The sequence below is a fragment of the Trachypithecus francoisi genome, unplaced genomic scaffold (assembly GCF_009764315.1).
Source record: "Trachypithecus francoisi isolate TF-2019V2 unplaced genomic scaffold, Tfra_2.0 Lachesis_group7, whole genome shotgun sequence".
In the NCBI taxonomy this organism is placed as follows: Eukaryota; Metazoa; Chordata; class Mammalia; order Primates; family Cercopithecidae; genus Trachypithecus; species Trachypithecus francoisi.
In genome coordinates, this window is record NW_022681472.1 from 35204562 (window position 1) to 35348740 (window position 144179).

The 144179-nt window shown below is 39.0% G+C and overlaps 1 protein-coding gene across 2 annotated transcripts; it reads left to right on the forward strand.

Moving 5' to 3' along the window:
* Positions 1-23041: 23041 nt before the first annotated feature.
* STMN2 (stathmin 2) lies at positions 23042-78466 on the forward strand. 2 transcript variants are annotated; one of them, XM_033202464.1, is made up of 6 exons: positions 33399-33403; positions 35046-35049; positions 49908-50003; positions 54606-54778; positions 67236-67427; positions 77125-78466. In XM_033202464.1, exons 2-6 carry the CDS (start codon positions 35046-35048, stop codon positions 77182-77184), a joined length of 525 nt encoding a protein of 174 aa, XP_033058355.1. In that variant the 5' UTR covers positions 33399-33403; the 3' UTR covers positions 77185-78466. The 2 variants fall into 2 exon arrangements, with proteins under 2 accessions (XP_033058354.1, XP_033058355.1); XM_033202463.1 differs by lacking the exons at positions 33399-33403; positions 35046-35049 and adding an exon at positions 23042-23418.
* The last annotated feature ends 65713 nt before the right edge of the window (positions 78467-144179 follow it).

A 144179-nucleotide genomic window follows, 5' to 3' on the forward strand; every position in this document is an offset into this window, starting at 1 on the left:
AGCCTGTAATCCCAGCACTTTGGGAGGCTGAGACGGGCGAATCACGAGGTCAGGAGATCGAAACCATCCTGGCTAACACGGTGAAACCCCATCTCTACTAAAAATACAAAAAAATTAGCTGGGCGAGGTGGCGGGCGCCTGTAGTCCCAGCTACTCGGGAGGCTGAGGCAGGAGAATGGCGGGAACCTGGGAGGCGGAGCTTGCAGTGAGCTGAGATCCGGCCACTGCACTCCAGCCTGGGGGCAGAGCGAGACTCTGTCTCAAAAAAAAAAAAAAAAAAAAAAACAAGAAAAGAAAAGAGTAGCTACAAAAAGAGAAAAGAAAAAGAATGCAAGGAATTGCAATTGCAAAAACAAGCTAATTGGATATCAAATAAGAGATATAAACACAAAAAATTTCTCTATATAGTATTTTGATTTTTCATATTTAGTGGAATATAATATGTTTCATAGACAGAGTCTGAAAGAAATCTTAACAGCAACCTAATCATTAATAATAACAATGTTAATTTTATTTTGCTATTCTATACGTATTAGAATAATGCAGATATATAATTAAAGTTAATGTTAAGTAAAATTTGATCTCACCTAAAATTTAATCATTGAATTAATAATTTAATATTTGATTTCACTTAAATTTACTATTGCATTAAAATTAATATTTTAATATTATTACATAATTTAATATTACAAGTAAAATTTAATATTATTGAGCAATAAAAAACCCATGTAAGAGAAAAGCAATAAAAGTATATATTCAAAAAGTTGAATTAATCATATTACCAAACCAGCATTATCCTAATATCAAAGCCAGAGACAGACAGAAAAGAAAATTACAGACAAATATTCCTGATGAGTATAGATGCAGACATCCTTAACAAAACACTAGCAAAGCAAATTCAACAGCCCATAAAAGGATTATACACTCTGAACAAGTGGGACTTATTTCTGGGATACGAGGATGGAACAATGCATGCAAATCAATATATGTGATACACTATATTAATAGGATGAAGGACAAAAATCATATGATTATCTCAACAGATGCAAGAAAAGCATTTGACAAAATTCAGCATCCTTTCATGATGTAAACTGTCAACAAATTAGATATAGAAGGAGTGTTCTTGAATATATTAAAGCTACATATGACAAGCTCATAACTATCATCAGAATCAGTGGCACAAAGCGGAAAGATTTTCCTCTAATATCAGGAACAAGACAAGGATACTCACTCTCACCACTTCTATTTAACATAGTAGTGGAAATCTTGGCCAGAATAAGGAAGCAAGAAAAAGATAAAATGCATTCAAATTGAAAAGAAATAAATAAAATTGTCTCTGTTTGGAAATGACACTATTTTATATATAGAAAATCCTAAAGACTTCACTGAAAAATTATTGGAACTAACAAACTAATTTTGTAAAGTTGTAATGTACAAAATCAACACACAAAAATTAGTAACAGTTCTGTATACTAATAAGTATCCAGAAAAGAAATCAATAAAACAATTCAGTTCACAATAGCATCAAAACTAAAATAAAATACTTACAAATGAATTTAACCATGTAGATGAAAGAGCTATACACTGAAAACTATAAAACATTGATGAGAGAAATTGAAGATGTAACAAATAAAGGGAAAATTATTTTATGTTCATGCATTAGAAGATTTAATATTGTTAAAATTTCTATACTGTAATTTTGATGTACAGATTCAGTGTACTCCCTATCAAAAATTTTAATGACATTTTTCACAGAAATAGAAAAAAAAATTCCAATATGCATAGGGAGTCACAAAAGACTCTCAATAGTCAAAGCAAACTTGAGCAAAAATAACAAAGTCAAAGACATCACATTACCTGATTTCAAAATATACTTCAAAGCTGTAGTAATCAAAACAGCATGCTACTGGCCTAAAAACAGACATACAGACCAATGGAACAATTGAAACCAATAGAGACCCCAAAAATAAACCCATGCATTAATGTTCAATTGATCTTGAACCAAGCTGCCACATAACAAAGCTTTATGGGAAAGGGGCACACAATGGGGAAAGGATAGTCTCTTCCAAAAGATGTTGGGAAAACTTAATATTCACACGCAGAAGAATGAACTTGGACCTTTATCTCACATCATCCACAAAAGTCTACTCAAAATGGATTAAAGATCTAAATATAAGACCCAAAACGGTAAAACTACTGAAAGAAAACACAGGGGAAAAATTCCTTGACACCAGCCTAGTCAATGATTTTTATAATATGACTGCAAAAACAAAGGCAACAAAACAAAAATAGGCAAATAAGATTGCATCAAACTAAAATCCTGCAAAGCAAAGGAAACAATCAATAGAGTAAAGACAATGGGAGAAAATATTGGATTTCCTATGGAATGAGAGAAAAATATTACACACCATATATCTGATAACAGGTAAATACACAAAATATATAAATAACTCAACCAACTCAATAGCGAAAAATCAAATAACATGATTTTTAAATGGACAAGGAACCTTAAAAGGCATTTCTCAAAAAAAAACATACAAATGAACAGGAATACAATAAAATGGTCAATATCACTAAATACCAGGCAAATTATATCAAAAAACTATGAGATATGATTTCACACCTGTTAGAATAGCTGTTATAAAAAAGATAAAAGATAACAAATATTGGCGAGCATGTGGAGAAAAGAGACCCCTTTTACACAGTTGGTGGAAATGTAAAATAGTACAGTCACTAAGGAGAATAATGATCCAGCAATCCCACTACTGGGTATATATTCAAAGGAAATGGAATCAGTATATCAAACAAGTGTCTGCACCCTCATGTTCATTATAGCATTATTCACGATAGCCACAATATTGAATCAACCCAAGGGTACATAGATAAATGGATATGCAAAATATATTGTATATATACAATGGAATATTATTCAGCCTTAGAAAAGAAAGAAATCTTGTCATTTGTGACAACATGGAGAAACCTAGACACCTTACGTCACCTGACATAAGCCAGGTACAGAAAAATAAATACTGCATGATCTCAGTTATATGTGGAATGTAAAAAAGTTGAATTCGCAGAATCAGAAAGTATTGGTGACTTTATCAAAATTGTTGCCAGGGGCTGGAGGTGGAGGGGTGGAATGGAGAGATGGTCAGATGGTACAAAGTTTCGGTTAGAATGAATAAGTTCTGGAAACCTATTGTACAGCATGGTGATGATAGTTAATAATACTATATTATACACTTGAAAATTGCTAAGAGAGTAGATATTAAGTGTTCTCACAAAAAAAGGATAAGTATGTGAGGTGATGGATACGTTAAGTCACTTGATGTAATAATTTTATAATATTCTTGGAATCTTCAAAAAGTTCATGGAAATGCATATTACAGAAAAAGCTAAGCATGGATTTCAAAATGTTTATGTACCAAAATAAATTCATACAAACTTGTTATAACTTGTCTAAATAAGCTCCAGTTCGAAGCAGTAAGAATAATTCATCAGTCTGAAAAGAGCCCCTATCACAGCAATATGGATCCTGCTAAAATTAAAGTAAGAACAAACACCAAATTTGTGGTGAAGCTTGGGTGGGAGAATGATGAAATCACTGATGCTTTACAAAATGTTTATGGAGACAATGCCTCAAAGAAATCAGCAGTTTACAAATGAATAACTTGTTTTAAGAAGAGACAAGATGATGAGGATGAAATCCGCAGCCGCAGAATATCCACATCCATTTGTGAGGAAAAACTTAATCTTGCTCATGCCCTAATTGAAAAGAACTGATGATTCATGCCAGAAACAATGACCAACACCATAGACATACCAATTGGTTCAGCTTACACAATTCTGACTGAAAAATTAAAGTTGAGCAACATTTTCTTCACTGGATGCCAAAACTGTTGCACCCAGACAGTTGTAGACAAGAACAGAACTTTCTATGGAAATTTTAAACAAGTGGGATTAAGATCCTGAAGCATTTCATTGAAGAATTGTAGCAGGAGATTAAACACTGCTTTACCAGTATGATCCTGAAGACAAAGCACAATCAAAGCAATGGCTACTAACTGGTGGAAGTGGTCTAGTCAAAGCCAAAGTGGACCAGTCAAAAGCAAAGGCCATGGCAACAGTTTTTTGGAATGCTCAAGGCATTTTGCTTGCAGACTTTCTGGAGAGCTAAAGAATGACAACATCTGCTTATTAGGAAAGCGTTTTGAGAAAGTTAGCCAAAACTTTAGCTGAAAAATGCCTAGGAAATCTCCACCAGAGAGTTCTCCACCATGACAGTGCTCCTGCTCATTTCTCTCATCAAACGAGGGGGCTATGTTGCAAGAGTTTCATTGGGAAGTTATTAGGCATCCACCTCACAGTCCTGATTTGGCTCCTTCTAAATTATTTTTGTTTCCTAATCTTAAAAAAATCTTCAACTGGCATCCATTTTCTGCAGTAAATAATGTAAAAAAGACTGCATTGATAATGCCAACTTCCCAGGACTCTCAGTTCTGTAGGAATGGACTACATAGCTGGTATCATTGCTTACAAAAGTGTGTTGAATTTGATAGAGCTTATGTTGAGGAGTCAGGTTTGCACTTTTTATATTTATCTTTGAATTTCATTTTCTGCAAACTTTTAAAGTCCCCTTGTACATATATCAAAACACCACATTGTACACCATAAATATATACAATGTTTATTTGTCAATTATAATTTAATAAAGTTGGAAATTTTTTAATTTTAGTTAAAATATTTTAATATTAATTCTGAATTTTAATTAATATTGAATTAATATTTGAATTTGAAGTATCATTATAAACCCATGATTTTTTTCTTTTTTTAGTAAATACAAATTTCCTAGCTCTGTCCACTGAAGAGGTCTAGAAGCCTCTTGAATGACAACCAAATAGCACTAATTCTTTAAATGCCATTCCCTACTAAAAGAATTCAGGGCCTTCAAAAAAATAGTAGATTCTAAGTGTATATCTGGAAATATACAAGATGAACATTTTGCTATCCCAAAAATCAAGTAAGTTATGAAGGTCAAAGTGTCATTTTCAAAGGGAACACAAGTCAACATGAAAGAATGCCCCCTGGCCAAATTTGGAATGATTTGAATATCAGAAAAATAATGAATGTAATAGTTTAAAACACATCGAATATAGATATGTTAAAAGAGTAAATAATAATAATAATAAAGAAAGAAAGTAAAAAAACAAAACCTATTTACTAAACAGCATTTTTAAATTTCTACTTAAAAAATATCAATCAGAAGGATGAAATTAAGAGTCCATTCTTACTCTATCAACTATATTTCAGAGTAACAAAATAACTCTGCTTCATGAAGGAAAATTCTTCTTTACAGAATGATGTGGGTGAAATTATAGAATTCTTAAAACCACATTGTATTACTCCAAATAAAGTAATCAATTCAATCATCATCAATAGATGAATCATTAGATTGTGGGGAACTTTACAACGGAGGGATCAGGACATCACCACCCATAACCCGCTGATCATTCTTAGCTTCACAAAAATATCAAAAATATGGACAATTCATGATTCTTAATTTGTTAATTTTGCCAAGATTTATGAAGGAATTATAATTAAGGGCATGATACATTCCTGGCTTAACTAGAATGGAGACACCAAAAGCCACACTCCAGTAGCCACTGTCTAGAAATGTATATACCACACACATTCTACAGTCAACAAGGTTTCTTGAAGATCCCATAAATAACTGAAAATGCCTTCTCTGATAATTCCCAGTCAACTCCCAGACAGACAGCTCTCCCTGAGATTTTCGGCCAAGAAGAAGAAGGGAAATTTTTTCACCAAAGAATCTATACTGCCCAAAGCAATCTATAGTTTCAACACAATTCTTATCAAAACAGCATCATCATTCTTCACAGAACTAGAAAACAACAATACTAAAATTCATACAGAACCAAAAAAGAGCACACACAGCCAAACCAAACCTAAGCAAAAAGAACAAATCCGGAGGCATCACATTACCCAACTTCAAATTATACTACCAGGTGGCCGGGCGCACTGGCTCATGCCTGTAATCTCAGCACTTTGGGAGGTCGAGGCTGGCGGATCACGAGATCAGGAGATCGATACCATCCTGGCTAACACGGTGAAACCCTGTCCCTACTAAAAAATACAAAAAATTAGCTGGGCGTGGTGGCAGGTGCCTGTAGTCCCAGTTACTTGGGAGGCTGAGTCAGGAGAATGGCGTGAAGCTGGGAGGCGGAGCTGGCAGTGAGCCGAGATCGCGCCACTGCACTCCAGCCTGGGCCACAGAGTGAGACAACATCTCAAAAAAATAAATAAAATCAATCAGTCAATAAATCAATAAATCTACCAGGCTATCGTTACCAAAACAACATGGTACTGGTATAAAAATAGGCACACAAACTAATGGAACAAGATAAAGAACCCAGTAAAGCCAAACACATCCAACTGATCTTCGACAAAGCAAACAAAAACATAAGGTTACCCTATTCAGAAAAAGGTCCTGGGAAAACTGGCAAGCCATATGTAAAAGAATGAAACTGGATCCTCATCTCCCTATACAAAAATCAGCTCAAGATGGATCAAAGGCTTAAATCTAACACCTGAAACCAAAAAAGTATAGAAGATAACATTAGAAAAACTCTTCTAGACATTGTCTTAGGCAAAGAATTCATGACTAAGACGCCAAAAGCAAATGCAACAAAAGCAAAAATAAATAAATGGGGCCTAATTAAACTGTAAAGCTTCTGCACAGCAAAAGAAATAACCAGCAGAGTAAGAAGACATCCCACAGAATGGGAGAAAATATTTGCAAACTATGCATTCAACAAAGGACTAATATCCAGAATCTACAAGGAACTCAAACAAATCAGCAAGTAAAAAACAAATAACTGCATCAAACAGTGGTCAAAGGGCATGAATAGATAATTCTCAAAAGAAGATATACAGACAGCCAACAAACATATGAAAAAATGCTCAGCATCACTAATTATCAGGGAAATCCAAATTAAAACCACAATGAGATACTACCTTATTCCTGCAAGAATGGTCATAATTAAAAAGTTAAAAAACAATAGATGTTGGCATGAATGTGGTGGAAAGGGAACACTTTTACACTATTGGAATATAAATTAGTACAACTACTATGGAAAACAGTATGGAAATTCCTTGAAGAACAAAAATGGTCTACTATTCGATCCAGCAATCCCACTACTGAGTATCTACCCAAAGGAAAAGAAGTCATTATATTAAAAACACACAGACACATGCGTGTTTATAGCAGCACAATTTGCAATTGCAAAGGTATTGAACCAACCTAAGTGCCTATCAACCGATGAGTAGATAAAGAAAATGTGGTATATATACACCATGGAATACTACAAAGCTATAAAAAGGAACAAAATAATGTGTTTTGCAGCAACTTGGATGGAGCTGGAGGCCATTATTCTAAGTGAAGTAACTAGGGAATGGAAAACCAAATATCGTATATCCTCACTTATAAGTGGGAGCTAAGCTATGAGAATGCAAAGACATAGGAATGATATAATAGACTTTGGGGACTCAAGGGGGAAGGTTAGGAGTGGAGACAGGGATTCAAGACTACATATTGGGTACAGTGTACACTACTTGGGTGACAGGTGCACTAAAATCTCAGGAATCACTACTAAAGAACGTATACCCCAAAAACTATTGAAATAAAAATAAAATTTTCTAAAATAAAAAGGTAATTAAAAAATAAAAAAGAGCAAAAAGCAATAAAATATAATACAGAAAAGGAAGAGAGAAAACCAACAAAACCAAAAGCAAAAACTGTCAAGAAAAAGAGGACAGAAGGTACCAATGTCAAGAATGAAAGAGGAAACACAAATAGAAAGCCCCTTACAGATATTACAAGGATAATAAGAAAGTAATAGAAACATTTGCATCCTTGAAAGGCAAATAACTCTGTTTGTATGATAATTGTATGATTATGCTGGAAAGGGAATGCAGATGGAATATAACTAATTGGTTCTGGCTTGTCTGAAGCTTCATGATCTTCCATGAAATTTGCACATTTTTACTGCATAATTTTTTCTCCTGTTTTCAGAAAAGAAATAGGGAGTTCCATAGAAATACACAAAATAAGCCAAATGAAGGCATAAGGAAAGCTTTTAGTGTCAACAAAAATTTAAAGTTGAGCCCCTGGCTTGACTTAGGGAAGGAAGTCTACTGGAAAATTACTAGAAAACAGCGTACAATGAAAGGGGGAACTCTCAATGTTTCTGCAGTGTGACAAGGTTCTTCAACAGAGTGAGCAATGAGATATGTTTCAACAAACATGTTGCCATACCTTGTCTATTCCGGAGAATACTAATAAATTATAAATTATCTCAAATTGAGAGGAGCTCCTATTATATGATTGGCTTCTAAAGCCCTTATGTAAACTAGCCTAGAGAAACAAAAACTCCAAGAAAGCAAAGTAGAAAATACTTTTAAAATCCTGGTTATTTAAGAAACACACGAACTAAAATTCATAGGAAGAAAAAGAAGGAGTTTGAGTTTAACTGTGAATCACACTAATGGGGATTTATTTGCTAAGTCGCAATATAAAAAGAAAATAAATACCAGTTTATGTCAGGTAACAAATAGTTTATCCTTTTTTCTAAGTAGAACTTTAGTTCTTTTAAACAAAATTTAAGTAACTTTTATTTTTGGACATATAAATACAGAAAATTCCATTAGGATATATTTGGGTAATATTCAAGCAAAAGTAAGTCCCACTAAAGTAATAAATAGTGTATAGTAGTTCTCAATTATCTACTTTCCAGTTTTCTTTGTAAGTGGAAAGGATCAAAATTTGCTTTTAAAAAAGTAGATATTAATATAGGTGATACAGTAGTTGCAAAGAATACCATAGTTGCATACTGTTACGTTAAGTGGTGGATGTGTTTTATCGTCTTATCATGGGAATAGATGCAAGTTTATTAGGATGGCAAACTCAGTGAGGGTATCAATTGCCCTGGACATACCGATAAGGCTGCCATTTTTTTAAAGTTCAAGTTAAACGCATAAGCAACTTTATGTAAATTTGTATATGCTTAATTTACTACAGAAATCAGCATATAATTGAAGAGGGAGAAATCCTACATTTTACATGTTGTTTATGCTTAAATGCATACATAAAAGCTTATCTTAATTATTAAAGAAAGCTTTATATGTTAGTTCAGAAAAAGGTTGATCTTAAGTATAACTTTCGTTATAATTCCAAATTGCTTTTTAAATTTTTCTCTTATTTTCAATTGTGGCAAAATACACATAACAAATCAATTTTATTTTAGAATATTTAATTGACAAATAAAATTATATATATTCAAAGTATACAATATGGTATATTGATATAGATATACATTGTATAATGATTACCACAAATTAATGAACACATTCATCACTTCCCATAGTTACCACTTTGTGTGTGTGTGAGATGAGGACTCTTATCATATTTCAAGTAAACAATATAGTATTATTAACTATAGTCACCATGGTGTACATTAGATCCCCAGAACACATTCATTTTATAACTGAAAGTTTGTACCTTCTGACTGACATTCCCCCTTTCCCCCACCTGTCTTCCCCTGAAAACAGCCATTCTACTCCCCGATTCTACGAATTCAATATTCTTGATTCCACATATAAGTAAGATCATATAGTATTTGTCTTTCTAGGTCTGGTTTATTTCACTTACCATAATGTCCTCCAGGTTCATAGATATTTTCACAAATGGCAGGATTTCATTTTGTATGGCTAATTAATATATTCTTGTGTGTGTGTGTGTGTGTGTGTGTATATATAGAGAGAGAGAGAGAGATTTTTCAAAAGAAGACATACAAATGGTCAACAGGTATATGAAAATGTGCTCAGTATCACTAATCATCAGTGAAATAAAAATCAAAACCACAATGAGATATCACCTTACACCTGTTAAGATGGTTATTATCAAAAAGATGAGAGACAAATTCTCAAAAAGACAAGGATGTGGAGAAAAGGGAACCGTTGTGCACTATTGATGGGAGTGTAGATTGGTACAGTCATTGTGGAAAACAGTATGAAGGTTCCTCCAAAATTGAAAAATAGAAGTATCATGTAAAAAATATATGCACATATATCACTTCTGTGTATATATCCAAAGGAAATAAAATCAGAATCTCAAATAGATATCTGCACCCCCATGTTCATTGCAGCATTATTCACAATAGGCAAGGTATGGAAATAACCTGTGTCCACCAATGGATGAATGGATAACTTAAGTAATTTTTAATGAAAACTCTCTTTGTTTCTGAAAATGCTATTATTTCTAATATATGTTTGTACTTGTTATTGTGTTCGTTTTAAACATTTTGCCTTTTCAAAACAACGTAGTAATTTCCCAGCTTCAGGCACCTCTGGCCTGTGCTAATATAATGATGTAATGATCAGTTCTCTCTGAGAGATTTTTCTGATACTGTCTTTCCTAAATGTAGTCTCCAAACTCTGAACAATAAAACTCTTAAGATATACTTTTCACTCAAGTAATCCTTGGTGCTTCTCAAATGGCCCACTCAGTTTACTTTTATACATTATAAGGGATGCATGCTGGAAATAATTAATATATTATATTCTTCATATATTAGTTATCTCACCATGAAGGATACTAAAATAAATAATCCAGAGATACCTGTTGGGCCCTAGTACCAAAAGAGTCCTCTCCTTTCTTAAGCAGGAATTACAATTCCTGAATTCCCTAACTGTGTAAAACCCTTCTCATTATAGGTAAAAGAAAACGCTATGATTTGTGGTGCTTATCCCCTAAAGTGGAACCCTGTCATAAGCCCATTGCTTTTCTTAGCATGTCTCTTGACTCTGTTAATTCATGTTTGTTTGCACATGATAGTGGCAGCAGCTTAATTACTTGAAGCCTCAACAGAAAGTGTTCTGGCCTCACCTCTCATATCATGACTCCCTAATAGAGTGCAAGCCTCATTACTTTAAAATAACATCCAACACCTCCTAGCCAAACTTATTCCCACTATAAATTTTTACTTTGCTGATTCCCATATAGTAGTCAACTGCTGCTCCAATCTTAGAGCAGCTACCTTACTTTCTCTTCCTGGTAAAGATAAACTTCATGACTATTTAACTTTTTTTCATAATGCCCTATCCTGACTTGACTAATGTTTTCCTAAAAACTTCAGTATATTTTTGTTGATGACCCATGTCTTTACAATGGTCTCTATATTTTGTGCTAGGCACTCTGTTACGGAAGCTCCCTTATTTAAAATTTTAAGTTAACATGCCTTAGAAGTTGTTCATGATTTCAGCTTTGTTGCAGGTTGGGTTCCCGAGAAACAAAATCTAAGACAGAGATTGGTTTGTGTAAAACATTTATCAGAGTGTACACTTGGGTTCAGCACCTCTGGAAGGGAAATGGAAAAAAAGGCAAGATTGGACAAAGGATAAGATTGGGCTGTGATGCATTCTTAACCAAGACCTCAGGCAACCCTATGGAGAGCTCTGCAGCTGGGATGCCCTTTCAGAATTATTCCCCATTACAACAAGAAAATCAGGCATTTTACTCAAAATCAATCAGTCACTGGAGGTAGGCTTCCCCTGAAAAGAGAGCATGACCTTGGACAAAACTAGTGGAGAGAGCAATTTCTAGGAAGAGTTGATGGCTGAGGGCCTAGGTCCTTCCATCCTAATAAGGAATGCAGCTGCCACATTGCAGTTTCTCCTATAGGCATGACATAAAAACTTTTCTAACTTTTCTAACTTCTTGAGATACCCCAATCAAACATAAGGAAAGGAATGACTTATTAGAGGCAGTTCTACATACAAAGGAAGGCTTAAATATGAATTAAAGCTCACACTTCTGATACCGGAAGGATTACTTTATCCATAACAAACTACAATGCACAAAGCACTTCTGTGAGGGTCAATTTTATGTGTCAACTTGACTGGGATACAGGGTCCCCAGATGTTTGGCTAAACATTATTCTGGATGTGTCTGTGATGGTGTTTCTGGATAAGTATAACATTTTAATCTGTGGATTCCCACCAAAGAGGGTGGGAATCATCCAATCATTTGAAGGCCTAAATAGAACAAAAGGCTGAGCCCTCTCTGCCTTATGGTCTTCGAGCTGGGATGTCAGCCTTCTGTCTTCAAACTTGAACTAGGACTTATACCATCAGCTCTCTTGGTTTTCAGACTTTTGGATTCAGACTGAAACTTACACCACTGACTCTCCTGCTTCTTAGGTCTTTGAACTGCAGAGCTTAGGCCCTCAGGCTCCATCATCATGTGAGCCAATTTCTTATCATAAATGAATGAATTAATTAATTAATCATATTTTTAGATATAGAAATGTGTGTATAATATATATGTGGTATTGGTTCTATTTCTCTAGAGAACTCTAACATAACTCCCTATTGATTTTTATATTCTTGGTGTTAAAAGAAAACTTCTCCTCTAATTTCATGACTCCAAAAGTACTTATTCAAAAATAACAGTCTTTCCCTCCAGAAAGGAAATCTCAGCATTGCCTAATGAACAGTGATGTATTTGGACATTCCCAAGACATTTACTCAATGGCACCCAAGTATATGTCCAGTCCTTCAGTGCACATGCTACATGAAATACCCACAATGGCAAAGGCAAATTGGTTGAAACTTTTCAAAAATATTTATAAAGACATTTCCTTTGAAAGATTCACAGGTGACCAAATCTTGCCTTTTTTGTAATTATAACACACGAAAATTTGCAAAGGTAGAACAAAACTCACAACTCCACTTCAAGGATAATTTGAGTACTTACAAATGGATTTATTTACTTGCCCAAATCACAAAGCCTTTAAGCAGGCTTTAAGTTTTATGGTTAGATTGAAGCTTTCCCTTGCTGAAAGTCTAACACTTAAACTTTACAGAGAGAGAAAGGGAGTTGTGTATAGCTGTGTACTTTATTTCCATCTTTACATGTGAAATGCTTAAGGGGCTACATAAAGCTTTTCCTTTAAAACAGAACCTTCATTGACTTTCACTCTCAGAGTCCTTAAAGTGTAAAATGATATTTTATTTTTTATATAAACATTAAATAAATGTTAATGATTTTTATATTTCTATTTTGAAAAAATCCAAATTTATAGGACATTTATATGAGCAGTTTAATGAATTCCTATATACCCTTCACCTACATCACATTTGCACATTACTTTATATTTCTCCTTCTTTCTGTCTTTCTTTTATATACACTCATATATTCATATAAATAATAAAGTTATTATTGCTAATGTTCATTGCTATTACCAATGGTTGCAAACGTCCCAGCCTTTATTTCTAAGTACTTCAGTGTTTATCTTCTCTAAGAATAGCAACATTTTCTTACATAAACCAACATACAGTTACCAAGTTCAGAAAATCTAATATTGATATAATATCATAATATAATATACAGTTAGCATCCCAATTTCACCAATCATCCCTAATCTTTATGTGGTTTCTTTTTCTTGATCCAGAATCCAATCCAGGATCATCTATTGCAATTAGTTATCATCTCTCTTTAGTTTCCTTTACCTTTTTTTGCTTTTATGACATTGATATATTTGAAGAGTACAGGCTAGTTGTTTTGTGGACCTTCTCTCAATGTGAACTTCTCTGATGTTCTGTAACAATTTGTTTTTGCAAGTTTGGCAGGAATACCACACAAGTAATATTGCTTCCTACTTGGTGCATCTTAATGCCGAGAGGCACATGATGTTAGTTTATCACATTACTAGTGATGCTAACTTCAATCACCTGGCTCAGATGGCATCCACAAGGTTTCTCCACGTACAATCATCAATATTTTCTTTGTGATTGATAAGCGATCTCTGGGGAAGTCCTGTGAGACAACATAATTATCTGTTTCCCATCAAACTTTCACACAGTAGTTTTAGCATTTGTTAATGATTCTTTCCTGAGTCAATTATAACTATAATAGTTGCATAATTTTTTAACTATCTTTTCTTCTATGGTTTTTACGTAACATTATATCATAATGAAGAATTTTTCCTTCTCTCCCATTTATTTATTTAGCTTCAGCATAAAGCCATAGATTCTTATTTTATTCAGTGGGTTACCAGACATTAGTTATATTTCTGTTGATGGTTAGATTGTCCTATAATAGATTTAGCCATCAAGAGCCCTTCAAGCTGGTTCTTGTGACCTTTAAACAATCTCCATTGTTCTAGAAATTCCATACTTTTGGGCACAGTAAAATGCTTCAGACTCAGGTGGAGTTTTCTGCCTCAGCTCTGGATTCGGCTATGGCTTCAAACTATTCAGAAACCATTACGTGGTTTATTTAAGTCTACCCAGAGTGTTTGTTCTCTACAGTTATATCAATAACTTTTGTCCCTTCAATATGCTCCCTTAGGAACTCTTTTTCCTATGTAATTAGATGGCCTTCCCATGTTGATCACATGAAAATGTGACCTATACTTTGACAAGATCCTCCTGCCTTTCCAACTTTCATCTTGCCCTAGTGTCTTTTAGTGGAGAATGGTATTTCAAAAACAAAATCTGGATGCCAGTTGTGCTCATTGTACCAAGGTGTAATTGCTTCTAAGCTCATTTAGTGAATAGAGCTAAGAAATACAGACTTTTGTTATAAATAGGATATCCTTTAAATCATGAAATAATATTTATTATTAAGAAATATATGTGTGTGTATGATTCTATCTCTAACTCCAATCTAATGCCACAAGATTCTTTCCTACTTTCCCCGATTCCATATATGTACCTTCTTCTTCCCCAGTGAGAACACTGCCTCCCAACAATGAGATTATGTTTACCCACGTTCTTAATCCCACTAGATATATAAAATAGTTCTAGAATTTCCACAGCCATACTACACACACAAGAAACTATTAAAGAGTGTTCAAGATTTTTTTGCAGGTTTTTTTGTCTTTAAGGGTATGTAGCAAAGCACTGTTTAAAAGTATAAACTAATATTTAAAATCATAACAATTAATATTTACAGAAGCGTTCAATATATCTTATCTAAAATTTCCACCCTAGCCTTAATGATAATGTAATCTACATCACAAAATCCCGGTAAATTCTCACTTTCCTTCTGACCACATTACCTTATTACATTCTGATCTTGTTAGGTGTTTTCAAAATCTAATGTCATACACAAGAGTCATACCTAAGAGTTACAAACTGAATTTCCTAAAGAGACACCAATGAATACACCCCTACAGAACACACAACCAGTAGACATTATATAGAGAAAGACACCAGTGAGAGTCAGCCTTAGAACTATATTGAAAAGGGCCATTTCAAGTGTTTCAAGCCACTACTGCTGCTTGTAAACTCCAGAACACAGGACCCATGGACTTATACTTCTTAAAGCAAACATATTAAGGATCTTACAACATGAATATTCAGCCCCACTGGAGATCTAACCCTGAGCTCACTAAAAGGCCTCCAAAAGTAAGAAACTTACAGAGGTAGATCATTCAAACAGACAGTTTCCACCGCTGCCAGCACTGCCAATTGCACAATTTTTTTATATGGCTCAGGTACTTCTAAAAAGTGTTAACTCAAACACATCTATTCCACATGCCTCAACTCTAGGTCCCTCACAGTTGCTGTTACTTATATATCCAGAGCCTCAAAGTCACCTATGGTATGTCAGGATAGCAAGGAACAGGTGACTAATAATGCAACTTATCATTGAACCGTTTTGTCATGAATTAATTCAGAAACTTCACGACTTGTTTAAATTTACCTAGAATGTTTGTTCTTTGCAAGTAGACCAAATGCATTAAGGTGGCAACTGATAACAACTGATTATTTTTATGTCCTTTCTACATGCACCCAAAAGATTATTTTTCCTATTTAATTAGATAGGCCTCTCATGCTAATGACATCGAAATGTGACCTATTCTTTGTCAAGATCATCTTTGTAAGGACTAAAAAAAATTCTACTATTTCTCTTATTTTGTGGGGAGCCTGACATGGTAACTTACCAGAAAATATGCAAGACACCAAATATCACTAGCATTTTTTCCTTAGACTGAAATGTGCGATCTGCATTTATAACTAGGACCAAAAAACAAATAATGCAGCTCAAGTTTGAGAAGTCCAACCAACCAGCATAAATGTATTGGCTAGATTAATCTAGCTAATAAAATTCTTCCTGACTATTCACAGGTCAACCATCTATTGAGTCAATACAGTAACCAATACCTGGATAAACATTTCAGGAAAAGTGGAGGCATTAATTTGATTTTTAAAAAAAGAAACATAAATAAGGTTGCCCAAACTAATCCATGGGACTTGTTCTCCTAGTTGGTTATAGGCCATTTTAAAACTAAATACAAGACAGGATTTCGAATGTTTCTCTTGACATTTATGATGGTCCTCATACCTTTTGCATTTTCTTCTGAATGAGATGCAATTACTTAAAAATTACTATACTGCCATTAGGCTAGGCTGACACTCAGCTATATCTGAATCTATGTAGGCTGCTATTACAAAAATACCATAAACTTTATAGCTTTGAGACAACAGAAATGTACTTCTCACAGTTCCCGAAGGCTAAGAATTCCAAGATCAAGGTGCTGGCAGATTTGATTGCTGGCAATGGCTTGTCTTCTGGCTCATACATGGCATCTTCTAGCTGTATCCTCACTTGTGAAAGGAGCCAAGGAAGCTTTCTGGGGTCTTTTGTACAAGTTTTTTAATCCCACTCATGGGGCACCCCTGCTCATGATCTTATCCCCTGCCAAAGGTGCCACCTCCTAGTACCATCACCTTGGAGGTTAGGATTTCAACATATGAATTTGAGGGGGGACATAAATATTCAGTTCATTGCAATTCTGCATTAAAAAGACTGAAGCTGTCACAGCTTACTCAGCAGACTTTGACTAAAAGAGGAACAACGTTACTATAGTAGAGAAATGGTACACTCCTAGCTTAACTAAGGTGAAGGGCTCACAGAAGTCCAGCAGAGCTCAACAGCAGCCACACCCAGAAATAAAACATCACTTTCTGTCACTTTTAGTAACAAGATTTCTCCAAAACATAAATTTTATAAATAAAGTTATAAATAAAGTTCCCTTCTCTGATAAACGCCAGTCTGCTTTGGGAAAATGCTCTCCTTGATACGTTTTAATTAATCAGCTTGCCCATGGACAAAAAACAATATTTCACTGGTCCTCAGGCTGCTCTAGGTTTTGTTTTTATAACTCCCCCCTTGCCTTGGTTTTATGACTGATCTCCAGCACATGTGAATAAATATCAGCCGTGCTTTTAATTAAACTGAGTTATTCTTTGGTGAGATTATCCTGAATTTAATCAAGCTTCAGAATTGGCTTTCGTTTACAGAGGACAGGAACAAGTGACTACATTGGAAGTAGAGAGTCACATCCAAAATGTAAGAAAGTTTATAGGACAATTGACCCAGTTTCTACAAAAAGCCCATGGTGGGAATTTTAAAAATGAAGGGAAGATTGTACCAGATTAAAAGAGATTTGAGAAACATAAAAGTGAATAGAATATGTGGACCATATTTGGGTCCTGTTTTAAACAAAGCAACTGTATTCTTGAGACAATCATGAAAATGCAAATATAATTGTTAAGTATTTTAATAGATTTGTATTTACATTAAGAAAGGTTCATGCTTTTAGAGATACATACTTAACTACAAAGAGTGAATTTAAATGATGATTATGACTTCCTTTTAAAGATTTCAGCAAAGATGAAAAAGGAAAAAGAAACAAAAGCAATAAAGGTTTGGTAATTTCTTAACTTGACTAATACAAGTTCATTATTTGCTCTCTTCTGTCCATTTGAAATAGTTTATGACAAAAATATAAGTACAATACTTCTATATTTTTATGTAAATGTTCAAGTTATTGAAATCCTCTTTCCAAAAGAGGACATTTCCTGTGCATTCTAAATAAACCCAAATAACACATCTGCAAAACTCTGGGAAATTTCTTTTCTGCCGCAATAGGCAGCATTTGCCACCTAACTGCACATTGCTCTGTTTTTGCTGAACTGAACTAAAAAGGTAGGTGTAGTTCAAGAAGTAATCAAACCAAAAACAGAAAAAGCCATTAAATATGTGACAAGAGAAAAAAAAGGAGTGGAATGGTGTTCTGTTGTCTACAGTTGAGTTCAAGTCTAATGTGTCTTTTTTTTCTTTTTCTTTTTCTTTTTTTTTTTTTTTTTTTTTTTTTTTGAGACGGACTCTCTCTCTCTCGCCCAGCCTGGAGTACAGTGGCATGAACTCAGCTCACTGCAAACTCCGCCTCCTGGGTTCACATCATTCTCCTGCCTCAGCCTCCCAAGTAGCTGGGACTATAGGCACCCACCACCACAACAGGCTAATTTTTTTTTTTTTTTTTTTTTTTTTTTTGTATTTTTAGTAGAGACGGAGTTTCACCGTGTTAGCTAGGATGGTCTTGATCTCCTGACCTCATGATCCTCCCACCTCCGTCTCCCAAAGTGTTGGGATTACAGGCGTGAGTCACCACGCCTGGCCAAGTTCAAGTCTAAAGTTACTGTCAAATTAAATTTTTGATGAAATTGTTTTTTTAAAATACTACCTACATCCATTAATTCAATTCCATTTGACAAAACAGCAGGATGGGGGTGGGGGAAGTTCAGAGGGTCAGAAAATTAGTTAATAAATGACTAACGGGAGAATCTCCCAGGAAGGCAGTATAATAAAATGCTTTTGCTTTTCTCTTCTCTACATCCTCCTCCTCCTCTTTTTAGCTTGATTTAGAAAAATAAGGTTCTTAGGCAACTAATGTTATTGTACATATAATGTAATCCTCACAGTAGGGGTTCTGTTTAAAAAGTAAAATAAATTGAGGCTTGTGGGATAAACAGTGAGTCACCCTTCTCCTAGATTTCTCTTCCAGGCACTTCAGTGTTGTCTCCACTGTTTTCTCATTTGAGGATTGTAAACTAAGATGCTGAGTGAAATCTCAAGGGGAACCAACTTCCTAGCTTCAATGGTGTCTAACTAATGTTCTCCCTGGATTCAAGCTGTAAATCAACTCATGGAGAGAAGGAAAAAGTTAGTAACAGTAATTGCTGCTAAGATAATAAGTAGTTTTCAACATTATCAATGTAATGTAAAGATTCAGCTCATTAAATTTATATCAAGCCCTTCTTATGATTAGAACAAGTTTATTTCCAGAAAAGTTCAATTATAAAACTATCAATGGGATTTACTAATTTCAATAAGTCATTTTGCTTCAGGGTGAATTATACCAATTGTTAATACATACAAGTCCCATTAGGACATGAAGAAAATCCTAGGTAGATAAAAGAAAACAATAATTAACTAATAATTGTTCATTTTTAAATAACTAATTTAAGAAGAAAACAATAAAGTATGTTTGTTCTGTACTTCAGACATAACTCTAACACACTGGCAAAATCCTGAGCAATACAGAGCTCACTGCTACTAAAGAACACTAGCTCTCCCTCCTTGGAATGACTTTCCTTTTGAAAAAACCATATTGGACAGTTCTATTAAAGGACATATGATCCTTTTTTTTTCATTAATCTATAAGAATTTAAACATGGCAAAATAATCAAAATGTTAATAAGTCAACTATTTTTTCATGTGTGATTATTTTAGATGCATCTCTAAATATCTTCAGCTGTAACTATATCCTAAATTTCTAAACATCTAAAAAAAATTCAATGGATTTTATCTCTCATACTTCTTTTGTAATCAACTGAGGTCAGATCAAAACAATTAATTTGACCTTAACAATGTTTCTCTTATCTCACTAACTTTTAATAATCACTTTAGGATTCTTTCCCAGGCACTTGATTATAAATAGCAGAAAATCATATGACTGTGTTAGATGGCATCAGCTAATCCTCCAAAGCAACTGTTACTCTCTGGTTTGGAAAGAAATCAACACCTCAGGCCTCCTCACAGAGATAATACACAATAGGCTGTAACCCACAATAATTAAAATTTCTGTTAGCAAGTCTTTGATTTCCACAGCTCCAGCTTACTGCTGTTAGAGAAAACAAAAATTAACAATGGCCATCTACTGTTGTGAGCTCTACTCATTTAGGTTCTTTGGGAATAGGGCAGGATACAAATAAATAAACACTGGTAAACAGCCTAATACCTGCTCCCAATACAAGCTAAGCAAAGGAGGTTAGAAGTATCAATATGGTTTCACTGGATTCAACTATCTTGAATCATTTTCAACAGTGTATTATTTATATTTTCACAAATTGTTTTTAACTATCTACCATGTAAATCATGAAACCAACCACTAGGAAGGGTATAAAGATATACACACTCATTATCTACCCTTCAAAGGGTTAAATGTATTGGAAACACTAAATATAGTCATAGTACTTAAAATTACTAAATATCCATAATGGCTTAGACAGTTCATACATGATAACCCTTCAGTCTACCCAAATCCCTGCAAGACAGATACTGGTTGTCCTTAGTTTACATTGTGCAAATGTAATACCTATTCTTTGAGTGTCCACCCATTCCCATCAAAACTATTTGCTTCAGGAAAAGCTGATCTCATCTCCAGACCTCTGGTGCCAACTGTATCTCTATGGTTAGATAAAACAGCAAATGCACTTTTATTATTAGAGCCAGTTTGGGTTATTTTTTCAAATTTTTGCAACAAAAGGTGATCCAAAATACACAAGATCATATTCACTGCCCCAAATTAATATTTTCTTAAAGAGATACGTGTTATATTTTCCTTCAACTTCTATTTTTTAGACATTAAGGAGATGCTTGGCTAGCATCACAAAAGTCTGAAACTTCGTCAAATAAATATTTGTTGAATAAATTAGCTGAACAAATGAATGAATAAGTGAATAACATACTGAATATGAAATAATTTTTCTGTTCATATTTATCCCTTGCTTTCCCATGTGAATATGCATAATAGCATATTGTAATGTTAAAAGAAAACAAGAAACAATTTGATAATGGCACAGCCATTTGAATTTATTTGGTTTTTCTTAGCTGATTGACAATTTTGCCTAATATCTTTTTATTCTATGGTAAATCATATTAACCTACTCTCTTCTCTGTTTGACATTATTTAAAAATAATTCATAACTAACATTAGGTGGCTAACACCTAGAAAATTGGAAATAGAAAAGAGTCACACATGTGACACGGCAGTAGAATGAGGGTTTTGTTTTCCTCATAGTGATCAAAAGTGCAATCGATTTCATTCAGCAGCCAACTGCAGTTGTTAAATACATTAATGCTATGACTTAGGGCCCTTATTCTCCAAAGAAGCTGAAGAATGTGTAGAGATGACACACAGCCTGAAGGGAAAGGGTGTAGTGGGGAGAAGAGAAATACTTTGAAGATATTAGTCACACAGACATGCTGAAGATCCTTCACCTCATAAGTAATAACTACTCCAGTGAGAGGTGGTTAACTCTTACATTTAAAGTGGGAAATGCCTATATATAGAGAGAAAATGGTTATTTATTTCTGGACCCTGACAACTTCCATATCACTCTCTTGCTGTGTCATAGTCACAGACCTGTTCAAAGACAGGAACTGTAATTTCTAATCTTTCTGTTCAAGAAATAATTTTATTGATCTCCACTTCATCTTTTATTTTCCCCATGATTCAGCAAGTCAAAATTGTTCCAGTTCCAGTAGCATCCTATCATTCAGCAAAATGTCTATGAGGTTAAAATGTCTTACAAGTAAGTAGGAGGTGAAGAAATTTATTTCAGCACCAAGGAGAGTGCCCTGCTATTTTCAAATGGTTTTATGTGTTTGAAACTGTGTATTATTCCTGAGGACAGAAAAAAAAATTGAAATGTGATTGGACAGAAAGTTGCTAAAAGCTTATTTTAATAAAAAGAAAAAAATCTATTCATTTTTCTGAAATTAAAAACTTGCCAGGATTTCATACCTCTTCATGATTGCAACAATGTGCTCTTCTTTCAGCTTTCAAGTATGTCGGAATTAGCGATTCTTTGCCTATTTTTCTAATATTAAAATCAGTTTCTGCATGGAATTAGACTGGCTCAATAAAGTCACAGAAGTGTTAAATTAGCAGTAATTAAAAGCTTCATGCAGCAACTGCTAAACTTTTTCTCACCATTTTCAGAGCCGTGCACATGGTAAATGCCTCAATATATATTTAAGTCAAGTGAAAGAGAACAAATGAATGACTGGCATCCATTAAGTGAGAAGGAGGGACTACTGAATGCCTTGTTTGTAATGAAAGTCATTTTTTGCAACTAGTCTCAAAGATCCTCACGTATACGACATTGCTCAATCCAAAACTTGAACACATCTTTCCTGGGCCTACATAAATGTAGTCTCTCTGGATCTCAGAAAAATAATGCCCGACCACACCTTTCATCTCTTCTAAGTTTTCCATGTAAAGCATTCTCCTTAGAGCCCTAGAAAGGTCACTAAAATTTTGACCCACTTAATCCTACACCTTCAGGGCAACATGGCATTCACCTGTGGTTTCCTTAATGCCCAAACCAGTCAGTCAACCTGGTTCTGCCCTGTTAACAAATGGACAGGACGCAGGCCCCAGAGGTTAAACTTTCCTCCTCTTCCCCCATGTCCCCAGGTGGACCATAATTACCATCCCTATTCCCAAGCAACCAGGCAGCCCCTTCCTCTGTGCCAAGGGAAGAAAACACCATGCTAGTTTAGAGATGCCTAAGTCCAGCTGTGCTAAAAGATGAAGGACAATAATGCAAGTCTGCTCTGAGCTGCCACCATAGCCAGACATAGGGTAGCCCTGAAAGACTAGAACCAAGGACAGAGCCAAAGGAGAAAGAAAATATGAAAAAGTGAAAACACAGTGTTTAAACAGAATTTTTCCAAAAGCCTGCATATAGTGAGGACTTCTCAAGCCTCTGAATCTTTTTCCATTGAATTGTGCAATGGCACATGTATGAGCAAAGTCAAGACTCCTGGCTTCTAGGTAGGCACAGCCCAGTTCTTAGCTCCTAGGAAGCTTCAGGGCTTAAAGCGCCACTCTACTTGGACTGTACTATCAGGCCCCCAAAATGGGGGGAGCCGCCAGGGAAGGACTGATTTCCATTTCAAACTGTATTCTGGTACTTTGTACTCCAGCACCATTGGCCGATCAATATTTAATGCTTGGAGATTCTGACTCTGCGGGAGTCATGTCAGGGGACCTTGGGAGCCAATCTGCTTGAGCTTCTGAGTGATAATTATTCATGGGCTCCTGCCTCTTGCTCTTTCTCTAGCACGGTCCCACTCTGCAGACTCAGTGCCTTATTCAGTCTTCTCTCTCGCTCTCTCCGCTGCTGTAGCCGGACCCTTTGCCTTCGCCACTGCTCAGCGTCTGCACATCTCTACAATGGCTAAAACAGCAATGGGTAAGGCACTGCGCCTCGTTCTCCGTCGGCTCTACCTGGAGCCCACCTCTCTTGAGCTCTAGAAGCATTCAGAGATATTTTATAAAGAAAAAGACGTTAATGGTAACACAGGACCAGGAAGGACAGGGCAGTTCTTGGGGAGGTGGGAGGGCAGAGAAGAGGTCTATGGAAATCTAAAGCGAAGAATTTCTTTTAAAAGGTAGAAGCAGGTAAGTTGCTCTCCTGTGGGTAGGGAATTTATTCTGTTTCCATATTTAAAAATTAGTACTCAGTCCTGAGGGGAGGAAGCTACCTTAACTGTTTGCTTTAAATGGGCTTAAAGGACGTTTTGAAAAGTGTTTTATAACGACCTTTTTTTTTTTTTTTTTCCTTCTCTAGTTTAAGAAGAAAATAGGGAAGGGGAAAAGGGAAGGGGGGAGAAAGGAAAAAGAAAATTGCAAAGTCAAAGCGGTCCCATCCCGCTGTTTGAAAGATGGGTGGAGACGGGGGGAGGGGATGGAAAGAACGGGGCACATTTTACGGTATTGTCTGGTCAGAGAAATCGCTAGTCCTGGGGTGCGGTGCAGGGAGGTAAGACGGCGGGGGACAAGGGTAGGGGTAGGAACTCCGCTCCTTTGTTTTAGGGCAAGGGAGGGGAAGGAGAGAGGAAGTCGCGAAGGGCGTGGAGGGCGCGGGTGGGCAGCTGCAGGGGCGGGGAAGCGCGCGGTGGGGAGGGGTAGAGGGACAGCGGCTTCGAAGGCGCTGGGGTGGGGTTTCTTTGTGTGCGGACCAGCGGTCCCGGGGGGAGGCACCTGCAGCGCTGGGCGCACAATGCGGACAGCCCCACCCAGTGCGGAACAGCGCAGCCCCGCCCCCCGCCCGGTGCTGCATCTTCATTCGAAAGGGGTCGGGTGGGGAGCGCAGCGTGACACCCAGAAGCCCAGCCCTGCGGGGACAGCGGCGCCACGCCCCGCGCTCCCTACTACCCGCCGCGGCTTCCAAGAGAGACCTGACCACTGACCCCGCCCTCCCCACGCTGGCCTCATTGTTCTGCTTTTGAGAGAGATGGGAAAAGTGGGTTAACATTTTTCTTTTCGGAAGCACATTACATAGAGTGTTTAGACATAGACACAGATAAAGGGTTCTTTGAAGACCTTTGATCGTTTGCGGGAAAAGCTTCTGGAACCTAGACATGTGTGTGTATAATAATAGAGATGACATGAAATCGTAATATAAAGCAAAAGAGGTCAAAGTCTTAAGTTGAGCCACGCGAAATTTCCGTTTTGTGGGTCAGACAGTGCCAAATATCGGCAATTTCATAAGCTCAGAGAGACAGACAGTAGAGACACAGGATGACCGGAAAAGATTCCGGATTCAGGGCCTTCATCCGCAATTGGCCTTGTGCCTTGAGTGCCCATGGTTCTGGCTCTCAGTGGCCCCGGGGTGGACAGGCAGGGTGGGGCCTGGGGTCCTGTGGCAGCTGGAAGCACGTGTCCCCCGGGACTCGGTTGAAGGATGCGGAGACAGGGAAAGCTGCCAAAAGAGCTCCATCTGGGTGGCTCCGCCCTGCCCCACCCTCTGCGCGGAGCGGGGGAGACCTCAGGCTCCGAGACTGGCGGGGAAGAGGAATATGGGAGGGGCAGTTGAGCTGTATGCAGTCCCGGAACCTCTTTTTTCAGTCCCGCAGTCCACAACGGTCCAAGCACCCTTTGATGTGCACAGACCCCCGGCGTGGCTCTCAGCCCCAGCACCGACCCCCCTCCCAGCAGAGCGGGTGGCTCTGCAGAAAAGCTGGCTCGAGCCCCGCCCGGCCACACAAAGGCGCGGCCCCACCCAGCCCGGGCGCGAGACCGCAGAGGTGACCCCTTCCCAGGGATTCAGGGAGGGCTCTCTCTTCTTGCCCACCCACGGTCCGCGGAGCTGGGGGCTTTTTTTCCCCCAGCCCAAGCCCACCGCCCACCTCTGTTCTCTATGATTTTCCAGAATAGAGACCCCGCGAGGGGCTTCTGTAAGGAAGCCCCTCGCTCCTCCAGCGGGGCGCGGCTCGGCCCTACCCCTCCCAGCTGAGGCCCAGAGCCGCCTACCGCTGGCCGGGTGGGGGCGCACGTGGGGACTGGGTGCGTGGAGCGCAGCCAGCCCTGCAGAGTCCCGCGCCGCGCCCTGCGCTCCCCTCCCCGGAGCTGGGCGCTCGCCCCCGCGGTGCAGCCGGGGAGACCGATTTCTGCGCAGTGTCCTGAGCTACCCCCTCTTTCCACAATTCGCAGTTCACCCGCACGTCCAGAAAGGTTCTGAGAATGGGTGGTGGGGGCGATCTCGCTTCGCTTTCTGCACTCCTCAGAAAGGTTTCCGCTGCAGGCTAGCGGCTGCAAACTCATCGTCATCTTCAGTATTATTATCATTTAAAATCATTATTATTATTTAATGATTCAGTAGCCTTATTTGTTCTCATTTGTTCAAAAGGGACGTGGATTGCTCTTGGTTAAGGATTAACCCTTGTTGCGTTCACTTTGCTTCCTTCTAATTGCCCTCATCCCTTTCTCCCACAGAAAGGAAATTTTGTCTCCAGATGTTCATTTTAAGTTATAAAGCAAATATATTTTTGCTTCCTGCCAGCATTATGTATGTTCATGTGGCTAAGATACATGTGCAGGTGCTTGCTAAGAGCAGGGTTTGTGTGCCAACGATTGCTGGAAAATTCTCTGCAGAGAATTGTTTGTGGCTGCAATGGATGAGAATACACATATATAATTGAGATGTTGTGATCTTCAACATAAGGTTATATCTATAAATATATAAATATAGTTTATGCACAAAATTTTAAGGTTTTTCCCCGAGAAACTGTTCTTCCAACTGCTGATTCTTGATATAACCTCAATCCTACACAGATACATGGATCGTGAAATGGTAGCCTCCATCCCAATAAAAATCCCACCCCAAATACGACAAACGCAAGGATCCTTTCTGGCCATCATTTAACTGCATTTGCAAATCATGAAAAGAACACTACTTCTGCAGTATTAAAATAATAGGTTTTGAGATTAATTCCAATTTCAAAGATAATCAATTAATTATCAGGGCGAGTGCTTTTTTCCTGATTCATTAAACAATTACGTATTCAGCATGATTGGAAGAGGTGCATATAATATTCCCCATTATCTTTTCTAATGAAGTGGGCATCTTCTGAATGGATATATAAGTAACTAGAAATGAAAAGCTGAGGATTTGGTCAGGATTTCAGGATAAAGCTGAAAGAAATGACAGTAGTTTATCAATTAATCTCATGTATTTAGTTTATACCAGGTGAGTAAGCTGAGCCTGCAATAAACACTCTCTGACCCAGTGTAACACGTTGCAGGTAGCTAGAACGATAGGATAAATTAATAGACCTGGTGGTGTTTGTCTATGCGTGTTAACATTCTCTGAAAGAAAGTATCTTTTAAAATGATAATTAAGATTGGACAATTTGTGCTATTAAAATCTAGAACTTTAGTCATAATTCACAATGGTTTTACAATAATGCGACTTACAGATTTGTAGTAAATTTTTCTATTCTAAAACAGAAATGAGTGTTTTTATTGTTAGAGCCATTACCTCGTCAATATTTTTAGCAAACTTTTATTTGTCGCATTGAAAGCAGTTTTAATTACTTTGGGTTTTTATTTTTCAAATTACTAATGGATAGACTGTGGAATAAGCATTTGATCATTTGGCACAATATGACTTCCCATCAAATAGCTCATTCTCAGTGATTAAAAAATGCTACAAGAGGCTACATTTTACTCAGATTCAGGAAATGTCCTTTCAGAGTGCCACAAAGCCGATTCATATAATAAAATAGTTTTCTTCCCTATAATTTAAGATCAAGTAGTTACTTAGTTCTGTAAATACCTAGCAGTAGCTATCAAACAGAATTTTAAAATTAAATCTGTACAACTAACAATGAAGTGGAAGATTACACTGTTATCTGTACAACTAACAATGAAGTGGAAGAATCACTTACATATTGAATGGAAGATTTTGTCATTGATAAATTCAGACCATCTTTAGGAAAATTCCGGATTTATCAATCACCATTATTTTTTACTTCAACTGAGTGTGACTGATCATATGCTCAGGCTACCTTGGTAGCTCATTGCTCACAAGAGCCTGAAAAAAGCTGGCCTCCGAGCCCGAGGAAGCTCACAGCACAAACCTAGGCCTGGGCGTGGCCACCGGGAGCTGCTGATAGCGAACCCCAACCCACACCAGTTTCTTTTTTGGTCGTGGGAAGAAAAACACATATTATCCTGTTGTCACAAGATCTGTGACCTTATATGAAAAATGCTAGAATTTTTTCATTAAAAAAAGAAAATACTGAATTAGCCAGTGACCCAGATGTTTTCAGAACCTAAACTGGTTCTGTCAATTGGAAAACCTCGGTGTCTGCATTAACTTTTCACCACACTAGAGGGCAATCATGTTCTCTAAAAAAGTAGATGATTGATGTAAACCTAGTTCCAAATATTAATTGTTTCATAAAATCTTTTCTTTTACCAGGAACATTCAAGTGTTTATTCAATAAGCTGATGCCATGCTTTACCCTAGTGGATGAACAGAGCTTGTGCAATTTGCAAGGAGACAGGATGAAATGAGTGGTCATAATCTGAAAGTAGATACACGCCCTGGTTAATAATTCCCTGATGGTTTTACTTCTCAGTTTTATTACATTGTTACTATAATACCATTTATGTTACTTCTGAGATTTTGTAGTGGATAAATAGTAGAAAAATGTCAGTAGTAATAGCAAAATTATTTATCAGCCGAATATTTTAATGCTTAAAAATAAAGGAATAAATTAAAGAAAATCATTGTTTACTCTTTCATCGATCTGAAATGTACCCCCTGTTCAGAGCACATCTGAATATCAGAGTCTCCACCTGCAGAGAACATGCAGGTTAGTGAGTAAAACAGGCAGGTATGTGATACTGAGGAGGTGTACCAAAAACTGACTGCTATTATTTTTCCCATCTTCTAAGTCTGTCTTTCTTTTCCATTTAAAGATACTTTTTTAAATCAAGTCCAATGTGATTTCAATCTAATTTTATCAGATTTCAACAATTATTGAGCATCTCCTTGTAGTGGTGTTCTGTTTATTAGAAAATCGATGTTAATTTTAATGAAGTAAGAAGAAATATAAAGCATAAAGTAATGTGGGGTATCATCAAAAGTGGATTTTTTAAATGTATGCATTGATAGAATTATTTTTCTATTATATTTTATGTAACTCTAATCCATCTGTAAAATATTTAATAGTGTCATATTATTGTGTTCCTCAAACTTTGATGTGCATATGAATTACCTTTGATTTCCATTAAAATGCAAATTCTGATTCAATACATCTGACTTGAGGCAGACATTCTGTCTTCCGAACAAGCTCCCAGATGATGCTGATTCTGACCACCAAACACATCAGTTTTAGGGATATTAACTTGTAATATACAGGTACCCCTCCTAGTAAGCTCTGGTATTATGTCTCAACATTTTTAAATCCATGGCAATCTTTACAAAATATTTTACTTCTGAACTCATATACCTAGGGATTTTATTACTCTGGGAATTATGTGTTCTGCACCATCACTCTCTCTTAATTGGATTTTTAAAATTATATTCATATTGCAGGACTCAGCAGAAGACCTTCGAGAGAAAGGTAGAAAATAAGAATTTGGCTCTCTGTGTGAGCATGTGAGAGAGAGAGAGAGAGAGAGAGAGAGAGAGAAAGTCTGCCTAAGAAGAAATGAATGTGAATGCGGCTTCTGGGACAGTTGACAAGAATGATAAATCAATAATGCAAGCTTACTATTATTTATGAATAGCAATACTGAAGAAATTAAAACAAAAGATCTCTCTCTCAATATATCTTATATTTATTATTTACCAAATTATTCTAAGAGTATTTCTTCCTGAATACCATGTGAGAAAATTCTTAAGAATTTATTGAGTATGACTGTGTATTTGAAAAGAGTATGAGCAGAAGAAAACAGTGTTCTAAGCAACACAGTGTTCTAAGAACTTTCCACATATTAACTGTGTTAATCACATAGCAATCCTAAGAAGTAGGTTCTATTACAGATACGGGAACTGAGGCACAGAAAGTTGAAGTATCTTACTCAAGATCACCCAGTTAGTCAGATCCAGAATTTGGGCCCAGGCCATCTGGCTTCGGAATCCATGTTTCACCAGTTCCTTATCTCAGTCAATAAAGGATCTTCATTATTCAATTCTAACTTTCTAAGAAAGTCAACTTACAGATAAAAGAGGATCTTCAAGGCATAGCATCGAAGACATAGTCAGGTCTCCCATGCAGTGACTGGCTGACCACACAGCCATCACCACCTTTCTGGAAATGTTATGCTGCAAAAATAATACAATACCTGAAATATCTCAAATTAAAAATATAGCATTTCCCAAATAGGGCACTAAAAACATGATCTCAAATAAAACTAGCTTTGGGGTTTGCAGAATATACTGTTACTCAACACAGAGTTGGACTAAGTCTCAAAGTTAGCCATTCAGTTGTTGTTAACAGTTCATTTCAGGGTCTCTCAGACGCTGGGAAACTGTCCATTTTTGCAATTTCTTGTACATGGAAGGAAAGGAAGACACACTAAGACAGCATTACAAAAGCAATTCATGTTTTAAATATTTAATTCTGGCAGTCGGGCGTGGCTATCTGTATAACTTCATTTGGAGATGACAAAAATCTAAACTTGAGGGCCTCGAGCCAATAAGTCTTCCTAACTATTTCTTTAGTCAAAAATTTTCCTGCGGTGGTGTTTTCTTTCAACAGTTTTTCTGGTGTATTCATACATTCCAGATTCTCTATGGGAAGTAACTTTTATCGATTGATTTAACCCTTGTATAGCACATATAACATGCAACACAGTGTTCTAAGAACTTTCCACATATTAACTGTGTTAATCACATAGCAATCCTAAGAAGTAGGTTCTATTACAGATACGGGAACTGAGGCACAGAAAGTTGAAGTATCTTACTCAAGATCACCCAGTTAGTCAGATCCAGAATTTGGGCCCAGGCCATCTGGCTTCGGAATCCATGTTTCACCAGTTCCTGCTAGTCTCGTATCTGTTCCATGTTAGAGGTGCTCCCACTGTAGAGGTCACACCTGTGATACCACCATTTTATTTAAACAGACTTGAGATGGTCTTCTCCTTTCTGATCTTGAGATGGTCTTCTCCTTTCTGATCACAGACTCACCTTGAAGAGAAAATACTTCCAAATTGATGATTAGTTTTAACAGCTTACCTGGAGCTTATTCAAATAATTGTCATGATTTAGGCTTTGGGAGAAAGAGCTATGAGGCCGTGTGGGTTGTAATGTATGAGACACATGGCATTCTGCAGGCTCAGCACAGCATCGATTTCTGGTGTGAACACACTCTGATGACCAGTTCCAGAAATAATGTTGACTTAATCCCCTCAGTCCCATCATGGTTAGCACATTTCAAAATGGCTCCTTAACTGCTTCCATAGGCCACAGATATTTAGTTTTAACATTTTGTTGAATAAAATAAATTTACACATGCACATTTAATATAACAGATATTATTTCAAGATTCTCTTCATATTATTACCACCAAGGCAGGCAGGCAGACAGGCAGGAGAGAACCATAGCAAGGTTCTGAATCCCTTGTGAAACATTTTTAATTATCTTTTAATAAAGAAATCAGGCCCTGTCATTTGTCAAGGAGACATTTGCAATAGTAAAACTTGTGTTTATAATAACCATTTTTATTAGTCATGATTAAAGATAACAATTTGTGTACATTTGTTCTCACAAAACACTTTGATGTGAATGTAAAGGTTAATTAATGCATTTCAGCAATCATCTTGCTAGTCATCTGGAAATATAGCTTCTCTAGGAATTGTACTTAGAGAAGGAGCCACATATTATACTATAAAACGGTAACAAAAATATTTTAAGTTTTTCCTCACTTGTTGACCTCCAGAGTAAAATATTTAATACTCTGGAAAATCATAGGTTTCAAAATTTATTTTATGGCAAGAAATAGATAATTACAGTTCTCATAGAGCACGTTTAAAATAATTTATTTTTATAGAGCAAGAATATTGCCTAGGACTGAATTTTTTTTTACAAAGATTGTAAAGCAAGACCTGCAAGAGTGTCCATTTAGCAGTTATTCTTCTGGAATAATTATATTTTGGATGTTGGCGTTTGTACATTATCCATTAGGGCAAGTACCCAATATAACAATAGATCATCAGGATAATAAATCTGTCTATCTTTTAGTTGTATGTCTTTATATCAGGATAAAGAGAATTGAGTAAAATTTATCTAAACCTAGTCCCACAAATACTTTTACAAGAGAGCATGTTAAAGTGTAAATTAAATTTTTATTAGCATTCTACTCTGTCTTTTGGAAGATTTTTTTTTTCCCCTATGAAATGCAGCCATAAAGTTTAACTTCCATTAACAAAGCTGCTCATGGTAAACCTATTATAATAATAGTTTTCCAGTTTGGGCTTCCTAGTGAGGAGCAACCTAACTCACATGAAACAACCCCAATTTATAATATATTGACTGTTACAAAACTGAGACCAGAAAATCCCATCATGATGATACTGTTATCATTTCCAGACTCTCAGAGGAAGAACATCAATCATCTCAGACACTGTTAGGATAGACTTATTGCAGCTTCCCTGGTAACTCTGCTTCAGAACATAATTATTTGTATTACTGCAGAGTTATTTTTATTTCCAACAAATATATCTACTGTTATTATTTCAGTCTTACAGCTTTATCTGAGAAATTCCAATTAGCACCCTTCTCATAATAATTATTCAAATACATGAAAAATTACCAAACTTGTTCTAGTCTTTTGATGACATATTACATGATCCTGCAGTTTTGTCACTTTAAAAATTATCTTTTTATTCTACTTCTGATGATTTTTTTCTTATATAGTTTTTAAAAAGGAGCAGGCAAGCATAGAAGACTAAAAAATGTTCAAAAGAAAAGTTAAACTGCATGATCTATCTATAGGGGACCTTGTCATTTTTAGAAAACATTCACCTGCTTCATCCTTTTTAATCTTCATATAATCCCTCTGAGATGGGCATAGTACACAAGTTATCTTATTTAAAGAATTTAAGCTCAAATAATTTATTCAGTGGCAAGCCTCAGAGGCAGACTCGGGACACAGGTCTAATGTATATTATATATAGAGAGAGAGAGTAATATATATGTATTACATATAATAAAGTTGTGTGTATTATTTACCTCTTATATTTATATGTAATATATAAATATGTTATATATAATGTATGTGCCTATTTCATACATATATACACATTCATACAAAATAAGGTTTAGCACTCCCTCCACTGTCCTGTAATAAAACATGCACAGTGAGAAAAGCCACACACTAGGTGTATTTGTCTTCAGTTTAAAGTCATTGATAGTCAGTGTCACTAGCTAAAGTAAAATAGATTGGACCACCAACTTTGTTCTGAAGCCTGTGCTAGGTATTATGAGAACAAAAATAAAAATGTTCCTCACTCTTGGTGCATTTAGTCTTTTGCAGAAAAAAAAAGATCCTGTACATGTCAAATTTATAACTATAAATGGAAGTCACCATCTCACAATTTCACCATCTTAACAATTTTATTATACTGCCCTACAATATTATAAGATAGTACATAATGATACACTAGTAATATCAACTAGGAAGTACTAAGATCCACCAAAAGGCTGAAAAATTTAAATATTTAATGAGTCCATCAACCAATCTGGCCAGAGAATTCTTTAATTAAAATGCTTCCCAAATTTTACTGAGAATCAGCAGTGTTTGAGGAGCTAGCTTCCACCCCCAGAGGTTCTCACTGTATGGGTCTGAAGCAGGTCCCATGGATTTGCATTTCTAACAAGCTCTCAGGTGGTGCTGATGAGGCTGATTCAAAACTATACTTGGAGCAAACCTAAAACAGCAGTGACCTGTAAGGCCCCAAGCAGCAGGCCAGGACAGCATGTGAGTTACCTCCTCTCTGGAACTCTGCAACAAGGCATCAAGAGGTCAGAGCCTAAGTTCCCATCAGCTCTGCCTTTCTCCACCAGTGCTGCTGGCTGCATGGAAGGAAGAGCCCAGAAGGGATTCTGAGTTTTAGTCTTTACTCCCGCTGACTCACCTTGGTCAGGTCAATTTTTCTCGCTGTTCCTCTAATTCAGCATCTGTAAAATAGCCATGTGAACTGCCTTGTCCATATCAGAAGGTCTTTTTCAGACTCAAGGAAACAAACGTGAAAGTGATTACTGTCTGTCAAGTACTATATAAATGCAAGAAGTTGAGTTTTTAAATTGTCATTAGATATAATATAAATACCCATGTGCATGCATTTAGAATGAGTAAAGAGGGAACAAGGAGCACAATCAAAAACTGAGTCACTGGCTTTTTGAAAAATACTTTCTAAGTAATGCAAAGTGAAATAAAATGTTACTTGAATCCCTCTGACAACAGCATCAGACATTTTGCAGTTCTTGTGATTAGAACCCACCTGGCCAGCCCTTCTTCCTCCTAAAGAAGAGCCTTCTTCTTCTTAAATGAACATTGGCTCAGAAGAAGCAATTAACTCATCCATCATTTCATTACAGTCAGTCCACACCCAACTTTTCCCCAACTCAATCTGCTTTAAGGGAAGGGTAGTAAGTGGTGGCCCAAGATGGCAGCCATCAAGCTTAGAGAATCTCTGGAAGCAGGGGTGCCCCCAGCAAGTAGACACTGAAAATAGGAGAGGGATGATAAGCCAGAGATAAAACTCAGTACTTACTTTGCTTCTGGTCCATGTCTACCCCTTCCTGGCGCCACCTTGACACTCTACCCTCTGGGTCCACCTTCCTGAGATGGTACAAGCTCTGCTCAGACAAAGCAGCCCATGTCCAAATGTCTTAAAGTTTAGTTTAAAGCTGCCTTCAAAAGTTAAAACAGAAGTGTAAAGCTCTGTGCAATTAAAAGTAATCAGCTTGTCTTGGAACTCAAAAGAATGTAAAATCCTATGAAAATTAAAAAGCAGTACCACAAGTTCCCCCCAAAAGTCCTTAGGTCAGTAACTGTTCCTGTTACAGGTAAGAGAGAGCTCTAGCGGATTAGAGGCATGTGTGGGTATCCAGTGGGCATGGTTTTGAACCATGCTCCACTACTCACTATCTGAGAATTCTTAAGCAAATTTATTAATCATTTCTATATTATAATTTTCTCAGTTATGAATGGAAAAACAACACCTAAATCACATGGTTGTTAAGTAAGCAATTGATTGTTGAGCATTTGGTAATCAAAAATAAAAATCCCCTTCCCTGATTCCCTAAATGCTGAAAATACTAAATAAAAATAATAAAAATTTAAAGTAAACATCTCAATTCTTATACTTCATTAATTTCTACATGTATTACAAACCTAGAAATTACTTGGAATTGAGGAAATGATTACTACTCAATAATTCTCCATGGTAGAGGGAGAGTTGTTATCATATCTATGAGACAGCAGCCAATATAGTATATCTCCAAGGAAAAATCCATTCTACGCAGTGCCAGAATTTAATAGTTAAGCATTTTATCTTGGTCACAGCACAATAAGCAAGATGGGTATTTAAAATAAAAGTATATTTATCTTGCATATATTTCTTATTTCATGTTTCCCTGTCATATTTTATATCTCACCCTACTTCAAATACCTATATGCCTTCAATAAAACTGAGCCTTCTTGCTTACCCAGGAAGGCTCATCATTCAGTAGAAATAAAAAATGACTTTAGAAATATTAAAATATAAAAGTCTACACTGAGGTCTTTTGAATGCAGGAAAAAGAATTATATCACACACACACACACACACACATACATCATGCACGCATGCATATACATGCACAGAACCTCTCGTTCTTTCTTTCTTTTTTTTTTTGAGGCGGAGTCTCGCTCTGTCGCCCGGACTGGAGTGCAGTGGCCAGATCTCAGCTCACTGCAAGCTCCGCCTCCCGGGTTTACGCCATTCTCCTGCCTCAGCCTCCCGAGTAGCTGGGACTACAGGCGCCCGCCACCTCACCCGGCTAGTTTTTTTTTTTTTTTGTATTTTTAGTAGAGACGGGGGTTTCACCGTGTTAGCCAGGATGGTCTTGATCTCCTGACCTCGTGATCCGCCCATCTCGGCCTCCCAAAGTGCTGGGATTACAGGCTTGAGCCACCGCGCCCGGCCTCATTCTTTCTTAACATCTTATCAATCCATCAGTTTCACTCCCACCCCATATCACCTGACTGTGCACAATATCTCATTGCCACCTCCCAGTCTCCTCCATGCCTGGCACCCTCCTAGCTCTCCTGCTTCTACTTTAAACACCCTTCCTTCAGCTAGATTTTTTCTTTCAGGGATCCTCCAGTTACTTTCTTATCTGGATCAGTTTAGCCTTCCTCTTCTTCACCCATTAGTGGATGAGCATTACAAAGACACTTGAGTCAAATAATACAAACAAAATATACCTTAGAGGAGTGTGGTGACGAAAAGGATATGGATACTTAGAGTTTAGGACTATTATCTCAACCACGCATGAAAGCAACGCCTTTACAATCAATAGTGTTTCAGGTACCAATCAATAATCTGTTATTGCTATTTTTAAAATCTGTAAGGTATCAGTAAAATGTAATTACTAGAGCAACAAAGATATCTTGTGAAATAAAATTAGTATTCATCTAGCATCTGAGTACAAAGGTTTAAGGGAGGATAACTACTAATACCAAAGCATTTTAAGCATTTTGTTTTGCCTCCAAAATATCAAATCATGTAAATGTATGGTACATAAACCAGGAATTATATTTATGACATAGCTGCAGACATATTAAGAGAAATATGGGCTTATACTTACTAGTATAGTACAGTTCTTTTTCATCTTAGATACTGTTGATGATAATCTGCATATAAAAATCCTCAGTATTTTTTCACATTTATAAGCCATACAGGTATAAAATATGTCCTACTCTCTCATAAACATGGAATAGTGACAAAGGAGAAGTTTTATATGAAAGCACCATTACAATTTAAACTCTCACAAGGTCATAATATATTGCACTAAGCAGGAGAGTTCAGCTTTGAAAAAAAGGTAGGCATTTCCCTTACTTATTTAAAAAAAAAAAGAAAAATTCTAATGAGGTTCTGGAATGCAGAGCCAAAGCATAAAGGTGGAAATAAAAGAATTCCAAGTCTTATGAACCAAAGACTTGGTTGATGATGTTTTTCAAAAAAGGTTTTGTGGTAAAACAAACAAGGTAAATGAAATTCAGTATTTAAGATGAAAAGTTTTTCTAACTTCAGGAACAACATTGAAGAAATATTGAACTAAGCGGCTTTGAAAGAATCAGATTCCATTTGTTGAAATTTTTCTGAGAATGAATTTTTTTAAGACAGTGTACACAGTTACAGTGTGTATTAGTTATGGATTGTGGCAAGCTATATTACAACCTACCCAAGATAAGAAATAAGGAAGCCGGGCACGGTGGCTCACGCCTGTAATCCCAGCACATTGGGAGACCGAAGCGGGCAGATCACGAGGTCAGGAGATCGAAACCATCTTGGCTAACACGGTGAAACCCCGTCTCTACTAATACAAAAAATCTAGCCGGGCGAGGTGGCGGGCGCCTGTAGTCCCAGCTACTTGGGAGGCTGAGGCAAGAGAATGGCGTAAACCTGCGAGGCGGAGCTTGCAGTGAGCCGAGATCCGGCAACTGCACTCCAGCTTGGGTGACAGAGCGAGGCTCCATCTCAAAAAACAAAAATTAAAAAAAAAAAAAAAAACTGGACTTTGTGTCCAGCTTGCATAGCTGAAAAGAATAAAAACCTGTCCACTTAAACTCATTGCAAAAAGAAGATGTCACTCCTACAAATAACAAAGAGCCATGAAATTATTCTATCCAGAAAACTATATGTTTCATCCCTTTGGATAAATTTTAGAAGTGAACTACGAATACATATGGTGAGGACAGCCAGCTAAAAAGTCAAGGAGGATTTCTCAAATTTGCTGCTCAGAAAGATCATGCTCTCCACAAAACAAATAATAGCAGGCTTTTCAAGTCAACCTTGAATCCAGCTTTCCTTGATCTTTCCTTCTTGTGAACTCTCACAAGTTTACTATCTAACAATGAATTTGACTACTAGCCATATACCATCTTGTAGCAATATTTGTTATCATGTCCCTTGTTATTTATCATTCACCTACTCTGTTTGAGCCAGCTACAAGTCACATGTCCCATGCACTTTTTCCTATTTGATTTTTATAGCACTTTGAGACATGTCTCATTATTCCTGATTGACAGGAAAGAAATATAGAAGCCATGGAAAGTTGAGTGACTTGCTCCTGATCACAAATGTGGGCCAGGGAAGAGCCAAATTTCAAATCTAATGCTCTTTCCACTGCACTCTAGATTCCTCATTTTGAACTTTTTTTTTTTTTTTTTTGCACTATAGACTTTTTTCCACATTTTGAACTATTTTTTTATTTTTTTACACTATAGACTTTTTTTTTTTCTCTTATACCCAACTATACTAATGACTTATTTTAGGCTAGAAACTCGTTTCACTTACTTTGTCTTTCTTCACATTGCTGCATTATTGACCAACATGTATTGGGTACTTACTGGGTCAAGTACTGTGATTGTGCCAAGTGTCTTATAGGAGGATTATCATCCTCATTTTTACAGGTGAGAAAGGAAAGGAGGTAAAGTCACAGCCAACAAAAATGGTAGCATCAGGATTTGAAACAAATCAGTCTGACCCAAGTTGACTTCGTTAAACACTGTACGCACAGTCTTCCTAGACATAGTAAGAGCTCTAACTGTGTTTGGTGATTTGATTATTATGACAAAGTAAGTAAGAGAAGCAGGGAGAATTGTAAGAAATAAGGCTCCACAACACTTGGCTATAGCAAAGCCCCTTAAAACTTCAAAAGGTCACCCAAAGAAGAAAGAACAGGCCGGGCTCGGTGGCTCACGCCTGTAATCCTAGCACTTGGGAGGCCAAAGTGGGTGGATCACCTGAGTTCAGGAGTTCGAGACCAGCTTGCACAACATGGTAAAACCCTGTCTACTACTAAAAATACAAAAATTAGCTGGGCGTGGTGGTTGCCGCCTGTAATACCAGCTACTTGGGAGACTGAGGCAGGGAGAATCGCTTGAACCCAGGAGGTGGAGGTTGCCGTGAGCCGAGATCACACCACTGCACTCCAGCCTGGGCGACGAGCAAAAAACTGTCTCAAAAAAAAAAAAAGAATAAAGATCAATTTGGAGAAATTAAGGCTTATTAGCAATGTCTTGTACAGCACTTCAGTTTCTCAATACATTATCTAACTCAATCCTTACAACAATACCCTATCCCCATTTTGTGGATAAATATACTCATGTTCAGAAGGTTGAATAAATTATCTAAGGTTGAATAGTTCCTGACCTAGAGCTCGAATCTTCAGTTTCTATCATATTCTTGACCTTACCCTGGGGTAACTAACATTCACTCACTAGTATAGGAACTCAAATAAGCGAGAGAACATATAAATGAATACAAAGGAGACATTCACCTGCCTTCTCTTTTCCTTACATAGAGAAGGTTGATTATCTGCTATTGTGAAGTTTGCCTTTTGAAGGATAGAAATAAGAACACTTTCTTAAATTATGCCAAGAAATTAGAGTGGTACCATCAAGTAGTTCCATTTTCAAACTATCACTGTAGCTAAAGCTATGTGGTGAGGGCCAAGGAAGAGAATAAGTATTCTTGCACTTCAAAATGCACAGAAATACCAGTCAGTAGCATAATATAAAGGAATTTAGTGGACAGAAGAGTTGACCTCAATCTGGCTCCAGGTAGGCTCTTAACCCCTACCCTACACTTCTTCTTCATGGGGAAGCTAACTGGGCCACTGGAAGATTCAGCAGCTACCATTTGCAGCTAAGGGACAGTCCCTCCCTGCTTAGCAACCAATGAATATGCATTTATGGAACACCAGCTAACTGCAACACACACTCCTATGTACGAGGGAAAATACAGCAAATGTTAAAGGAGATGCCTTCCCTTGCCCTCAAGAAACTTAAGTATAGTTGCAAGGAAATGATTAGCAGCAAACAAAGCCATAGAGAAGTAAGGGCTAAGGTCTGTGAAACAAGCCTGGAAAATAACCTTGTCCTTGAAAAAAACAGAAAGAAAGAAAGAAAAGAAACTCCAAGCCCCTTGTGATGGAAACCATTAAGTTTGCTTCACTTCTGTTTTTAGGAAGATACAAACCCAGTCTTAATGAACCTCAAGGCCACAACTACTGGGGACATTTAGGAATTGTCACCACATTCTAATCTATATATCCTCTGTCTGGCCCTTCCTGTTATTATTTTGTAAAACTTCTGAAGATCTGAGCAATGTTTAAAACCATGAATCCCACTTTTTTTTTATAAGTAATATTTAGGCTGAATAAACAAGAGAAAATAGGACATAAAGGGGAGCTAACATTGTGCCTTCATTTATAATGTCTTCCCAAGTTGTGAGTTTGGTTTATCAGCAATTTATCATGCCAAATTCCAAGTCAGATTTATCTATGCAGATCAAACACTTGATTCTACTTTTGCCTTAATTTTTGGGAAGGTATGTTTATGACCAAGTCATACGGTATTTTCTGTGACAGATAAAATGCACAAGTTATTCCAATCTGACTCAGCCAGTCATAGCAACATGTAGTCCTTCTCATGTCTTAAGAATGAGTATCAAGGATTCAAATGGAGTTCCAGATGGCATTCAAAAAGCTTATATTTTATGCATCACTTATTCTGTCTAACAGTAGAAAAAGACTATTTGAAGCCAAAAATGGACCTTGCATGTAGTATGTGGAAAAGTAGAAATTGCCCTGATAGTTTAACAATTTGAAATTCGAGACATTAATTGCTTTATGAAGCATTTGTCACATCATATATAATATTTTATGCCTATCATATATATACTTATTATGAAATATAAAGAAATTATGCATTCTATCTAACTAAGACTTTGTATCCTTGACTAATATCTCTCCATTCTACCACCTCCACCCTAGCCGCTGGAAACCACCCTTCTACTCTCTGCTTCTACAAGTTCTACTTTTTTACTGAGATCATGCAGTATTTGTCTTTCTGTTCCTGGCTTATTTCACTTGACATAATGTCCTTCAGGCCCATCCATGTTGTCACAAACGACAGAATTTCCTTCTTAAGACTTACTAGTATTCCATTGTGTATATGTAGCACATTTTCTTAATTAATTCATCTGTTGAGGGACACTCAGATTGATTCCATATCTTGGCTCTTGTGAATAATGATGCAGTGAACATAGGAGTGCAGATATCTTTTTGACATACTGATTCCACTTTTTTGGGATATATACCCAGTAGTGGGACTGCTGAATCATCTAGTAGTCTTATTTTTTATTTATTATTATTATTATTATTATTATTATTATTATTATTTTGAGACACAGCCTTGCTCTGTCGCCCAGGCTGGAGTGTAGTGGTGCCATCTAGGCTCACTGCAACCTCTGCCTCCTGGGTTCAAGTGATTTTCCTGCCTCAGCCTCCTGAGTAGTTGGGATTACAGGCACATGCCACCATGCCCAGCTAATTTTTGTATTTTTAGTAGAGACGGGGTTTCACCATGTTGACCAGGCTGGTCTCGAACTCCTGACCTCAGGTGATCCATCCACCTCAGACCCCCAAAGTGCTGCAATTACAGGTGTGAGCCATGGCACCTGGCCTAGTAGTTCTGTTTTTAATTTTTTGAGGAACCTGCATACTGCTTTACATAGTGGCTCTAGGAATTTACATTCCACCAGCAGTGCCCAAGGATTCCGTTTCTCCACATTCTGGCTAACCAATCTCCTGTCTTTTTGAGAACAGACATTTCAACAGGTGAGAGATGATATCTCACTGTGGTTTTGATTTGCATTTCCCTGATGATTAGTGATCTTGTGCCTTTTTTCATATAACTGCTGGACGTTAATATGTCTTCCTTTAAGAACTGTGTATTCAGGAGAAAATAACCACTTCTCAGAGGAGCTTTTATTTCAAAGTATCCAGGAAAAAAAAATTTTTAATGGAAAATTTATCCTAGAGTAAGTTGTCTTTTATATTTTGACCCTATTTGTAACATAAACTGGATGACAAAAAACTGGAATGCAAAGGCTTCAGGAGGATTACTTACTTGCATTGTATATTGCCTTAGGTTCTTTGCAGAAAATTATACTCATTAAAGTTCAAGGCTATGATGTGATAAAACCTGTTTCAGGAAATGAGTCTACATAACAAATCTTGAGGAAGTAACATTTGAGTTTCAAAACAAAAAAGCAATTTTCAATGTCATATCTAGGTTAACCCAAAAGATTTATTTCACCCTATTTAGTTGCCTCTAAGATGGATGCTGAAGATAATTACACTGTAGAACAAACAGTACCATGCTTCACACTCACCTCACAGGCTCTGTTACTCCCACGTACTGCCAGAGATACGCCAAAATAAAATCACTGCAACCTTTTGTGTAACACCAGGCAGTTATAAACCTTGACAGTATTCTTTTCTATTTATATATAGTATATGTTATATTTTACAAGTATAAAATATAGAATATATTTATTCTATTCTCTTTGACACAAAGTGACCATAAGACATATTACTTAAGTATGACTAGCAAAATCATGGGGCTTGTCATTCAGGTGGAAACTCTTACCTAACTGTTCAGTTTTTGTTCACTGCGCCATTTACATAAGGCAAACTAATGCCACAAGCTGTACGAAACAATGCACAGTGTTTGAATGAGTGGTTAAAATAAAACTCTAATGAATGGGGTTTGAAAAATGCAACTTTGAGGACACTGTTGAGTAAATGCTACACACTGCACATTTTACAAAATTTCGTTGAAGAACATGTGGATATTCTTTTTAGGATTATGGAGGGAAGCAAAATTTCAGCTCCCTCATGCAGCTTTTGTGGCCTTTGTCTGAAATAGTTATCTTCCATTAATTATTTAGATATCATTCATTTCCTAATACAACATTTAGGGAGACTGCCTTAAGTACAATTTGTCCACTACCCAAACAAGAATTCTTTTTGGTGGAACGTTGATAAATATTACTTGGCAGTAACACCAAGTTAAAATATTTGTTTCACAGTTGATGTTAATAACTATTATACATAAAGTGAATTTTACAAGGCATACTCAGATCTAAAACAGCAATATGGAGGCTCTTCAAATCCATTGAAACTTTATACCAGCCTACAGAAGTAGAGGTTTTTATGCAAATTCTTCAAGAAATATGCTCTGAACTTTTAATTCCTTAGATTGATAGAGGAATTAAATCATGATATAACTAATAGGCTTGTGGTACATATTGCTGCTGCTTAATCTAACTCTGTGTCTTCCCAGTGTTCTATATAAATTAGATATTTCATTATCTGAAAACAGTCAACCCCATCCCCTGGTGATAGCTCTAGGACTCCTTTTGAGTTCATTAAATCTGTATTCTCAGTCTCCAAACTTCTGGTTAATTCAAGCAGAAAAGTCAACTAGCCCATGAACTGAAATAGTGTCATCTGAATATTTTTTTATTTTGCAGTGTGATAAAAGTCTTGCACTTTTTATTTCTGAAAGTTTCTGCTTTCACTGAGAGCATAATAGGCAATCCACCCTTATGTAGTCTTATATACAAAGTCATAGTCAGGCTAAATTCAAACACCCATATGAGATAGAAGCCAAGGTTTATTTTCTGGAGAAAAGCCACACATTACAACAAAGTGAACAATGAAGCCAGCGTCCTTATCACTGGTGACCAAAACATTTGTGACTCTGAGCATTGGCCCCACAAATGTAATAATCATTCTGCATAGGAAGTAAGTTTTGCTAATTAAAAATGGATCTAATATATTTTCTACTCTTCAGCCAAGAATTAAAAAGTAATAGTGAGAAATTTAAATCACTTGGGTGCTACATTGAGCCATTTTGGAGAAACAGTTCAGAGAATGTCATGGCAGCCTCAAATTGCTGCTCAGCAGCAGCCCAGCTCGGAAGATTGCAGGAAAGGAAGAGCATAGTCATTCTTACGTGAGAACTGTCCTTAACCAGGTGAACAGACTCTCCATTTTTCACCCTGGCTTTATCTCATTTAAGTCCCAACCAATCTACCTATCATTTTAGGTTTTACTATCTGGTAGTATTTAGGGGCCTGGCGGGGGAAGGAAACCCTCAATACTCAGAATTAGACTTGGTGATAAAAATCTTGACACATAAATAGAATAAAGGGCTTTCATTACGCCTTTAAACCACGGTGTCATTCGGTCTCCAATAAGGACTGTAAGAATTTCTTTCATCAGGAGAAAGAAAAAAAGGACAAGAGCCTGCATGATGTAGCAGAACTCTCATTAAACACAGCACGAGCTTTAACTGGAATCCAGGGTAAGGTGAGGTACCAGGTTAAACAATTTACTGCTTCTATTACAATTTTGATCACAAGGACTGATTCATGTCATCTAGTTTCTTTTCCTTGTCACTATCACTGGTGCCAAGAATACATCAAATTGAAATTTAAGAGCCTCATATGTTTCTGTGTAACCCAGTGATGGGTGGTACCGCTCTAACCTTCTTAAATGTCCCTTTATTTGATTTGATATCTATTCCCATAGAAAAACTATAATGCTTTGCTTGGTCAAAATATTAATCTTTCAAAACCTCCCTGGCTTAGAAAACCATAATTTCTGTAGAGAGAGACGGGTAGAATGTGGACTGAATCTAATTTTATTCTAAAGCAATTAGCATTACATCATCATAGCAGAAATATCTAGAATATTACCTCACGTCAGTGATCTTCCGAGATGTTAAAAAGTATTTAAAAATCTGAGTTATTTCTTTTTCTTTTTCTTTTTAAATGTTACATCATTAATTACATATTCATCAGCCAAAATATTTTATGCTCCGAATTTGAGCCGATATAATATGTAAGAAGTGTTCAAAATGAAATTATCGGCCGGGCGCGGTAGCTCATGCCTGTAATCCCAGCACTTCGGGAGGCCGAGGCGGGCGGATCATGAGGTCAGGAGATCGAGACCATCCTGGCTAACACGGTGAAACCCCGTCTCTACTAAAAAATACAAAAAATTATCCGTGCATGGTGGTGGGCGACTGTAGTCCTAGCTACTCAGGAGGCTGAGGCAGGAGAATGGTGTAAACCCGGGAGGCGGAGCTTGCAGTGAGCCGAGATAGCGCCACTGCACTCCAGCCTGGGCGACAGAGGGAGACTCCGTCTCAAAAAAAGAAAAAGAAATTATTTTAGTCTATTTTGTCTTTTAAAAAGAATATCACAGGGATGGACCTCCCAAAAGGATTTTTAAATAGGATTACATATCCGACTTTTAAAAAAAAAAATCTGATCTTGAGTTATAGTGCCCCAAAGTAAGCAAACTTCCAAACACACACAATATGATCAGAATTGAGTTAAAATTATCATCGGGGCTTAATTTCTGAAATTAAAAAGGAAATGTTATTTCCTTATGGAAAAAAAAAAGGAACCAAAAATGAACTGCAAGGTAGCTGATTTCTGTCTATGTTAAGACTTAGGTAATGGGAGAAAGAGAAAAGGGAGGACAGAGTTAGGAGAAGGCACGGTTTAACAATTGCGGGTGCAAGACTCAGGTCTTTTTAGAACCCATTTGCAGAGAACCCTGTGCCTCCCATTAACTGCTGCTTTTTTAAATCCTGGCACCAGCTCTGAGGACTGCAGGGTCCATAGCTAGTGCCCCACTCTACCCAGTTTAAAGACACCACTGCCTGGAAATGACAGGGGTTTTTTTCCCTAAGGAAAGAAGTGCTTTCTGCCACTGTATATATAAACTGGCAAGTTTCAAATAAAGTGCTTTTGTCCTTTCTGTCTATCAGAAACTGTGCAAATCGAATTGCCGTAAAACCAAGGGCAAGAGACATCTATCCTGCATTCTTTAGCATCTGATTTTATCCTTTACTTTATCCCCAGGCACTTTTCAAAAGGAAAAAATGAGGTTGCATTTAAATTGAGTATTTAGGACTTGCCAAGAAAACCTCCCACTAGGCTAATATGATTGCAAGGAAAACAAGAGAAAGGAAAAGTGGAAAGGGAATATGCTAACAGATCTGGGCCTCATCAGCAGAGCCATCCTGAACACAAGGCCATGGTCAGCCATCTGGTCCTGCAAATGACGTTTTCCTTATGGTCATTAAGAACATCAGTGTGTCGGGACACAAACAAGTATTCCTTTCAGAGATTATGACACATTTTCTCCCAAAGTAGTATATTAATGACATTTCCAGAGCATTCTTTACTATCTTTTATATGTGATCAGGAAGTCTAATACATATTGCTACTTCTTTTACAAAACACAGCATTAGCCAAAACTAAGGTGTCAAGTAAAATTTTGCCGAGGATGAATAAACGGAAGAAATTCTTATGCTACTGCACTATCAATTCCAAATTAAATAACAACAAAATGATAAGTGTTAAAATTCATGTTAATGAGTGTTCCCACACAAGCTGGAAAAAAAATCTTTCTGAGAAGAGTCTTTCACCAGTTAATCCTACCTTTCAAAGTGTTCAGTGGCTCCAAATTCAGTTACTGTTTCCTATCAGTTCTTCTTTCATTAAGTCTCTTCCCTTTTTTTTTTCTCTTTGCACTATTTCCCTTAGCCAGGTACATAACCTGATGTGCCTTATTCATTTGTGTCTTAAGTTTGTTTCCTGATAACATACTTTTCCAGCAATGCCATCTGGGGAGTTTGGGAAACTGTACCACGTTAGGAGGAAACCCTTCTTCATAGCAGAGTGTGCCTTTGCTTCAGGGAAGCAATCAGGATTTGCTTGGACTGTGGTTGCAGCTCGCTTTTAAGGATCTCCCTAGAATGCAAGCAACTCGTCAATGAAAATCTGTGCAGTGGCTGTCACTGGGTAGCGTTATGCTATGTGGAGTCATAGCCTTTGATACAAATAACAGTAAAGATAAGAATGCTATTAAAGGAATCGCCCACAGAGGTTAACTGGGTTTTGTCTCCAGAGCACCTTGAACAAGAAAGAACATTTTGTCAGTCATTTTCTTAGTTTTAGCTGCTAAAACAAAGTACCATAGACTATGTGGCTTATAAACAACAGAAATTTATTTTTCACAGCTTTGGAGACTGGAAGTCTGCGATCAGGCCACCAGAATGATCAGATTCTAGTTAGGGCCCACTTTGGGTTTGCAGACTGCCAATTTCTAGTTGCATTTTCATGTGGCAAAAAGAGATTGAGCTAGCTCTCTGGTCTTCTTATAAGGACACTAATCCCATTCATGAAAGCTTCACCTTCATAACCTAAGTACTCTCCAAAGACCCCACCTCCAAATACCATCACATTGGGAATTAGATTTCAAATACAAATTTTGGGGGGACATAAATATTCAGTCCATAATAGTAATGATTATTCATTACACATAGGGCTCTAAATGTGCTGGCTCCTGACAAGTTTTACTCTAAACTCTCTTTATTAGCTTGTCAAGCATAATTAGGGCAGTAGCCTTAGTGAAAATTATTGAATTTCATTTCCTAAGGACAGATATTGAGTTTTTCTTCACTAAAAATTCATGTTCTGCTACAGCTTTCATCTGTTACTATTTTGTGAGATGGAAAATCTTTTATTTTATTTTTATGTTTGGATTGACCCCTCTTAATAAAGTTGGCATGTAATATGCTTCATATACTTCTAATATGTGCTTAATTTTGCAAAATGTTTTGGATACCAGATTGCATTTCTCTTCCAAAAAAGATACCAGCCTACAAAACCTTGCTGTTATTGTTTTCAATTAGTTCATGGAATTAAACGTATTAAATCACCAAATGTTTTATCCTCTGGCAGAAATTATGATTCTCACTGAACATCCATATGAATCTGGATCTGGCTGGGCCTTTATTAAGTGACACAATTTCACTAACCAAATAAACTATTGATACAAAGAAATTTGGTTTAGCCTTCTAAAATTCCAATGGTGTTCAATAAAGTATCTTACAATGGGTGTTCCAGGACTTTTATGGCACAGGACAAAATGTATTGCTTATTTTAAGAAAATAAGCTAAATAGTGAGGAGATGCTTTTAGCAGATCCTCAGGATGTGTTAGGTTGAATCATAGGCAAATGATATTTGATCTTTGCACCTGTTAACACATTGAACCTCACCCTAGAAATGTAGAGCTAGAAGAAAGCCTTCTAGCAGTTTTAAAATAGATTGATTTACTGCAATTTATCCAGAAGCTTCGCCGTTTTCACTGGCTACATGTGACTTTGGCCTCTGTGGAGCTATATCCTCATTTGTAAAATTGGTGGTGAGGTAAGTGGACAGTTGACTAAATAATCTCTTAGAATAATTCTAGTATCTGTGGATCTAAAGCATCCAGGGGTTGAATATGTTTCTTTCTGGCCAAGGAAAGATGGACCTGTCCATAATACCCAAACTCATCTTCCGAGAATCCTCTTTCCCAAGATACCCACTCTCCCTTGGGTTATATTATCGAAATGACCAGAAGCCCCTGCCAAGAGGCAACTGTTAACCTGGGAGGTCTATATTTTAGGTCACAGCCAACTGCTTATACTTTCTCACAAGTTAGTGCACAGTATACCCATCATTTTCTTCCATTTTCCTTAATTTATTAATTTTACTAATTGCATAATGAACAAAGATAAGAAGATTTTACCTCCTTACCCCCATCTGGTAGTTTGCAAATACCTGGCCTGATGACAACTGACAGTGATGAGATACTCACCAAGTTTACTGGGGCAGGAGGCCTCCTAGAGGAAAAATGAGAAAATGAAATGGGGAAGGGGAGTGAAGGACTAAGGAGGTAAGAATCTGGACTCTTGCAACTGCATGGCAAGATTGGCACCCAAGCTGGGTTGCAAGGGAGGGAAGGAGATCCTCATCAGACATAATCAGAGCTCAGATCCAGGGCTTTGGTGTGTGTAGAAAGAGGGAAAGACAAAGAACTTAAAACAGAGCTGCCATTTGACCCTGCAATCCTATTACTTGGCATATACCCAAAGGAAAATAAATCCTTCTACTAAAAATACAGGTGCGCTGGTATGTTCATGGCAGCACTATTCACAATAGCTAAGACATGGAATCAACCTAGATGCCCATCTATTTAGGTTGGATAAAGAAAATGTGGTAAATATACAGCATGCAATACAACATGGCCATGAGAAAAAATAAAATCATGTCCTTTGCTGCAACATGGATGCAGCTGGGATCCATAATCCTGAGTGAACTAACACAGGAACAGAAAACCAAATACAGCATGTTCTCACTTATAAGTGGGAGCTAAACACTGAGCACACATGGACATAAATATGAGAACAATAAATTCTGTGGACTACTAGAGGGGGGAAGGAGAGAGGTTTGTAAAACTACCTATCAGATACTATGCTCAGTACCTGAGTGATGGGATCTGCACCCCAAACATCAGCATCATGTAATATTCCCATGTAAAAAGACTTCACATATACCCCTTGTATCTAAAATAAAACTTGAAATTAAAAAAAAAAAAAGAGGCTGAGCACAGAGGCTCACACCTGTAATCCCAGCACTTTGGGTGGCCAAGGTGGGCAGATTGCTTGAGCCCAGGAATTCGAGACCAGCCTGAGAAATCTGGTGACACTCTGTCTGTACAAAAAATACAAAAATTCCCCAGGCATGGTGGAGCACACCTGTAGTCCCAGCTACTGGGGAGGCTGAGGGAGGAAGATCACTTGAGCCCAGGAAATGGAGGTTGCAGTGAGCTGAGATCACACCACTGCACTACAGCCTGGGTGACAGAGCAACTCTGTCTCAAAGAGAAAGAGAGAGGAAAGAAAAAAGAAAAGATGGACAGATAAGAAAATGCCCTTGGAGATTAAGAGAAAGCAGCAACATAGGACCCTGGATAATATGTTTGTTTAATAACTATCCTCATGAGTTCTCTGACTATTCCCAAATGAGTATGAGGCAATTCAGGCTGAACCAACAGAGGAGCCCTCCAGAATCTTATTTATGTACAACAGACCTGCATGCACATTTACTAGAATGAGCCTCTCTCTCTGGTAGTCATGTCTGTTTGCACTGATTCCATCTGTTTCCTCTCTCTCCCTCCTATCCTGCTAGATCTTAATTCCTTCGACCTTCCCTGTTTTTCTAAGTCCCTTTTTTTCCCCTTGTTATTTAACCTGCTATACTACGCAATTCATGTCCTCTGCAATAAGGAACATGCACTTCAGAGTTCTGTTGACATCTTGTATTCATTTATATTTAGTGAAAGAATGCAAAGGAGTCTACCTGGCAATATTCACTCTGCAGGAGGCAATAATTATTATTCAAATTAAAAGAAGCAGTAAAGGGAAATTCAGAAAAAGTGAAATACACTAATCTTCAGCTTTTCATTTCAGCCTACAAGGAAAAAATGAAGGAGCTGTCCATGCTGTCACTGATCTGCTCTTGCTTTTACCCGGAACCTCGCAACATCAACATCTATACTTACGATGGTGAGTTACCTATGATAGACATGCCCCTGCTAGCTAGATCATTAGGAAAGGTTGATATATACTTGTTTCTCACTACTCCTGATATAATTACATCAATACTTTGTAGATCTCACTATTGACTTGCTATGTCTAGCTATTATGTCCAATTGATTATCTATTGCTCAAAACAGTTTGAATTTGGTGCTAATAACACATCAATGTCTGTTAAGAAATGTGAATGGATTCTTATTAACAGCCACATACAGCATATCAACATCCACAATATGTCTAAGGCCTTTCTTTGCAAATAATATAATAGGCTAAGACATAATTGGAGTAGATCATAATTTATATGAAAATGCTTTATACTTAGAAAACTCAAGAGAAAGAATCAACCACCATCACTGTTTTTGCTTTATTGTGGTCTTTATATAGTTTCTATATTTGGGGTATACATGTAATGATCATAATAATAATTGACTCAATAAATAAAACTGACTTACGACTGAGGCCCTAGATAAAGAGGGTCTGAAAAGAAAAGCCTAAAGAATTAGCATGGCAATTAACATTATTGAGGTGCAACTCTTTAGGTTTGATTTATCCTGATTCATTTTGCTTACTTCGGCTCTGCCATAATCCACATGACCTTGGGCAAATTGATACTTGGATTATCTGAGTCTCATTTAACTCTAGCATCTTCCTCTTGAGGTTGTTGTGAGGTTTAAATGGTTTAATGTAAGTCAAATACTCAAAACCAAGCCTAGCTCGTTATATCACTCTACAATGATAGCTATCATTATCAACATCATCCTTACCTAATTGAGTCAATTTAACTAAAATATTTTATACAGTTCTATGTATCCTAGATATCCCTAAGGCATATTTTGCTAACTCTCAGGCTCACAATTATTTTTCTTTTCCACATATGTAAAGAAAGACACTAACGACAAGACAAACTGACCTTGTGGCAGTTAACCCCTTCTGTGCCTTTGAAGCCTATTCGAAGACTCAAAGGCATTTTCCTTCCAAAGTTATTCTATCATGGCACAAAAATCATAAATGCTCGTTAACTGTTCCATAAGGAAGTGTCCTCCATGTGAAAGGAATTCTGTCTCCAAACAAAACATTCATTAGAATGCAGGGCCAATGCCTACTTTGTACAAATTCATTCGGTCAGCAAATAAATTAGACAGACCTTTATTATTTGCTAGATGTAGCTGTGAGGAAGGATCCAGCTATGTTTCTTACGAGACTCTAATGTCTAACTATGGGTTGTCACTGAGGATCCAGAGTTCAATACGGCGTAGTCCTCACCTTCAAAGAATTCAGGGCTTAGTAGAAGAGTCTTACATGAACAACCAGAATGTAGAACACAGAGTGGTTAGGACAAACAAGCCAGGGATGGTTTTTGCTCGGTTAGGGATTGAAAAAGGGGGAAGAAAAATGTGAAGTTATATGTGAGCTGATTCTTGAAATAAGCTGTTTTTATTTGCCTGTGTTCTCTCATAATCCTTTTTCATAGGCTTCTATAATTTTTATTGAGCTGTATTTAAAGTTGAAGTTGAATAGATAATTCAACAGGGCTTGTAAACTGTGCTTCCTAAAAGAGTCTGTAGAGAATTTCAAATTTCTGCAGTCTTTAACTTGACCTGATATTTCTACGTTGGATAATAATGTGACTTGTTTATTACAGGCAAACATTATAACAAGAAATTATTATTATTGTTTACATTTGTAAGCACTAAGTATTTGGCTTGTGCTTTGCATGCAGCATCCTTTATCTTTTAATCTTCACAACCACCTTAGAAAGAAGGCACTCTTTTTACTTCCATCTTTTAAATGAGGAAACAAAAGCATAAAGAAGTTAATTAACTTACCTAGTGTCACACAGCTATTAAGAGGGGCTTACTATTTGGATGCAAATATAGGCAGTTCTAATTCCAGAGCCTCTAACCTAAGCCATTTAAAACACTATCACCTTATCAAATAAGCTATTTTTATTTGCCCATGTTATCTTATAATCCTTATCCATAGGCTTACATACTTTTTATAAAATTGTATTTAAAATTTAACTATAATCTTGGACGCCATCAGGAAAATGAAAAACATTTTTACATTTGTGAAGGAAAAAGCCCACATCATTTCCAATATACTTATTGAGTTCGTTTTATCTAGACTATCTATTAGCAGCTAAGGATCTGAGGTCAAGTCCTGCCAGTCTGGCATTTTACTTGACCACAGCCTCTATGTGCACTAACCAGGCTGCTAAAAGAACATTAATGGGGACATAACCTGCTGGCTTGGTTGCCACAACTTTAAAAAGACATTAATAAATTAGAGAGCACTTAGAGGTTAGGAAATAATATGGTGGTAAAGATCTAGAAACAGTGTCATTCTGAGGCACTTGAAGATGTTTAGCCTGGGGGAACAACTTGAAATGGAACATAACTGTTTTCAAATACTTGAAAAGTGGTGGTGCACCACAGAGAACGGCTTCACACCTCAAACAAGGATCAATGGGCTAAAACCAGAGAGATGGAGTTTGGTACTCAAAGAATGCTCATCTGAAATTGAGGGCTGACCAACGAGTTTCTTTTAAAAATCATTATATTTTACTAAATTGTGAGTTCTGCAATTATAAATGTCTTAGCAGGTGCTAGTTATCATCTTTTCTATTATAAATTATACTATTTTATATTATAATTTGTATTATGCAGGCTTAAAACATAAGAGTCTGATAATCTGCTTATCTTTAATACATAAGCCACTGATAGAAAAAAAATGGCTATTCTTCAGTTCTTTTTCTTAATTGACCAATAAAAATTGTATATATTTGTGGTGTATGGCATATTTGGAATTATGTATATATACATTAGGGAATGGCTAAGTCAAGCAAATTCATATATTAATTACCCCACACACCTATCATTTATTTGTGATGAGAACAAAAAATCTACTCTTTCAGTGATTTTCAAGAATACAGTACATTGTTATTAACAATAGTTAGCAGGTTGTACAATAAATCTCTTGTGGCCAGGCGCGGACCCCACACACCTATCATTTATTTGTGATGAGAACAAAAAATCTACTCTTTCAGTGATTTTCAAGAATACAGTACATTGTTATTAACAATAGTTAGCAGGTTGTACAATAAATCTCTTGTGGCCAGGCGCGGTGGTTCATGCCTGTAATCCCAGCACTTCAGGAGGCCAAGGCAGGCAGATCACGAGGTCAGGAGTTCAAGACCAGCCTGATCAACATGGTGAAACCCTATCTCTACTAAAAATACAAAAATTAGCTGGGCGTGTTGGTGAGCGCCTGTAATCCCAGCTACTCAAGAGGCTTAGGCAGGAGAATTGCTTGAACCTGGGAGGCGGAGGTTGCAGTGAGCCGAGATAGCACCACTGCACTCCAGTCTGGCAACACAGTGACACTCTATCTCAAAAAAAGAAAAAAAAAGAAGAAGAAAAAAGTATCTTGCATTTGTTCTTCCTGTTTAACTGAAATTATGTATTCTTTGACCAACATCTTCCCAGTCTCCACCCCTATCCCCTGGTAACCACAATCCTACTCTGCTTTGAGTTCAATTTTATGAACAGTCCACATGTAAGTGAGATCATATGAGATTCGTCTTTCTGTGCCTAGCTTGTTTCACCTAGCATAGTGTTCTCCAGGTTCACTCATGTTATCAAAAATGACGGGATTTCCCCCAACTTTTTAAAGGCTGAATAGTATTCCATGTGTATGTGTATAAATTAGATTAGTCCATATTGCCCCTCCCTCCTCCACCACAGTGGCTCTTTCCCTGGCTCCTAGCTCCAGCTGAGGTACACTAGAGGAGGATATTCTAAGCAGCAAAGACATTACAATGGGGTGTTGGCTTATTGCCCCCGTTAGACTGTAAGCATCTTGAAGACAAGGACCCCATCACAGAGTGATGCTGTCATCCCTGGAGTGGACACTGTGCATGATTGATGACTAGAAGCAATGAATATAAAGAAGGGCAAGACAGAAATCAGCAGGATGCTTTGCATATCAGCAGTGACTTTGCCAAATATGCCCAACTGTTCAGGGAGTTATATTGGCTCTAACGTAGCTCCTGTGATTCCTAAGCACAGGAATGGTGATAATATATATAATGGTGTATGCGTATATATTCATATCTATATAATGATATCTCATTATATGTGAGAACTGGAGGACTCCATTATTTTTCTTGTCTAACCAAAAAGTGCCTACAGTTATGATAATTTCCAAAAAAATAAATCTGTGCTGCTTGATTTTCATGCAAAGCTCATATTTATTCAAAAGGGAAATAAAGCTTAATTTAAAATTAATTTAGGCTAGGTTTTTCTGAGTATGCTTACCATTATTCAACTCCCTAGAGGTGTTGTCAAATTTCCCAATATTGTAAATATTCTGTTAAAATATATCCATAGTTATACTGAAGACAGAGAGGTCTTATATGTTCTAAACAACATAGAGCAAATGCTCATAAACAGCATTTTATTCCTATCTCCCGGAATAACAACGCTACTTCCAATTGCTGGAATCTAAATTATTAAAATAAACCCATGCTGTAAGCTTTATATGCTTACCATTTCTCAAATGTTCATTTTTCAGATATGGAAGTGAAGCAAATCAACAAACGTGCCTCTGGCCAGGCTTTTGAGCTGATCTTGAAGCCACCATCTCCTATCTCAGAAGCCCCACGAACTTTAGCTTCTCCAAAGAAGAAAGACCTGTCTCTGGAGGAGATCCAGAAGAAACTGGAGGCTGCAGAGGAAAGAAGAAAGGTAACTTTTTCCATAGGTTTTCCTTCACTCTCTCCCTCCCCTTCTCCTCCCTCTCACACATGCGGGCACACCCACACGCACACACATACAGAGAACAATGACAGCTGAACCTGCGCCATCCCAACATGTATAGGTTTTCAGTAAACACAGAGCCAGGCTAGTTGGGGTAAAAACTGTAGATAAATGCTAATTTTAGGCTAGCCAAACCAGAGCTCTCAGAAACGCAAAGAGCTTCAGTGCCCTAGGGCCCCTTCCCCTATATTGAATCCCCTTATTATAAAAGCCTCCCTCCCCTAGACCATCAGGCAGACGCACTGTAGAGAAAACACAGCCCTGTCAAACTCCAGTGGTGGGGAGGGGAAGGAGTGCTGCTTCCTCCCTCTCAGGATCTGTGTCGCCCCCTGTGTCAGGCGTGGTTTTCCTTGGAATTACAAATTACAAGATCTTCCCTCCAAGATCTTTCCTGCCCAGATGCTGTTCTCTTGTTCTCTTGGCCACAGAGTAAGGGCCAAGAGCTTGCCCCATTCCTCCTCAGAGTCCCACTGCCTGCAGTGGAAGTTGGTCCTTCCAAGATCAGGACCTTCTCTGAGAGCTTTGAATATGTTCTTTATCTTTTTCTAAGCCTTGATGGTTTTTTTTTCTCTTTTTGCCATTGGTCCCTGCTTGTATTAAAGAGCTTTTCTTTTGCCAAATTTTTAACTTTCCATAATCACATGGCTAAGAAGAGCCAAGGGTATTAATATTTGAGAACATTCAGGAATCCTAGGGACTCTATACACAGACAGAAGTTGTCTGAATGTGTCTGTTCCAACCATGTGGTTATGGTAGTTAATCCCATCAAGGTACTCTTGATCATCCAAACATGATATTCTTTTAGGTAATTCATCTCCTACATTGTATTTCCCATTACTTTTTATGATACAATTTTAGAATCAGGTAATCACTAAGAACATGTTCCCTGCACAGTTTTATGATGTTGTCTGTAAAAAGTCAGCCAACACTTTGGACACTTCTATGTTGGATAATTAAAAAGAGAATGAAGATAGTCCTTCTCCTAAAGATTGAATTCTCCAAGAGAGAATGCAGTACAAACACAGATGTGCTGTGTATAGTATATGTGCATATATACACACATATATGTACACAAATATGTGTATTATCAAATAATGAGGCTCAAACGTTAGAAATCCTTAGATTAAATTTTCTAAACAAGAAAACACTAATATTTGTAGATAAAAAAAATCCTCCTATGATGTGTAACATGCTGATCTCAATTTTCACCTAAGAGTGATGTTCTCCAAATGTCTGATGAGTATTTCATATATATATATAAAATTACAATGATAATTGGTATATAGAGATATCTATATTATAGCTATATTATATATAGCTATCTCTATATATTACATATACCAATTATAGATATAGATATAACAATGGTAACTGGTATATATGTGATGTGTATATGTGTATATGTATACTGTAATTATATATTAATATTGGTATACATATACCATAATTATATATTAATATTGGTGTGTGTATGTGTGTGTGTGTGTATGTATATATAAAATACTAGCTATCATTGTTCTAAATTTAAAAAACAGGAACCTGAGCTACTAAGTTGACTGTATATATACAGGAAGTTGCTTTAAAGCATTTATATCAGTTTTTTGTTGTTATTTATAGTTTATTCTCATAGTAAAGCTAAAATAAATTATTCAAAGTTATCAAAACTTTGCTACCAACAGATATAAGCAATGCCTAAAACAGTAGAGAGAGTGTTGCACCCAAAGCAGTTTAAGTTCTGACCCAAGCACTGGCATCTTATAGGCAATAGGTAGAGATATGAGTCATAGGTTGACATATATTGAGATGCTATGGCTTGATTAGAATACAGAGCCAGTGGCCAGGCATGGTGGCTCAAGCCTGTAATCCCAGCACTTTGGGAGGCCGAGACGGGTGGATCACGAGGTCAGGAGATCGAGACCATCCTGGCTAACCCGGTGAAACCCCGTCTCTACTAAAAAATACAAAAACTAGCTGGGCGAGGTGGCGGGCGCCTGTAGTCCCAGCTACTTGGGAGGCTGAGGCAGGAGAATGGCGTGAACCCGGGAGGCGGAGCTTGCAGTGAGCTGAGATCCGGCCACTGCACTCCAGCCTGGGGGACAGAGCGAGACTCTGTCTCAAAAAAAAAAAAAAAAAAGAGAATACAGAGCCAGTGACTGAGGTGAAATTAAAACTCAAACCAAAATTCAACATCCTGATTTAGGATGTTGCTGGTGTTTCTAGGTAATATACTTCTTAATTTGAAAGAAATAATTGAGGATAAAAAAAGAACTGGGATCATCAAAATTAACTAGGTGTCCTTATAAAAGTCCCTGAGGTTACTAATTAATGAATCTGATAAAGCTCCTGCACCCTGACAGCAAGAAATTATCAATGATTATACATTTAAACAATTGAATTGAACTAGAAACTGGCCACATGGTTAAAAGACATTTACAAATGTAATTATCCAGTGTTATGATGCCCAGAAAAAAAGTATTCCTTGGAACACTTTAAAAGCTATATTTCATCACCTTTCCAGTTATTTGTTAAAAATTTTGTAGTGCAAAAATCACCATACAGATTATGTCCTAGTGGTCGGGTTTTATTTTTATACTTTTTATTTTTTGTTGTTAATGGTAGAGTTTTAATTAAAAGAAAATACAACTAATTAGCAGAAAGTGCCAACTTTAAAAAAATCACTAATTGATTTTACTCTATTGGGTTATATTGACTTAATTAGCACTAATTTAAAGAACTATTAATTCTCTTTGAAGAGACTTTAGCAAGTGCATATATCTCAGTAATTATGTTAGTAAGGACATGCCTATAACCAAAACCCAGCTCAACTAGTTAAAACAAAAAGCAAATATGGGACTAAAAAGTCTAGGAGTGGCAACAGCATTAGAAACAGCTGGATCCAGGGATCACAGTATTATCAGAAAGTTTTCTTTTAATGCCTGTCATCTCTTCCTGCATTTAATTGGTTTCATTACCAAGAAAGTTAAATTTCAATAGTCAGTTCCAAATTATTTTTCTCACAACTTAGTGCCTCTGGCAGAAACAGCTTCTTTTTCCCAATAGTTTAACGAAAGTACTGAAATTGAGTTTCAATGGCCTGACCTGGATCACATGTCCAACCTAGAATCAATCACTGTGGCCAAGAGGATGTAGTAGTTTGATTTGCCAGCCTGAATCACATGCCCACCACTGACCTGCAAAGGGTTTAACTAAGATCCCTGGGGTAAGAATTGTGGAGGAGTAGTTCCCCAGAAGAAAATCGAGGTGTTCTCCCAAGAGGAAGGGATAGTGGATCTTAAGTAAACAAAACTATAGATGTCTACATTTTCTATCTATAAATGTTTAGTGTTCCTATAACAAGTAGAATAATTATTTAGTTCATACACTATTCAATTTGCAACTCTCTTCTGTTGCTCTGCTGCAGTTATTTTCTTATAGATGGAATGAAAAATATCAATCTAGGCAGCTCTGTGAAACAGTACTGTCCAAGGAATACAATGTGAGCCAGGCCGGGTGTGGTGGCTCATGGCTATAATCCCAGCACTTAGGGATGCCGAGGCAGGTGGATCATCTGAGGTCAGGAGTTCAAGACCAACCTGGCCACAATGGCGAAACCCTACCTCTACTAAAAATACAAAAATTCACTGAGCGTGGTGGCGGGCACCTGTAATCCCAGCTACTGGGGAGGCTGAGGCAGAAGAATTGCTTGAACCCAGGAGGTGGAGGTTGCAGTGAGCAGAGATGGTGCCATTGCACTCCAGCCTGGATGACAGAGCAAGACTCCATCTCAAAAAAAAAGGAAAGAAAGAAATATAACGTAAGCCATATGTGTATTTTTAAATTTTCTACAAGCCACATTTTTAAAATAAATGTGAAATGAATTTTAATAAAATATTCTTCACCCAATATATTCAAAACATTATTTCAATATGCATATAATCAATATAGAAGTATTAATGAGCTGTTTCACATTCTTTTATTCATACTAAGTATTTGAAACCCAGTGTGTATTTTACATTTACAACTCTTTTCAGTTCACGTTAGATATATTCCCAGTGCCTAGTAGCCAAAGGCAGCCAGTAGCAGATACACATATTAAAACAGAAAACATCTAGGGAATAATGGGGAAACTTTAGGCCTAAGTTTTTAAAATCAATACCAGATAATTATTCAGATTCAACTTTACTTTTACATAAATATATTCTTTAAAAATTACATTGATATGGGAACTCAGAAAGTTCAAAATACATTTCCATTCTATGGCTTTAATCTTTACATTGTCAGAGCTAATGCAAGTGTGAAGTTTAGGATGCACTGTAAGTAATAGGATCTTCTAAATCTCACGCCCTCTTGTTCAGCTACCTACTCTATTTCTATTTCAGTTCCTCACTGTGGGGAGGGGACTTCTCTGAACCTGGGTTTCACCTCTTACTCTCTTTCATGGTAACTGGGTTTTCCTTTGTAGCACCTAGCACAATTAGTAAGTAATTAGTATTTATTGGCATATTAGTATTTATATGCATATGTATTTATTTAACCCTATGTCTCCCACTAGATTATAAACTCCATGAAGATAGAACTTGTCTTTTGTTTAATAGTGCTTGGCAATAGTTACTACTACAAAAAATATTTTTCTTTCTTATTCAACTCCTGTTAGCCATTGCCTGAGTACTACAAATGTTTTTAAGTGAATAAATAAATAATAACTTACAGGGCCAAATGTGAAAGTGGCAATATATATAGCTTGTTTTGATTTTTTATTCCATCCTCCCATCCTAAAACAATTACAGGCACTAAGTTTCCAAATGACATCTGAAAGAGTAGTAAGGAATTCCTAGTCTGGGCAAAATCACTCAGTCAACAAATATTTATCAAGCACTTACTATTTGGCAGGCCCCATTCTAGGCACAGGGGATACTCATCAACCTTACGTTCGAGTGGGAGAGAAAGAGCTAATAAATACATATGCAGCATATTAGATGACACAAAATTAGCAGGACAAAGAGAACTGGGGGTGTGGGGGTGAAAGAAGCTATAATATATTATGTAATTATTACTATATGTAATAATATAATTATTGGATAGTCAGAAAAAAACCTCTTGAGTAAGAGAACATTTGAAAAGAAGCACACAGGTAGCAAGGGAGTAAGGCAGGCAGCTCTTCTCTGGGATCTGAACATTCAAAGTAATGAGAATAACAGGTACGAAGGCCCTGAGATAGCAATGTACGAGGTGCATTTGAGAAATAGCACAGGGGCCAGCGTGGCTGAAGCTGAGAGAGCAGGGGGCGGGTGGTAGCAACTGAAGTCAGAGGTAGCAATTAAGGACTTTGACTTTGCATGAAATGGGAGATTATTAAGGATAATAAAGCCATTTCACTACTTTATGTGAGTCGCAGCATCTTTTTAAAGAAGTATCTGTTTTTTAAAAGGGGGAGATGACTAGAAAAATAAATAGTATTAGATAAATAGAGAAAACACGAAAACGTTCTAGACTAAGACAGTGATTCCAGAACTAAGGATCCACAGAGGCAAGAATGCAGAAAGTGTGTGCTTCAGAGAAGTGGGTAGACCAGTGGTTTGGACTCGTGGATTTGGATAAGGAGTTTGAGAGTAGTGAGGTGAGATTCACTTTGTGTTCAATGTTTTGGCAATTTCCTCACCTCCCCACTCCACCTGTTGACATTACTGCAGCACTGACCATCTGGTTACTAGGTTGGAGGATACTCCCTCAGGCGTCTTTGAGGCAGAATTAATGCTCCAGTGATTAGCTAGTAGAAGAAGCTTGTCATAAAAAGAATAAGCCCTTTCCCTGCTTTTTCTCCATTCTGTGATTATCGCTGGTAGTCAGTGATAATCACTTCTATGAGTCTGTATCAATCTCATCTGGGCAGCTTGAAGCTCATCTCCTGAAATCAAAGTTTCCATAATGCAACTGACCCACAAGGGTGAATGACATGAACACTTTAACCATCCATTTATCATTTATTCATTCATTCAACCAACATGTATTTGGCAAGAGGCAGCAGAGCTAGCCTAACTATACATCCCAGTTGGCCCAGGACAACCCCAGCTAACTCTTGTTGTTTTGATACCATTATTAATTATTTCTCTTTTATTCTCATAAGTGTTCCAGTTTGGACAATCAATTACATGGGCATCCTTAGCAGGGCACAGTGTTTAAGAGCATCTTTAAAACATTGTCTTTAAGAACCTGTGGTTAAGAGAATATCTGTGTTCAAATCCTGGTTCCACCACTTAAAAGCTGTGTGACCTCAAGCAAGTGACTTAATCTCCCTATGTCTTCTTTCATCAATTTGTAAAATGAGACTAGTAATAGAACTTATGTCATGTACTTAGTGTGAGAATTGGAAGGTTACTCTACATAAAGACATATAACCGGCATGGTAAAAGGGTTAGCAATTACTATGTGAAGATGCATCCAGTTTCTGACCTCACAGAGATTATCTAGCAAACTCATGATTTTATAAAGAAAAGAAGTTTCTCATTAACAGAGACTGAAATGCTACCATACAATACATTGCTTTTTTTTTTTTTTTTTTTTTTTGAGACGGAGTCTGGCTCTGTTGCTCAGGCTGAAGCACAGTGGTGCCACCTTAGCTAATTGCAACCTCCACCTCCCAGGTTCAAGCAATTCTTCTGCCTCAGTCTCCCAAGTAGCTGGGATTACAAGCATCCACCACCACACCCGGCTAATTTTTATATTTTTAGTAGAGACAAGGTTTTGTCATATTGGCCAGACTGGTCTCGAACTCCTGACCTCAGGTAATCCACCCACCTCAGACTTCTGAAGTGCTGGGATTACAGGCATGAGGCAGAGTGCCCAGACAATATTTTTAAATATTATAAAATATTCTTTATCAAATTGCATAGAAGAAAAGAAAGTTTGATAGGTAATAGATATATAAATAGGTCAGGCCAATTAAAAGTGTCTTGAAAAAATTAATATTGTGAAAACGAAAGGATCTTAATGACATTGATAAAATCTCACCCTAAAAGAGATTAAATTAAAAAGCACGCTACTCGAACCAGTCCAGTGAGATTTCATTAGCATGCTCTCATTACTGGCATAATCAGCTTCAAAGTCACTAAGCCTCTGAAAGGAAGATGTGTTGCTTATTCTTAATAAAATGGCATAAAAGTGGATCATTAGTCACCAAACATGATAGACTTACCTTTTCCATTTGTTGGTATCTCACATTGTAGATGGAAATTAAAATGGAATCCAGGGAAAGAGGGGGTGGTTTGTATAGCAATGGATTATGAAACAAAGTACTGGATTATTCACAGCTTGACATTCAGGAAACATTCTGCTCCTTACAGAATATGGCACGTGGGCCACAGAGTCTTCCTGTGTGCTACCTTCTCGGTGAAGAAGAGCACCCCCACGTTTCTTTTCCTAGGAGCTAACCACAGTAAATCCATTACACACTTTAGCAGAAGGGCTCATTCTAAAGGTCTTTGGATTTTAATCATTTTAAATTTCCTGTTACTCTTCGGGCTCTTCAATGCAAAGTGAATATTGTACTCTTTGGTTTTATGTAATTATATTCAACTGTCATATTTCAACAGGACATTATTTGTGACTTTAGATGGGTCGATAATGGTTTTTCATTGTTAGCAGTAAAGTCAATAATTACAGACACATCACCTAATCTACTTGTGTAAAGGCATTTTTGGTACTAGGAGATTTAGTGTCTGATCAACGGTCCTGGATAGCAAGTAATGTATCCTCCAAATAATGAAAAGTGACAAGAAAATAAATATGTTTATTTCAGAAATAAATGGAAAATTAGTGCTATCTAAAATGTAGTCTTAAGTCTCACCTGTGTACATAAAATAAAATGAGTTTTATGTACCAGTTACTCAAATTTATCTTCCACTCCATTTGTACAGTAATTAAACTTTTATACTCAGTAATATAAAAATTGGTAATTAACCTCTTTGCAAAATGTTAAAGTGTTCCTAAATGTACAATAAGTCTCCTTCCCTGTCTCATTGTTTTTCCCTTCATGTACCTCTCATGTAATTATTTCAATGATTGAGTTCAGTGTGAGAAGGTTTATGCCTAGAAAAGGTGCTCACCAGTAATGTGCCTCAGTTCCCATAATAGCAAGATGGAGAAGGTCCCTTAGTCTCCCAGAATGTCACGTTGAACATCTCAGTTCTATATTTTGCCCTGACATTTGCATTATATCAGCTGATCATTGTCTTGCCCTTATTTTCCATTTTAATATTTTAGTGACCTTCTATGTTAGGTACAGGTTATTTAGAAGTGTTCCTCCAAGGCCAGATACTTTTTCCTTGGACAATTTATTTTTAACAACTTTTAGTGATTCTCTCACTTCACCACCCTCCCTGTCACAAGTCCATGCAATCACAATTCCTTTCTGCTAATCTGCACAGTCAAGATATAAAGTAAGAATACCTATTTGAACATGTAGTGAGAACTTTACTTCTTTGCCAAAAATGAAGGAAAATGCTGCCACTCTTGTATATCACATGTTTTTTATTCTACAGCCTCACTCATTTCATGTCATGTTTTAGTGCAGTTTTCTGGACTAACTGCTTATTTTCTCATTGACTAAACTGCCTATTTGCTCATTGGAATCAGAACCAATTTTCTTCCTTGAGGGTCTGACTAGAAGATTAAACTATGTTCATGTGAGAATCAAGTTCTACCTAAGAAATGAGTTAGAGGAGTCATGGGCAGCAATATCTATCTGGATGCTACACTGTGAAAAAGGAAGAGAGGTTATGCCTTTCTGCCCCAGTGGGGTAGCAGAGACCTTAGGAACTGAGGTAGATGCCCCCATGGTTATTAGCTCCACTGAATAATTAGTTCAAAAATTGGCTGCTGGACAGGTGTCGTGGTACACGCCTATAGTCCCAGCTACCCGGGAGGCTGAGGCAAGAGAATCTCTTGAGCCCAGGAATTTGAGGCTGTGCTAAACTAAGATCACACCACTGCACTCCAACCTGGGCAACAAAGCAAGACCCTGTCTCTAAATTTTAAAAAAATTCAGTGCTTATGAATAGAGACTAATATAGGAAGTTATAAGTATTTCCTCAGGATAGAATGCTTTCCACCATAATTGACTTCACATCCTGTATTTTTGTGTGTGTGGACTTAAGCTTTAAATATATGAAACACAGACAATTAGGTCCTGCAAATGTGTGAGTTGAGATAATAGTGGATATAACATTCCCTTCCAGAGTGTAAGAAAAGGCACCACAGAAGTGAGCAGCCCTGAAGCACAGCTTGGCCCAGTTTGGCAGGTCTCTGTGAGTTAGCAGCAAGCTCACGTGACCACACTCTGTACTGCCTTCTGTTTCTGTTTCACCCCATTAATTGTGCTAAAGAAATGCACTTGACACCTATGCTGTGTAATCTCATTTAGCCCCAATAGCTACAAAAGTACTAACCCCATTAAATTGAGGCATTTCAAACTGAGCCAAACGTTGCACTCCAGTAAATGCAGTAGGCATTGGTTATAATGGGAATTCTCCATTATTCATAATGGGAACTGCAGAAGTTTGTTCATGCAGATCAAATGCGTCCCACCAAGGCAAGAAATATGGACAAGTGTGTGTTGCTGTATTACCTTGTAATTTCAAAGCCTTCCCGTCTGAATCTATATTTGGTTCTTTCACAAAGGAAAATTAAGAACGCAAATGTAAACATTAAAGTTAAAACACAACTGAACGAAGTGCCAAAGTTAATTGGAGCATCTGAAAATGAAACATTTGGCAGTTGCAGTGGCCTCTTGATAATAATGCACAGTAACTCTCTGTAAACTGATCCTGTCTGAAGAGCAGCAGGCGCATAGCCCCTGGCCATGAAGTCTATCTCAAAACGCCAGGGTCAACAAAGCAGGATGCAAACCCAGGCTTTCTGAATACCAGGTTAGGGCTCATGTCACTGTGCCGCAGGAGTTTCTGTAGAAAGGCTGCTTTTAAAAAGTGGCCATTAAAAATTCAGGTGGATCCTATCTAGGGCAGTAACGGAAACACTGATCTATGAGAAGAGGAGCAGGAAGGAATTGTTAAACCACTGTTACATTGCGCCCGGCGCGGTGGCTCATGCCTCTAATCCTAGCACTTTGGGAGGCTAATGCGGGTGGATCACGAGGTCAGGAGATCGAGACCATCCTGGTCTAACACGATGAAATCCCGTCTCTACTAAAAATTCAAAAAATCAGCCAGGTCTAGTAGCGGGCGCCTGTAGTCTCAGCTATTAGGGAGGCTGAGGCAGGAGAATGGCGTGAGCCCGGGAGGCGGAGCTTGCAGTGAGACCAGACCGCGCCACTAGGCGATTTACACACACACCTCTCTCCCTGTAACAATTCCGTAGTCCTGATAACAGCAAATAAGCAAAGTCTATGTAGGATGCTTTACCGACAGTCCCACCTAGAGGCAGGAGAGTGAACCAGCTAGAAAATGTTTTATTCATACTTCTTCCAGAAAGGCATCATTGGAGTTTGAATTCAATTTATGTTATACTTTGCTTATATTTTTGTATTAGTTTTCCTGAAACTAATACAAAGTAAGAAAGTGTTGGTTCCACTAAAAATGTCCTGAAACCTGCCAAGCACAGTGGCTCACACCTATAATCCCAGCATTTTGGGAGGCCAAGACGGGCAGATCACTTGAGCCAGGAGTTCAAGACTAGCCTGGTCAACATGACGAAACCCTGTCTCTACTAAAAATACAAAAATTAGCAGGACATGGTAGCACACACCTGTAATCCCAGCTACTCAGGAAGCTGAGACATGAGACTTGCTTGAATCTGGGAGACAGAGGTTACAGTGATCAGAGATCACGCTACTGCACTCCTGCCTGGGTGACAGAGCAAGACTCTATCTAAAAAAGAAAGCAAAAACAAATAAATAATAAACCGTCCTGGAACCATTATGGGTTCCAGGACATAAGCAAGAGGCAGGGCTGGTTCCCAGGATTTTCTGTCTAATCTCCAGTGAGCCACAGACCTATTCCTGATCAACTTCAGAATAAACACATCAATAAAGAAGTGTAAGGCTGTCTGACCTTACCATTTCTATAGAATTTTATTTGAAGAGAAGTTTCTCCTTTCTCCAAGCCTCATATTGTTTATACAACAAGACCTTTCCAGTAAATGCCCACAACCACTACCATCAACTAAAATGTTTTCCCATTAATGCTTTCAATGGTAATCAGTATTTAACAGGGCACTTAGGAATATTTTTTGATAAACCATTGTTTAGATATTCCCATTTATAATTACTCTTGTGAAGGATCGCCTCCGGGTATCAGCTGATCCTAAGAAATTATCCAGGAGCCATGAGTGTGTAATAATTTAGTCTTAAACCTGGATAGGTCAGTATTAGGTAGGACTTTTCTCAGCTGCATAATGGGGAGAATAAAAAGAATATGGAAAGAAGTTACATAACACATCCTGGGTCACAAACAGAGGTAAGACTTGAACACAGACCTGACATCAAAGCCCATGCCAGTAGGACTGACAAAAGGTAGACTGGACTACCTGCGTTTGAATCATTAGTGATGCTTATCACTGGGCCTCACCAAAGAACCTTGGAATCAGAATCTCTGGAGGTAGATGCCAGGCACCTGCATTGTTATCAAGTGCTCCAGTGATCACCATCCACTGTACAGAGTCATACAGCCTCCTGACGCTGGAAGAACATTACAGTGCTCAAAGTGCAGGGCAGGGTGTACATCTGGATCTAAATCACTGAGCAACCACAGGGTTTCAAGAGAGGGTCAAAACAAAGACTTTCTGCTCTCTGTGGCCAAGTGAACACTAAATCTGCACTGTTCTCAGATCTCCAAAGACACTTTGGTGTATGGGGGATGGGGGTGGGGGAAAGGGAGTGTGAATAAAAGGAGAAAGTGAATTTGATGATTTGATTGATGAAAGTTGGAAAGCTCATTGTAAGGCCTAGCCTACAGTTGATTAAAAAACAATGGATCAGGAAGATCAGAACTTGCCTCAGTCCTCAACCATTTTCCTCAGGCTTTAATTAGGGATATTGCCATCCAGTAATTCATTATAGCGTTTTCTGTTGCATAAATGCTTAGCAACAACTTCTTTTTTAAAAAAATTTGTAACTTCTCAATGAGGATTAAATGCTTCTTCTTCTAAGACAGTCTGAAATATATTCACGCTGAAAATTCAGCTAACCACATTTCCCAACTAGCCACATTCTATAGAAAACTCTAAGCCATGCAGATGAGTACAGACTTGACAATAGTGTTTAAGGCTGGAAGTACTATTCATCGGAAAAGAACGCTCCCTCCAATTGGTGGGCTATTATTCTGCTAGGTTTGTGTTTGGATAATTATAAGATGGCTATGTTTTTCTTCCCCAGTCTCAGGAGGCCCAGGTGCTGAAACAATTGGCAGAGAAGAGGGAACATGAGCGAGAAGTCCTTCAGAAGGCTTTGGAGGAGAACAACAACTTCAGCAAGATGGCGGAGGAAAAACTGATCCTGAAAATGGAACAAATTAAGGAAAACCGTGAGGCTAATCTAGCTGCTATTATTGAACGTCTGCAGGAAAAGGTAATCTCAGCAGAGTCCTGAGCAGATGGATATATTCGTATGCAACACAGCTGGGTGAACTTCCATATGCCTGAGCACCAGAGACTAAGTCAAAATTTGTTGCAGGTGTGAGGACAACTAACTGCCATGGGCAGGGTCTCACAGTGCAGCAATGACTTAGCAGGGGGTGCAACATGGTAGAGGAATGGGAATCCAACATTAAGGCTGGAATTTTTTTCAATTTTTCCCATGATGAGTGGATTTAGGGAGGCTGATTCATGCTTTTGAAATGTGTAAGACTTCTATACAAGCCTCACAAGGCAATCTATAGGAAAAATGTGACACTGGAAATATTAATGTCAGTATATTATATTGATATAAAATATAAATAACACTTGATTTAATATTTAACATATGGCTTTAAATATATATATTTAATTAAAATATTAAATTAGAAAAATATATTTGCCAGAAAAGGCCAGGGTATTTATGAACACTGGTAAGCCCGTTCTAGGGTATAACAGCATCACATGGGACCATAGCAAAGATTAGCTCATAAGGGATGTTTCATCCAGTTCTGGTATCCTGGTGCCCTTCTCCTCAACAACCTAAATGTATACTCATTCCCATGAGTCAGGAGGAGCTGTGCTGGAGTTGCTCTGAAAAACGCTCTCTTTCACTTTTGTACTCTCTATGCTGTTTCCCACCTATCCCCTCAAAAAACCTTTCCTTTGAAAATATACAGTATAGCTATGAGTAGTTTAGCTGTGTCCATTTCCACAAAATTGGATTAAGCATTGAGAAACAGGATGTTTCAGAAAGATGCCTCAGTCCTTTTCTGAGCAGTCAGTCATGCTTCCCGCCAGTAGCGAGTGCCTTTGTGTGATAAGCATTGGAGATGCAGAGCAAAACAGGAGTGTGCCTGTCATCAGAGCCCTAAGAGTTTAGTCAGATGAGCCTCCTGTTTTCTGACTATTTCTCAGAGTTTCATGTCTTCTATTAGAGATGTCCCATCTCATCTAAGATTCAAACAACCTTATCCTAGGGTTCTGATGATTCTGTTTTCATTCTCAGTCTCTGACTGCAAATACCCAGCTAGAAACAAAGGAAATCAGGCATGAAACCTTTTAAGGATACAGTTGCATGGAGTCTTCATTTGTGCTCTTGAGGAATTTTTGAAAGCATTGCTGGGGAAGGGTGCGTGGGCTCTGATGCAGCAGCAAGACACTGAGGCTCTCAGAGGTACATGGACGAGGACTGCTGACTTGGGCAAGAGCTGGAATAGTTATCTGATGCCTGATCCAAAACATGAAAGTTCGGATTAAATTTTTATTTATAAGCTCGTGTTTTTATACTCTCCGAACAATGTCATTGCTTTTCACCCAAATGAGTCAAGTCACGATTTGGAAGAGGCAACAGAATTTGGCTCTCTTCAGGTGATTTATGGTGGTATAGGAACATATGTTTTACTCAGATACAGGAGAGCAAAGTTCCATTTGCTGAAGTTTACTCCCATGGCCATAAACCAGTCAGTCTTCTTCCATCTGCCCCCATTTTGCACTTCTCTAGAGAACTAAGGATGTTCCTGCTTGACCAGTGCTCGTAACATGGACAGCAGAGGGCCACTATGTGATCTCTTTGAGATCACTGTGACTCAACCTTCATCTCACATCCTAGGCCCTAAAAAAATTGAGTGACGTTGCTAGGAACAGTACCTGCTGATCCTATTGCAGCATTCTCAATTAGGCCTCAATGCAAGATTTATATCACTGGAAGTCCCAGAGCATTTTTATTTTTCAAATTGCACATACCAAAACACAGGGCATAGCCTCCTTTTTTTGTTTGTTTGTTTTTTTGAGACAGAGTCTCGCTGTGTCACTCAGGCTGGAGTGCAGTGGCACGATCTCAGCTCACTGCAATCTTTGCCTCCTGGGTTCAAGTAATTCTCATGCCTCAGCCTCCCAAGTAGCTGAGATTACAGGCGTATAGCACCACGCCCAGCTAATTTTTGTATTTTTAGTAGAGACAGGGTTTTGCCGTGTTGGCCAAGCTGGTCTCAAACTCCTGACCTCAAGTGATCCACCCGCCTCGGCCTCCCAAAGTGCTGGGATTACAGGTGTGAGCCACAGTGCCCAGACAGGGCATATACTTCTTGATTTCAATTGTAAAATAGTTCATAAAATTTCCATATTTTATCTAGTATTTCCAGAAGTGCTAGCTTTTAATAGGCCATTTCTTTCCTCTCTCTGTGTTTTTTCTCTTTACCCAGCCCAGCCATGCTCAGCTCGTTTTCTCAATCTTTCCACTCCCACCCAAATTTAGTGCCCTCCTGCATACATACATACATGCACACCTGCAGACCACTTTTCCTGCAAATAATCAACCTGAAGAGTGCTTAAAAGTCCTGACATCAACCCACAGAATCTCCAAGGATGGGACCCAGCTTCCATGCATTTTGAAAACTCTCCGTATGATTCCAATATGCAGCCAGATTTGCAAACTAGTGGTTTGTAGCCTTTTCTGATTTAAATCTCAGCTGTCAGCATTCTATCCCATGTCAAATAATGCAGCCCAGATAATTTCTAGGACCACATTTTTTCTGATATTTCATAGCTAATGAGGTGCTTTTCAAATCTAATAGGATCTTTGGCCAGTGGCAGTCAAGATCTTTTATCTCCTCAGTAAAGAGGAAATACCAAATTTACTTTGATTTGATGTATATCACATAGGTGGATTTAGTACAAAATTGTTGTTTACATATTGTGAATGTGTTTGTGTATACTAAAACTACTTTGCTTTTTCCTAAAATAAGACAAAGTTTTATATTATAAGCAATATTTAGCGTTTTGTTTGAATGAAGTTATTCCTATGAAACTAGAAATTTAAAAGAGGGTCAGTAATAACAGTAAAACCAAAAGGCATGAAACTGCCAATGTAACATAAGCTGTTCTGAAATCTACCATAGCAAAAGATAATTATGCTGGGCATGGTGGCTCACACCTGTAATCCCAGCACTTTGGGAGGCCAAGGCAAGAGAATTGCTTGAGGCCAGGAGTTCAAGACCAGCCTGGGAAATATAACGATACCTCATCTCAAACAAAAATTTAAAAATTACCCAGCAGTGGTGACACATGCCTGTAGTCCTAGCTACTCCAGAGGCTGAGGTGAAAGGATCGCTTGGGCCAAGGGGTCCAAGACGGCAGTGAGCTAATCTCGTCCCACTGCACTTCAACCTGAGAAAGACAACAAGACCCTGTCTCTAAAACAAAAAGAGAAAAAAAAATGACTACTTCTGAAATGATACCTATTAATGAGTTAACCATTCAATTAATATGTACTGAGTCCCTACTATATGCTTAGGAACCTTTGTAATATCAAAGACATTTACCAACCATGTCCTTCCCAATACAGATGATAAATAATTCAACAATAAATAATATAGCACCAACCATTAGAGAATAAGACAGCATGTAGTATGGTCCAATATAGACAGTAAATGCAAAGACACTGAATAATATCAGTAAAAGTAAATTCACATCAAGGTCACTACACCATGCGCCCACCCTTTTGATAGCCCTCACTGGCCCTATCAATTAAGCAAGAGACATGATACAACTTTGTGCAATCTTTTCCACAATCTGCCTACCATTCAGCACTCAGTCCCTTTTCCCTTCAATTAAGAGAATTGAGCATTCAAGCATATTTTCACTATGATGCCCATAATGGTATCTTCAATGTCACTGACTGACAAATCCCCATAAACCTCTCAGAGCCCCAGCCATGTTAGCTCAAAGCCTTTAGCTCAAACTGAAAGCCTAAAGCAAAAGCAGCCCTGACTGCACTTCAGAATCTATGGGACAGCTCTTTAGGGATTCTGATTTAATTGTCTGGAAAGGGGCCAAGAACCTTGTATTATTTTAAAGGCTCACTAGTAGGCTCTAATATTTAGCCGTGGTTGAGAACTACTGTGCTAAAATATTTCTCAAATATGCTTTGTGATGTCATCATAAATTGTATGTTAGTATTTTTTGTCTTTGTTGCATAAGTGTTCTTTCTTCCTCCAAAGAAGAATGTTACACTCATTTTTTATTTCAGTTTCCTGTTTTTATAGCACCTCATCTTAACACTCCAAGCTATTACATAGAAAAGAATCAAATGTGGAGAAGGCTGTGGGAGAAGGGATGCGTGTGCCACAAAGACCTGCATTAGCTGATCTATTGATGTCACATCCAGGACTCAAAAGACTAGTCAGTGGATTATGACTGATACACTGGTGAAGTTAAAAATGTTCTTATTCTTAGAGTGATATGAGAAGTAGAAAGAGAGAGAAACAGAGAAGGGGAGGAGAGGGGAAAAGAGGAAGCGGAGAGAAAGGAAAAAGAGGGAGGAAAAACACCTGTTCTTGCCATACAGGAATGATTCAAGACATTTTCTTCCTCTCCTGATGTGTCCCTTTCTCCCCTAATGCACTACGCAGCATCCTGCAGAAAATTCACCACCTGACCTTTTTAGGAACCCTGAGTAGTAGGAGCTCCAAATGACCCAATCAGGAATTGTAGTGAGACAGTTAGTTTTGAAAAATCAGTTAATGCAGGTATAATCATTTTAACAACAATACATCTACTCACTAAACATATAATCTTAATGTCAAATATTTAAATGTAAACTTATTGACCAATCTTTTGATGTAGTTGGGCCCAATACCTTTTCAAAAAATTGATCAGTTAATGGGAGTTCTATGGGGGTTTCTTTTCTTGCCATTATTCACACATTAGCTATGATTTGCAGTTTTAATTTCTTTAAAATAGGGTAGGGACTAAAGACATTTGCAAAATAACCTGGATATAGACTTTTTACAACTTTTCCATAGCTTTTATAGTTGATTCACCCAATATCTACTAAATAGTTCACTTTCTCATGTATTTCCAAAGGTTTCTCTCGACCCTCACAATTCTCCATTAGTGTAGCATTTAATTAAATTAAATAGTTAAATTCTCAAATGCAAATTGCTAAACAGGTGTGGAAATGCCATTGGCAACACAACCAATGAGAAGGAAAGTATGTGGCGATACTAGGGAAGAGCCTTTTCCTCTCAAGCAATTCAGCCTTTAGGAGCCATCAGACAGCAGGACGATGGAAGGAACTGAGAGGATTAACATGGCAAGTCACTGAAGAGGACTTCTACTGAACCTTGTTTAATTCCCCACTTAAACCAGATTGTATCATATCTTCTTTCTTTTGTAATTCTATCATATCATCTTAGTCAGTGCCAAGACTTCTAAGCTCATAACATGGTAACAAATACCAAAGGAGCTTTCAGTATTGTTTAGAAAGGAGAGAAGCAAGTAACCCAGACAAATTTGACAACAGCTTTCCCCTATCCAACCATGAAGTACAGTACTTAGGAAATAAAAGAAATTGTTTCACTATAATTCATCATTTCACTTCTAATATCTAGAAAATGTCAAATGAAAATATTATAGCCATTATTTTAGTGGCAATAGTACCACATAATACGATGTAACTTAAAATGATAAAAATATTTTCAGGGAATAAGATTCTGCGATTCTTTCCCTAAGAGGTAATTTTGATAATATGTAATTCTTCTATAAATGTCAGTAGTCTTGGGAACACAGGTGGTGTTTGGTTACATGGAAAAGTTCCTTAGTGGTGATTTCTGAGATTTTAGAGCACCCGAAACCCAAGTAGTGTACACTGTGTCCAATATGTAGTCTTTTATCCCTCGCCCCCACTCCCAACCTTCCCCTACAAGTCTCCAAAGTCCGTTATATCACTCTTACATCTTTGCATCCTCATTGCTTAGCTCCCACTTATAAGTGAGAACATGTGATATTTAGTGCTCCATTCCTAAGTTACTTTACTTAGAATAATGGCCTCCAGCTCCACCCAAGTTGCTGCAAAAGACACTATTTAGTTCCATTTTATGGCTGAGTAGTACTCCATGGTGTATATATATACCACATTTTATTTATCCACTTGTTGGTCAATGGACACCTAGGATGGTTCCATATCTTTGCAATTTCAAGTTGTGTTGCTATAAGCATGCATGAGCCTGTGTCTTTTTCATATAATTACTTCTTTTCCTTTGGGTAGATACCCAGTAGTGGGATTGCTGGATCAACTGATAGTTCTACTTCTAGTTCTTATGTTTTCCATAGTGGTCATGCTAATTTACATTCTGATCAACAGTGTAAAAGTGTTCCCTTTTCATCACAGCCATGCTAACACCTATTGTTTTTTGGCTTTTTAATTATGGCCAGTCTTGCAGGAGTAAGGTGGTATTTCATTGTGGTTTTAATTTGCATTTCCATGATGTTGATAATATTTAACTCTTTTGTTATAGATTTCAGCTATTATCAATTTACATCTATTGCATTATTTTCATCTTTTGTTTTCCTATGATTCTGATTCACAAATAGCATTTGTGCAGCCACTTACTATTGAACATATCTGATGAATGAATAATGAAATAGGAAAATGGATTAAAACTAGCCTTTGTTAATTGTTTGCTATAAGCCAGACATTTTTGGATGTACTATCACATTTCGTCCAAACAACAACACTAGAAGAAAATACTGTGATTATCCCCATTTCACATGTAAGGAGTCTGGTCTTTAGAAAGGTTAAGTCATTCAGCCAAGATCACAACTAGACCACAGAGACTAGATTTGAACGAAAGTCTCTTTGACTCCAAACCTTCTTACTAGCTGCGCATGACTCCCAGTCACCATCATCTCAATGCATGAACATGTGCTTTCTTAGCTCACACAACTCACTCCTGACCCCTCTTTCATATTGCAAGTGCATAGTCATCAGTAAAAAGAAGGATTTTTGATTATATTGACCTCATCTTGAATTTAATTAGGCTCATATGACAGAATTCCATAGATGAAATTGGCATCCTAGGTCATGTAGTCCAAGTCCTTGTTTATATTTGATACCTAGTGAGATTAAAGGGACATTAAAAAGTAAAGAAAGAAAAGACTCCATATTTCTTACCTTCCAGGAGAGAAACTTTTCTATGAAATTAGAGGAAAGAATTAGAGGACCAGAATTTTTCCCAAAATCAACTTTCATACTTTATTTCATATAAAAGGCATAGTTGCACACAATGCTAACATACTGTATTACATTTCCTTTATATTGCTGGGAGGAAGGGGGTAAATTGCAGAAAACATTGTAAATTTGGATATGCTTGGGCCTCTGACAGTGGCTAGCAAATATCAGGAGCTCAATAATAAAATAAATATTATCAAAGAGTAGTCTTCTTGATGAACCTTCTCTGAGTATCACAACTGACTTAGGAACCTCTGGATTCAAGGTCTGATAATTGCGAACAGTGAGCTGATAAGAAAAACAGACTGTGTGGGAAATTATATGCTTCCAGGATGATTGCCTTTGGTTCTCCCACATTTGAAATAAAGTCACATTAACATTTCATGAGTAGATATTTGATAATGTGAATGTAAAGTGTTCGAATAATAGAGTGACTAAAATGCCTGAAAACAAATAATTTTTAATTAGAAACTCATAATTATTTATTTTCTCTTTTTCCACATTATTTCAAGTTCACAAATTATATTTATTCTTTCCTATGGCAAAATCCATTTCGTTAACACTAATTTTGAGTTTAACAAGAAGTGTACTCCAAAGTAGTCTAATAATACTAATTATAATGTTTCTTGCTATGTTATCATTTGAATTTATATGAATCTTTAGACTTGAGGCTTCTTTTTCCTAGCATAGTGATGGTCTGGGCTTTTTCTCAATTTTTGCCAGAGCTCAGCTCTCACTAATTAGTTTCTTTCTGCATGAGAAAAGAATTTGCTTCATCTTTTTCCTCATAATAGCAGAACAAAAAGAAGAATCAGCTGCATCCATGCTAATTTCCCCTGTGACATTTCCAAACAGGATTTGATTTCTCTATACATGCCTTTTTCCTTCTCTTCATGGTTTTTGAACATATGCAAAAGCTCATTTAAACCAATTAAATAAAATTGTCTTTAATCTATTTCTCTAGAGTCAACTTCCTGCTTACTCCAACTCTGTATCTTTGAAGGAAATGTAGGGTGGTTATGCCTTTTTTTCTCCCAGAATCTACACTTGAAAAGACACATTTTTCCATGCAACTATAAAATGTTCTCCTCACTCAACATCAAAATTGTACAGCAGGGGTTAAGAGGGTGACCTGTAGAGCCAGGTTCCCTGGGTTTAAATCCCACTTGTTAGTATCATGAACATGGGCAAGTTACTTTACCATTCCTGTGTTTCAGTTTCTTCATCTGCAAAATGGGGACAGTAATAGAATGTCCACTGTAGGATTATTGTGAGAATTAAGGGACCCAATACGAGTAAAACCTGTACTGATGCAGGTCGGGTACATATTAAGTGTCTAATAAATGTTCATTATTATAATATAAAGAAGCCTATAAATATAGACCCCTTGAGATTAATAGAGTTTAATGATAAGATTTACTTTATAGCTGATCAAGTTTATTTCCCCTGAACTAAAAGAATCTATGGAGTCTCAAGTAATTTCTGGAGCTTCAGAGGGAAGGACAGAAGCAATATAAACAACATTCTAAACAGAAATATAAATTATACTAATAATAATTAGCATCTTAAAATTTCAATTCAATGAACATTTATTTAGCACCTGTGATATATGCAAGACACTGTGATTTTAGTCATCTGAGGTATAGCCATATACTGAAAAATACTGAGGCCACATTTTCTCCATCAGTTCCCTCCTCAGGAAGTTCAGTTCCCAACACAAGGCTAGTACCTTGGTTCCTTACGTAAATAAACATCCACCAATCACATGCTATCTGCAAAGCTCTCTGCTAGGCCCTGCAAATGGAAGAAAAATGAGAAAACATAGTCCAGGCCCTCAATGAGCTTACAGTCAAATATAACAGAGGAGACAGGAACAGAGAGAGTCATAATAGAAGCTAGAATAAAATGACTGCCAAATAAAAGGAAAGACTTATGCAGGTGTTCAAATGGAAAGTAAGATAAGTTTGCAGATTAGTCTTTGCAGTCTCATAAAAATCTTTGTGGAGAAAAGGACAGTGGTCATAGGGTTTAAAGAGTAAGTTTACAATCCTGACCAGTGGAGATGAAAGACTAGCATTGAAAATTGCATGATAAGACAATTCCACTACACTGAAACATCAAGTGTGTGTAGGAAAAGATGGGGGTTATGACTGGAAAAGTCACTTGGACTGCAGTTATGAAGGGCCTTGACAAACAGGTCAAGAGTTTAAGAAGCAGTATAGAAAGTCTTCATCTGGAATCTAGCCCTCCCAGAGTGTCCATCAGGATTATAAAGTCCTTAAAATATTAGTCAAAAGGAACAACATCATTAGAAATGATGGAGAAACAATAATGTGATGTTTTATTGCCTTTCTCTGGATTTACACTGTGATCCTAATCTTCAAAATTATCTTAATAACATGAACTTTTGGTCATAGTTTTAAACAAAAACAATGATAAATATATTTTTTAAAACACGATATGTCTTGTAAGATCTTTTCTAACATGACATTTTGTGGGGCCTATATTTTCCTCTCTTCTGAAATGAGAAAAGCTCCTAAAAGTAGACAACAAACTGGGTTACTTCTAGTCAAGCACATGGTATGCAAAGGACCAGACAACAAAGGCCTGTGACATTTCTTCTTCCTTTTGTGTTTTTTAGGAGAGGCATGCTGCGGAGGTGCGCAGGAACAAGGAACTCCAGGTTGAACTGTCTGGCTGAAGCAAGGGAGGGTCTGGCACGCCCCACAATAGTAAATCCCCCTGCCTATATTATAATGGATCATGCGATATCAGGATGGGGAATGTATGACATGGTTTAAAAAGAACTCATTATAAAAAAAAAAAAAAAACAGAATCAAAAATTTAAAAAAATCAATGCGGTCTCTTTGCAGAATGTTTTGCTTGATGTTTAAAAAATACCTTGGATCTTATTTTGTAAATACTTACATTTTTGTTAAAAAATACAAGTATTGCATTATGCAAGTTATTTCATAATCTTACATGTCCTGTAACAGGCTTTTGATGTTGTGTCTTTCCACTCAAATGAATTTGCTAGGTCTGTTCTTTTTGAAGCTCCCCATGTCTAACTCCATTCCAAAAGAAAAATGAGGTCAGTAGACAGTCTATGGTGCTAGAAACCCACCATTGCCTAATGACCTAGAAGGCTTTGTTATCTCTGAGCTTGACTAAGACCATACCTAGATCACAGGTATTATGACTCCACATGAACCTTCACATTTGTTCGCTCATAATCTACTTACTGCCTAAAAACTACAAAACCAGGCTAAGAAATACCACCAGTTAGAGCATTTACTTCTGCTTCTCCTGGATTATGTGCTACAAATGTGCTTTGACTTTAGAAAGGGATGGATGAGAAGACAGATCTGAGACCAATCTGGGTAGAAGCAAAAAGTTGAACCTTTGAAAGTGCTGAACACAAATCCAAATTCGAATGGTTCAAGCAGCCGTGAAATCGCTCTTCATAAAGTGGGCTTAATTCTCTAGTTTAAGTTCTTTTGATGGAATGAATTAATTAATGTGTCAGGTGGCTTATTTGTGGATGCCATGATTGATGATGTTCATTTTAAGCTCTTACCTATAGTACAAGTACATGATGCTACTGAATATTTTTCCACTTGGAAACTGTGAGCTGGTTGTTGCATTAAAACACACATACAAACAAAATCAAAAACACTGCGGACTTTCACTCAAGCTGGTCTTTCTTCCCCAGTGTAAGGCAATCCTGCCTACTAACAACTCCAACAACAAAACACTCCATCTGTGAAGCTGACGCAGTTAAGGGGGCTAGGCAGGGCATTTGTGCCAACTAAGAATCACCAGATACCCAACATAAATACCTATCGCAGTTTTGAAGTCGTTTCTCCCCAACTCCCAACTCCTGAAGGTTGCTGCCTGCATATTTACTCTTCATTAGTGCTATTTTCCTGTATGTCATTGTGAGCAAGCTGTGATTAATAAAGAATTGGAGTTCTGTGAACTAATAAAGGTTTGGTCTGTTCTCTTGCCCCTTGGTGTGTCTGACCCTGGAATTCAGGTTTTAAAAGGGTGGCCACTGAATTAGACAATCTCACAAGCAAAGAGATAATAAGGAGAGTTTGAAGGAAACCAGTGCCTTGCTGACTCATTTCCCTTTGGGAGCAGCAGGCCGCATCTCTTTTCTCTTGCCCTCTGATGGACCAACACAGTGGGAGAGGTCTTCAATCTGTTCCCCTTAAAAATATACAGGACTGAACAAGGTACCGCAAGATTCAGACTGGTAATTCTGAGGGAGAGAGCCCTTTTTGAAACGTTGAAGGTTCCTGGCATTATCTCAAGTTCTCCCCTGTGGCCCACAGAACTCCTCCCCCAGCCTAGGCCGTCTGTTAAGATGTGATCCCTGCCCTACTGCTGAATTTTGTACTGCCAATAAACACACGGCACACATGGGCCCAGCAGGGTCCTATCAGTGACCCAGATGGATCTTACAGGACCAAAGGAACCACATCCAGTTTTAGCAGAAAATCATAAATAATTGAAACCACACAGATTTGTGAATAAGTACAGTGGGCTGTGGTCCATAGGAGCTCTAACAAGCCAAGTTTAGCGTTGCGGCCACCTGGTCTCTATTTTGAATATCCTTTAATATTTGTGGGAATCTAACACTGCTACAAACGATGCCCATGCTTGATGTGATACACATGAGCTTCCAATTAGCATGAAATGAGCTGTCTCTTCATACTGGTTTTATATAGCTTAGTTTGGAAAACATTACTCATTGGGTCAGACCCTGTCATAAGCCCTGGAAACATGAACATGAATGACCACAAGAAGCTCACAGTCCAGTAGCTTATTTGGGCCCAAAACAGCAAACACAATATGTTAGTCAGCCTCTGCAGCATACTGGGGAGAAATAGATCATTTCTAAGAAGTTTCTGAAATATTAGAAATAGTTGACAAACTTCTCACATTACCTTGTATGAGAACTGAAACTGCTGACCAGTCCAACTGCCTAATCTTAAAGATGAAGAAGCAGGCTGGGCACGGTGACTCATGCCTGTAATCCCAACACTTTTGGAGGCCAAAGCAGGCAGATCACTTGAAGGGAGGAGTTTGAGACCAGCCTGGGAAACAAGGTGAAACATCGTTTCTACAAAAAGTAGCAAGGCATGGTGGGGAGCATCCACAGTCTCAGCTACTTGAAAGGCTGAGATAGGAGAATGACCTGAGCCTGGGGACATCAAGGCTGCAGTGAGCTGAGATCACACCACTGGGTGCGCACCAGCCTGGGGGACAGAGTGAGACCCTGTCTCAAAAAAAAAAAAAAAAAAAAACCAAAGTGAAAAAGCAGAGGAAGGAAAGGTGAGTGGTTGGCTCCAGACCACAGTGCCTACATCTCATGACTTCTCCCCTTATTTGAGGTTCCTCAGAAGAACATCTCCAAGTTGGGTGCAGCGTATACTGCTTGGGTGATGGGTATACCAAACTCTCACAAGTAACCACTAAAGTACTTACTCATGTAACCAAATACCAACTGTTCCCCAAAAACCTATGGAAATAAAAAAGCAAAAAAATTATTTAAAAAGAAAAATTAATAAAAGAGCATAATTCACAGTGGGGGTAAAAAAAGAACACCTCCAAACCTTCCAGACCAGTGAGGGAGAATTGTATCTAGGAAGCTTCCCTAGACCAGGGGGCCTCAAATGTCAGTATGCTTACGAGTTACATGAAGGGTTTGTTAAAAACAGATTGCTCAGTCCTGCCTCCAGGGCTTTGGATTCCTGAGGTCTCTGGAAGCCTGAATATGTGTGTTTCTAACATATTCCCAGAAGATGGTAATACTGTTGTCTGCAGCCCTTACTTGAGAAGCCCTGCTGTCAACAATGTAACTGATCCAGCTGTGTGGATTCTCTATGGCTGCCACACTGAGGGCATCGTTTCAATTAGGGCATGTTCCATTGGAGGCAGGGCATGAAAAGAAACTCATTCACTCTTATTCAAAAATGTTTGGGAGCGGGAGGATGCAAAGGAATCCAAAAAAAAAAGGAAGATGAACAGCTGTGTTTTGCAGGATAATAAAACAATGGAAGCAATCATGCACCCAGGGGCTGGAATAGAGCTAAGGTGGAATCAGAGTACCAATGTCTTGGCATCTCTCACACAACATGATTTCAGTAAGTCTCAAAAATATGAAGATGCTCCCCACCTTTTAACAGATGAACTGAGTGCTTTTTGCGAGGATTTGCCATTCTGTGAATTACCCAGTTTGTTAGCCTGGTTCCATTTACAGATTTTTTTTCTTTTTTTTTTTCTTTCTTTTTTTTTTTTTTTTTTACAGCGTCTCGGCTTCTTCAGCACTGTGTTTAAATTGCGTAAATGTCTTTGAAATGTTCTGTGAAAATTCACAAAGTTCCACTGGTTTGATGATTCACCCTCCTCTCCTACCTCTTCTACACCCAAAAATGTATGGAACAACTGAATGTTGACAAAGGTCATTCTCTTTCCTAGCAAAAGTCTGGCCTTTGTGCTCTTCATCAGCCTTCACAACACTTGAGAGGAGAAAACAATGGGGGGAAAGTGCTAACAGGCATATTTTGACCCATCTACCCTCCTCCCACTGAAAGAGAGGTTGAAAAGGGGGAGACATGACTTCTGTGGCTTTAGCAGCCAAATAACCCATCATCTCTCTGTTCCTAGCCCCTGGACAGGACATCCTTGACATCTAATCAGGCCGTTTGCTGAAACTGCTGAGGCAAGCACAGAGCCCAGAGCAAAGATAAGGCTCCCAAACTCCCCCAAATTACCTGAGTCATCTTGGATTCCTCACTGTCCCCCATCACCCACCTCCAGTTGAGTATCAAATAGTGTCAATTTGACCTCCACACTGTCCCGCAGTCCTTGCTTCTTTTCTACTTCCAGAACCACCGTCTAGTTTGGGTCCTGGTAGACACTTGCAGCAGCCTTCTAACAAGTCTTCTTTGCTCCAATCCACAGCCCCGACACATAGTGATCAAGTCTCTCCAGGACTACTGCCCCTCCCCTCTATCTGCAGAATGCAGTCTGCACTCCTCTATATGTCACTAAAGTGCTCATAAACCATCTCTCTTTCCTCAAGAACACTACTCTTGGCCAGGCACCGTGGCTCACACTTGTAATCCCAGCACCATGGGAGGCCGAGGCGGGAGAATCACTTGAGCCCAGGGGTTCAAGACTAGCCTGAGCAACACGGCGAAAACTTGTCTCTATGAAAAATTGAAAAATTAACTGGTTGAATGTGGTGGCTCACACCTGTAATCCCAGCATCGTGAGAGGCCGAGGCAGGTGGATTACCTGAACTCAGGAGTTCGAGACCAACCTGGCCAACATGGTGAAACCCCATGTCTATTAAAAAAACAAACAAACAAAAAATTAGCTGGTCATGGTGGCATGCACCTGTAGTCCCAGCTACTCAAGAGGCTGAGGTAGGAAGATCACTTGGGCCCAGGTTGTCGAGGCTGCAGTGAGACATGATTGTGCCACTGCACTTCAGACTGGGCAACACAGAGAGACCCGAGCTCAAAACAAAACAAAACAAAACAAAACAAACACTACTCTCGTTGAACTCCAAACTATTCTCTCTGACATGCCAATGACATGACACTTCAGGCTTCCACACATACACTGTACTCTGTATGAAATTATCTTCACTACAGTATAACAGGAAAGGTTAAGTCAGGCTGTCATAAAACCCCCAAATCTCAGGAAATTAAAACCACAAAGGTTTATTTCCTACTCCTGTTACATGTCCAACCTGCTCACTGTGGATTCTTCTCTATGCTGTGCTTCACACTGGAGCCAAAGGCAATGGAGTTGCCTCTATCTGGAATGTTGCTGGTCACTGTAGAAGAGGGAATGTGCATGCTTGTCAAATCATGCACTAGCTCTCTTAAAGCTTCTGCCCAGAAGTAGCACACATCACATCTCATTGGCCAAAGCAAGTGCTATGATCCCATTTAACTCAAATGGGTAGAAAAGTGCAGTCTCATTGTAAGTTCAGGAGGAAAGTCAGAAATATTTATTTGATGAGTCATAAAAATGACTGTCACACTGCTAGTCACTAAATACTCAGTTCACTCTCCTTCCTCCATGTAACGTACACTCACATTGTCCCCAAGATATAAAACCTCCAAGTATCATTTGGTCATGGCATCAAGTTCAATGTCTTGGGTGGTACACAGTTCTCTCTCTCTCTCTCTTCTCTCTCTCTCTCACACACACACACACACACATACACACACACACACACACATTTAGACATGGGTTCTTTCAACCTGAGAAACAAATAAATTAAAAAGACAATATTTCATTCCCTGAATATTCAATACACAATGGCAAAATGGGACAGGATAATCACAATAAACACGCTCATTCTAAAGGATAAGAATGAGAGCAGCACCACATTTACGATCATATAAATTCTGGCATTCCACTGGCCAGACATTGTGAGGCCCCTCTACCCTTGAGATGGGACACATTCCTTGACTCTGTCTCCATTGTGTTCCCAGAGAGGAGCTCCTCAGTCCAACATTCTTCTTGACTCTTGGCTTTATTCTCTAAGCAAATCTTCCTATTTCTTTATTCTCCTTGGTCACATTACAAGGACATTGAGAAATATGCCTGCTTGGAATCTGAATCTCCTTGGAAGCAGATTTCTCGGCCTGTTTGCCGTCCACCAAACCTGGGGACCCAAGAGTCATTACGTTTTTACTGATCACCGTATTGGTTTAGATCCTAGCAGGAAACAGAAGGCACAGTAAAAAAAGAGTAAATAAAGAGAATTGAATGACAATTATATTAAAGGGTGTGTTTTAGTACATTTTGTGTTGCTATAAAGGAATACTTAAGACTGAGTAACTTCTAAAGAAAAGAAGTGTATTTGGCTCACAATTCTCCAGGCTGTACAAGCCTAGTATCAGCATCTGCTCAGTTTCTGATGGGGCCTCAGGAAGCTTACATTCATGGCAGAAGGCAAAAGGGGACCAGGCATGTTACATGGTGAGAGAAAGAGCAAGAGAGAGCCCCCAGACCCTTTTAAACAACCAGTTCACACGTGAACTAATACAGCAAGAACTCTCTCATTACCATGAGGAGGGCACCAAGCCATTCATGAGGCAGCCATCCTGCTGACCCAAACACCTCCCACCAGGCCCCACCTCAAACACTGGGGATCACATTTTAACATGAGATTTGGAGGGGACAAACATTCAAACTATACCAGGGTGTTGGGTGATTAAGAGAAACCAACAGAGGATGATGAAGCACTGCCTGACCAGAAATTATGACCTTTAGGAGAGGAACTCAGCCTCCAACAAATGCAGCCTAGCAATGAAGGATTTGGGAATAAATATCTAAATATCTTTCTTCCCTCACCCTTCAATCTCTAGCCAAGGTTTCACACTGGCCAAATCCAACCAGAAATTAGAGGGCAAGGGAGCCCAGTTGTCCTGTGTATAGAACTCAGCCTCTGAGGCTGAGCAGGATGAAGAAAAGCAGAGAGAGAATCCTGAGGGGCAAACAGAATGTTTCCTCTCTCTCCCCTGAAGACACTGCCCCATCTGCAGTCTTCTCAAGGAGGTAAGCTGAGTATCTTCCTTGCTCTCATATGTGACTTCTAGATCGTTCTAAGTCCTTTCTAAGACACCTACTCTTGAAGTTCATCTCTCCAATCTATTCAACCACTTCGCTTCTTTGTTGGTGTTCACTAGTAAGTATCACAATGCTTCCATTATCTCCATTCCATGCATGCCAGTTTCTGACCACTATCTCCTGCCTCTCCAACTAAATTTCTTGAGTAGCTTGACTCCTATCCTTCAACCTCACTGGGATTCCCATCAATTTATAGAAGCTTTCCATGTCCTTTATCATCCTTAGTCTTCCCTCCTTACCCAGATTAAATTCTAATCATTCCATTATTGTAATCTCTCTCATATAACCCAATAACTCCCTTTCTTAATGTGTTGTTTTCAGAAGGTCAAACCCATAATGCTAACTAAATTAACTCTCCACCTAATCCATGCCTGTACCCATACAGATGAACATAATTGTAGAAATAAAATAGCTATGCTGACTGGTATCTCTTTAAATTCATGAACATGAACCTCATGTGAGCCCTTAATTTTTCCTGGCAATCACACTATAAGTCCCTAGTCTTATACTCTCTTAAACCTCCTCAAACATCCAACACCTCCTCTCCTATCCTCAGCTAATGACTTTTCTTCCTACTTCATTGGGAAAATGAAGCAATTAGAAGATAGTTTCCATAGACTCCCTCCAACACATCAACCCACCTACCACCCTTATGCTCTGCCTTCCAACTACTACTGCAGATGAGCTCTCTAAAGCCAGTACTTCCTCTTGTGCATGAGATCCCATCTCCTCTCACCATCTCAGGTGTGTTGCTCCAGAAACTCTCTTTTCTCCCTCCCGTTTCATCATTTTTCTTTCTACAAATTCAGCATTAAACATGCTATTATATTTTGCACCTTAAAAAAATTTTGGATTCCATTTTTCCCAGCAGCTGTTGACATACTTCTCCAGTTCACTTTACAGCAAAACTCCGAAAGCATTGTTTCCATTCTCTGTCTTTCATTTATTCCCTCTCCTTCTCTCATAAACCCTCTCCAATAAGGCTTTTACCTTCATTCCACTGCAGCTACACTATTCTTGTCAGGTTACCAATGATCTCCATGGCACTAGATCCAATGGTAAGTTCTCAGCCCTCATCTTACTCTACCTATTATTTGACATAACTGATGAGCCTCCTCTTTGATATCTTTCTTCACTTGGCTTTTCCTACCCCACACCTTCCTGGCTTTCCTCTCATCTCAGTATTGCTGCTTCTCTCTCTCCTTTGCTGCCTCTTGTTCTACCCAAACTCTAAATGTTGGCATGCCCCAGGGATCAGTCTTTGGTCTCCTTCTTTTCTGTATCCATGCTTACTCTTACTTCATTGGATGATTTACACCCATCTTACAGTTCAGACATCATACATATGCTGCTAGTTCCTAAACTCATTTTTCCAGATTTGTCACCTGAACTCCAGTCTCATGTGACTAACTGACTACCTAAACATCCTCATTTATGTACATAAGTGGCATCTCAAAACACATTCAAAACAATGCTCCCAACATTCCCTCCCAATCTCTTGAGTTTTCATTCTTCTAATTGCTCAGCCAAAATTCTTGTACTATCTTTGATTCCCCTTATTCTCTACATGCCCCACAGACAAACATAAGAAAATTCTGTTGCCTCTATTCTCAAAATCTGCCTATCTAGATGGAGATATATGTATAGATATAGACCCTATCACCTCTGTCTAATCTACCATCATCTCTTGTTTGGATTATTGAAATAGCTCCCTAGCTATTTGGAAGCAGCATGATGTGCTAGACAATAATTTGGACTTTTGAACAAAATGCTGGATTCAAAGTACACCTTTGTTACTTAGCAGTCATGTGACAATAAACAAATAGATTAATCCCTTTGGCCTCTGTTTCCTCAGATATAAGGAGGAGGATAATAATAGTATCAACTTCATAAAGTTTAGTGAGAATTAAATGTATTAGCAACTTGAAGCACTAAAAGCAATGTCTGACCCCTAGTGAGTCATACATACTATTATACTTATAAAGTGTAAAGTATTCATTATTTTTGTTGTTTTTATCTAAAAGGAACTGAGATACAAGCTCTTTAAATACAATTTCAGGAATAGGAACAGCTCCAGTCTCCAGCTCCCAGCGCGAGCGACACAGAAGACAGGTGATTTCTGCATTTTCAACTGAGGTATTGGGTTCATCTCACTAGGGAGTGCCAGACAATCGGTGCTGGTCAGCTGCTGCAGCCCGACCAGCAAGAGCTGAAGCAGGGCGAGGCGTCACCTCACCTGGGAAGCTCAAGGGGGAAGGGAATCCCTTTTCCTAGCCAGGGGAACTGAGACACACAACACCTGGAAAATCGGGTAACTCCCATCCCAATACTGCGCTTTACCAAGGGTCTTAGCAAACAGGCACACTAGGAGATTATATCCCACACCTGGCCGGGAGGGTCCCACACCCACAGAACCTCCCTCATTGCTAGCACAGCAGTCTGCAATCTAACGGCAAGGCAGCAGCGAAGCTGGGGGAGTGACGCCTGCCATTGCTGAGGCTTAAGTAGGTAAACAAAGTCGCTGGGAAGATCGAACTGGGTGGAGTTCACAGCAGCTCAAGGAGGCCTGCCTGTCTCTGTAGACTCCACCTCTAGGGACAAGGCACAGCTAAACAACAACAACAACAACAACAACAAAGCAGCAGAAACCTCTGCAGATGCAAACAACTCTGTCTGACAGCTTTGAAGAGAGCAGTAGATCTCCCAACACAGAGGTTGAGATCTGAGAACGGACAGACTGCCTGCTCAAGTGGGTCCCTGACCCCTCAGTAGCCTAACTGGGAAACATCCCCCACTAGGGGCAGACTGACACCCCACACCTCACACAGTGGAGTACACCCCTGAGAGGAAGTTTCCAAAGCAAGAATCAGACAGGTACACTTGCTGTTCAGCAATATTCTATCTTCTGCAGCCTCTGCTGCTGATACCCAGGCAAACAGGGTCTGGAGTGGACCTCAAGCAATCTCCAACAGACCTACAGCTGAGGGTCCTGACTGTTAGAAGGAAAACTAACAAACAGGAAGGACACCCACACCAAAACTCCATCAGTACGTCACCATCATCAAAGACCAGAGGCAGATAAAACCACAAAGATGGGGAAAAAGCAGGGCAGAAAAGCTGGAAATTCAAAAATAAGAGCGCATCTCCCCCTCCAAAGGAACGCAGCTCATCGCCAGCAATGGATCAAAGCTGGACGGAGAATGACTTTGACGAGATGAGAGAAGAAGGCTTCAGTCCATCATACTTCTCAGAGCTACAGAAGGAATTATGTACCCAGTGCAAAGAAACTAAAAATCTTGAAAAAAGAGTGGAAGAATTGATAACTAGAATAATTAATGTAGGGAAGGCCATAAACGAACTGACAGAGATGAAAACCATGACACGAGAAATACATGACAAATGCACAAGCTTCAGTAACCAACTCGATCAACTGGAAGAAAGAGTATCAGCGATTGAGGATCAAATGAATGAAATGAAGTGAGAGGAGAAATCTAAAGAAAAAAGAAGAAAAAGAAATGAACAAAGCCTGCAAGAAGTATGGGATTATGTAAAAAGACCAAATCTATGTCTGATTGGGGTGCCTGAAAGTGAGGGGGAAAATGGAATCAAGTTGGAAAACACTCTTCAGGATATCATCCAGGAGAACTTCCCCAACCTAGTAGGCTAGGCCAACATTTAAATTCAGGAAATACAGAGAATGCCACAAAGATACTCCTCGAGAAGAGCAACTCCAGACACATAATTGCCAGATTCACCAAAGTTGAAATGAAGGAAAAAATCTTAAGGGCAGCCAGAGAGAAAGGTCGGGTTACCCACAAAGGGAAGCCCATCAGACTAACAGCAGACCTCTCGGCAGAAACTCTACAAGCCAGAAGAGAGTGGGGGCCAATATTCAACATTCTTAAAGAAAAGAATTTTAAACCCAGAATTTCATATCCAGCCAAACTAAGTTTCATAAGTGAAGGAGAAATAAAATCCTTTACAGATAAGCAAATGCTTAGAGATTTTGTCACAACCAGGCCTGCCTTACAAGAGACCCTGAAGGAAGCCCTAAACATGGAAAGGAACAACCAGTACCAGCCATTGCAAATACATGCCAAAATGTAAAGACCATCGAGGCTAGGAAGAAACTGCATCAACTAACGAGCAAAATAACCAGTTAATATCATAATGGCAGGATCAAGTTCACACATAACAATATTAACCTTAAATGTAAATGGACTAAATGCTCCAATTAAAAGACACAGACTGGCAAATTGGATAAAGAGTCAAGACCCATCAGTCTGCTGTATTCAGGAGACCCATCTCACATGCAGAGACATACGTAGGCTCAAAATAAAGGGAGGGAGGAAGATCTACTAAGCAAATGGAGAGCAAAAAAAGCAGGGGTTGCAATACTAGTCTCTGATAAAACAGACTTTAAACCATCAAAGATCAAAAGAGACAAAGAAGGCCATTACATAATGGTAAAGGGATCAATTCAACACGAAGAGCTAACCTAAATATATATGCACCCAATACAGGAGCACCCAGATTCATAAAGCAAGTCCTTAGAGACTTACAAAGAGACTTAGACTCTCATACAATAATAATTGGAGACTTCAACATCCCATTGTCAACATTAGACAGATCAACGAGACAGAAAGTTAACAAGGATATCCAGGAATTGAACTCATCTCTGCACCAAGCAGACCTAATAGACATCTACAGAACTCTCCACCCCAAATCAACAGAATATACATTCTTCTCAGCACGACATCCCACTTATTCCAAAATTGACCACATAATTGGAAGTAAAGCACTCCTCAGCAAATGTACAAGAACAGAAGTTATAACAAACTGTCTCTCAGACCACAGTGCAATCAAACTAGAACTCAGGACTAAGAAACTCAATCAAAACCACTCAACTACATGGAAACTGAACAACCTGCTCCTGAATGACTACTGGGTGTATAACGAAATGAAGGCAGAAATAAAGATGTTCTTTGAAACCAATGAGAACAAAGGTACAACATACCAGAATCTCTGGGACACATTTAAAGCAGTGTGTAGAGGGAAATTTATAGCAGTAAATGCCCACAAGAGAAAGCTGGAAAGATCTAAAATTGACACTCTAACATCACAATTAAAAGAACTAGAGAACCAAGAGCAAACACATTCAAAAGCTAGCAGAAGGCAAGAAATAACTAAGATCAGAGCAGAACTGAAGGAGATAGAGACACAAAAAATCCTCCAAAAAATCAATGAATCCAGGAGTTGGTTTTTTGAAAAGATCAACAAAATTGATAGACCGCTATCAAGACTAATAAAGAAGAAAAGAGAGAAGAATCAAATAGATACAATAAAAAATGATAAAGGGGATATCACCACCGACCCCACAGAAATACAAACTACCATCAGAGAATACTATAAACACCTCTACACAAATAAACTAGAAAATCTAGGAGAAATGGATAATTTCCTGGACACTTACACTCTCCCAAGACTAAACCAGGAAGAAGCTGAATCCCTGAATAGACCAATAGCAGGCTCTGAAATTGAGGCAATAATTAATAGCCTACCCACCAAAAAAAGTCCAGGACCAGATGGATTCACAGCTGAATTCTACCAGAGGTACAAGGAGGAGCTGGTACCATTCCTTCTGAAACTATTTCAATCAGTAGAAAAAGAGGGAATCCTCCCTAACTCATTTTATGAGGCCAACATCATCCTAATACCAAAGGCTGGCAGAGACACAACAAACAAAGAGAATTTTTGACCAATATCCCTGATGAACATCGATGCAAAAATCCTCAATAAAATACTGGCAAACTGGATCCAGTAGCACATCAAAAAGCTTATCCACCACAATCAAGTGGGCTTCATCCCTGGGATGCAAGGCTGGTTCAACATTCGCAAATCAATAAACGTAATCCAGCATATAAACAGAACCAAAGACAAGAACCACATGATTATCTCAATAGACGCAGAAAAGGCTTCTGACAAAATTCAACAGCCCTTCATGCTCAAAACGCTCAAAAAATTCGGTATTGATGGAACGTACCTCAAAATAATAAGAGCTATTTATGACAAACCCACAGCTAATATCATACTGAATGGGCAAAAACTGGAAAAATTCCCTTTGAAAACTGGCACAAGACAGGGATGCCCTCTCTCACCACTCCTATTCAACATAGTGTTGGAAGTTCTGGCTAGGGCAATCAGGCAAGAGAAAGAAATCAAGGGTATCCAGTTAGGAAAAGAAGAAGTCAAATTGTCCCTGTTTGCAGATGACATGATTGTATATTTAGAAAACCCCATCGTCTCAGCCCAAAATCTCCTTAAGCTGATAAGCAACTTCAGCAAAGTCGCAGGATACAAAATTAATGTGCAAAAATCACAAGCATTCTTATACACCAGTAACAGACAAACAGAGAACCAAATCATAAAGGAACTTCCATTCACAATTGCTTCAAAGAGAATAAAATACCTAGGAATCCAACTTACAAGGGATGTAAAGGACATCTTCAAGGAGAACGACAAACCACTGCTCAGTGAAATAAAAGAGGACACAAACAAATGGAAGAACATACCATGCTCATGGATAGGAAGAATCAATATCGTGAAAATGGCCATACTGCCCAAGGTAATTTATAGATTCAATGCCATCCCCATCAAGCTACCAATGACTTTCTTCACAGAATTGGAAAAAACTGCTTTAAAGTTCATATGGAACCACAAAAGAGCCCGCATTGCCAAGACAATCCTAAGTCAAAAGAACAAAGCTGGAGGCATCACGCTACCTGACTTCAAACTATACTACAAGGCTACAGTAACCAAAACAGCATGGTACTGGTACCACAACAGAGATATAGACCAATGGAACAAAACAGAGTCCTCAGAAATAATACCACACATCTACAGCCATCTGATCTTTGACAAACCTGACAAAAACAAGAAATGGGGAAAGGATTTCCTATTTAATAAATGGTGCTGGGAAAATTGGCTAGCCATAAGTAGAAAGCTGAAACTGGATCCTTTCCTTACTCCTTATACGAAAATTTATTCAAGATGGATTGGAGACTTAAATGTTAGACCTAATACCATAAAAACTCTAGAAGAAAACCTAGGTGATACCATTCAGGACATAGGCATGGGCAAAGACTTCATGTCTAAAACACCAAAGGCAACGGCAACAAAAGCCATAATTGACAAATGGGATCTAATTAAACTAAAGAACTTCTGCACAGCAAAAGAAATTACCATCAGAGTGAATAGGCAGCCTACAGATGGGAGAAAATTTTTGCAATCTACTCATGTGACAAAGGGCTAATATCCAGAATCTACAAAGAACTCAAACAAATTTACAAGAAAAAAAAACAACCCCATCAAAAAGTGGGCAAAAGGTATGAACAGACATTTCTCAGAAGACATTCATACAGCCAACAGACACATGATAAAATGCTCATCATCACTGGCCATCAGAGAAATGCAAATCAAAACCACAATGAAATACCATCTCACACCAGTTAGAATGGCAATCATTCAAAAGTCAGGAAACAACAGGTGCTGGAGAGGATGTGGAGAAATAGGAACACTTTTACACTGTTGGTGGGATTGTAAACTGGTTCAACCATTATGGAAAACAGTATGGCGATTCCTCAAGGCTCTAGAACTAGAAGTACCATATGACCCAGCCATCCCATTACTGGGTATATACCCAAAGGATTATAAATCATGCTGCTATAAAGACACATGCACACGTATGTTTATTGCGGCACTATTCACAATAGCAAAGACTTGGAATCAACCCAAATGTCCATCTGTGACAGACTGGATTAAGAAAATGTGGCACATATACACCATGGAATACTATGCAGCCATAAAAAAGGATGAGTTTGTGTCCTTTGTAGGGACATGGATGCAGCTGGAAACCATCATTCTCAGCAAACTATGGCAAGAACAGAAAACCAAACACCACATGTTCTCATGGGAACTGAACAATGAGATCACTTGGACTCGGGAAGGGGAACATCACACACGGGGCCTATCATGGGGAGGGGGGAGGGTGGAGGGATTGCATTGGGAGTTATACCTGATGTAAATGACGAGTTGATGTGTGCTGACGAGTTGATGGGTGCAGCACACCAACGTGGCACAAGTATACATATGTAACAAACCTGCACATTATGCACATGTACCCTAGAACTTAAAGTATAATAATAATAATAATAATAAAATATTTCCAGAAGAAATAACCTCATAAGCTCCTGATTTGCAAGCCCTAATATCAGTCTTAAAATTTCTACAATGTCTGGATATTGATAGCTTTAACCACAATGGAAAGGATTATCTGTTTATGTAATAAATCTTTCAAATTCAGAATAAAAAAATAAAAATAAATATAATTTCAACTTTATTTCAGATTCAGGGGTACACGTGCAGGTTTGTTACATGGGTATACCACGTGATGCTGACATTTGAGGTGCAAATGATCTCATCACACAAGTCCTAAGCATACTACCCAATATTTAGTATTTCAGCCCTTCCCCCCACTCCCACCCCTATCTAACTAGTATTTAGTGTCTACTGCTGCCATCTTTATATCCATGGGCACCGAAGGTTTAGCTCCCACTTACAAGTAAGACCATGTGGCATTTGGTTTTCTGTGTCTGCATTAATTTATTTAGGATTATGGCCTCCAGCTACATTCATGTTGCTGCAAAATACATGATTTCATTATTTTTTATGATTGCGTAGTATTTCATATTATATGAGTACCACATCTTCTTTATCCAGTCCACCACTGATTGGCACCTAGGTTGATTTCATGTGTTTTGCTATTGTGAATAGTACTGTGATGAACATGTGAATGCATGTGTCTTTTTGGGTTTGGGGAAGGTGATATGATTTAGCTGTATCTCCACCCAAATCTCACCTTGCATTGTAATAATCCCCACAAGTCAAGGGTGGACTCAGGTGGAGATAACTGAATTATGGGGGCAGTTTCCCCCATGATTCTCATGGTAGTGAATAAGTCTCATGAGATCTGATGGTTTTATAAATGGGAGTTCTCCTGCACAAGCTCTCTTGCCTGACACCATGTAAGATGTGACTTTGCTCCTCCTTCACCTTCTGCCATGATTGTGAGGCCTCCCCAGCCACGGGGAACTGTGAGTCTATCAAACATCTTTTTCTTTATAAATTACCCACTCTCAGGCAGTCCTTTACAGCAATGTGAGAATGAACTAATACAGGGTGATTGGTTTTGTTTTGTTTTTTTGCTTTTGTTTTGTTTTGAGACTGTCTTACTCTGCTGCCCAGGCTGAATGCAGTGACACAATCACAGTTCACTGCAACCTCAAACTCCTGGGCTCAAGCCATTCTCCCACCTGAGCCTCCTGAGTAGCTGGGACTACAGAGGTGCACCAACATGCCCAGCTGATTTTTTTTTAAAAGTGTTGTAGAGATGGAGTCTCACTATGTTGCCCATTTAACCCCTGGGCTCAAGTGATCCTCCCACCTCAGCCTCCCAAAGTGCTGGGATTACAAGCATGAGCCACCACACTTAGCATTTTTGGTAAAAGAATTTATTTTCCTTTGGATGTATACCCAGTAATGGGATTTCTGAGTCAAATAGTAGCTCTGTATTAAGTTCTTTGAGAAATTTCCAAACTGCTTTCCACAGTGGATGAACTTATTTACATTCCCACCAACAGTACATAAGTCCAACAGTACATAAGTATTCCCTTTTCTCTGCAGCCTCACCAGCATCTGTTATTTTTTGTCTTTTTTAAAACAGCCATTCTAACTGGTAGGAGATGGCTTCTCACTGTGGTTTTGATTTGCATTTCACTGATGATTAGTAATGTTGAGCATTTTTTTCACATGTTTGTTAGCCATTTGTATATCTTCTTTTGAGAACTATCTGTTCATGTCTTTTGCTCATTTTTTCACGGGGTTATTTGTTTTTTGCTTGTTTGGTTGTTTAAGTTTCTTGTAGATTCTGGATATCAGGCCTTTGTCAGATCCATAGTTTGTGAATATTTTCTCCCATTCTGTAGGTTGTCTGTCTAATCCATTGATAGTTTATTTTGCTGTGAACAAGTTCTTTAATTTAATTAGGTCCCACTTGCCAATTTTTGTTTTTGTTGCAATTGCTGTAGAAGATTAATCATTAATTCTTTTCCAAGACTGATGTCTGCGATGGTGTTTCTTGGGTTTTCTCTTAGGAGTCTTATAGTTTAAGGTCTTACATTTAAGTCTTTAATCTATTCATCTTGAATTAATTTTTATATATGATTAAAGGTAGGGATTCAGCTTCCTTCTTCTGCATCTGGCTATCCAGCTATCCCAACACCATTAAATGAATAGGGAGACCTCTCCCCATTGCTTATTTTTCTTGACTTTGTCAAAGATCAGATGGCTGTAGGTGTGCAGTTTATTTCTTTGTTGTCTCTTCTGTTGCATTGGTCTACATGTTTGTTTTTGTATCGGTACCATGCTGTTTTGGTTGCCATAACCTTATAGTATAGTTTGAAGTTGAGTAGTGTGATTCCTCCAGCTTTGTTCTTTCTGATTAGGATTGCTTTGGCTATTCAGGCTGTTTTTTGGTTCCACATGAATTTTAGAAAAGTTTTTTTCTAATTCTATGAAAAATGACATTGGTAGCTTGATAAGAATAGTGTTGAGATGCAAACTTTTCTTTCATGAACTTTATATTAAACTCATTCCAAATAGCTATTCAAAATAATTTTTATAGTTATACCTAGACAACTTACATTCTCTTAGAAGTTTTATTAGAGATTTAATTTTCAAACACATATTTGCCTGCAATGAGAACCTATATATATGTGTGTGTGTGTGTGTGTGTGTGTGTGTGTGTATGACCATTTTTGGAACATAGTATGATATAAATAAACATATTTATTCTCACAGTTTTTGTAGCCACAGAGAGCAAACATATTAGCCACATACCTTTACTCTGATGAAGGAATACATCACCCAACAAAGCATAAGAATCAGTTACAACTTCAAACTGTTGTCAACAACTTTCTATATGTAATTCATTTGTTTACTCACTAACAAGCACTCACTCAGAGGCAATATTTTGCTTCTATAGCTCTTTCATTATCTACTGGAAGAAGAACAATTAATGGTAAATTATATACTCTAAGGAAATAGTGGGAGTAACAGAATGACTCAAGGATTCTCCCAAAGTTTCACATCTTGAGTAATACCTATCTTGGAAACTATTAATGTTCACACATTCAATATGAAATTAATGGTTACAGAAGAAAGGACATAATTTCTAGTATAAGTCTATAAACTAAGCATAGTTATATATTACCACAAAAGAGATGGGAAAAAAATCTATTAAACGTGAGCAATGTCTACTGTTACAGAATATATATTACAGAATCAAATGCAACCTTCTTAATTAAACTAGATTATATTTTTTGGCTAGGTTTTCATTTTTGTAAAATGATGTTAATACCAAATGTATGAGAAGAGCAAGAACAAAGTGCTAGAAACAAGGCAGTCTTTTGAAAAAAAAAAAAATTACCCACCTCCAATTTGTTCCACACACTCTAACCAAGGAGGGAGAGAGGTGTCTAAAATTGAAATCTGATTGTGTCACTTCTCCACTTAAAATATTCTGGGAGATTCTCATTGCCCTTAAGATAATTTAAATTCTGTAGCATAATTTACAAACTTGTGATCTCACTGCTTTCATCTCTTACCAGAGCCTCATAACCTATGTAGCAGCCTCACTTCCTTTGGTTTCTAGAAAATACTGTGATTTGCTATTCCTAACATTGAACAGAGTGCCTAGTTTATAGCAGAAGTCTTATAAATACTTACGGAGTGAATGAATGAATGAAAATGAATGGATAAAATAAAGAAAACACATACTTTTTAAATGGTTTTGATATTCGTCTTCTCTTTTCATAGTTGTAGCCCACAACCATAGCCAGTGACAACTTTTTTTAAGTGTCTGGGTAGTAAAAAACAAAAGAATCAAAAACTCAGATTTAAAAGTAATCTCAACAGATTAACAAGCTGATTTTTCAGTCACTGGGCATGTCTGCATGTTGTAACACTTCAGAGCAGACAGAATAACAACTTTGTAATTTTGGTGCTATAAACTAAGGATGATAATTTTGAATATACACGTTTTGAAATCTAATTTTTTAATTAAAATTTTTAAAGTCAATGGTGAGTTCCTTTCATTTCAGTGATACTAGAAATGATTTAAGGAATAAAATTTTAAATCTTCTCGGCCTTTTGGCTAAGATCAAGTGAAGGAACAAAATTTTTAAAAATCATAATTGAGAAGTCACCAGTTAGATCAAGATGTAGGGCTGGATATATTCATGTATCACTGCCTCTGCTCAAAACCTGTGAAATGGCATCAAAGATATTTAAAGATAAAATAATTCCACTGCAGTAATGGAAAACAAAGGTTCTATAACCAGGCCAGAAATTTTGAGCAACCTCCGAAAGACAGATGGACTCAGATCTATAGAGAAACCCAGCTGGTAGAAGCCATGTATTGCAGAGGTATATGCAATTTGGGGGAGCCCTAAGCCCAGAGTCGAGAGGCAACAGATGCTAAAGCAATCAGATATCAGAGTGCATATTTAATTGAGAACATGTTTCTTGAGCATCCAGTCCAACTGACTCCTTTCTCCTTTCCAGGTGTTGCTGAGCATCAGTCAGTGATCACTCTTTGGACTCACACTAAAGCAATCCTAAGAGTATAATCCCTAAGGATACAGAGGCAGAGTAGTGCCTCAGATAGCTACTCACACCAAAGAAGCATAAGAGCACACATACCCACAAACAAACCCTCTCTCTATACAGCACACCCTCCCCGTCTCTATATTCACCACATGAAGTTTATGCTAAATAGAAACGACATTCAAATGCCGGCAAACAAAAGCTCAGAAATAAAGAAGAGCATGCCACAGAGAATCACAATATTTGAGAAAAACAAATGCCATAAAATAGAGACACTAAAATAAAACAAACAGAAACAAAAACAAATGAACAGAAAATCTGAGATTGGCTTAATGAAGAAAACGGAGGGCTTTGAAATAAGAATAGCTAATATCCTTAAATGAAGAACAGAGTATATCACTCCCATTAACAGAAAAGTTAAAAAAGAAGGAAGGATGGGTGGAGGGTTCCAACATTCATCTAAAAGCTCTTCTAGATCACTTAGATTGGAGAGGGGAAGTTCGTGTACAAAATAAAGAAATAACAGAAGAAAATGTTCTAGTACTAATGCAACATGAGTCAGAGAATAGAAAGAACCCACCAAGTGCCAAACAGAGTGAACAAAAAAAGACTATCCCCATACAAATGCTCACGTTTGAAACTTCAAATCCTTTACATTTCAACAGAGGTAAAAATAACTTACTTATGAAGTAACAAAAATCAAATTGCCTCTGAACTTCTTTTGGCAACTCTGAATGCTAAAAGATAATGGGGTAGTATCTTTAAAGTCTCGAGAAAATAATTTTGAACCTAAGATTCTGTATCCATCCAAATAATCAATCATATGTGAGTTCAAAATAAAGACAGTTTTAGACATATAAGAACTCGTAAAAGTTACTTTTCAATTTCTGAAAAATTAGTCAAGGTATACTGTGTTGATATAAAAAATCTGTAAGATTATAACTATTTTAATTATTATTGATGAATACGCCAGATATTATCTAATGTCATTCAGCATCATTCCCATTTCCTCCATAGTCTTCCCAGGGACTAGAAGTCTGTGAACTGCATTTCCTTGTCTTCTTTGCTACTGGTGTTTCTGATTTGGAAGATGGAAGGCGACCAGAGACCTTTCTCATAATTGGCAGTGAATGTGTGGATTTCAGCAAACATGGTCTTTTAGGTCAGTGATGTTCAATCTTTTGACTTCCCTGAGTTACACTGAAAGAAGAATTGTCTTGAACCACACATAAAATACACTAACACTAAGGATAGCTGATGAGCTTTAAAAAAATCACACAAAAAACTTATGATGTTTTACGAAAGTTTATGAATTTGTGTTAGGCTGCATTCAAAGCTGTCCTGGGCTGCATCCAGCCCATGGGCCACAAGTTGGACAAGCTTGTTTTAGGTAGTTATGTTTCCCTGACAACCTGTCACTTTAGGACAACTGTGCCATGGCGGTGGCCTTTCCTACCATCTCCTGGTTCCTGGGTGGCAGCAGGAACTTCCTGATTTTCTGGATCACAGTTAAAGTGGTTGCCTTCTGACTTTCACTCTTTCAGCACTTCCAAAGTTCTAGTAAAGCACCTAATTTCTTCTAATCTCTTTCTGTTTGGTATAATTAGAGTAGTTTCTGACATTATTGTGATTGCTACTTGGCCTTTTTTTTTTTCTTTTTGAGACAGGGTCTCACTCCATCAACCTCTGCCTCCTGGGCTCAAGCAATCCTTCCACATCAGCCTCCCAAGTAGCTGGGACTACAGGCGCCTGCCATCACACCCAGCTAATTTTGTGTCTTTTAGTAGAAATTGGGTTTCTCCATGTTGCCCAGGCTGGTCTCAAACTCCTGAGCTCAAGAGATTCACCCACCTTGGCCTCCCAAATTGCTGGGATTATAGGCGTGAGCCATCACACCCGGCCATGCTAATCGTCTTTTTAAAAGCCTTAACTATTTGGAATTTTTTTAAATGCCACCCAAAAATTATTTTCATAAAGAGAAACTCTCTGGAGTCTAAATTCAAATCAGACTTCCTTTCCAGCCCCATACCAGGCTTCTCCCACTCTGTTATCACTAAAGAATTCTATACACTTAAAAATATAAGAAACCTCACTAAAAACAGATCATTCCTTAAGAGTTTTACAAAATCCAGAATATTTGTAAATTTTTGTGCTGGACTCTAAAGTTTTCATGTCCTCCAGCAACTGCAATGAAATCTAGAAAGGTTTTTGCCACACAGTGAAACTTACTCTTATGTAATATATTTATTTTAAAACCCATGAATTTCAATGTCTCTACAAAGAGAAAAACATGTAAAAACTACCCCAAAATGGGTTTGACTCTGTCTATAAATTTAAGATAAAATTCTACCCCATGAATGAGCCAAAATTTAATTTTTATGACAGCACACCAAGAACAAAACCTATACATTTTTAGGTAGGGGCCAATTTCTGGAAGAGATACCCAGATTTCAGAAGAGTTTCCTTACTTATTTCATAGCTGAAACCCTAGGAAGTGTAAGTTAAACCTAAGCAAATCAACAGTCTAGGTCTTTGAATGGCATATACAATAAGACACTACAGAATGAGCAATACAACAAGCCCAGAACAAAAGTAGAACTTATTTAATGCAACTGACTCTGTGCCTGGCATGCAGCAAACTTTGTAGAATCTGTAGAATTTCACTGCAATAACTTCAGCTCCATATTTCTCTAGTAACTAGCTCTAAGGTTCATTGATTCATTCAACAAGCATTCACTGAGGATCTACCATGGAGTTTACTCATTGGGAGAAAACTTTCACTTTCATCCTCTATCCTTTGCTCTTTCTTCTACATACAAACATGTGCTCATTCTGCTCATTGCCTTATCTTCTACTTGCAATATACCATCCCCATAACTGCCCTTATTTCACTCCTTCTCTTTCAATTTTTTTTTTTTTTTTTTTTTGGAGTGCAATGGTGCGGTCTCGGCTCACTGCAACCTCCGCCTCCCAAGTTCAAATGATTCTCCTGTCTTAGCCTCCTGAGTAGCTGGGATTACAGGTACCCACCATCATGCCGGTGGCTCCTACCTATAATGCCAGCACTTTGGGAGGCTAAGGCAGGCAGATCGTGAGGTCAGGAGTTCGAGACCAGCCTGGCCAACATGGTGAAACCCCGTCTCTACTAAAAAAACACTCCTTTTCTTTCTAATTAATGTTTGCATTCAACGTGTATGTATTGCTCCCTGCATACCAGGCCCTGCACATAAATGAATAGAACCTGATCCTCAGCTTTGAGGCCATGCAGATGGTGATCTGCAAAAAAAAAAAAAAAAGCAAAGCTAAAAAACAAATGTAGCTATCTCATGCTCTTACAAAGGTTTCCAGTTACCCACTGGAAAGTCTTAAGCGTGGCATACGGGAATTTCCACAACCTGATCTCTGTCCTCCTAGCCAACTTTACCTCCTACCACACCTCCCTCAAATTTCACCCTCCCACGTTACCAAACAATACTCACAGCTCCCATATACTCCATGCCCTTCCTCAGGCCCGTGCCTTTGCTCATGCTGTCCTCTCTGCTTGGGATGATTTTGCTCCTCCTCCTTGTTTGCCTGCCTCCTCCTGCTTCTCAGACATCCAACGGCCTCCTTTAGGAAGCTGTCTTGAACACATCTCCATGCCCCCCGACTTCCCCAAGTTGGCTGGCTCTCTGCTCTCCTTCTGTAACCCTCTGCATTTGCGTCTATCAACAATTATCACATTGCAATTGAAATGATTTAGGTTTTACCCATTCACTCCACAAACTTTACTGAGGAACTGTTAAGTGTCAAATATTTGTTGAGGTACTTAGTACATCATAGTGATCAAAATGGACATGATCCTTGCTTTCATAGACGTCAAATGATGAGGGGAGGTGGTCAGGAAATAAGTATAGTCATTCACACAACTTGGGAAAATGGCCATGAAAATTATGAGAACCATGCTCTATTACAGAGAAAAGGGAGAGATCAACTAAGATAAAGTGGCCCAAAAATTCCTGTCTGAGGTGGTGACAGATGCCTGGCACATAGTAGGTACTCAATAAATGTTTCCTTGACTATAAACTAAACAAGTAAGTCTATACAGGAATGAATGATAAAAGTGTACACGGCAGATATGAGGTGTAAAAGAACTTGGTGGATATGGGAAGGACAGTAAGTAGGAAAAGAAGTGGTGGTGGGGCAGAGAAAGGGGAGAGAGGGAGAAAAAGAGAGAGACAGATTGGTCTGTTTCCTTTGGATTCGTTCCCTTTCTTGAGAAAAATGTGAGATCACTTTTGACCACTAGGGGGCAATGTCTGATCACAGGTGACAACCACACGTTTGACTCAGGCCATCATTTTGTAAGGAGGCACTCCTGTGTTAAGAAATAGAGGACTCAGGCCGGGCGCGGTGGCTCAAGCCTGTAATCCCAGCACTTTGGGAGGCCGAGATGGGCGGATCACGAGGTCAGGAGATCGAGACCATCCTGGCTAACATAGTGAAACCCCGTCTCTACTAAAAAATACAAAAAACTAGCCGGGCGAGGTGGCAGGCGCCTGTACTGTAGTCCCAGCTACTCGGGAGGCTGAGGCAGGAGAATGGCGTAAACCCGGGAGGCGGAGCTTGCAGTGAGCTGAGATCCGGCCACTGCACTCCAGCCTGGGCGACAGAGCCAGACTCTGTCTCAAAAAAAAAAAAAAAAAAAAAAAAAAAAAAAAAAAAGAAATAGAGGACTCAGACCTAAAATGTTATTCATTTCTTTTACATTACTAACAAATACAAAATCCTCGATGACAAATACTGTATTTGGATTTAAATGAATTAAAATGGAAGAAAAAAGGCATTTCATATTCATGGTTCTCTAAGTGTCCTTATCTGATGGAACAAATCTCCACTTCCTAATCATTTATAATTTCCATCACTCAGCTATAGGTCACAGCAGGTATTAATACTGGATGAGAAGGAATTTTCTGGTTTTTATTCAGTACTTATGCTGTTCAAGCACTTCCAACCTCTGCTTCCTTCATATTGAATAGCCTTGTTTAGCTTCCTCATAACTCATTGAGATAGATGAGAGGCAATTATCATTTTTGTTTGGCAGATAAGGAAACACCGAAGAGCTCCCTGCTGGTTAAGGCAGAATTGAACATGGCCACCCAAGTTTGACAGGCTGCCCGGGAGTCCCTTTCATTCACCACCAGCCAAAATGAGCAAGCCCTGGAGCACTGCCATTTCTTGGAGAAAGTCAATGACCGGGTGCTTTCAGAGTGATATCTGAGACACCTAGAGATGTTATTCCTGTCAGAGCACATCAGGACCTGTATAAAGAACTTAGAGCCTGTGCTGGGCCCAAAGAGGAGTGTTCCCAGAAGCCTTGGCAACATTTTCACCAGAAATCATTAATAGGAGAGACGAGACACTGTTCCAGCAAGTAAAATGCCATAAAAGTTGAAAGGAAATAATCCAGGCTTTGCTACCTGGTTATTTAATCAGTGGTCATTCATTCAACAGCAGTGCATGAGTAACTGTGGGGATAGCAATGTATAAAAGATTGCTCTTGGCCGGGCACAGTGGCTCATGCCTATAATCCCAGCACTCTGGGAGGAAGAGGCAGGCGATTCACTTGAGACCAGGAGTTTGAGACCAGCCTGGCCAATATGGTGAAACCCCATCCCTACTAAAAATACAAAAAGTAGCCGGGCCTGGTGGCACATGCCTGTAATCCCAGCTACGTGGGAGGCTGAGGCAGAATTGCTTGAACCCGGGAGGTGGAGGTTGCAGTGAGCCAAGATCATGCCATTGCACTCTGGCCTGGGCAACAGAGCAAGACTCCATCTCACTCATATATATAAATTGCACCTATCCTGAAAGAATGGAAATCTGATTATGAGAGCATGGTATATATGTATTAAAACATTTTCAAATAATACTATAAAACACTTTCTGAGAGGCAGAATTTCACAGACATTGTAAAATAAATATTTATTGATCACCTACTAACTGCAGAGCATGAGTGACAGAGTATGGAAAAGGTACTGTGGTTGCCCTTGCAGACTTTATACTCCAGTTGTAAAGAGTATGTTTATTCTGTTTATTAACTCATTCAATGAATATTAATGGACCACCCACAACATGTAAAGTACATGCTAGATAAGAAGAATATTAATAACCCACAATTACCTGCAAGAAACTCATGGTCTGGTTGGGGGCTGGCAGGCCTATAAACATACCGTTTACTTTCTTTCTTTTATCTTTTTTTTTTTTTTTCTTTTTGAGACAGAGTCTTGCTGTGTCACCCAGGCTGGAGTGCAGTGGCACAATCTCGATCTTGGCTCACCACAACCTCTGCCTCCCGGGTTCAAGTAATTCTCCTGCCTCAGTCTCCCAAGTAGCTGAGATTACACGTGTGCACTACCATGCCTAGCTAATTTTTTGTATTTTTAGTAGGGATGGGGTTTCATCATGTTGGCCAGGCTGATCTCAAACTCCTGACCTCAGGTGATCCTCCCATCCTGGCCTTCCAAAGTGCTGGAATTACAGGCATGAGCCACCGCGTCCAGCCCAAATCATTTACTTTCAATGCAGTGTGTGTGTGTGTGTGTGTGTGTGTGTGTGTAGTTATATATACATATATTCTTACAGGGAGATAGAGAAGGAGAAAAAATAATGTATATATATACACACACACATGTAATTTTACAACAGTGAAGATTGGACTATTAGTTTATAGATAGGTAGGTAGGTAGGTAGATAGATAGATAGATAGATAGATGGATGGATGATAGTCATAAAGGTGGGCATGAGAACTAGGAGAACTATCACAAAAAGGTGACATTCGAGGAGAGTCTTGAAGGTGTTTTCTGAGTAGACTCATGAGTGAAGGGTCTTCCAGGTAGAAGGAACTGAGTGTGCAAAATACAGAGTGAGGAAATGGCACCGTGCTTCAGTCATCGCTGAACCACAGTCAAAGTTCAGTAATCATGGCACATAATCCCAGTAGTGGGTAGAGACCAGATAGCTAAAAGGAGGGGGATTTCAGCTTTATACAATAGGAAGCCTTTGAATATCAAAAGAGGAGACTCAGACAATCACATTTTCATCTTCAAAAAATCATTTTAATTCCTGCAAGGAGGATTGTTTACAGTGGAACATGATTAGAGGCAAGGAGATAATTAGGAATGTATTTCCATAGTCCAAACAAAAGCCAATGAGAGGGAGGGAATAATTATTTAAGAGGTAGAACCAAGATGACATGGTAGCCAATTGGTATTAAGAATATGGGATGAGGGGGCGGAGCAAGATGGCCGAATAGGAGCAGCTCCAGTCTCCAACTCCCAGCGCGAGCGACACAGAAGACCGGTGATTTCTGCCTTTTCAACTGAGGTACTGGGGTCATCTCTCTAGGGAGTGCCGGACAATCGGTGCTGGTCAGCTGCTGCAGCCTGACCAGCGAGAGCTGAAGCAGGGCGAGGCATCGCCTCACCTGGAAGTGCAAGGGGGAAGGAAATCCCTTTCCTAGCCAGGGGAACTGAGACACACAACACCTGGAAAATCGGGTAACTCCCACCCCAATACTGCGCTTTAAGGAAACAGGCACACCAGGAGAATATATCCCACACCTGGCCGGGAGGGCCCACGCCCACGGAGCCTCCCTCACTGCTAACACAGCAGTCTGCGGCGATCTATCCGCAAGGCAGCAGCGAGGCTGGGGGAGGGGCGCCCGCCATTGCTGAGGCTTAAGTAGGTAAACAAAGCCGCTGGGAAGCTCGAACTGGGTGGAGCTCACAGCAGCTCAAGGAAGCCTGCCTGTCTCTGTAGACTCTACCTCTGCGGACAGCGCACAGCTGCAGCCCATTAGGGGAAAGAGCGGGGGCGGTGCAGACGCGAACGACTCTGTCTGACAGCTTTGGGGAGAGCCGTGGATCTCCTAACGCGGAGGTTGAGATCCGAGAACGGACAGACTGCCTGCTCAGGTGGGTCCCTGACCCCTGAGTAGCCTAGCTGGGAGACATCCCCCACTAGGGGCAGTCTGACACCCCACACCTCACAGGGTGGCGTCACCCCTGAGAGGAAACTTCCAAAGAAAGAATCAGACAGGTACACTCGCTGTTCAGCAATATTCTATCTTCGGCAACCTCTGCTGCTGATACCCAGGCAAACAGGGTCTGGAGTGGACCTCAAGCAATCTCCAACAGACCAACAGACAGTCCTTCTGACTGTCAGACGGAAAACTATCAAACAGGAAGGACACCTATACCAAAACCCCATCAGTACGTCACCATCATCAAAGTCCAGAGACAGATAAAACCACAAAGATGGGGAAGAAGCAGGGCAGAAAAGCTGGAAATTCAAAAAATAAGAGGCATCTCCCCCTGCAAAGGAGCGCAGCCCATCGCCAGCAACGGATCAAAGCTGGTCAGAGAATGACTTTGATGAGATGAGAGAAGAAGGCTTCAGTCCATCAAACCTCTCAGAGCTAAAGGAGGAATTACGTACCCAGCGCAAAGAAACTAAAATCTTGAAAAAAAGTGGAAGAATTGACAGCTAGATTAATAATGCAGAGAAGATCATAAACGAAATGACAGAGATGAAAACCATGACACGAGAAATACGTGACAAATGCACAAGCTTCAGTAACCGACTCGATCAACTGGAAGAAAGAGTATCAGCGATTGAGGATCAAATGAATGAAATGAAGCGAGAAGAGAAACCAAAAGAAAAAAGAAGAAAAAGAAATGAACAAAGCCTGCAAGAAGTATGGGATTATGTAAAAAGACCAAATCTACGTCTGATTGGGGTGCCTGAAAGTGAGGGGGAAAATGGAACCAAGTGGAAAACACTCTTCAGGATATCATCCAGGAGAACTTCCCCAACCTAGTAGGGCAGGCCAACATTCAAATTCAGGAAATACAGAGAACGCCACAAAGATACTCCTCCAGAAGAGCAACTCCAAGACACATAATTGCCAGATTCACCAAAGTTGAAATGAAGGAAAAAATCTTAAGGGCAGCCAGAGAGAAAGGTCGGGTTACCCACAAAGGGAAGCCCATCAGACTAACAGCAGACCTCTCGGCAGAAACTCTACAAGCCAGAAGAGAGTGGGGGCCATATTCAACGTTCTTAAAGAAAAGAATTTTCAACCCAGAATTTCATATCCAGCCAAACTAAGCTTCATCAGTGAAGGAGAAATAAAATCCTTTACAGATAAGCAAATGCTTAGAGATTTTGTCACCACCAGGCCTGCCTTACAAGAGACCCTGAAGGAAGCCTAAACATGGAAAGGAACAAACGGTACCAGCCATTGCAAAAACATGCCAAAATGTAAAGACCATCGAGGCTAGGAAGAAACTGCATCAACTAACGAGCAAAATAACCAGTTAATATCATAATGACAGGATCAAGTTCACACATAACAATATTAACCTTAAATGTCAATGGACTAAATGCTCCAATTAAAAGACACAGACTGGCAAACTGGATCAAGAGTCAAGACCCATCAGTCTGCTGTATTCAGGAGACCCATCTCACATGCAGAGACATACATAGGCTCAAAATAAAGGGATGGAGGAAGATCTACCAAGCAAATGGAGAACAAAAAAAAGCAGGGGTTGCAATCCTAGTCTCTGATAAAACAGACTTTAAACCATCAAAGATCAAAAGAGACAAAGAAGGCCATTACATAATGGTAAAGGGATCAATTCAACAGGAAGAGCTAACTCTCCTAAATATATATGCACCCAATACAGGAGCACCCAGATTCATAAAGCAAGTCCTTAGAGACCTACAAAGAGACTTAGACTCCCATACAATAATAATGGGAGACTTCAACACTCCACTGTCAACATTAGACAGATCAACGAGACAGAAAGTTAACAAGGATATCCAGGAATTGAACTCATCTCTGCACCAAGCGGACCTAATAGACATCTATAGAACTCCACCCCAAATCAACAGAATATACATTCTTCTCAGCACCACATCGCACTTATTCCAAAATTGACCACATAATTGGAAGTAAAGCACTCCTCAGCAAATGTACAAGAACAGAAATTATAACAAACTGTCTCTCAGACCACAGTGCAATCAAACTAGAACTCAGGACTAAGAAACTCAATCCAAACCGCTCAACTACATGGAAACTGAACAACCTGCTCCTGAATGACTACTGGGTACATAACGAAATGAAAGCAGAAATAAAGATGTTCTTTGAAACCAATGAGAACAAAGATACAACATACCAGAATCTCTGGGACACATTTAAAGCAGTGTGTAGAGGGAAATTTATAGCACTAAATGCCCACAAGAGAAAGCAGGAGAGATCTAAAATTGACACTCTAACATCACAATTAAAAGAACTAGAGAGGCAAGAGCAAACACATTCAAAAGCTAGCAGAAGGCAAGAAATAACTAAGATCAGAGCAGAACTGAAGGAGATAGAGACACAAAAAACCCTCCAAAAAATCAATGAATCCAGGAGTTGTTTTTGAAAAGATCAACAAATTGACAGACCGCTAGCTAGACTAATAAAGAAGAAAAGAGAGAGGAATCAAATAGACGCAATAAAAAATGATAAAGGGGATATCACCACCGACCCCACAGAAATACAAACTACCATCAGAGAATACTATAAACACCTCTACGCAAATCAACTAGAAAATCTAGAAGAAATGGATAATTTCCTGGACACTTACACTCTCCCAAGACTAACCAGGAAGAAGTTGAATCCCTGAATAGACCAATAGCAGGCTCTGAAATTGAGGCAACAATTAATAGCCTACCCACCAAAAAAAGTCCAGGACCAGATGGATTCACAGCTGAATTCTACCAGAGGTACAAGGAGGAGCTGGTACCATTCCTTCTGAAACTATTTCAATCAATAGAAAAAGAGGGAATCCTCCCTAACTCTTTTATGAGGCCAACATCATCCTGATACCAAAGCCTGGCAGAGACACAACAAAAAGAGAGAATTTTAGACCAATATCCCTGATGAACATCGATGCAAAAATCCTCAATAAAATACTGGCAAACCGGATTCAGCAGCACATCAAAAAGCTTATCCACCATGATCAAGTGGGCTTCATCCCTGGGATGCAAGGCTGGTTCAACATTCGCAAATCAATAAACGTAATCCAGCATATAAACAGAACCAAAGACAAGAACCACATGATTATCTCAATAGATGCAGAAAAGGCTTTTGACAAAATTCAACAGCCTTTATGCTAAAAACGCTCAATAAATTTGGTATTGATGGAACGTACCTCAAAATAATAAGAGCTATTTATGACAAACCCACAGCTAATATCATACTGAATGGGCAAAAACTGGAAAAATTCCCTTTGAAAACTGGCACAAGACAGGGATGCCCTCTCTCACCACTCCTATTCAACATAGTGTTGGAAGTTCTGGCTAGGGCAATCAGGCAAGAGAAAGAAATCAAGGGTATCCAGTTAGGAAGAAGAAGTCAAATTGTCCCTGTTTGCAGATGACATGATTGTATATTTAGAAAACCCCATTGTCTCAGCCCAAAATCTCCTTAAGCTGATAAGCAACTTCAGCAAAGTCTCAGGATACAAAATTAATGTGCAAAAATCACAAGCATTCTTATACACCAGTAACAGACAAGCAGAGAGCCAAATCAGGAATCAACTTCCATTCACAATTGCTTCAAAGAGAATCAAATACCTAGGAATCCAGCTTACAAGGGATGTAAAGGACCTCTTCAAGGAGAACTACAAACCACTGCTCAGTGAAATCAAAGAGGACACAAACAAATGGAAGAACATACCATGCTCATGGATAGGAAGAATCAATATCGTGAAAATGGCCATACTGCCCAAGGTGATTTATAGATTCAATGCCATCCCCATCAAGCTACCAATGACTTTCTTCACAGAATTGGAAAAAACGGCTTTAAAGTTCATATGGAACCAAAAAAGAGCCCGCATTGCCAAGACAATCCTAAGTCAAAAGGACAAAGCTGGAGGCGTCACGCTACCTGACTTCAAACTATACTACAAGGCTACAGTAACCAAAACAGCATGGTACTGGTACCACAACAGAGATATAGACCAATGGAACAGAACAGAGTCCTCAGAAATAATACCACACATCTACAGCCATCTGATCTTTGACAAACCTGAGAGAAACAAGAAATGGGGAAAGGATTCCCTATTTAATAAATGGTGCTGGGAAAATTGGCTAGCCATAAGTAGAAAGCTGAAACTGGATCCTTTCCTTACCCCTTATACGAAAATTAATTCAAGATGGATTAGAGACTTAAATGTTAGACCTAATACCATAAAAACCCTAGAAGAAAATCTAGGTAGTACCATTCAGGACATAGGCATGGGCAAGGACTTCATGTCTAAAACACCAAAAGCAACGGCAGCAAAAGCAAAAATTGACACATGGGCTAATTAAACTAAAGAGCTTTGCACAGCCAAAGAAACTACCATCAGAGGAACAGGCAACCTACAGAATGGGAAAAATTTTTGCAACCTACTCATCTGACAAGGGCTAATATCCAGAATCTACCAAGAACTCAAACAAATATACAAGAAAAAGCAAACAACCCCATCAAAAAGTGGGGAAAGGATATGAACAGACATTTCTCAAAAGAAGACATCCATACAGCCAACAGACACATGAAAAAATGCTCATCATCACTGGCCATCAGAGAAATGCAAATCAAAACCACAATGAGATACCATCTCACACCAGTTAGAATGGCAATCATTAAGAAGTCAGGAAACACAGGTGTTGGAGAGGATGTGGAGAAATAGGAACACTTTTACACTGTTGGTGGGATTGTAAACTAGTTCAACCATTATGGAAAACAGTATGGCGATTCCTCAAGGATCTAGAACTAGATGTACCATATGACCCAGCCATCCCACTACTGGGTATATACCCAAAGGATTATAAATTACTCTACTACAAAGACACATGCACACGTTTGTTATTGCGGCACTATTCACAATAGCAAAGACTTGGAATCAACCCAAATGTCCATCTGTGACAGACTGGATTAAGAAAATGTGGCACATATACACCATGGAATACTATGCAGCCATCAAAAAGGATGAGTTTGCGTCCTTTGTAGGGACATGGATGCAGCTGAAACCATCATTCTTAGCAAACTATCACAAGAAGAAAAACCAAACACCGCATGTTCTCACTCATAGGTGGGAACTGAACAATGAGATCACTTGACTCGGGAAGGGGAACATCACACACCTGGGGCCTATCATGGGGAGGGGGAGGAGGGGGGATTGCATTGGGGAGTTATACATGATATAAACGTCATGCACATGTACCCTAGAACTTAAAGTATAATAAAAAAAAAAAAAAAAAAAAAGCCATAATCAAAAGAAAAAAAAAAAAAAAAAAAAATGGGATGAAAAGTGTCAAGGACAATGTATCTCTATTGGGTGTTCTTAATTTCTACCAGATCTTGATTGGGTGTCATCCACTAATACCCTGGTTGTCATTAATAGGAGAAAAACTGTAGGAAAATGAATGGGAAAAGTGAAAGTTAAAGTCCTCAGATTTAAATATATTGCACTCAAGGTGCCAGCAAAACAGCTGGTAGAGATGACCCACTAGTTGAAAACTAAGGTAGCCATAGAATACTTTCTGGAAAAGTCTGGATCACACTAGGCCCAGAAGAATAGGTAGCATTTGTAGAGGGAGGTGCAGAGGTGGAGGTGGAGGGTGTTTGGCAATGGAGAACATTCCAGGTAAAGGAATATTCTTATATTCTTAAGGAAGTCAAAGAGGTAGCAACAAGGATAGCATATGAGACGAACCTCAACAAAGCAAATTGTGAGGAAAAGATGATGTTCACAGACAGAATGAATCCAGGGTCAAGTACACTCTGAGGAAGGATATTCTGGTGGTAAGATGCAATCTATGGTTGCAGGGTGTCCAAGGGAGAGAATACAGTCATGGGTTCTTAGTTTCTGTTTCCAGTTGGGCCAGTAAAGCCCCTTCCTCATCCCTCTTTTCTGCTTATCACTAGAGACAGAAACTATAAGCCATGGCTTCAGGCTGCTAAAAGCCTAAAACAAAGAAACAAAAAAACAGAATAACAGCAACAAAATAAGTTAGGTTGGACAAGCTTGGTTTAGAGCCTAGAAAATCTAGCGAGGGTGACAAGTAGGAGGTTAGTATATTTTTCAGGGCATGAAGGATGTAAAAGAATGTCATCTTCCTTATCAAAGTAAACTGCAGAGTCTCCAAAATGTAGCACCCAAAGCATAATCTCCTGTTACAAAGGAGAGGTGATATAATAATGATACTTGCTAATATTTACTATATGCTAGTCACTGTGTTTTAAGGACTCGACATACTAATTCATTTAATGTTCCCAGGAACCATGAAGTAGATATTATTATTAGTATTATCATCTATGGATAAGATAACTGAGGCACAGAAGTGTTCAGAGACCTGCTGAAGATTACTGTATTAGTCCATTTTCATACTGCTGATAAAGACATACCCAAGACTACGTAATTTTTTTTTTTTTTTTTTTTAAAAGAGGTTTAATAGACTCACAGTTCCATGTGACTGGGGAGGCCTCACAATCATGGTGGAAGGCATGTCTTAAATGGCAGTGAGCAAGAGAGAATGAGAGCCAAGCAAAAGCAGAAACCCCTTATAAAAACATCAGATCTCGTGAGATGTGTTCACTTCTATGAGAACAGTGTGGGAATGGGAGAAAACACCCCCATGATTCAATTACCTCCCACCAGGTCCCTCCTACAACATGTGGGAATTATGGATACTACAATTCAAGATGAGATTTGGGTGGAGACACAGCCAAACCATATCAGTTACACAGCTAGCAAGTGGTGGAGCCGGAGTCTAGCTGTGCAGCCTGCATCATCCATTGCTTCACTGCATTGCCTCTCAAGTACTAAGCTGCTCTCACTCAGTACCTTCCCTTTCTCCTTGAGCTCATCCATCAGCATCTTTGTTAACACTACCATGCTGATCCCAGTAGCGGTCTGCTGCCCTGTCCCCCTAGCAGTGCTAACACAAGCCAAAATTTGTTTTTGTTTTTGTTTTTGTTTTTGTTTTAAAAACTCATAAATGAGAATAAAGTGGAAACACAGGAAGAATACTAAGAAAACCAATTCGACTTATGAAACATAAATCTCCAATCCTGGGCCGGGCGCGGTGGCTCAAACCTGTAATCCCAGCATTTTGGGAGGCCGAGACGGGCGGATCACGAGGTCAGGAGATCAAGACCATCCTGGATAACACGGTGAAACCCCGCCTCTACTAAAAATACAAAAACTAGCCGGGCGAGCTGGCGGGTGCCTGTAGTCCCAGCTACTTGGAAGGCTGAGGCAGGAGAATGGCGTAAACCTGGGAGGCGGAGCTTGCAGTGAGCAGAGATCCGGTAGCCTGGGGGACAGAGCGAAGCTCCGCCTCAAAAAAAAAAAAAAAAAAAAATCTCTAATCCTTTTCTAGCTCGCTTACCCTGTTCCTCATGATCTCCTCAGAACACTATATTCATTCCAAGAGCTGATATCCCTGAATACTTCTTGCCTGATATCCTCACCTTCCAGCCTTTTTCATGTGGTAAAATCATCTTTAAAACATGCAAAATGGGAGCAACTATCGAACTGGATATCGAACTTAGAGAAGATCCTTCTTAGTGGAAGTTCTTTCTCATTTCCCTGGACGTACCTAGGACTCACCTGCTCCCCAGGTGGTTGGCATCACACATGACTTCATTCTTCCAGTGAGGTTTCCTGTCCAGGATCCCCATGCCCACAACTCTCACCCTGAACCATGTTTTTAACTCTTCCAAGTACCAGAGCATTTCCTAATACACTGCACCAAACGTCGTGTCCATGTAGGAGGAATCACACACCTTAAAAATGGAAGTATTTCCTCACAAAGTGCCAAGTGTTAGACCAGGGAGGAGGCATTGGGCAGAGAGAGGAAAGGACTGGGTTGAAAACCCTTATGTGAGTTGGATAAGAGTTGAAGACCCCAAAATCGCAAGTCCAGGTGACAGAGAACTAATTATACTGAGAAAGAATATAGAAGAGGAGTTGGTGGGAAGAAGTGCTTTTGGCAGGGGGTTAAACAAAGAATTTGCTCTTACGCCAGCTGTCTGTGAGGTGAGGGAGAAAGATCCAAGTGTAGATGCCTCATGGGGAACTGAACACCTAGGACTAGAGGTTGGTGCTAGAGTTACAGATAAGGATGTCGTCAGCATAAAGGTGAGAAATGACAAAGAATTGTTCCAAATTTTGGGAGAAGAAAAAAAATACCAAGAGGCCAGAATTCATAGCTACTGGATACCATGATAAAAAAAAGAAGAGGAAACCAGGAAACAAATGAAAAAAGAAGAGTGCAGGAGAGAGGGGGAAACAGAAATATTGAAGCTGCACAGATAATAAAAATATTTCTGAAAAGAGAGAGCATATGACTTAAAAATTCTCATGTGGCAAGTGATGCCACAAATAATAGAAGATAAACAATAGACTAGGAGAAAACATCTTGAATTAGTCCTTTTGAGCTGCTATAACAAAATAGCTTAGACTGGATAATGCATAAATAACAGAACTTTATTGCTCACAGTTCTGGAGGCTGGAAGTCCAAGATCAAGGCACCAGCAGCTTCAGTGTCCAGTGAGGGCCTGTTCCTTGTGCCTTCTATGTGTCCTCCCATGGTGGAAGGGTAAACAAGCTCCTTTGGGCCTCTTTTAGAAGAGAATTAATCTCACTCATGGGGGCAGAGCTCTCATGTCTTAATCACCTTCTAAAGTCCCAACCTCTTGCAGTACAATACTATTGCATTGAGGATTAGGTTTCAACATATGAATTTGGCGGGGAGGGACACCAACATTCAGACCATAACACATCTAAAGTACATACAGCAAATGAGTTAATGTTAATATGAAAAAATCTGCCACAGAAAAAGACCAAAGAATATGAACAGTAATTCACAGGAACGGAACTGAAAACGGTCAGTTGACATCTGAAAAAATACTCATAATCTTCAGTGATCAAGGAAATGTAAATCAAAACCTATCGAAAGTATTGACAGCATCTGTGGTAGCCAGGGTGTGGGGAGTCCGGCTCTTTAATACATTGCAGGTGGGAGTGGAAATGCCTGCAATCTTCTTAACAGTTATCTTGTGGCACCTAATACATTCCAAAATGCATTGACCCAATGATGCGCCTCAACTTTGAAAAACTGTCACATAGAAATAAAAGCACCAGTATATTAAAGATAATTGTATTTGAATGTTGGTTGTAGCTTTTTTTTTTTTTTTTTTTTTTTTTTTTGTCAGTGGAGAGTGGAGGGAATAACTTGAAACACTGAATCCAGGTAATAAAATAATTGCATAATTTATGGTATATTCATGCTAAGAAATATTGTGTATCTATTAAAAATAATATATGTTTTAACCTGAAGGGATGTGCTATATTTTAAAGCAAAATGTAAGTTGCAAAGTAATATTTATAATATGATTTCCTTTCTCTAAAAAATAAGGGGGAGAAACCCATATTTATGAGTGCACAGTTAACTGCATTTGCATATGCACAGAGAAAAGAGTGGGAGCATGCCACTAAACTAATAACTTTGATGACTGAAGTGGGACAGGATTGGAGGGGAAGGGGAAATTGATTAACATTTTCTTTATACACTTCTGGATACAGTTCGATCTGTCACTATGTACATATATTTCATGGGTTTTTTGGTAAAATCCAAATAAGTAACTGTAATCAAGAAGTTGTAAAAAGCATCAGAAGCCACATTCTTCTAGAAGGATGCACACTGTAATGGCCAGACGGGTTCTTCCTGTGCACTGCACAGAAAATACCAATTCACTGTGCAGCAGAGAAAGAGTTTTATTAATTCGAGGTCAGCCATATAGAAGATGGAGTTATTATTCAAATCAGTCTCCCTGAAGGCTCAGAGGTTAGGACAATTTAGTGGGCAAGGGACTAGGGAATGGTGCAGCTAATGGGTTGGGGATGCAGTCACAGGGATGTGGAAAACTGAGTCTGCTCTGAGTAGAGGACTGACCACAGGACCAGTTGAGTCATAAGTCCAGACAGAATTGGTCTGAAAAACATCTCAAAAGACCAGTCTTAGGTTCTACAATACTGATGTTATCTATAGAAGCAACTGGGCAAGTCACAATTCTTGTGACCTGTGGCCGCATGACTCCTGAGCAGTAAGGGATTACAGAAACTATACCCACATTTTAGTAAAATTCAGGCACTTCCCATAATCTCATGGCCTTTCATTAGTTTTACAAAGGCAGTTTTGGTCCCTGAGAAAGAAGGAGGTTCATTTTAGAGAGCAACTATTATCCGTGTTTTCAGGTTAAACTATCAAGTAAATTCCTCCCATGGTTAGCTTGGCCTAGGGCCAGGAATGAGCACCGTCAGCCAGCCTGTGAGGCTAGAAGCAAGATGGAGTTAGCCATGCTAGACTTCTCTTACTGTCATAATCCTTGTAAAAGCAGCTTTAACACAAAGACAAAGCCACTGGCCATAGCAATAAGGAGACAAAGCTCTTTAGGAAGCTCCTTAGGAGAGCAGGGTTCAGTAGGTGAAACAGACAGCAGGAAGAATCCTGGTTTCAAAATATTCCAAAAGAAGTGAGTAGTAGATAGATTCTTACAGAAAGTTAATATTCCCATGGGGGTTGAATATTTAGTATATATATTTCTGTTTGCATAAAGTTTCCCATTTTATGAAAATAAACACACACTTTGTGGGAGATTTCACACCAATAAATAAAAAAAAAAAGAAAAAAATGCACACAATAATTTGTTAAAAGCTTTAAAAGACTTTCTGGTGCATTATCCCATTTGGCCCTCACAGGAACCTGGCCCTGTCATCAGGATTGCCTTCCCATTCTACACATAGGAAAACCAAATCACAGACAATAAAGTGACTTTCCCAAGACACACAGCTGCTGAGAGGCCACAATGGCCCAACAATCAGCTCTCCCGGATTAAGCCTCTGTATTTCATTTAGCAGAAGCCCCAAATGCAAAAGTTCCTTCTAGCCTCCAAGAGAAGCAGGTTGGAATACGGAGAACTCATTCCCATTGTTGAATAAAGAGTAGATAAGGTGAACCCTATCTGAATCAAAAATAGTTTCACCGTACCCAACCTGAGGCAGGGGGCGGTAACAGAGAAGGCAGCCAGATGGAGGCTTCTATACCTTTCTACCATGAGCTCCCCATGACCTCAGGAAAGTAACTTCACCTCTGTGTCTCAGTTTCCCTCTCTCTAAATGGGATACCCTGTCTTCCTCCAAAGAGAAAGGGTGCTGAGATCAATTGGCCTTTGTCTACAAGAGCTTTGAACTTGTTAGTAGAAAGTACTACACAGGTCGCCTGATCCTGCTCCTTGAGAAGTGACTCTTTGAGAACATGTTCAGGAAGATGATTTATGGCCTGGCCATTCCACCCTCATTCACCTCATGGTGGGAATAAGCCTGCTAAGGGCGTCTAAGAGACTAAATATAAATTGAAACCACGCCTGCTGAAAGCTGCTGGGTGCCAGGAGCTGTCAGAAAAACCTGATATCTTTAGTAGTCACCATTTGTGTGAAAGAATGTGACAAACCAAGGCCAAGGCCAAAGGGGACTCACCTTAACCCATGAAAACCGCGTGTGTGTGTGTCTGTGTGTGTGTGTGTGTGTGTGTGTGTAAAATACAGTCATGCAGATAGATTCCAGTTCCACTAAGGAAACTTCATTTATCTTTCCTTGATTCAGAAAAACAAGTAGTAACAGCCTCAAAACACCTTCTTTGGGGTTTCTGAAAAGCTAAGAATGAGTAAGCAACAATATATATCATAGGTGTTGAGAGATGATGGGTTTGTGTGCATTTCCTATTCACCCAGCAATACAGTAAACTCCTGAAGCAAAAAGACCTTTCTAGAGATGGTCTATTTGGTGTCTGCTCTTCCTCCTGCCCTGCCCACTCCTCACACATGGTGTCTGAGGCAGGGCTTTGCACACAGAGGCTCATTCAACACTGACGTTCTGATGCTACGTGTTCACAGCTTAAAAGATTTTTTGGGCATTCTACAGAAAAAAAGCTGACAAGTGACAGACATTGAACTCTGATGTATGGAATTATAACTAAAATATTACCCAAACTAGTAGCACACGTTTAGATGGTTATAGCCTAAGCACAGTAGGGGTCCTTTTGTTATTAAAAAAATTTTTTTTAGTAGAATAAACAGATTACCTGACATTCTATGCCTCTCTACTTATATACACACTCAAAAGCAACCCAGAGATGTTTATACACATAAAAAATCAACCTTCTCATTACTTATCGAGCTCAAGACACATACTATGGGTTATTTTGCTATATGGTACCTAGTATGTGGAACCGAAAGTTTTGGAGAGGTTGCTTGTTCGTTTCAGGATTGTTTGCTTTTCTAAAACACAGTTCCTTTCTTCCAGGAGGTCACAGAAGGTTGAAGGAGACCAGTAGTTGAAACTAATATCTTATATGTCCACTGTTAAAGTTGAATGAGTATCCACTCTATATAAGACACTACATGAGACTCTAGGGCATGAAAACGTATTAGGTAAAGCCTCTGCTTTAGGATCTCCATGGATGGTTACATTTAGTTTTAAATACTTGGTCCACCACACCTTTCCAAGTTTTATTTCTTGCCTATCAAATGCACCACCCAAGGTAGTGGATGGCATAGCTATAAAATGAATAAAGCCAAACACCATTTTTCCTAATCCCTAGGTCCATAATCCTTGATAAGCATCATAAAAGAGCGATGCAGTGTAAATAGAGCACTCAGGGCATCATAAAGTGTAATGAATAATTTGCACAGATCTATTTTTCAATGAAGAAATAACTTTCCTTGGATCTTTCACATTAGGACATAAGAGAGTTAAAAAAAGGAAGAAAGAGAGGCAGCAGAGGAGGGAAGAGAACAAGGAAGAAAAAAAGAAAAAGAAATTTTTCTGTTGCTTTGAAAACTGGATCAATTCTTTTTTTTTTTTTTTTCCAATTCTATTGATTCTTAGAAGAAATGAAGTCACTGGATCACGTTTCTGCTTATTTTAGAGCCACAGTAGTTTCGTTGCCAAAGTTATAAGCTCCTTCCTCCCATTAAAGGAGTCCTAGGCTCCAAACTCATTATTACTTCTCTCTGTCCCTCAGTTTGTCCACAGAAGTGGCCTCCCATCCCTTGCTTCTGTACCTGTGTGATGGAATCAGTGTCAGATTTCAACTTGGAAACCTGGACAAACTCAGAGGCTGTATTAATCCTGTTTGAAACCTACCAACCATATGACTTAAAAAGAGGATGAGAAACTAAATTCCTGGTTGCATGAGTTGAGGATTTCCATAGCACCAGGGACAAAACAGACTGAGGAAAATAGAAAACATCTCTAGCATGTGGCTAGAGGCAGAATAAGCCCTAACATTTAGACTTTGAAGAACCATAGCTGGGCCTAAGGGACAATGTGGAAGTGAGAACATCAGGCTCTTCAAAGAAGCTTCTGTTAATGAAGACTGCTGCAGGGCCAGGCTGCAGCTCAGGCTGTAAGCAGGCCGTCAATCAACACTTAGTTCTCCTCCTGGGCACCTGACACTTCACACATTAGTCCAGTTTAGGCAGGCTGAGTATTCCTAAAATTAAAATGCCTATGTTACACTGACCCTGAAGATAAAGGAGGGACAAGAAAAAGAATGAAGAGGCAGAAGGACTCAGGCATTGGACTGAGATCACTGGGCAAAACACTGCCAATCTCAAGATCTGATTTCATTCCCAATGTCCAAGTCACAAAAAAGTTCTTCTGACATATACAAGAAGTCCAGAGTAAACACTCCAGGAGATGGAAGCAATTTCACTGCCAAAATTGAATTCCCTGGCCATTTTAACTCCTCCTGAATTTTCGCCCTCAGAGCATTCAGGTTTGCAGATTGGCACCTGAAGCACAGGAGCTCATCAAAGTCTTGACAATTCGCCAAAGATCATTGTTAGTCTCTGGTGACAATACCACTAGTGGGCGCAGAGCCACGGAGTCCTAAATGTCAATGAATGATTTTGTTTTCTTTGGAAATATTGATCTTGAATGATCAGGGGTCCTACAGGCAGAGGGGGAAGAGATCCCAATGTGTGTTTGGTGGCTGGCAAATCAACTAAGCACCCAGTTGTTTTCTCATAAGGTTCCTGAGTTCACACGATGTGGCAGGAGGCACTGTTGCAGCTCTCGGCTCCAACTTCCATCCCCTCTGTTTACTAACTCCTGTTAGCATCACATCTAACCCTTTAATTATTTAGGAATCTCGTAAAGCATTATTGATCAACCACTCTCATTTTACAGAAATTTTAGTTCAAATACCTATGAGAGTATGGAGCAAATACCACATTATGTTATATATACACACACACACATATATATATATACACACACACACACACATATATGATATATGCAAGTGAAAACCATCAGTTCTTATCCTGAGAGGGACCCTCATCCCTTATTTGGTCAGTTAGTTTAGCAGGTGCTTGACACTGAAGAGAAATCTCCAAGGATGAAGCAGAATTTAACTTCTTTTTTTTTTGAGACAAGATCTTGCTCTGTTGCCCAGGCTGGAGTACAGTGGTGCAATCACAGCTCACTGCAGCCTCAAACTCCCGGGTTCAAGCAATCCTCCTGTCTCAGCCTCTCAAGTAGCTGGGACTATGAGTGTGTGGCACAACTCCTGGCTAATCTTTTTTTGTTTGTTTAGTAGAGATAGTGTCTCCCTATGTTATCCAGGCTGGTCTCGAGCTCCTGGGCTCAGGCAATCCTCCTGCCTTGGCTTCCCAAAGTGCTAGGATTACAGGAGTGAGCCATTGTATCCAATCAGTTTAACTTCTTAACCCATGTTCTACTTCCTCAATATTATGATTCCTCTACTCCTTATTACATATGCCTTGTTTTCTTCCACCATTGAAATTGCTCTCCAGAGTTTCCTCCACAATCTAACATCTTGTGGGCAGAACTGAATTAGATATTCTTAAATGACTTGCAGACCTTGGCCCGGAATAACCCAGAGCCTCCCTAGGAAAGGCAACTGGGCTTCGAGCAGCACCTCTACCCCGCCTTTAATCACACCTCAACTCACATGACACAAACCCTGTGAGTATTGCCCAACCCTTGCAATCATGTTAGGAGTCTTCCCAGGCTGTTGGGCAGAAGTACTCCAGCACAGAGTTTGGTATTATAGCTTTGCTCATAATATATTCTGAGTTCACCATGAAGTTTCCAGGCAGAAAGATGACAAGATAATGAGGCATATGGGGTCTGGAGGTGATGAAAGAGCTACTAGTGATAAGGGGATTTATGAGACTCTACTACTTACTACTCTCCTCACTTTGTCACGATGACTAAGACAAAGTTCTGGTGAACTCTCCTGCAACATTCTGGCCCTTCCCAGTAACTCATAGGCCACAAAAAATTATAAATAGCCATAGTGCATCTGTCTGACATGCTCTTTTCTCCCATTGCTGTTCACAGCACTGTAATGTAATTTTTCTTTTCTTTTCTTTATTGAGACAGAGTCTCATTCCGTTACCCAGGCTGGATTGCAGTGGCACAATCTTGGCTCATTGCAACCTCCACCTCCTGGGTTCCAGCAACTCTCCTGCCCCAGCCTCCCATGTAACTGGGATTATAGGCACCCACCACCATGCCCAGCTAATTTTTACATTTTTAGCAGACACAGGGTTTCACCATGTTGGCCAGGCTGGTCTTGAATTCCTGACGTCAGATGATCTGCCCACTTCAGCCTCCCAAAGTACTAGGATTAGAGGCATGAGCCACCTCACCCGGCCCTAATTCTTTTTCTTTCTTTCTTTCTTTCTCTTTCTTTCTTCTTCCTTTTCTTTTTCTTTTTTTCCTTTCTGTCTTTGTTTCTTTGTTTATTTTTTTGAGACAGGGTCTCACGCAATGGTGTGATGTCAGCTCACCGCAGCCTTGACCTCCTGGGCTCAAATGATCCTCTCACCTCAGCCTCCTGGGTAACTTGGACTACGGGTGCCTGATCAATTAGACTTTTTTTTTTTTTTTTTTTTTTTTTTTTGGTAGAGATGGTGCCTCACTATGTTGCCTAGACTGGGCCCAAGCGGTCCTCCTGCCTCAGCCTCCCAAAGTGCTGGGATTATAAGCATGAGCCACCACATCTGTCCTTGTAATCTAATTCTTTCTAAGGAAGAAACTATAGCAGAGAAGGAGAAAAAGAAGAGATGGAGACATCTTTTTAAAATATCCAGAGTTGGAGATTTCCTAATCTACAAATTTATAACCTCTAAGAGTTAGAAAGAGCATAAAGAATATCTCCTCAGCTGGGCACAATGTCTCACACCTGTGATCCTAACACTTTGGGAGGCCAAGGCAGGTGGTTTGCTTGAGTCCAGGAGTTCAAGACCAGTCTGGCCAACATAGTGAAATTCCATATCTACTAAAAATACAAAAAAATTAGCTAGGCATGGTGGCACACACTTGTAATCCCAGCTGCTTGGGAGGCTGAGACATGAGAATCGCTTGAACCCTGGAGTCGGAGGTTGCAGTGAGCAGAGATAGCACCAACGCATTCCAGCCTGGGTGACAGAGCGAGACCCTGTCTCAAAAAACAGAAAAGTATCTCCTCAAAGAACGCTACACTTGTACTTACATTCTTCTGCCATTTTCCTGCCCAAGAATCCATGTCCTGCATGTGACTGCTACTGAAGAAGGCAACACCCACTGAGCTGGCCATCCCTTCCATGCCAGTACAGTTCAGCATCTCAAAAGGGGACGACCCTGAGGCCCAATCTCAGCTATCCTATTACCATTAAAGTGTTGTGTCAGCATGCAGCCTGAGTTCATTTTCTGAAATACATCTCTTCTTTTCATGTTCTAAGTCAAATACAAGGGACTCCTGGCTTGGTCTTATTGCTGACATCTTTCTTGTTCCTTCCCAGGTGAGCTATGCATGATTCTCTCCCTATATTTCTCATCATAAATCAATCCCTAATTCCTTAAAGTATTAGCAGCTACCTCAAGGGCTTGTAGTGAGGACCAAATTAAGCATAAATAGAAAGTATGTAGGGTGGCAGCCAGCACATAAAAAGACCTTTACCAATATCGACTATTATTAACTATTATTATCTATGTGCATTTCTCTTTATTCTACCCATATGAGCATCTTTTGAGGAGAGAGACAAATGAGTCTAAAAACTGGACCTAGCATTCTCAATGCAATGGCACCTAAAAGACTCAAGAGAAGGACTGAACTTCCCTCCTCCATGAGACATTCCAGCCAAAATAGCCCTGCCCTTTTCTGCCAGGAAGTCACATTACACACATGGGTCTTGTTAGCATTTCGTTCACCATGACTATTTTGACATTTCTGTTGTTGTCATTGCTCCTAGATACTTAATATATACTTTGAATTACTTTCCTTGAAAACAAACAAAAACTCTCTTTACACAGGTTTTGATTGGTTCAAGTCCTTCACTAGTATGTGCTTCTCCTTCAGTTTAGCATTACCAACAAGTTGTGATGTACTAATTATATTTCTTTCCTGAGGATGAAAAGGCACTAATTGGAGTAAATACGCATGAAGGCATCTGTAGGAATATTTAATTAAAACACATCTGGGCAGTTCATTGATTGCTCGGTGAACCCACAGACCACTGTTTTTGACAAACACAATTGAGACTCAATATTTATTAATTCTACCATGTGCAAGTTATTATGGCAAGTTTCCTATGTGGAAAAAATGTAATTTTATGGGAAGAGATGGTTGTTAATTGAAATATATGTCTATATACAATGTGTAAGATGCATAGAACAGACCTACTATAAAGAATCACCGAAGGTATTTCTTCATCAAGCACCAGCAAATACAAATACCTCACATTCCCTACACTGAGCTCACAGCAGATATCAGGAATGCATCATGGCTCAGCTCAGACAAAGCCCTGGAACTCTCCTCAACACAACTCCTTAGGAAACCTACCTGAATCAATCAGAGTTTATCTAGTCATTCATTTGCTCAGCAAATACGTATTGCTCACTTACGATGTGCCAGGTATCGTCATAGGTGCTGTGCTGTAGCAGTAGACAATACAGAATTTGGTCCCTGCCCTCCTGGAGGGCTCGTGAAATGAGGCTGGCATTTAATACAAAACCTTTTCCCATTCCTGACTTAGACTATCTTGTGCTACTATAATTTGTCTATTAAAAGATATAAGACAAGAGAAGGAAAGCATACAACTACTCTGTCTGTAATTTCCAGGATCCAGGACTTGAACTGGGTCAACAAACTGGAGGAAAAAAAGTATTCTAGATTATGTGCTAGAAAGCGGGTGTATTAGTCAAGACCTCTTTGGCTACAAGTTAATAGAAAGTCCAATGTAAACTCATTTTAAATGGGAGAGAAATTTATTGCTTCACTGTTTCAGAGTCTGAGCTGTCCCCCAATATCTCATAATCATATAACTCCTAATTATTACCTGCGCATGTGGCCACTTAGAATAAAAACTACTTTTCCAAGACTCCTTCACACTAAGCTTTAGCCAAAAAGATATAAAAAGAAGTCGATTTGGCAGCTTCTAAGTATCTTCCTCAAGAGACAGAGTACACATACACTTCACCTTCTTTCTTATGTCTTCCTCCTTCTAGCTGCCTGGAAAACAGAGGTCGTTATCTTGGACCTTAGGATAAAGGTCATATCCTATGGATAGTGGAGTGATGTCCTGGAAGAATTCAGAGTCCATGAGGACTTTACCAAGTGGAGCTGCCACACTAGCCCTGTTCTGAGTTGCTCCAGACTTTTACATGAAAAAGAAGCATCCATCCCACTTAAGTCATTGTTATTTTAGGTCCACATGACTCACAGTGAAGCCTGGTCCTAATGACATACTCACATGATGGGAAGTCCTGCATTAGGGTGGGCCTTGGGAATGGTGTGCTCCAGTGACTCTAGCTCCCTTACTCTGAAATACTCTTGGCCTCTGCTCTCCTCCATGAGCAAGACTCATCTCAGACTGGTAATGATATAGGTGAAGTGGTTCTAGACCCTACATCTGCACATGACAAGATCTAAAAGAAGAGGGTAAACGCTGCTTCTAGAAGTTTTCCCAGAAAAAATGAAACAAACTAAGGAGTCCCCAACAAACCTCTCCTCTTGTATTTGGACCTGAATTGAATCCTGAAACGATCAGTAGCAAGTGGACAGGATTACCCTTTGACCAAATAGAACCACTCATAGAACTTCCAATAAGCTTATAAACTGGTGAGAGAGGGTCAGATGGCTGAGCAAATCTGACATTGTGATAGAAAACAGGAAAAGTAATGATCAGCATAACAAACCATGCAAAACGTGGTGGTCTAAAAACAACAACTTATTTAGCTTACAAGTCTGCAATTTAGACAGGGACAACCATCTCTTTCTACATGGCATTGGCTAGGAAAGACAGGTTGCTTGATGATCAGTGGGGGCGCTCCTTACTCCTCACTCTATGTGGTGTCTCTGCATGGTCTTTCCAGCATGGTGGCTTCAGAGTCACCAGACTTCTTCCACGATGGCTCAGGGTCCTGGAGGCACATGTCCCAAGATAGTCAGGGGAGTGTTGCTATCTTGCTTTTTCTGACTTAGCTTCATTTCCACTACATATATTTGTAGAAGCAGTCTAAAGCCCCACCTAGGGCCAAGGGATGGAAACATAAATTCCATATATTTATGGCTCAGTGGCAAGGTTCTGAAGAATATGTGACACTGGAATTATTGTTGTAACTTCTTTTGGAAAATGAAACCTGCCACAAGGAAAATGGGAGCTTGATAGGCCACCAAAAATATTCACCGCCAGTAGATAAGTCCTGTATACAAACACCCACCTGCTTGCTGTACAAAGTGATAGGTGCTTTAAGGCATAAGATGCAACCACAAATATGAGAAGTAATGCTTAGGTTAATTATCTTGATTTAGCCATTTCACAATACATATATATGCCAAAACATCATGTTATACACCATTAGTATATACAATTTTGTCAGTTTAAAATAATAATAAAATAAAAAAGCATGCAAAATGTTACAACAGTTCAAAAATGCAAGAGATTATATTTCTGATTGCAGGGGTGTGCAGAGAAGACAGCATTTGTAAGTGAGTCATGAAATATGCAAAAGGTGCGTATATGGGGAAATATAGATAAGAGGATTCCAGTGACAGATCAAGTAAGTAAATCCCAAGATACAAGAAAGTGTGTGAAAAACAGAATTCCAGATTAAGGGACTCCCATAGGTAAATCCAGAGGAGGAGGTGCCTAAGCAACAGTGCTAAGTTCATTCAACCAATCGCTCATCTCTTATACTTATTAAAGATTTATAATAATGTTTTCCTAAGATTCTCCTCTGAAAACTGTTGGCAAAATAATATAAGTAAGTAATTGAATAACAGGTAAGCAGGCCAGGAGACAGGAGAAAAGAGAGGTGATGGGGGTGGCTGAGAGAGAAAGAAACAAAGTACATCCATAGTAGGCACCCTCTGTCGGAAGCCGCCAGCTTACCTGATTGACTTAATGGCTGCCTACACTGACTTCGTGGCACTTGGGCTGATGATCCATCTTAATTGATTTTGTGCCACTATAACAAAAGACCTGAGACTAGGCAATTTAGAAATAACAGAAATTTAATTCTCACAGTTCTTGGGGCTGGGAAGTCCAAAATCAAGGTGCCAGCAACTGGTGAGGGTCTTCCTGCTGTGTCCTCACAGGGAAGAAGGCAGAAGGGGCAAGAGAGAGAGTGATCCCACTCCTGCAAGCCCTTATTATATCAGCCTTAATTCATTCATGAGGGCAGAACCCTCCTGGCTTAAACATCTCCCAAAAGGTCCCATCTCCTAACACTGTTTCTTTGGAAATTAAATTTCCAACACATGAGTTTGGAGACACATTCAGACCATAGCACTTTCTATAAATGGAAGGGTTGATTTTAAAACCACCAGGTGCTCTCAGCCTATTTCACATAGAAAATAATCATATTTCTTCACAACCCAGATAAGCAGGATTGAGGGCCAGAGGTGACCTGCTCCTGCACAGGGGCTGTGCCCCCCAACAGCTGAGAAGATCAATATCCCACCACACATATAACATGGTTTAGGTTACAGTCGATTCCAGCCTCAGTTGCATGCTGAAGTCCCTTTATGAATTTTTACAAGATTACTGATATAGTGGTCTCTCCCAATATTGTGAATATAGCCAGGTCACAGAATGTTTTGAATATTTGCTTCATGGTTTTTGAGTACATTGATTCAAATACAACCTGATCATCAAGAACTCTCTAGAACTGACTCTTACAGAATGAAGTCTTGAAGGCTTAATAGTTCAGAGTTCATCTTCACAGTTGGAGTTTCTGCTTTGTAATAATATTTAATCATTTCTCTACAAAGGAACAGGAATAACTCTGTGACTGGAGGGGAAAACCTCGCTCTAAATGTTTGTATTATGCTAAACTTCCAACTATGTAGAAGATCTGGACAATTTTTTTAAATTTCCAATCCAGATGTGTGATTTTATTTAGACTCCCAGGGGAAAACTCTTTGTTTCTGACATTCCTAATAAGAAGAGACATTTTTGTTATTAGACATTGAGGAATTTGAGCATAAATAACTCAGGCTGGGAGTGCTCTTTGTGACTCAAATATATGTATCTCCAAATTGGTCTCTGCCCATGATAAAACAGGGGGAAAAAACTGCCTAACTGCCTATGACATGAGATTTTCACTGACTTGGCAATACATTTTCCAATAGAGGAGTCAGGGATAACTTAGATAATTTTAGTAGCAAAAGCCCATGGGAAGTTTCCTACCATGGATTATATTCTTTAGTTCATCACCACAATCATATCAAGAGTTAAGAAATGCTTTCAGCCACCAACCAACAGTGAATTCACTTCTCCTTCCTGGGGTCTAGGCAACCCTGCCATGTGCAGCTTAGATCCCTCTGCCTCCACCAGAAGGTTCCAGTTTTCCAGATGAATCTCAGCCAGCTGCATGCTGTTGTCATTCTAGTCTGGTGAAAAGCAACATGTCTCTCTTTTATTTGTCACCTGAAATACAAAAAGGATTATGATGTTTTGGATACTGTTGCGGGTTACTGGCCATAGATGGATATAGCAGCTCTGGGGTGACTCTGTAGTGAGGCTCAGGAGGAAAGGGGGCTTTCTGCACTCTATAACTTGGGTTGAAAGCTGTTGATGATGCATTTGAAGTCAGACCACCTAGGTCTGGGAAGATCTCCATGACATGAGGTTGCCCAAGTATGCTCATTTAGGTTCAGGTCCCTGCTTAACCAATTGTTAGATATATCTTGGGCAAGTCATTTAAACTCCAGACACCTCATCTGTAAGATGTAGTTTGATCATGATTAAGTTTTGCAACTATCTCAGAGTCAAAAATACAGCAATTGGAGCAGTTTGGTTTCAATAGTAAGTCACTCTAAGGGTCAACAGTCTATAGTGTGAAGTATATGGGATTTTGAACCATAAGACATGGATAAGGCTCTCAGCTGCTCTGAGCTTCAGTTTCCGCCTCTATCATATGGGTAATGTGAATCAAAGATGGTCAGTCAGGAAGCTTGGGGTCATAGCGAGCACTGGCACTTGGTAGCCTTAGGCAAATCACTTAGGTTCACTGAGCCTCAGTTTCCTTCACTGTTCAGAGAAACTAATATCTATTTTTGTATATAACTGTGATTTTTAAATGGAATAATGAACACACATAAAGAATCTTGTAGGGAGATATCTAGCACATAGGAGGCACTTAACAAATGGAAACCATTATTATTTTTGTCATTATTTTGTCATTGCTATAAAGAACTACCTGAGACTGGGTAATTTATAAAGGAAAGAGGTTTAATTGACTCATGGTTCCACATGGCTGGGGAGGCCTCAGGAAACTTACAATCATGGTGGAAGATGGAGGGGAAGCAAGGCACATCTTACATGGTGGCAGGAGAGAGAGAGTAAGGTGGGAAAGTGCCACAGTTTTAAACCACCGGATCTAATGAGAACTCACTATCACAAGAACAGCAAGGGGAGAATCCGCCCCCATGATCCAATCGCCCCCTACCAGGTCTCTCCCCTGACACACAGGGATTACAATTCCAGATGAGATTTGGGTGGGGACACAGAGCCAAGTCATATCAGTCACTATATGTAAATGTATCTTGTAATTGTGTACAAGGCTATACACATATCAGTTAGTATTAATTTATCTTTTCCTCCACCATGCCTAAGGATGCCAACACAGTGAAACGCCTAAAAGTATTACCTTATAAAAGTAAATAAGTTAGCTTGGAGTCAGAAACAATAATTCAAATAAACATATTTGAATAGTCAAGAGCTTGGGAATCAGGCTTCTTAGGCTAAATCCCAGCTGTGTACGCTCAGACAAATCACTTAACCTCCCTGTGCTTCAGTTTTGCTATCTCTAAAATCACATGACAATTGCAGCAATCTCATATGGCTGTTATGAGAATTAAATAATTTTAATAAATTAAATAGTGAAAAGTCCTTAGAACATGTCTAACTCATAGTAAATTTTCAGTAAATGTTGACTTTTATTTCTGTGTGCCAAAGGCTATGCCAGCCTAATTCTTCACAGATCTTCGCAGATCATTATGCCAGCCTAATTATTCTCCTGAAGCGCTCACAGTCTAGGAAGACAGTAGACTCTATAAACAGCTTTGGGGCTCGGGGGGCGGAGCAAGATGGCCGAATAGGAACAGCTCCAGTCTCCAACTCCCAGCGCGAGCGACACAGAAGACCGGTGATTTCTGCCTTTTCAACTGAGGTACTGGGGTCATCTCGCTAGGGAGTGCCGGACAATCGGTGCTGGTCAGCTGCTGCAGCCTGACCAGCGTGAGCTGAAGCAGGGCGAGGCATCGCCTCACCTGGAAGCGCAAGGGGGAAAGGAATCCCTTTTTCCTAGCCAGGGGAACTGAGATACACAACACCTTGAAAATCGGGTAACTCCCACCCCAATACTGAGCTTTAAGGAAACAGGCACACCAGGAGAATATATCCCACACCTGGCCGGGAGGGTCCCACGCCCACGGAGCCTCCCTCACTGCTAACACAGCCGTCTGCGGCGATCTATCCGCAAGGCAGCAGCGAGGCTGGGGGAGGGGCGCCCGCCATTGCTGAGGCTTAAGTAGGTAAACAAAGCCGCTGGGAAGCTCGAACTGGGTGGAGCTCACAGCAGCTCAAGGAAGCCTGCCTGTCTCTGTAGACTCTACCTCTGCGGACAGCGCACAGCTGCAGTCCATTAGGGGAAAGAGCGGGGGCGGTGCAGACGCGAACGACTCTGTCTGACAGCTTTGGGGAGAGCCGTGGATCTCCTAACGCGGAGGTTGAGATCCGAGAACGGACAGACTGCCTGCTCAGGTGGGTCCCTGACCCCTGAGTAGCCTAGCTGGGAGACATCCCCCACTAGGGGCAGTCTGACACCCCACACCTCACAGGGTGGCGTCACCCCTGAGAGGAAACTTCCAAAGAAGAATCAGACAGGTACACTCGCTGTTCAGCAATATTCTATCTTTGGCAACCTCTGCTGCTGATACCAGGCAAACAGGGTCTGGAGTGGACCTCAAGCAATCTCCAACAGACCAACAGACAGTCCTTCTGACTGTCAGACGGAAAACTATCAAACAGGAAGGACACCTATACCAAAACCCCATCAGTACGTCACCATCATCAAAGTCCAGAGACAGATAAAACCACAAAGATGGGGAAGAAGCAGGGCAGAAAAGCTGGAAATTCAAAAAATAAGAGCGCATCTCCCCCTGCAAAGGAGCGCAGCCCATCGCCAGCAACGGATCAAAGCTGGTCAGAGAATGACTTTGACGAGATGAGAGAAGAAGGCTTCAGTCCATCAAACCTCTCAGAGCTAAAGGAGGAATTACGTACCCAGCGCAAAGAAACTAAAAATCTTGAAAAAAAAGTGGAAGAATTGACAGCTAGATTAATTAATGCAGAGAAGATCATAAACGAAATGACAGAGATGAAAACCATGACACGAGAAATACGTGACAAATGCACAAGCTTCAGTAACCGACTCGATCAACTGGAAGAAAGAGTATCAGCGATTGAGGATCAAATGAATGAAATGAAGCGAGAAGAGAAACCAAAAGAAAAAAGAAGAAAAAGAAATGAACAAAGCCTGCAAGAAGTATGGGATTATGTAAAAAGACCAAATCTACGTCTGATTGGGGTGCCTGAAAGTGAGGGGGAAAATGGAACCAAGTTGGAAAACACTCTTCAGGATATCATCCAGGAGAACTTCCCCAACCTAGTAGGGTAGGCCAACATTCAAATTCAGGAAATACAGAGAACGCCACAAAGATACTCCTCCAGAAGAGCAACTCCAAGACACATAATTGCCAGATTCACCAAAGTTGAAATGAAGGAAAAAATCTTAAGGGCAGCCAGAGAGAAAGGTCGGGTTACCCACAAAGGGAAGCCCATCAGAATAACAGCAGACCTCTCGGCAGAAACTCTACAAGCCAGAAGAGAGTGGGGGCCAATATTCAACGTTCTTAAAGAAAAGAATTTTCAACCCAGAATTTCATATCCAGCCAAACTAAGCTTCATCAGTGAAGGAGAAATAAAATCCTTTACAGATAAGCAAATGCTTAGAGATTTTGTCACCACCAGGCCTGCCTTACAAGAGACCCTGAAGGAAGCCCTAAACATGGAAAGGAACAAGCGGTACCAGCCATTGCAAAAACATGCCAAAATGTAAAGACCATCGAGGCTAGGAAGAAACTGCATCAACTAACGAGCAAAATAACCAGTTAATGTCATAATGACAGGATCAAGTTCACACATAACAATATTAACCTTAAATGTTAATGGACTAAATGTTCCAAGTAAAAGACACAGACTGGCAAACTGGATCAAGAGTCAAGACCCATCAGTCTGCTGTATTCAGGAGACCCATCTCACATGCAGAGACGTACATAGGCTCAAAATAAAGGGATGGAGGAAGATCTACCAAGCAAATGGAGAACAAAAAAAAGCAGGGGTTGCAATCCTAGTCTCTGATAAAATAGACTTTAAACCATCAAAGATCAAAAGAGACAAAGAAGGCCATTACATCATGGTAAAGGGATCAATTCAACAGGAAGAGCTAACTCTCCTAAATATATATGCACCCAATACAGGAGCACCCAGATTCATAAAGCAAGTCCTTAGAGACCTACAAAGAGACTTAGACTCCCATACAATAATAATGGGAGACTTCAACACTCCACTGTCAACATTAGACAGATCAACGAGACAGAAAGTTAACAAGGATATCCAGGAATTGAACTCATCTCTGCACCAAGCGGACCTAATAGACATCTATAGAACTCTCCACCCCAAATCAACAGAATATACATTCTTCTCAGCACCACATCGCACTTATTCCAAAATTGACCACATAATTGGAAGTAAAGCACTCCTCAGCAAATGTACAAGAACAGAAATTATAACAAACTGTCTCTCAGACCACAGTGCAATCAAACTAGAACTCAGGACTAAGAAACTCAATCAAACCGCTCAACTACATGGAAACTGAACAACCTGCTCCTGAATGACTACTGGGTACATATCAAAATGAAAGCAGAAATAAAGATGTTCTTTGAAACCAATGAGAACAAAGATACAACATACCAGAATCTCTGGGACACATTTAAAGCAGTGTGTAGAGGGAAATTTATAGCACTAAATGCCCACAAGAGAAAGCAGGAGAGATCTAAAATTGACACTCTAACATCACAATTAAAAGAACTAGAGAGGCAAGAGCAAACACATTCAAAAGCTAGCAGAAGGCAAGAAATAACTAAGATCAGAGCAGAACTGAAGGAGATAGAGACACAAAAAACCCTCCAAAAAATCAATGAATCCAGGAGTTGGTTTTTTGAAAAGATCAACAAAATTGACAGACCGCTAGCTAGACTAATAAAGAAGAAAAGAGAGAGGAATCAAATAGACGCAATAAAAAATGATAAAGGGGATATCACCACCGACCCCACAGAAATACAAACTACCATCAGAGAATACTATAAACACCTCTACGCAAATCAACTAGAAAATCTAGAAGAAATGGATAATTTCCTGGACACTTACACTCTCCCAAGACTAAACCAGGAAGAAGTTGAATCCCTGAATAGACCAATAGCAGGCTCTGAAATTGAGGCAACAATTAATAGCCTACCCACCAAAAAAGTCCAGGACCAGATGGATTCACAGCTGAATTCTACCAGAGGTACAAGGTGGAGCTGGTACCATTCCTTCTGAAACTATTTCAATCAATAGAAAAAGAGGGAATCCTCCCTAACTCTTTTTATGAGGCCAACATCATCCTGATACCAAAGCCTGGCAGAGACACAACAAAAAGAGAGAATTTTAGACCAATATCCCTGATGAACATCGATGCAAAAATCCTCAATAAAATACTGGCAAACCGGATTCAGCAGCACATCAAAAAGCTTATCCACCATGATCAAGTGGGCTTCATCCCTGGGATGCAAGGCTGGTTCAACATTCGCAAATCAATAAACGTAATCCAGCATATAAACAGAACCAAAGACAAGAACCACATGATTATCTCAATAGATGCAGAAAAGGCTTTTGACAAAATTCAACAGCCCTTTATGCTAAAAACGCTCAATAAATTTGGTATTGATGGAACGTACCTCAAAATAATAAGAGCTATTTATGACAAACCCACAGCTAATATCATACTGAATGGGCAAAAACTGGAAAAATTCCCTTTGAAAACTGGCACAAGACAGGGATGCCCTCTCTCACCACTCCTATTCAACATAGTGTTGGAAGTTCTGGCTAGGGCAATCAGGCAAGAGAAAGAAATCAAGGGTATCCGGTTAGGAAAAGAAGAAGTCAAATTGTCCCTGTTTGCAGATGACATGATTGTATATTTAGAAAACCCCATTGTCTCAGCCCAAAATCTGCTTAAGCTGATAAGCAACTTCAGCAAAGTCTCAGGATACAAAATTAATGTGCAAAAATCACAAGCATTCTTATACACCAGTAACAGACAAGCAGAGAGCCAAATCAGGAATCAACTTCCATTCACAATTGCTTCAAAGAGAATCAAATACCTAGGAATCCAGCTTACAAGGGATGTAAAGGACCTCTTCAAGGAGAACTACAAACCACTGCTCAGTGAAATCAAAGAGGACACAAACAAATGGAAGAACATACCATGCTCATGGATAGGAAGAATCAATATCGTGAAAATGGCCATACTGCCCAAGGTGATTTATAGATTCAATGCCATCCCCATCAAGCTACCAATGACTTTCTTCACAGAATTGGAAAAAACGGCTTTAAAGTTCATATGGAACCAAAAAGAGCCCGCATTGCCAAGACAATCCTAAGTCAAAAGGACAAAGCTGGAGGCGTCACGCTACCTGACTTCAAACTATACTACAAGGCTACAGTAACCAAAACAGCATGGTACTGGTACCACAACAGAGATATAGACCAATGGAACAGAACAGAGTCCTCAGAAATAATACCACACATCTACAGCCATCTGATCTTTGACAAACCTGAGAGAAACAAGAAATGGGGAAAGGATTCCCTATTTAATAAATGGTGCTGGGAAAATTGGCTAGCCATAAGTAGAAAGCTGAAACTGGATCCTTTCCTTACCCCTTATACGAAGATTAATTCAAGATGGATTAGAGACTTAAATGTTAGACCTAATACCATAAAAACCCTAGAAGAAAATCTAGGTAGTACCATTCAGGACATAGGCATGGGCAAGGACTTCATGTCTAAAACACCAAAAGCAACGGCAGCAAAAGCAAAAATTGACACATGGGATCTAATTAAACTAAAGAGCTTTTGCACAGCTAAAGAAACTACCATCAGAGTGAACAGGCAACCTACAGAATGGGAAAAAATTTTTGCAACCTACTCATCTGACAAAGGGCTAATATCCAGAATCTACCAAGAACTCAAACAAATATACAAGAAAAAACAAACAACCCCATCAAAAAGTGGGGAAAGGATATGAACAGACATTTCTCAAAAGAAGACATCCATACAGCCAACAGACACATGAAAAAATGCTCATCATCACTGGCCATCAGAGAAATGCAAATCAAAACCACAATGAGATACCATCTCACACCAGTTAGAATGGCAATCATTGAGAAGTCAGGAAACAACAGGTGTTGGAGAGGATGTGGAGAAATAGGAACACTTTTACACTGTTGGTGGGATTGTAAACTAGTTCAACCATTATGGAAAACAGTATGGCGATTCCTCAAGGATCTAGAACTAGATGTACCATATGACCCAGCCATCCCACTACTGGGTATATACCCAAAGGATTATAAATTACTCTACTACAAAGACACATGCACACGTTTGTTTATTGCGGCACTATTCACAATAGCAAAGACTTGGAATCAACCCAAATGTCCATCTGTGACAGACTGGATTAAGAAAATGTGGCACATATACACCATGGAATACTATGCAGCCATCAAAAAGGATGAGTTTGCGTCCTTTGTAGGGACATGGATGCAGCTGGAAACCATCATTCTTAGCAAACTATCACAAGAAGAGAAACCAAACACCGCATGTTCTCACTCATAGGTGGGAACTGAACAATGAGATCACTTGGACTCGGGAAGGGGAACATCACACACTGGGGCCTATCATGGGGAGGGGGGAGGAGGGAGGGATTGCATTGGGGAGTTATACATGATATAAACGTCATGCACATGTACCCTAGAACTTAAAGTATAATAAAAAAAAAAAAAAAAAAAAAAAAACAGCTTTGGGGCCACCCCAAATGGCACACTGTGCAAATTTGAAAAAGCTGCCCCTTTCTCAAGACATTTTTTTTAATGTTTAGCATTTGTGAGTACATAATAGGTGTATATATTTATGGGATACATGAGATGTTTTGATACAGGTATGTAATGCATAATAATCACATCATGGAGAATGGGATATCCGTCCTCTCAAACATTTATCCTTTGTGTTACAACAATCCAATTACACTCTTTGGGTTATTTTAAAATGTACAATTAAGTTATTATTGACTAAGACACTTTACTACCATCTGCCAGAAATTTTCAAAATAAATATACAATAATTATTTGTATGAATGACGCCCCCCAGGCTTGTGCAGTGCACAGCTTTAACAGCCACATATGTGGACCTTGTATAACTGTACATTAAAAATGCATGCATGCACACAAGCATGCATTTATTAGCAACAGAATAAAGAACCAAGGGAAAGGGGGGCACTGGGAAAGAACGAAGGAGACTTTGTGGAGAAAGTGACATTTAAATTGGGCCTTGAGGGATGAGTAGAAATTTACCACGTGGAATTGAGAACAGGGGAATGAAAACGGAAATCCAAGCAGAGGAAACAAAATAAGCTAAGTTCAGAAGCATAAGCTCATCTACAGACTGGAGAGAGGAGTTTAATTTGTGAGCAGAGAAGAGGGAAAGGGTAGGCCTGGTGGGAGAGGGTAGGAAGCAAAAAGAAATTGTAATTTAGACATTAGCTCTCAAAATGTAGGTGCCACCTGCAACAGAATCACCGGAAGCATGTGTTAAAATGCAGATTCCTGGGCCTCACTCTAGACCTCCTGGAGGTAAAGTCTGGCAATCTGCATTTTAATAAGCATCTCAGACAACTTTTATGTTTAATAAAGATTGAGAACCACTATTGCAGAAAGCAGAGAGCCATCCCAAGTTCTGAAATGGAAAAAGACCCCATAATAAGTTAGTTTAATCTGATGCTTTTCTTCCATTGGATGGAAGGGAAGATCTCCATGACATGAGGTTGTCCAAGTATACTCATTTAGTCCTTTATGGCATTGCAGGGACAATGTGTGGATACCAGAATGGCAGTGGTTAGTGAGCAGTAGTTAGTGACCAACTTCAGGAGGTAGGAGAGAGAAACGAAACTAGAAACAGTATACATGTTCATTAAACCTAGAAGGGCTAAGTCAACCATTGTGTATAAACCACACCAAGAAAACAACACAATCGTTTTAAAGAAAGGAATGAATATATATATATTATATACATGTATTTCCAGGAAATATTATTGATTGAAAGAAGCAAGTGGCCAAACAAAACAGATAGTATAGTCTTCCTTCTTGTAAAATAAACACAAGTACATACACACAAAGTGATGTCCCAAAGCGCACGTGCATGTACGTAAATGCACACAAAATGTTTTCAGAAGGATCCCCAATGCACGGATGGTAACAGTGACCTCTGGGAGGGGGGAGACCTGGGAAGAATGATCAAGGAGACCTCAGACTGATCCTAACATTCCATTTTCATAAGAAGAATGTATTTGGGTACTACTATATAATTAAAAATTAATTTTGAGACAAGATCACAAATTAAAATAGATCCGATCTGAAAACAAATTCAGCCCACTTCCCAATTTTGCTTCTAAGGTAGCATTGACCAAGCTCCCACATATGTCCCACTTCAATCAAGTCAGAGCTAGAGATTAGGCAAGACTATACCAGGGCCTTCTGCCTCCCAATAATCCAGGGCCAAGCTGAAGCTACTAATCTGAATAAACACAAGAAACAGAGGATTCTTAAGTGCGCCATCCCATTCTACACAGGATTTTCTCTGTAACCAGCATGAAATAGTCCTCATGTGCTGAAGTGCAGCTGTTGCTGAGCAACCTAGCAGGAAGGATTTTCACTGCAGCAAAAGCTTTATGGCTTTGGAAAAAGGAGTGCATGACCACTCCACTGAGATAGTAAAGAACGAAAAGCCCAAGTGTGCATTTTTCCCTCATGTGTTTTAAGTTCTGTCTCTAGTATCATGGAACTGGAAAGATATTCTGCTAGGAATAGCTCATGGAGAAGCAGGTCTTCCATTGGGATTTGCACCAAGGGATATAGCAATATAAATACCAAGGTAACACTTAATTTTCTCTGTGCAACCATTGTTAATTCATGCAATATCCCTTAGAAATGCCCGTAGTCAACTGAAGAAAACCTGTTGAAGTCACACACGAGAAACTGCCTAGAAGCCAAACTTTGTTGTTAAATTGAATTAAGTGTTTTATGTGTCGCTTTTTGAAAAAGAAACTGCATGACACATTTACCAGACCAGAAACTGCAAAAATACTTGAGTTGTTGCCCTCTCCCAACTGAAACTAATGCATGTCTTGATTCTTCTATAGCAGTATGTTTTCCATTGAAAGATCACAGAATGGATTATTTAAGGTAAATATGGGCTATCATAAAATGGGTCAAATAATGCTGTCTGGTCAGTGACGCCCAAGGCAGAGTGGTAATGCCCAATGAGCCCCCAGAGGTGACACATTACTTTGCAAATTCTGTTCTCCCTGGTGACTCAGCATGTCACTCATTGCTCACAGAATTGTCAGCAGCATTCTATTTCCTCTTCTTACTCCTCTGCATGTTGCAACAGAATGGAACAAAATAAAGCTTTAAACAAGAAACCATTCTGAGTTTTCCACTTTAAGTTATCTTAGTTCATAGTTAAGATGGGTTTATAGATAAATATCAGGCTTCTCAACACAGATGTAATACAGTATAAAAGATGCAAACACATTATACCAGATGGGGCACTAGTAATCGAAAAAGGTAGCAATGACAGTTTTAGTATTCAGGATTGGGGTTGAGATGCAGAACAGTTGAGTACTTTAAAAGAAAGATCCACCTTGGTGATGAGATTGCAGACTTGGACTCAGTAAAGGTAAGTGAAAAAAATTCCAGGTCAGTTTAGGCCGCTGGAGCAAAGGTGGACTCCTCTACTCAAGAGCCCGTGGAAGCTGTGATCTCCCTTTCAAAGGGCACTTCCTTAATAAATAAGCTATAAAAAAGGGGAGTGTGGCTAGAGAAAAGGGATATATAGAGATACCCTCCAACTTTTGTTTTACCTTTCCTCTAGGGAATATGTTCATAAACAACATTTATTGACTTATGTAATAACTATCATATAGCATCTACTGTGTAAGTGCTGAAGATACAAGTGTGTGTTAAACACAACTCCTGCCTCTGGGGCCTTTATGATGTATTGAGAGAAAAAAGAACAAGTAAACAATGAGTGTATGGTAGAAGTATGCAGAACTTGCTATAAGAGCTCAGAAAAGAGTCCTAAACCCATCTTGGGGCCCTGGGAAGAGGAAATGCCATGTAAGCAGATAAACTGAATTTAGGAATGCTTTCAGCTACAAGTAACAGAAACTCTAACTTACAGCAACTTTAACAAATAGTAAGAATTCTGGAGGTAAGTAGCTGCTACATTTGGTGAGAGGTTGACAATGTGTTGCAGGCCATCTTGTGTATTTCTTGACTTTTTTTTTCACATTTGTTGCCACATGGTCAAGAAAGGACGCCCCAGCTCCAGGCATCACACCAAGGGAGCATGGGAAAGAACTGAATCAGCTATATCTGTCCCATTCTCATCAGGTTAATAAAAATCTTTCCCAGAAGCACCTCCCAATAAATTTATTGATACGATCTATGGCTCATAATAAGATTACATGGCTTTCCTTAGCCACTAGAGAAACTTGGAGGTATAAACATTAAATAATTTTACTTCTAGAGTGGGAAATGGCAAGGGGAGATGGTGACTTTATGCATCAACAATGACTGCCACAGACAAACAGCTATCAGTCAGGAAAAAAGTGCAGGTATTCCAAGCAAAAAGAGCAATGTGTGCAAAGGTCTGAAAATGACAGACAGTGTAATACAACCTGGGAAATGAATGTATTTCCAAGTAGTTCATGGTAAGATGCAAATAGAGGCTGCAGTGTGGGATAGGGCTGGAGAGGCAGTAATCTGGACTTTATCTTGAGAACAATAGGAGCTATTTAAAAAGTTTCGAATCAGGAAAAGTTATAATTAGGTTTTTGTTTTTTTAGTGTATTATTTAGAAAGTTTATTCCAAAGTTCAAAGTGGGTTAAACAATAAAATAGATAACATTGCTTCATGCAAAAATCCAGAGAGAGAACAGGTTGAGGCACAGTTCTATCAGGGGTCAAACTCAATTTCTCTATAATTGTCTTGGTTCTGCCATGCTCTGTGAAATGGCCTCATCTCAGGCTGGCTTTCTTCAAGGACTCAAGGACTGTGATGAGTATCTACAACTATATGCAAGCTCACTCAAATGTGGCAGAAAGAGATGACTACCTCTTCCCACAGCCAAAGGTTTGATGTTCATCACATCTACCCACAGCAATACCTAGATTAGTGTTTGATTGAGAAACTGGGTACTGTAGCCTGATCAAGTTGACACACAAAACTGTCCATCTCACCTGCAACAGGAAAGAGTCGCTAAAACACTTCTTTCTAGGACCAAGATTCTTTTTGTCCCTCACTTTGGAAATGGCTAGAAAAACCAAGTTATTTACCATAAGCATATCTACCATAAACATTCCCTTAATGAACCATCCCCTATGTGCATACAGTGTGAAGCCAAGGAAAAAAGAAAAGGATTGGATCTAGCCTTTCATAGGGAAGGTTTACTGTAGAATCAGAACAAGACAGAGGCTATCAGACGGAAGGAAGTCCACTTATGGGCAGAGATATGTTATTCCTTCATATCAGGTTAGTAAAGATCTATTTAAATATTAACACTCATTGTACAGATAGAAATGTAAAATAGTAAACGTTTTTTAAAAACCTCTTCAGGCCGGGTGCGGTGGCTCAAGCCTGTAATCCCAGCACTTTGGGAGGCCAAGACGGGCGGATCATGAGGTCAGGAGATCGAGACCATCCTGGCTAACACTGTGAAACCCCGTCTCTACTAAAAAATACAAAAAAAAAAAAAAAACTAGCCGGGCAAGGTGGCGGGCACCTGTAGTCCCAGCTACTCGGGAGGCTGAGGCAGGAGAATGGCGTGAACCCGGGAGGCGGAGCTTGCAGTGAGCTGAGATCCAGCCACTGCACTCCAGCCTGGGTGACAGAGCGAGACTCCATCTCAAAAAAAAAAAAAAAAAAAAAACCAATTCAATGCTATGTATAAAAAAATTTTGGCATGGTTCATACCACTTAACTCATCAAATACTTCCAGCATTCTATTTCAAAAAATAATCAGAGATTCAAAGAATGAAGTGAGCAAGAATGTTTATCTCCGCATTCTCTATGGCACCAAAATATGTAAACATCTTTAATATTCCAAAATTGTGGTCCACTGAAAGACTAAATACTACACAGCCATTAGAAAGTACGGTTTTTGTTTTGTTTTGTTGGGTTTTTTTTTTTGAGACAGAGTCTCACTCTGTCACCCAGGATGGAGTACATCGGCATGATCTCAGATCACTGCACCCCCTACCTTCTGAGTTCAAGCAATTCTCCTACCTCAGCCTCCTGAGTAGCTGGGACTACAGGCACCCACCATCACCCTTGGCTAATTTTTGTATTTTTAGCAGAGGCAAGGTTTCACCATGTTGGCCAGGCTGGTCTCGAACTCCTGACCTCAAATGATCCACCCACCTCGGCCTCTCAAAGTGCTGGGATTACAGGCTTGAGCCACCGCACCTGGCCAGAAAGTATGTTTTAAAGTAACATTTTATAAAATTAGAACACTGTCAATATTAGACAGATCAACGAGACAGAAAATTAACAAGGATATTCAGGACTTGAACTCAGCTCTGGACCAAGTGGACCTAATAGACATCTACAGAACTCTCCACCCCAAATCAACAGAATATACATTCTTCTCAGCACCACATCACACTTATTCTACAATTGACCACATAATTGGAAGTAAAACACTCCTTAGCAAATGAAAAAAAACAAAAATAATAATAAACAGTCTCTCAGACCACATTGCAATCAAATTAGATCTCAGGATTAAGAAATTCACTCAAAACCGCACAACTACATGGAAACTGAACAACCTGCTCCTGAATGACTACCAGGCAAATAACAAAATTAACGCAGAAATAAATAAGTTTTTTGAAACCAATGAGAACAAAGACACAACATACCAGTACCTCCGGGACACAGCTAAAGCAGTGTTTAGAGGGAAATTTATAGCACTAAATGCCCACAGGAGAAAGCCAGAAAGATCTAAATTCAACACTTTAACACACAATTGAAAGAACTAGAGAAACAAGAGCAAACAAATTCAAAAGGTAGAAGACAAGAAATAACTAAGATCAGAGCAAAACTGAAGGAGACTGTGACACAAAACACCCTTCAAAAATTCAATGAATCCAGCAGCTGACTTTTTGAAAAGATCAACAAAATAGATAAACTGTTAGGCAGACTAATAAAGAAGAAAATGGAGAAGAATCAATAGCCACCAGAAAAAAATGATAAAGCGGATATCACCACTGCTCCCGCAGAAATACAAACTACCATTAGAGAACACTATAAACACCTCTACACAAATAAACTAGAAAATCTGGAAGAAATGGATAAACTCCTGAAAACATACACCCTCCCAAGACTAAACCTGGAAGAAGTTGAATCCCTGAATAGACCAATAACAAGTTCTAAAATTGAGGCAGTAATTATTAGCCTACCAACCAAAAAAAGCCCAGGACCAGACGGATTCACAGCCAAATTCTACCAGAGGTACAAAGAAGAGCTGGTACTATTCCTTTTGAAACTATTCCAAACAATAGAAAAAAACGGACTGCTCCCTAACTCATTTTATGAGGCCAGCATCATCCTAATATCAAAACCTGGTAGAGACACAACAACAACAACAACAAAAATTCAGGCCAATATCACTGATGAACATTGATACAAAAGTTCTCAATAAAATACTGGCAAATCGAATCCAGCAGCACATTAAAAAGCTTATCCACCACAATCAAGTGGGCTGCATCCATGGGATGCAAGGCTGGTTCAACATGCACAACGCAATAAACATAACCCATCACATAAACAGAACCAATGACAAAAACCACATGATTATCTCAATAGATACAGAAAAGGCCTTCAATAAAACTCAACACCCCTTCATGCTAAAAACTCTCAATAAACTAGGTACTAATGGAATGTATCTCAAAATAATAAAAGCTATTTACGACAAACCCACAGCCAATATCACACTGAATGGGCAAAAGTTGGAAGCATTTCCTTTGAAAACCAGTGCAAGACAAGGATGCCCTCTCTCACCAATCCTATTCAACATAGTATTAGAAGTTCTGGCCAGGGCAATAAGGCAAGAGAAAGAAATAAAGGGTATTCAAATAGGAAGAGAGGAAGTCAAATTGTCTCTGTTTGCACATGACATGATTGTATATTTAGAAAACCCCATCATCTCAGCCCAAAATCTCCTTAAGCTGATAAGCAACGTCAGCAAAGTCTCAGGATACAAAATCAATGTGCAAAAATCATAAGCATTCCTATACACCAATAACAGACAAACAGAGAGCAAAATCATGAGTGAACTCCCATTTATAACTGCTACAAAGAGAATAAAATACCTAGGAATACAACTTACAAGGGATGTGAAGGACCTCTTCAAGAAGAAATACAAACCACTGATCAAGGAAATAAGAAAGGACACAAACAAATGGAAGAACATTCCATGTTCGTGGATTGGAAGAATCAACATCCTGAAAATGGCCATACTGCTCAAAGTAATTCATAGATTCAATGCTATCCCCATCAAGCTACCATTGACTTTCTTCACAGAATTAGAAAAAAATACTTTGAATTTCATATGAAACCAAAAAAGAGCCCCTATAGCCAAGACAACCCTAAGCAAAAAGAACAAACCTGGAGGCATCATGCTACCTGACTTCAAACTACACTACAAAGCTACAATAACCAAAACAGCATGGTACTGGTGCCAAAACAGATATATAGACCAATGGAACAGAACAGATGCCTCAGAAATAATGCCACACATCTACAACCGACTGGTCTTTGACAAACCTGATAAAAACAAACAATGAGGAAAGGATTCCCTATTTAATAAATGGTGTTGGGAAAACTGGCTAACCATATGCAGAAAACTGAGACCGAACCCCTTCCTTACACCTTATACAAAAATTCACTCAAGATGGATTGAAGACTTAAACATAAGACCTAAAGCCATAAAAACCCTAGAAGAAAACCTAGACAATACCATTCAGGACATAGGCATGGGCAAAGACTTAATGACTAAAACACCAAAAGCAATGGCAACAAAAGTCAAAATAGACAAATGGGATCTAATTAAACTAAAAAGCTTCTGCACAGCAAAAGAAACTATCATCAGAGTGAACAGGCAACCTACAGAATGGGAGAAAATTTTTGCAATCTATCCATCTGACAAAGGGCTAATACCCAGAAACTACAAGGAACTTAAACAAATTTACAAGAAAAAAACAAACAACCCCATCAAAAAGTGGGCAAAAGATATGAACAGTCACTTCTCAAAAGAAGACATTTATGTGGCCAACAAACAAATGAAAAAAAGCTCATCATCACTGGTCATTAGAAAAACGTATATGAAAACCACAATGAGATAACATCTCATGCCAGTTAGAATGGCAATCATTAAAAAGTCAGGAAACAACAGATGCTGGAGAGGACGTGGAGAAATAGGAATGCTTTTACACTGTTGGTGGGAGTGTAAATTAGTTTGATCATTGTGGAAGACAGTGTGGCAATTTCTCAAGGATCTAGAACCAGAAATACCATCTGACCCAGCAATCCCATTCTTGGGTATATACCCAAAGGATTATAAATCATTCTATTATAAAGACATACGCACTCATATGTTTATTGTAGCACTATTCACAATAGCAAATACTTGGAACCAACCCAAATGCTCATCAGTGATAGACTGGATAAAGAAAATGTGGCACACATACACCACAGAATACTATGCAGCCATAAAAAAGGATGAGTTCACGCCCTTTGCAGGGTCATGGATGAAGCCAGAAACCATCATCCTCAGCAAACTAACACAGGAACAGAAAACCAAACACTGCATATTCTCACTCACAGTGGGAGTTGAACAATGAGAACACATGGACACAGGGAGGGAACATCACACACTGGGTCTTGTCAGGGGGTGTGGGGCTAGCGGAGGGATAGCATTAGGACAAATACGTAATGTAGATGACTGGCTGATGGGAACCACCATGGCAAACACCATGGCACTTGTATAACTATGTAACAAACCTGCGCATTCTGCACCTGTATCCCCAAACTTAAAGTATAATTTAAAAAGAAAAAAGAAAAAAAAATAACATCTGGGCTGCAAGGAGAGGGGAATGGGGAGTTGTTTAATGGGTACAGTCAGTTTTGCAAGATGAAACATTTCTGGAGACTGG

What these genes read in the sequence shown, in the direction of transcription:
- STMN2 (XM_033202463.1), top strand. An exon ending in CTGCAGAGGAAAGAAGAAAG is followed by an intron (nt 54,779 to 67,235) that starts GTAACTTTTTCC and finishes TTTCTTCCCCAG; the next exon opens with TCTCAGGAGGCCCAGGTGCT. An exon ending in TTGAACGTCTGCAGGAAAAG is followed by an intron (nt 67,428 to 77,124) that starts GTAATCTCAGCA and finishes TGTGTTTTTTAG; the next exon opens with GAGAGGCATGCTGCGGAGGT.